A 144,179-nucleotide genomic window follows, 5' to 3' on the forward strand; every position below is an offset into this window, starting at 1 on the left:
GTTTGGGTTTGACGAGGATATAAAGGCTGGATTTGACTCCCCTTACCCCAGATATGCTAAACTACTACCACGGGGTCAGCCGCAGGCTGCCGTCCACTTCCCTTCGCTGCTGTACAGTGTGTCGCCCTGCCGTCCTACGTTTTGGAACTTAAAGGGAATATACATCATTTGCTTTTGCTGTAATTTTCAGAAATGGATGGAATTGGGGGGTTGGAAATATATAGCAAATATAGTTACTCTGACTTTTTTGAGGTTTTGGGTTCGAAAATGCTATAAAAACTGAGAAAAACAATCATTTTCTTGTAGTCTGGTTCCCTGACTCCATATAAGAAGAAACAGAGCAGTTTACATACATTGGAGAATTGTAAGGTCAGGGAACCAGTCTAGCTGGCTTGTACCCGTTCATAGGTGTGTAATCGATTGCAAACAAGTGCGATGGTCAATTGGGGCCAGTTTTTGAAAAAAAGCCAGTTTTTTTCCAACGCTGATCGGCCGACCAGCGTTGGAAATTGAAACATAAATACCACTTTTCTTGAAAATGACAGTATACCAGGTGCCATGATTTTACAGGATGCTTTACACTGTCATTCACTAACAGTCCAGCAAGGTATTTTAAAATGATTTGGTAGTTTTATTTTTTGATGTTTGCAAATGTTGTTTTTTCCCTTTAACATTCTTATCAATATGAAGAAGCAGCAATTAATTTGAGGAGGGACAGGAGAGCAACTGATAGGGCAGGCTGCTACCACACTTCCCTCCACATGCATGGGCGTCGCCAGGATTTAATACAGGGGGCGGCAAAGCAAATTTCCCCCAAAAATTTCTTAAATTTTTCATTATATTCTCAATTTGTCTTTTTTCCGAGCGTGAGCAGAGGAGCACTTGCCCTACCCCCCCCCCCCCCATCAAATTAACAGCAATATGGCTTTGCACCTCTTTTTTTCCTTTTTTTTTCCCCTTTTCCTTTTTATCGGGGTTTTTTTTTGGGGGGGCAAGTGCCTCCCCTTGCCGCCCCCCCCCCCTCGCGACGCCCATGTCCACATGTATTGTTCAACTTAATAAACTGTACAGCAAATCCACATTACATTTATTCATAAGATGGAATTTGTGTCGGTAAAGGCAAAAAACTAATATTGATTTACATTCAATTTCCAAATATAAAAAACTAGTGAACTCTCCATCAATATTAGAGCATGTTATTTTAATTAAAGTCATGTTTTGAGTTGTATTTTGTTTCCAAATGATAGAGTGAGCACAATATTTTACAATACGACATAACCAACTAGAAGCAATGCAATTATCACACCAGTTGACCAATGCAGCCTGGCTCGTGTTAAAAAACACTAAACCAACCTAATCAAACAACAAAATAATGCAATAGTAATAATTTCACGACAATCTACGTGAATTTACCCGACACTCTATAGCAAACAATTATACCAATTGAAAAGTTCTTCTTAATAAATCCGACAACTTAAATGTATTTATACCCATTTTCATCTTATTATATTACGTTGTCGAAATTATGACTCATGCTACATACAGGCTGATAAAGTAACTTGGCTTACAGTGACCCCTTTTTCGTACCGATTTTAATGAACTTGTAGGATATATTCTTTTTATATCAGGTCTTATCAAAACAGATTTTGTTGTCTCTACTAACATCCTAAATGTATACAACAAATGTTAATCAAATGTAAATCATTCAATTCTACTCAAGTTAGAGCCAGTATTTACAAGGGAAAAAAGGAGGGGGGAGGGACAAAAAGAGGAGCGTAAACACATTGTTGTTAATTTAATGGATTGGGGGCAAAATATCCCTGCCTACCCTTGAAAAAATTATCCATCCGGAAAATGCTGGAAAATAATGGGATTTTGTGGGGGAAAAATTGATTTGCTCCCCTCTAGAGACATTTTCTGGCGACGCCCATGCACACACGGCCTTGACTGGAGACTAGACAGCCAGTCCGTCACCCGAAGTGGAACACTGAATATAAAAGCACACATTTCCCCACTCTAAATACCAAATATATATGCAAAATATTGATATACTTTCAGACTAACCATTGCTCAAATGAAGATACATAACTCAAATCATGCAAACTCATGTAGCCACAAATCACGTATTCTCAATTATCAGATCATCCATAAGCTTAAAGTACATACTAACACATCTATCAACAGTTATAAATAATATACTTACAGGTTTGATAGTGAACCTGGTTCTCAAAATCTTGAGGTTCTTCAAAATGGTTTATGGCGTATTTTCTGGCAGTCAGAGGATGATAAAATGGGCTTTTTTCTACCGATAGCACTCATGTAAATTGCAATAATTGACTTGACGCCCTTCAGCTCAAAGTAGCTGGCAAATCTCAAGATAATCCAAAAATCATTGAGGCTGGCAAAGCTTGCCCTGTCCTCGGGAAACTCAGACGCAAGTGCCTCACACCCAGACAATGTTCCTCTCCGCCCCCAAAATTATCCACACCCCACGAAAACTGCTGTACCCGTGACTATCCAAACCTATTGTTCTTTAACCATGGTAACCTTAAAAGAAGCATCTACTCAAGCGGTAATGTAACTGACCAACGGTGAATCTGTATTCTCTTCCCGCGAAACTACCTGATTAACATGACAATACTGTATCACGTCTGCAGACGCACTGGCCAAATAAACTCAAAGTTCTGTTTAACTCTAACAGACCATTGTATCGACGGATTTTAGTAACATGGCATACAAGTTATGTTTCTTAATAATTTACAACACAATATATAGTTCTTACATTAACTAAATTTCATTTCGTGACACACCAATATTTTACATTAATTTAAAAACGTAGTGACATAAACTGTTAGAGGTGGGCAAAAGAACGGCCAAAATGCTTCAATGTTTGGTTAGCCCGTCAGCTGCACATCGGCTGCTCATTGGTATGACGTCACGGGCAAATGCAAAATTAATAAATTAAGATATTTGTCATTCAATTTCAAAGTCCGAGAAAAATCTACACAAGCTTTGAATACATTTAGTCATTTATCATTCAATTTCAAAGTTTGGTCAGCCTATTTAAGTACCTGGTCAAGAATATTGGTCAATGCAGATTAAATTCGTCTCAGCTGTTGCGGAATGGCAGCATTCAGAGATCAATTCATCTTGTATCAATCAATTTAAAACTTGTGATAAGTAAATTAGTCTGGTATGTCGTGACTCATTGTTTTGAAATTGGAAACGAAAACGTTGGAAAATACTTTGAAATATAGTTTGAAAAACGTTTTTTCAATAGAATTTTTCCTCTTCCATTTTCTTATCCGTAAACAAGAACGAATTAATTATATCCATTAAAAGGGAGTTTGAAGTAGAGTACAGAACAAAAAATTCTCGTTTCGAGAATCTTGTGTAACACAAGGTGTTGTTTGTAGTGAAAATATATATGTTCTTTTTTTTCAGCCAGTATTGTCCGTTCCATTATTTACCTTAATTCCCAAGCAGGGTGAGAGAAACACATGCAAAAGTCATTCAAAATAATTGTATATCTCCCCTATAAAGTCCTTCCATTGCTTCTTATACGAGCAAGCCAAAGCGAAAATGGCTACCAGTTTTACTTAGCGACACTCATTGAAATGACACCAATGCCGCTCAAACTGCCATTTTCATTTGCTTTTATTCGTCATCTCTGCAAAACAATTAATAATAATAATAAAATAAAAGAACATTTGTAAAGCGCCGGTATCCGCCAAAAATAGGCGCTCATGGCCAGTGGCGTCGCCAAGGGGGGGCCAGGGGGGCACGTGCCCCCCCTGGAAAACCTAGTGCCCCCCGAGTGCCCCCCCCCCCCCCCCCCCCATCTGAGATTTGGGTTGGTAAAAAAAAATTCTGCGCGTTGTTAAAATCATTACCTCGAAAATAGCAATTTCTGGAGATATCTTCAGATCGAATTTAGCATCAAATGTGGCACCATTTTGCATGTAGCCCATCCTCCGTATGCGAAAATTTTCCAAAGGGGAGGGGGGCACCCCCTCCCCTTAGACCCCTCCCCCAGGACGGCGATCCGTATCCACCTAAGTGCCCCCCCCCCCATCAAATGCTGGTGCCCCCCCCCCCTGTGCCCCCCCCCCCCCCCCCCAGACTGAAAAGTCTGGTGACGCCACTGCTCATGGCGCTCGAGGAGAAAGTCAAGTTAAGATTGTGTGTTGTGAGAGTAAGCTTGTTTGTACAGGTGAGATTTTATGTTTGTCTTAAATGTTGTGATGGATGGGGATGATTTGATAGCCAGAGGGAGTTGGTTCCACACTCGGGTTGACGCTGCAGCAAAGGATCTGTCACCCCACAGAGTGGAGGTCCTGGGCTCGTGAAGCATCATGAGCTCACTGGAGCGGAGTCCGGTGCGTGCTGTTGAGTACGGGTGGATGAGGTCGATGAGATACTCCGGCGCATTGCTGTGGAGGATTTTGAACACGAATAGGCCAAGTTTGTATTTAATTCTGTATGATACTGGAAGCCAGTGGAGATCTGCTAGTACAGGAGTGATGTGAGAATGTTTACTAGTGAGAGAGATTAGTCTGGCACTGATGTTTTGTAGTCGCTGCAAACGGTTTAGTTGATTTAGGTTAATGCCATACAATAGTGAATTGCCCATGTCAATTTTGGATGTGATGAAAGCGTGAACAAGTATTTCAGTTGTGTGTTTGTCAAGATATTTTCGTATGTGTCCGATGTTACGGATCGACATGCAGACTGATCTAGAGATTGATGTAAGGTGAGGTTCCATGGATAGAGATGAATCAAAGATAATACCAAGATTTCTGACTTGATTTGATGGCATGATGGTTGAATCACCAACCCTTATGGATGGAACATGAACTTTGCACGATTGCTGCTTTGAACCTATGATGATAAATTCGGTCTTTTCATCGTTGAATTTAAGCCAGTTTTGAGTCATCCAAGAACGTACGTCATCAATGCATGTTTCCATCTGCTGGATTGCTGAATCAACCTTGTGTTGTTGGGGGTCTACTGACATGTATAATTGGGTATCATCTGCATAACAATGATAGGATATACCATGCTTTCGAATGATTTCACCAAGTGGCATTGTATACAGAGAGAACAAGACGGGCCCTAGGACTGATCCTTGAGGTAGCCCAAAATCAAGAGAGACAGTAGATGAACTTGAATCATTGACCCGGACAAATTGAGATCGGTCATTAAGGTATGATTTAAACCAGTCTAATGCAACTCCATCTATCCCAATACGAGTGTTGAGGCGGCTGAATAATGTGGGATGGTCAACTGTATCAAAAGCTGCTGATAGGTCGAGCAGCACGAGCAATGATATCTTGCGCTTGTCCATAGCCTGCAACAGGTCATTTTGGATTTTGAGGGTGGCAGACTCGACGCTGTGATTAGCACGGAAGGCAGATTGATGCGGGTCATGTAGATTGTTCTCAATTAAGAAAGATGAGAGTTGCATTAAGACTACCCTCTCAAGGGTTTTACTCAAAAGGGAAAGATTCGAGACTGGTCCGTAATTCTTCATTTCCTCTTTGTTTAGATGCGGCTTATTTAAAAGAGGTCGTATCTGAGCAACTTTCATATCATCCGGTACATCACCAAACAGTAAACTGTCATTAATGATGCCAGTGAAAACCGGCACAAGGGAAGCTGAGCATTTCTTAAACAGGGATGATGGAATTGGATCTAATTCGCAGGATTTAGATGATGATTTACTGAGAATGTTAGACACATCATTTTCTGTAACTGGCTGAAATGATGTGAGGTGATGTGAGGCACAGAGCTCTTCCTCGTGCAGCAAATCAGTAGTAACACGCTTGAAACCTTGGCGAATCTTCTGGATCTTCTCAGTGAAGGAACAGCAGAACTCATTTGCCAGATTATCGTCACTGCTTTCAGGGAGAGGGGACACACGACACCTGTGAAGTAATCGGTCAGTTAGTTTGAAAAGCTGTTTTTGGTCTTTGGCATTGGCCAAGAACAGCTTGTTGTAGTAGTTTGACTTAGCGGTCGCCATCATGTGATTGACCTTTTGCTTTTGTTCTTGGTAGAGCAGGCGATCAATTTCGAGACGTGATCGTCTCCAGGCACGTTCTAGATGTCGCCGTTTCTGCTTTTCAGTATGAAGATCATCGCTATACCACAAGCAGTTGGGTCGAATTTGTATTGTGCGTTTCTTGCTTGGGGCATGTTTATCCAGGAGTTTTTTCAGGGTATTGTTGTACCTTTTCACCCTAGTTCCTAGAGCAGCCGTGGGGGTTGAGTGGAATAGATCCGAAACGGCTATGTCATTGCAGAATTGAACAGTATCTATGGCGTTGATGTGGCGTTTGAAAATAACCTTGGTGAGATTACTTGGCTTTTCGAGCAAAAGATCACATGTTATAGCACTATGATCTGATAGTCCACCAATGATTTGGGGATTGGAGAATACTGCAATGTCCGATGTTCGTGTGATCAGCAAGTCAAGTGTATGACCGGCAGTATGGGTAGCATCCGAGATGTGTTGGTGTAGGCCACTGCTTGAGAGCAACGATGCAAAACTACATGCATTTGTGTCAGTTAGGTCATCCACATGAACATTGAAGTCACCAGTGATGAAAATGGGCATTGGGTTTAGTAAGAGCTGGTCAATGATGGACGAGAATTCATCAATGAAAACATTGAAAGAGCAACCAGTGGATTTTGTCTGTGGGCGGTAGATAAGCACTATGGAGATTGAGTTTGAAGTGCTTATGAGTTCAGCATATAAACACTCGAATGATTTGGGTGATGGCTGGATATCATGGCATCGGACAGTTAATCCGGACTTGTAGAGAAGGGCAAGACCTCCTCCTCGTTTAGAGGAAGGGTGGTGGATGTGCTGGATTGAGAAGCCAGCCGGGGTGATGCCATTTATGATTGCTTCATCTCCAGGCTTCAACCAGGTTTCTGAGATTGCGACAACGTCGAATTTGTTGTCTAAGATGAAGTCCACGAATGCTGTGGTTTTATTTCTGATTGACTGAAGGTTAACTGAACAGAATGTTGTGTTTTTCTTTGTCTGAGTATGATGAGGGGAATTGTCATGAGGCAAATTCGAACCTGGGTTAGGTGGAACTGCCAAATGTTGCTGCATGTGTCGTTTTATTCCTCCTCTGCAGCCCCTTCTAGTTGGTTTAACTACTCCAAGATTGAGGCTTTGTATACATTTGTACACATCCAGAGGTAGCTTTAGCTGTCATTTGTTCAGGCGAATCAGTTCGTCTCTTGAATAGGAGTGGGCTGGCTGGTATTCCATTACTGTCACTGTTGAATGGGTGACAAGAGAGATAACTGGTGGCGCAATTAGTGCAGACGATGCACACAATACTGGAACCAACAATGCAGGCTTGGCCATTGGTGTATGTAGAAAGCTCCTGTCCAAACAGTGTGGTGCAGTAGACAGTATTAGCTTCAGTTTGACTTCGATGAAAAATTTCACAATCTTGTCAAATTGACAAATAATCTGATACTGAAATGAATCTAGGAATGATGACAAGTCGTTACTTGATACTCCAGTTGATTTTTCTCCTCAATTAGAGCCGTAGATCCATGATACAATAACGTGATCGGGAGAGCTAACGGTATGAGCAGCCACCAGGCGCATCAAAACTCTGAGAAAGTTAAGCAGTTTCCATGGAAACGTTTTCCTCGTAACAACATAACCTGTCTTTAAATTGGAAATTTAACCGAGCTGCATCAGAATTGGCTACCATGCTATTTCACTCGGCGACACTCTTTGAAATATCGATGTCACTCAATTGTCTCTTTTATTTCTCCATCGTAAACATTGTGCGTTTCAGTTAAATAAGAGTGCAAAGTGCCGAAGGCACCCTATTATAATAGAAGTTGACACAATTCTTGAAACTCTTAATTTGTATTTGATACTGTAGGGGTATGGGATTTCCCTTATCACATATTATTTGCATATGCCCTCATTTGCATGTGACCCCGACAGAATGCAGGGTGTATGTATCCAATGTTGACTTGGTGCCCCAAAAATCTTTGATCGGAAGTCTAACATTATACTCCAATAGATCTTGTGTTTAAGTACTTGCGTTCTAATCTCTGTTAAACATGGATCAACAAGAATAGTTCAATGATAGAGCTATATTAAATTTAATATAGTTCTATATGGATATAATGCACTTCATGTTTTTGGGCGTTGTTTGCAGAAGGCTTCGGATCTTGTTGCTAGGTGCGCAGCTTATGTGCACAAACTATTGACGGTCTCTTGCTGTGGGTCGCCATGCTGCTGCGACGTCACTGGCCTTTCGCCGGCCTTTCGTCACACTTTTAACTTTAAGGTAGATCGTTTCTCAGCGATCACTCTATTTATATAATGGGTGGCATTTTGTAGATGCTGTTGGTGGGTCTTTGTGAGCATTTTACATTATTTGACCGAGTTATTTTGAGTTAACTCGCTCCGTGTCACTATTTGTTATATAATTCCGGAGTCTTATAAAGCGCACGTATCTACCAACAATAGGTACTGAAGGCGCTTATGTCACGTTTTCACGTGACATTCACGTGCTTGTGCCTAATTTGCACGTAAGCTCATCATTCAAACCTGTTATCAATTACCACCGACTCATTTGTGTGCTATGGAGGAAGGACAGCAGTGACGGGGTCCACTTCCTGAACGCGCGTGGAAATTTAGACATTTTGTAAATTTGACTTCAGTTTGGAATTTTAACCAAATAATTATGTAATAAAAATTACAGTTACTTAATCAGAAAAAAAATACTCTTATTTTGAATTTTAACTCAATCTTTTTGAAATCCAATTAAATCTTAATGATTCGTGTAAGATCTTAAGTACTGGTTTCTATCTTCAATGTAATCAGTGTTTTGTCCGAGTGCATAATACAGTGGCAACACTTCCTAAAAGTGGGATCCTTACATTGATTCAGTTACTAGTTGTCCCTACTAACATACTCAAGAAAAGTTTCTGAAAAAATTCATCGTCTACGTTTGATAAAATTTACGACATGATAAAATGTTAAATGGCAATCATACAATTCTAGTTAGTTAAGAGCCAATATTTACAAGCAAAAAATAAATATTCATGTAAATAACATCGTAAATAGTTTGACTAATAGCAGCCAATCAATTCAAACCTCATGCTGCAATGGTCGTGCCATTCAGTGGGGTGAATGCGCAGGATTCTGGTGCGCAAGGCAAACGGCAGGCGAGTAGTTACCAGGGTGGTCCTATCTGTGTTACCAGGGAACTGTAAACAAAAAGAACAATTAACAATATTAATGGTTCGAATTTAAGTATAATTGTAAGTTTGCATACGACGTTTGATATTTTTGGGTATTGAATAATCCTACCTTCATTGGTGTGCCGTCTGCATCAGTCACGTAATTCCAGGACTGACCGTCATCGCTGTACGTCACTTGGTACTCCGTCACCCTTTGGTCGTGATCTCCGCGCCCCTGGGTGATCAGACCAGTGATGGTGACTGTGTCATTGAAGTCAACCTGTATCCATGGACTGATATTATCAGTGATGCCAGCGTTACACCATGCTGCAGCGTATCCTGTTGAGCATGAAAAACGTTTGCTTAATTCCCCTATTTTAAAGTTAGTATCTGCATGATATTTCAAATTTTCTAACTTTTTTCGAGTATGATGTTCTTCATCACTAGGATTTGTTTTTTAGTATTAAGGCAATAATTCCTTAAGAAGAGCTTTGATAGCGCTTATTTTAAGCTCAAACAGTCCGCTCTAAATTGAAAAGCCAATTTGAAAAAAAATGATATCTTAGCGTAAACCGAGTTTTATTTTCAACGTCTGTTTGTAAACTTTATTAATGCAAACAAAATTATCAATTCAATTTTAACATTTACTTGTAAGAGTACCACTCCCAAAGAGCACGGGTTTTAATGTCTATTGAATGCTTTCACTCAATGACAGGAAAGCTGAATCTAAGTTTATACTACACGTTTAACTGTAGTCCGACAGTCTTTAACTGAAGTCCGACAGTCTTCGCCCTACCCCAAGCTAGCCGACAAAAGTTACACTAGTAGTGTCGACTAATCGGGACCAGCCTATTGAGGTCGCTCGCATAGACGTATACAACAACAGCCTGCGCAGGCGTGAAGGTACGGCACGAAGAGTCGACCGTCCGTCAATGCGATTAAATTTGCTCGATTGAGTTGTAGCAGTAAATGGTGAGGAATAAATCCTTACTAACGTGCTTCTAAATTAAAAGTATAACGTTATTAAGCTGAATACAACAGATACCTTGAGTATTAAGCCTGGCCCTGGGTGGGGCGTGGTCAGCGCGGTTTTGCCAAAAAGACGAAGCTGTGATGCGTTCATCCGGGGTGCGACCATCTTCCATCCCGAGAGGTCCCTCCAGAGAGCAAGAAAGCTTACCTGCAGGGAAAAAATTAATACGAAATTACTGTACTGCGATAGAACCACGCCAAAAACTCAGTTGACGAATCAGAATGCTATATTTACGAATTACACCGGTCGTCATGTGATTCTATGGGTGAAAATTTGAAGTATCTTTTCATGGAATTTAAATGATACATTGAAAGTACTGGGAAAACTTATATTTGTTATTTTTTTACTCAAGGGATTGGTGTCGGCATCCAGGCCCCAAGCCGGTTTTAAACGAACTTGATTTATACCGGGCAAGCACATATTTATTAGCATTTATAAATGCCTTTCTGTCAAAAGGTCAAAACAATTCAAAAGGCATACATTTATACGATTTTGTTCATGTTCATGTTCTACGAAACATCCCACTAGCTATGTTTAAGGTATGTGCCTCTCCCACGAGTAGTGCTAAAAAATCTCCTTATGTGGAGATTGCGCTTGTGGCGCGTACTGCGCGAGGTGGCGCAGAGCGTGGCAGTGCCAGTGTAGTGTGAATTTAGGACTCTATGACTCTACTACTTTGGTAGTATTGCGCACGCCTATATTTGAAGATTGTGAACCTTTCTCTAATAAAAGATAAAGGGACCAGATTTCACAGGAGTCCTAATTTCGGGTAACACCAGAAAAGTGTTTAAACCAGCCAATCGGTGTTTTATCAACCGTTTAATACCACCCAAGTGACGGGCTCTGGACCAATAGGAATAGGCAAAATGTCTCACATATTTATGAATAAGGGAATAAATATATGCTTGACCGGTTTTTAAAAAAAAATACGTTTAAAACGGCTTGGGGCCTTGACGCAGAATGATGGCCCATGCCAAAGGCGAGGGGCATTATCGGCGACCAGGCCCTAGCCGGTTTTAAACGTATTTGTTTAATACCGGTCAAAGTACATATTTATTCCTGTTCATAAATACCTTTCTGTCCAAAATGCAAAACAAGTCAAAAATCTACAAATTTCTAACGATTTTGTTTAAACACTTTTACATCACGTTTTGTGAAACACTCCTCTGATCATGTATGTATGGTATATTCTTCACGCGCTTTGTGTTAAAAATTTCCTTAATAAGGAAATTTGCCTGTGCACGGCTCGTACTGCGCGATGCGGCACAGAACGCAGCGGTGTTTTACCAGCGATTTAAAACCACACACGAGACGGGTTTTGAACCAATAGGAATGGGTAAACTTTCTCATTTATTTATGAATTATTATTTATCTAGGAAAGCAGTAGCGCACCATTCAGGCCAGTCGTTAGAATTGCCTGACCGGCCGGCTATTGTAAAATTTTAAAATCGGGGACGGCGGGCTGGATCTCATTTTACGCATGGGGGCGCTCTCCCCTAGCCCTTGCTTCTTTTCTTACAGTCTTCTCATCTTACATGAATCTGTGGATGGAAAAGGGATGAGTACACTACAGCATCGATCTGAAACAGTCGTCTTCATTCTTTCTGTTCTTTAATTATTAAGACTTCGGGAGATTGCCCCATTTGGGGGACTAGGGTCCGCTTGTGTACTCACCAGTGCAGTTCAGCCATTGCTGTATCTCCTCAGGATCGCTGCTGATCAGAAAGGTGTCATAGTACGTCACCTCGTAGGGTCTGTACGGTACGAAGGTGTTGAGGCCACCCATTCCGATCTCCGTGCACTCACACGGGTCCACGGCTTGAATCAACCAGCGGTAGCGGCCGGTCTGTGGGTCGGGCTACTGGCTAATGGTGCACGGCATTTCTTGGAAATGGAAGGAGTGCAAAAATCGTATTTGTTACACATTCTTTAAGAATTCAGTCCCCTCTCCAAGGAAGACAGCGTTGTGTTGCGTTATGAACACTCATTTTTAATGAACGTGCAGAGTGTGGACGATTCCGATGAGAGAAGGCTGGTCCACACACTAGCGACTAATCTCGCTGACGGTCCTTTGAAGCATACTTATCACCGCAAGGTTCCGGCTCAGCTCCCGCTCACGCGTCCCGCCTACACCTGCTACGAGCATTTCCATTGGGTTACCCATCTACTGTACGTTGTTGCATCTTAATACTCCTTCCTGATCGGCCGTTAGTCCTGAAATATTGTGCACAACGTTACGAGAACGTTTTCTTGAGCGACTTTTAAATGTGTAGTGATCTCCTCATCCCACGTAAAAATATTGTCCACTTGAACCTTTTCCCTGTTTTGGATTTAATATGTTTTAAATTATAGCCTTTTTGAATGCTGTGGATCTAGAATACTCGCTTTGATGAAACAGAGAGGTGGTCGCGGTTGACCACCAGCGAAGTTAACGGTAATACTTTTATGAGACAAATTATGTTTAGTATTGTCATGTTCCTATTAATTATCCCGACCCCTTCCCTGGCCCGACGCTGCCCAAATATGTTGGGGTACGGTCACGTTTTTTTAAGCCCAAGAGTGGGGACTTTGTTTTACGAGCACCCCACCCGTGAATGTAGGGGATTGTCACTTGAGTTTTGCCATAGGGCCAGGAGTGGTGATTTAGCAATTCAAAAGTACTTGACAATCTTGGGTTGGTCAGCCCAGAGGAGGAGTGGGGAATTAAATCAATCATCGATAGGTGCATTAATTTTTAAAAATGAGGCTTTTTTGTGAAATGTAACTGTCGCGTTACAGTTAATAGTACCCATTTTTAGGGTTTTATCTATCAACAAAATCTGACCTAAAATTTTACTAAGCAGAAAATGGGAAAATACGGTTATCCTTTTTTGGCGCTCAATACAGGAAATAAGGAAATCGGGCTTGTCCACTTCTAAAGCTTCATAATTTTTGCTGGTAAGAATTTGAGATTGTTAGTTGTCTACTTTTTAGGCGCCGAGATCCAAATATCTGCTAGCAGAAAATTAAGTTGTTTTAAAAACCGATGTTGTAATTTTTCTGCTACCAGTAAATGAGAAAATACAGTTTTCTACTTTTGCGCTTCACAACACATAAGTATATATACCTTATGTGCGTTAAGGGGAGTCAGAGGGCGACTTTTTTTTCCCGTGTAGACATGAATAAACCCTTCTGTGCAGTACACGCCCATCACTACCTGCTCTCTCACCCTGGTTTTGGATCATTTGCATGTGGAAGATTTTTGAACACGTATGCAAATGAGCAACAGTCTGGTGCGTTTGTTTTTGTATGAGGTGTCTGGGGTAAAAACAGAGTCAACTCGTCGCAGCGCGAGCATGGCGTGCACGGTTACGAAAACACGATTTTTAAAATTAAACTGTTACGATCTTATATCGAGACAACATGCAGTATCATATTGTAGCGGAACAGTTAATATTGGCGCGCTATGTTCACCGTAGTTTAGTTGGTTGGTACGCGGACTTCTGTCCGTTGTACAGCGCGCGAGTAGCGTGGCTGGTTGGTACCCAGCGCGGGTATATAAGCGCGTGTCGCGCGCGCACTCACTCTCTTCCATTTCTCTCTTCCATTTCACTCGTCCATGGATTGCACTCTCCCATTGCACTGCTCACGTTGTGTGCTTTAGCTGTAAATTGTGGCGCGAAGCGTAGCACAGTTCCCGCTCAGAGACTTGGAGTTGCTGAAGCGTGTGTAGTACAGCTGTGGTCAGTCTCTCACTCAGGAAGAGCACTAGTTTAGTTCCGGTGAGTGTAGGGATTAGGAAATCTGGTTGGTACGGGAAGCATTCCAGTTCTTGACGATTATTGGAAAGGGGCCAATTCTTACAATTGAGCAGGACACACCTAAGTAGGACACACCTTAGTAGGACGCACCTAAGTAGGACGCATCTTATTGGGTCTCCAAGTAGTTACAATAAAGCAGTGAAGCCCTAAATACCCGAGTGTCTGATCTATTCATTGGACGTTAGCCCTTCCCCGAGTGTGTTCGTGAGGTTTGCGTGAGAGCGCGAGTGAGTGTGTTCCCTGAGCGCCTGGCGGTAGACTGCCCCAAAACGGACCTGTTCCCCTGGCCTTCCCCACAGCCGCTCGTCGGGTCGGCAGAGAGCAATATCCAAGGCATCGTCGACACAAGACCGCCACAAATGGTGTCAGAAGTGGGATAGGCGCCAGGATTACACAACACAGAACCCATCACGAACTACGAGCAAACAATCACCTACCTAGGACAGAGTCACCCAGATAGGCGTACGTCATGGAAAAGAAACAAGCAAACCAACCTAGACCGGTACTAATAGAGGAACTGACCGAGGACGCGGCTGAAACTTCCCAGTACGCGGAGGAGCAACAACGCCTAGAAGTTGAGACTGAGAAGCTCTGGGCAAAATTGGGTCAACTCCATGAACAGCTAGACAAACTGGAGACGAGAAGGGTGCAACTTGAAAGTCGGCAGGTGGATGCAGAGGCAGGTGCCCAAGTGGAGTTACCAACAACGAGTTTCAGATACCTTGACACTGTTAGAGATGCATCAAGTAGCCTGATATCATCGTCAACACCTATGCCAAGGTGCAGACCTACGCCAAAACCCAGAACCAGGTATCCTACACTATCGTCTTCATTACTGGTACCTACAAATACACCAGTCACATCTTCGACCTCGGTAGAAGCGTCCCAACAAGAAATCAAGAGTAATGCTGATACAGAAAAAGGGTGGTCAATGGAGAGGAATTTCTCAGCAAGTGCAGCCGGAAGAGCATCAGAGCCAGAAAAGCAAGTTTCAGGCGAGGACAGGTCTAGCCTAGATAGGCGAGAGCCGGTGGTTGAAGTGAAGAGAGACGGCCGTTCGCCTGCAGAGTTGAAGCGACCTAATATCGTACCAGATCGGTACAACGGCAAGACTGTATGGAGGGATTTTTGGCAGCATTTTGAAGCGTGCAAACTCGCTAACGGGTGGACGGACGAACAAGCTAAAGTCTTCTTGGCTGCGAGCTTGCAGGGGATAGCGGTGAAGGTGCTATCAAACAGTCCGGATGGTAGTCAAACGATGACGTATAAAGAATTAAAAGACAGGCTGGAGAGGAGATTCGGACCGGGCCAATTGTCGGAAAACCACTTGATGGAGCTTCGTTGCAGACGACAGGGACCAAAGGAAACACTGAGGGAGCTAGGTCAGTCAATCAGGGAGTTGGCCACGCTGGCATATCCTGAGATAGCAGACGAAGGGAAGGATCGCCTAGCGAGAGGTCACTTTTCGGACGCGATAGAGGACCAGGCCATCCGTGAAGGAATCTTCAGGACACAGCCAAAGACACTCGATGAGGCTATAAGGGCAGCAATGGCGACAGAGAGTTTCCTCAAGGTGGAACAACAGAGGCCCAGTCGCAACCCAAAGCAAGCACGAGTACTAGAGGGACAAAATGACTCTTCGGTGGAAAAGCTGGAGGATTTCGTAAGAAATAGCCAGAAACGGATGGCAGAGGCCATACAAAGAGCTCAAGAAGAGACAAAAGCGTGGGTGGCTAACCTGGTGCAAGGGAGACCTACAGGTGCAGGGAACGACAAGCCAAACATGACAGAAGGCGTTCCGAGTACCTCCTACAGGAGACGACCTAGAGAGGACATTGTGTGCTTCAGGTGCGAGAGGAAAGGACATTTCGCTCGTGACTGTAAATGGCCGCCAGCAAAGAGACACGGGTCGGGAAACGGATCGCAGCTGACCCCAGGGCCCGAGGGAAAGCTGGGAGGAGAAGAGGGCCACAAGACCGTCGTCCACGAGACAAACCAATAGACAAGGGTCATGTAATTACCAATTCAATTGCAACAGCAGAAAGAGTGAAAAGGGGCATGTTTGTACCAGCAGTGGTGAGGGGACAGCAGGCGAAGCTTCTGGTGGACACCGGGGCAACAGACACGTTTCTGTCATCTACTCTCTACCACAAGATCTCACCTGAGAATAGGCCTCATCTTTCTAATGAGGGTTCGTGCATTAAAAATGCTGATGGTTCGCGGATAGTGACGTTAGGTAGCGCCTGGGTGGAGTTACAGGTTGGAAGAACGACACATCCAGTGTACGCGACCTTCGGAAATTTACACTCTATGGATGGAATCCTGGGTATGGATTTTTTGTACCCAACATGCGGGTCACTCAACTTTAGGACACTTGAGCTCACAGTAAATGGAGAACGGGTGAAGTGCAGCGATGAGTACGCAGGAGCAGCCGGGGGAAGGAACCTATACAGGCCAGACCATAAGGGTTACCCAAGCGTTGAACAGAATGCGTGTGTGGACATGCTACGGAATGCCCGAGCCAGTTCTTTAACTAGCCATGAGAAACTAACGAGATTCATTTCTTTTCATCATTGTCAGGAGGAAAACATGGGTCGAGACTCGCCAGCAAAGAGGACTCCACTGGACCTAGACGAGGCGAAGACAATAGACTGTCCGAAATGCCACAGTGTGTTTCTACATCGGAGGAGTCTGGACCGACATCTGACAGTGGAGCATGGGCCACGAGTGTTTTATTGGTGCCGGCAGTGTTCACACAAGAACAATCGGCGGGATAATCTGCTGAATCATTATAAAGATTGTCATCCGTCCTGCCTGGCTGAGGTAAATGGGATCAAGGCTGAGTCCTATGAGGACAGGGAGCGTGAGGCGCGTACCAGGAGCGAGGCAGAAAGGCATCGCCTAGGAGGCAAAAAGTCACCTAAAGGTAAATGGGGTGAATCAGGTTCCCAACCAGAGGTCAAGTCGCGTTCTGCTGGACGGAGCGAGAGTGGACCTACTGCCGCTACAAAGAAGCGTAGCCGGGACAAGAAAGATGAGGAAGAAGTGACTAGGAAGCGTCCCAAAGAGAAGAAGGCGCCATCGACAGTTTCACGTGCACCTGAGGAGGAGGAGGTACGAAGCAGTACCAGTGTTCGCGATGAGCCTGATGGGCCAAGGCCGAGCTCTACTCTTCAGACGCCGTCGGCTTTAAACGTAGCACCAGAGATGGGGGCGAAAGGAGAAGCGAAGGGGCCGGAAGTAGTTGAAGTACCAGATGTTGCTGTGGAGTTGGAAATAGCAGCAATCTTAGGTGACAGCGGGAGTGGAGAGCTCCCAGAGATCACACTGTCGCCTACCCCTCCGCTGATGATGGATTTAGAGGAGCCCCACAGCCATGAGGAGCCAGGCATGCCGCCGAGAGGGAAGCCGCGAGCGATGATAGAGTTGATGAGGGATGAGGCCAAACGACGCGATGGTCAGGAAACCACCGCTAAGGGGGGAGAGAGCATCCCAGTCATGTCAACACCACTGCACCTAGACAGGCTGCTACCGGGACAGGCAGTCCGGATCAAGGAGGTTAAGGAAACCTACCTGTACAGAGATGGAGACAAGACACTCCAAGGCTCGACGACACGTGAGTATGATGTCGTTTACTTGAGACACCTAAAGGCAAAGAAGTCGACAGAGCAACAAACCTCACCAAGTCCAACATCACAGGGAGAAGGTCGCCTATGCAGGTTGATGAAGACCGATGGTGATTCAGTCGGCACACCTTATTCGGATGAGGATCTCATCAGTGCCATGATGGGTAGAGTCAACCGCGTGATGGAGACTACTACACGACAGGTGTACCATGAAGGCAACAAAGTGACCAAGGACAAACTACAGCGCACCTACGACGTGGATTTCCTGGCTGGAGTTGCACAGGATCCTTAGAAGCTATAAGGATAACGTCTACCTAAAGAGGCTTTGTTGAACTGTTTGTTGAACTGTTGAGGATCTTTTTTGGTAACATTTGTTAAGCACTTGTTCAAGTTTGTAATAGAAGAGGCATTTTGAACTGTTTTATATAAAGTTTCGTTTTGATAAAGTTTTGTTTTCTTGTAAACTAAAGGAGAGTTTTGTATAAGGACCTAGGTAGGTCAAACCATTATTTTGTATAAGGCCGAGGTAGGTCAAACCGTTATTTTGTATAAGGACCTAAGTAGGTCAGCAAATTATTTTGTACAAGGATTCCAGATGAGACATTTTTTGACTGTTATTAAGTTAAGCTTTATTTAAGTTAGCCAAAGGTGGCAGAGCACCTTGTTAGGAGTTATAGTTTTTATAACTGTTCCTTATTGTTATCAGTTTTTAAGGTCAAGGGACTGACCAAACCTGGGGCGCGGCTGTGTAGCGGAACAGTTAATATTGGCGCGCTATGTTCACCGTAGTTTAGTTGGTTGGTACGCGGACTTCTGTCCGTTGTACAGCGCGCGAGTAGCGTGGCTGGTTGGTACCCAGCGCGGGTATATAAGCGCGTGTCGCGCGCGCACTCACTCTCTTCCATTTCTCTCTTCCATTTCACTCGTCCATGGATTGCACTCTCCCATTGCACTGCTCACGTTGTGTGCTTTAGCTGTAAATTGTGGCGCGAAGCGTAGCACAGTTCCCGCTCAGAGACTTGGAGTTGCTGAAGCGTGTGTAGTACAGCTGTGGTCAGTCTCTCACTCAGGAAGAGCACTAGTTTAGTTCCGGTGAGTGTAGGGATTAGGAAATCTGGTTGGTACGGGAAGCATTCCAGTTCTTGACGATTATTGGAAAGGGGCCAATTCTTACAATTGAGCAGGACACACCTAAGTAGGACACACCTTAGTAGGACGCACCTAAGTAGGACGCATCTTATTGGGTCTCCAAGTAGTTACAATAAAGCAGTGAAGCCCTAAATACCCGAGTGTCTGATCTATTCATTGGACGTTAGCCCTTCCCCGAGTGTGTTCGTGAGGTTTGCGTGAGAGCGCGAGTGAGTGTGTTCCCTGAGCGCCTGGCGGTAGACTGCCCCAAAACGGACCTGTTCCCCTGGCCTTCCCCACAGCCGCTCGTCGGGTCGGCAGAGAGCAATATCCAAGGCATCGTCGACACAAGACCGCCACAATATTTCATATTAATATGAGCAAATTGGAAAGGAAATTTGTATTTTCGAGAAGGCGAGTGGACGAATGATCGCGAAAACACGTACTGTACGTTGCGAATAATAGCACCAAGTACACGATAAAAATCCATTACTAGCCAATTGCGGTATCGAATCAAGATACAGGAAGAAAGTTTGCTATCCAGGGTTTACTATTGGAAACAAGGTTGGAAATAAAGTGAGCACTGGGGACTAGGTTGCAAAAAACTAGACATCGCGCGCTCTCACAGGCACACATTTATAACGAGGTAGAAATTCAGTCACATGTACAAACACGTGCGTGTAGTAAACCTATAGGACTTGTTAACCAATCACGTAAGTGCAGCAACTCACGGAGCTTTTAAGCTCCACCAAGTCACTAACACCGAGTGGATTAAGCGTTGGTGCTATACGCATGACGTCAGAAATAAACCGTGTCTCTAAGCTCACACACTTTCCGTCCCATTATGAAACCTTGCAAAATCATTTGTGGTCGCTCACGGAATATGAAACAGGCAATTTGGTAAAATTTTGATTGAGGGTTTTAAATTAAAAGTCAAAAACCCTTTTTTGTGGCGCTAGAGGGCGCCCTTTCGAGGCATGACGTCAAAGTTATGGGTTTTTTGTTTTGTTTGGCATTCCTGACTTAACACTTCCATAATGTAATTGTCTATAGTAAAATGCTTCCGTTTTCGAGTTAGATTCAATTTCTTTTGAACATTCCGGTAACACCGGAAGTGAAGGTCAAGTGGTTTTGTGCCTGGGAATAACAAATGTTGCTCAAGGCACCGTCTACGACATCAAGAAAAAAGGAACACGATACTCTATTTAGTTCAAGAGATAACATAGCTCAAACTATTTTGTCAAATTGTGCCCTGAAATTGCTGTAATTTGATACCTGATGACGTCATGAAGACGTAACAAATAATATAACATATTCGTTACCATGGTACAAGTTGACACTAGGTTTAATGATTATCCCGTAAACCGTTCGGAAGAAATTTTGTTTGTTTTTTATTTCAGGCTAGTCTCTTTATTTTGAATTCACCAAACTTTGACCTTCCAGTAGACCCGGAAGTAAAGGTCAAGCAAGTTTACGTACACAACAAAAATGTTAAACAATCAATGGTCTATCTGATTACAGAATACAAACATCATTGATTATTTTGTGCAAGAGTAATAGGTGAAAGTAGTTGCTCAAGGCACTTTTTTCACCTAAAATCGCTTGTAATTTGACACCCAATTACGTCATCATGACGTCAGAGTAATATGCACCACTCGGGATAAGGATCGATTATGTTGACAGTTACAGCTTCATACCTTAAACCGTTTAGGAAAAAAACCGCGGAGAAGTATTGTGCAGAAAAAAAGACCTAAACAAAGATTAATCAAAACGATTTTAAACAGTGGTCGGGTTGTGCCCTACCACTTGAAATGATACCATGTAGTCAGTGGGCTTGTGGTAGCCCATATGCCTTTTCGGGTACATTCTTTGAAACTGTCATTATAGATACCTCAAGGAATTCAAAACCACTTGATGCCATTTTTTTGACCCTTTCATGACCATGACTTTAAAAAGTGGTGGTCTCTTGTGCAAAAAAAAGTGATTCAGATAAGTTCGCTTTTCTTTTTGGTATTTAGACAGCTCACCCAAGAGCTACATCACGAGAATAAACATTTCCAGAATTTTGGGGTTGGGGCCACATTTTATAGAAGCGGGGGGGGGGGGCAAATGTCATTAACAGAAAATCGAGCTGTAACGGACATTTTTTGTGTGTGTTTTTGGTTTTTGTTTCCATGCAGTACAGTAACCGGGTGGACAGTATGCTTTCCTGTCAAATCATAAAAAAAATTCCTTTTGGGGGTGTGTCACACTTTTTTTCATCATAGGGGGCATATTCCAAAATTGGGCTTGCGGGAGCCAATATGCATTACAGGTATACATTCTTTTAAACTCTCAGGATCACCTATGGATACCACTACGAAGTCCAAAAAAAAAATCGCTTGGTCCCAATTTTGCCAACGCCGCTAGGGTTGCCATTTGAATTTCCAAATGGCAGCCATTTTAAAAATCTATCCTACATATTGTACTCATATAAATTGACAAAATAATCGACTTTTGAGACATTTATGTTCTGATCTTTTATATTATATCCTGAATACAATGCTGACCCTCATTGACAGTACACTCAAACTGTAACAGCCGTTTTAAACTTCAAAATTTTTTGACTGTTATTAAGTTAAGCTTTATTTAAGTTAGCCAAAGGTGGCAGAGCACCTTGTTAGGAGTTATAGTTTTTATAACTGTTCCTTATTGTTATCAGTTTTTAAGGTCAAGGGACTGACCAAACCTGGGGCGCGGCTGTGTAGCGGAACAGTTAATATTGGCGCGCTATGTTCACCGTAGTTTAGTTGGTTGGTACGCGGACTTCTGTCCGTTGTACAGCGCGCGAGTAGCGTGGCTGGTTGGTACCCAGCGCGGGTATATAAGCGCGTGTCGCGCGCGCACTCACTCTCTTCCATTTCTCTCTTCCATTTCACTCGTCCATGGATTGCACTCTCCCATTGCACTGCTCACGTTGTGTGCTTTAGCTGTAAATTGTGGCGCGAAGCGTAGCACAGTTCCCGCTCAGAGACTTGGAGTTGCTGAAGCGTGTGTAGTACAGCTGTGGTCAGTCTCTCACTCAGGAAGAGCACTAGTTTAGTTCCGGTGAGTGTAGGGATTAGGAAATCTGGTTGGTACGGGAAGCATTCCAGTTCTTGACGATTATTGGAAAGGGGCCAATTCTTACAATTGAGCAGGACACACCTAAGTAGGACACACCTTAGTAGGACGCACCTAAGTAGGACGCATCTTATTGGGTCTCCAAGTAGTTACAATAAAGCAGTGAAGCCCTAAATACCCGAGTGTCTGATCTATTCATTGGACGTTAGCCCTTCCCCGAGTGTGTTCGTGAGGTTTGCGTGAGAGCGCGAGTGAGTGTGTTCCCTGAGCGCCTGGCGGTAGACTGCCCCAAAACGGACCTGTTCCCCTGGCCTTCCCCACAGCCGCTCGTCGGGTCGGCAGAGAGCAATATCCAAGGCATCGTCGACACAAGACCGCCACAATATTTCATATTAATATGAGCAAATTGGAAAGGAAATTTGTATTTTCGAGAAGGCGAGTGGACGAATGATCGCGAAAACACGTACTGTACGTTGCGAATAATAGCACCAAGTACACGATAAAAATCCATTACTAGCCAATTGCGGTATCGAATCAAGATACAGGAAGAAAGTTTGCTATCCAGGGTTTACTATTGGAAACAAGGTTGGAAATAAAGTGAGCACTGGGGACTAGGTTGCAAAAAACTAGACATCGCGCGCTCTCACAGGCACACATTTATAACGAGGTAGAAATTCAGTCACATGTACAAACACGTGCGTGTAGTAAACCTATAGGACTTGTTAACCAATCACGTAAGTGCAGCAACTCACGGAGCTTTTAAGCTCCACCAAGTCACTAACACCGAGTGGATTAAGCGTTGGTGCTATACGCATGACGTCAGAAATAAACCGTGTCTCTAAGCTCACACACTTTCCGTCCCATTATGAAACCTTGCAAAATCATTTGTGGTCGCTCACGGAATATGAAACAGGCAATTTGGTAAAATTTTGATTGAGGGTTTTAAATTAAAAGTCAAAAACCCTTTTTTGTGGCGCTAGAGGGCGCCCTTTCGAGGCATGACGTCAAAGTTATGGGTTTTTTGTTTTGTTTGGCATTCCTGACTTAACACTTCCATAATGTAATTGTCTATAGTAAAATGCTTCCGTTTTCGAGTTAGATTCAATTTCTTTTGAACATTCCGGTAACACCGGAAGTGAAGGTCAAGTGGTTTTGTGCCTGGGAATAACAAATGTTGCTCAAGGCACCGTCTACGACATCAAGAAAAAAGGAACACGATACTCTATTTAGTTCAAGAGATAACATAGCTCAAACTATTTTGTCAAATTGTGCCCTGAAATTGCTGTAATTTGATACCTGATGACGTCATGAAGACGTAACAAATAATATAACATATTCGTTACCATGGTACAAGTTGACACTAGGTTTAATGATTATCCCGTAAACCGTTCGGAAGAAATTTTGTTTGTTTTTTATTTCAGGCTAGTCTCTTTATTTTGAATTCACCAAACTTTGACCTTCCAGTAGACCCGGAAGTAAAGGTCAAGCAAGTTTACGTACACAACAAAAATGTTAAACAATCAATGGTCTATCTGATTACAGAATACAAACATCATTGATTATTTTGTGCAAGAGTAATAGGTGAAAGTAGTTGCTCAAGGCACTTTTTTCACCTAAAATCGCTTGTAATTTGACACCCAATTACGTCATCATGACGTCAGAGTAATATGCACCACTCGGGATAAGGATCGATTATGTTGACAGTTACAGCTTCATACCTTAAACCGTTTAGGAAAAAAACCGCGGAGAAGTATTGTGCAGAAAAAAAGACCTAAACAAAGATTAATCAAAACGATTTTAAACAGTGGTCGGGTTGTGCCCTACCACTTGAAATGATACCATGTAGTCAGTGGGCTTGTGGTAGCCCATATGCCTTTTCGGGTACATTCTTTGAAACTGTCATTATAGATACCTCAAGGAATTCAAAACCACTTGATGCCATTTTTTTGACCCTTTCATGACCATGACTTTAAAAAGTGGTGGTCTCTTGTGCAAAAAAAAGTGATTCAGATAAGTTCGCTTTTCTTTTTGGTATTTAGACAGCTCACCCAAGAGCTACATCACGAGAATAAACATTTCCAGAATTTTGGGGTTGGGGCCACATTTTATAGAAGCGGGGGGGGGGGGGGCAAATGTCATTAACAGAAAATCGAGCTGTAACGGACATTTTTTGTGTGTGTTTTTGGTTTTTGTTTCCATGCAGTACAGTAACCGGGTGGACAGTATGCTTTCCTGTCAAATCATAAAAAAAATTCCTTTTGGGGGTGTGTCACACTTTTTTTCATCATAGGGGGCATATTCCAAAATTGGGCTTGCGGGAGCCAATATGCATTACAGGTATACATTCTTTTAAACTCTCAGGATCACCTATGGATACCACTACGAAGTCCAAAAAAAAAATCGCTTGGTCCCAATTTTGCCAACGCCGCTAGGGTTGCCATTTGAATTTCCAAATGGCAGCCATTTTAAAAATCTATCCTACATATTGTACTCATATAAATTGACAAAATAATCGACTTTTGAGACATTTATGTTCTGATCTTTTATATTATATCCTGAATACAATGCTGACCCTCATTGACAGTACACTCAAACTGTAACAGCCGTTTTAAACTTCAAAATGGCCGCCACTTACAGTTTATATTAAAGATATAATTTGCACTCATTGGAAAAAGTCTAAAATTGACAAAGTTCATTAAGTCACAGAGCAAAGTTATCAAGCTCAGACGATTAAGCGAATGAAATATAAATCACTTGTAACTGAACAAAAGTTTGATGAGGCATTTTATATCCATTTCATGACCTTATTCAGAAAAAAAAGCTTGAGACCGACAGGTATCAGGGGTTATATTCAGATCTGGGTGGATTTCACAAGATTTGTTTTGTTTTAGTACTTTTAAACATTAATTTATTATGGAATAAAAATGTATGTATACCAAATGTATAATTATTATGATCAGTGCTACCTCCAGATTAGATATATCAGGAAAACTTGATAACCAAAGCCTCTTTCAAGAGGTATGCCTGTAACCTTTCATTCTTGTTCACATAGGAAAAGAAGTCTAGAAAGTCAAAGTAAACGATAAGTTGTTAAGTCATTTTATAAGGGCCGGGGGAACTTTTACGACATCTTTTAGCCACTATCAACCCTCGTCCAGCCAAGCTAGAGCGGATCTGGCTCAATAGGAGGGAGAATTAAATCCTGCTTCCAAACAGATGCTTGGCAATGTTCTCTAAAGATGTGTTTCGTCCATGCATAGGTGGACAGATTGGGCAACTTGACTGACACGACTCTATGATATACTGACGTTTGCATTTCTATAGCAGTATGACAGCTTCCGGACTACGCAAGTTGTGATACAACCATAGAGATAGACCAACAGGATAGCCAAAAACAAATTTACACAGACATATTGAAATTGTTTTAAGATATTCCTAAACTTCAAGTTTTTGATGGTGGGCCCCTCTATGGTGAAAAATGGCATCGAAAATATAACCTTAAATTAAGCCATGTATACACAAAAATTGCCAATACCAGTTTGTCCATACGCATGTATGTAGGCATCATTATGGCAGTTCTTTGGCACGCAGTGCTATTGTTTTGGCCAAGTTTCAAATACTTGCATGTGGAAAAACTGGTTTTTGACCGTTTCTCTGTAAATATTTTTCCCCTATCCCCACCTAACTCTCATGTAAACAAAGCGTGACGACATTAGGTATCAGGTCTATTCAACCAACAACTGTGCAACTGCAAGATGTTCCTGCAAAGCCACTACTTTGTACTGAACTGTGCAGATGTGAGGCTGAAGAGATGTGTGCAAATACAGCCAGCCACCCTGATGCTGACACTTTTTGCGAACTAATAAAATGACTAATACAATTCCAGGAAAGCATTTAACCAGTTCAAATTACAAATATATATATTAAATATAATTCAAATCTTGTGTAATCCACCCACATCTGGATTTAACTTGTGAAACTATGTACAGTTATCTGTAGGTCTCAAGCTTTTTTCTGAATAAGGTCAATGTATATCAATTATAAAGGATTAAGACACAAATATATTAAAAGACGATTATTTTGTCAATTTATATGTGTGTAATATGTGGGATAGATGTTTAAAATGGCTGCCATTTGGAGTTCAAAATGGAAACACTAGGGCGTTGGGAAAAAATGGGACCAAGCGATTTTTTTGACTTATTTAGGTGCCAATAGGTGATGCTGAGAGTTTCAAAGAATGTTTACCTGTAATGTACATTGGCTCCCGCCAGCCCACTTTTGGAATATGCCCCCTTTAATGAAACAAAGTGTGACACACCCCAAAAGGGAACAATTTTTGTATGATTTGACAGGTACGCATTCTGTCTACTCGGTTTACTGTACTGAATGGAAATAAAAACCAAAAACACCAAACAAATCTCCGTTACAGATTGATTTTCTGTAAATGACATTTGCCCCCTGATTTTATACAAATTTGGCCCCACCCCAAAAGAGGCAAATTTCTGGATTGTTTTTCTCGTGATGTATGCTCTAGGGTGAGCTGTCTCAATGCTGAAAAGAAAAGTGAAATAATCTGAATCATTTTTTTGTGCACGAAGCCACCACTTTTTAAAGTCATGGCCCCGCGCATAAAACGGTCAGAAAAAAATGGCATCAAGAGTTTCAAAAAATGTACCCAAAAATGCATATGGGAGGTCTTTTTCGCCCGTAAGCCCACTGACAACTGAATGAATACCATTTTTTTTTGGTAAGTAATACATAAATAAACCAGACGAATAGAGTTAACTCAATATTTGTCTTTAAAAAAAATCAATAGTTTTATTCCATTTTCCAACTCGTCAACAAGAATTAATCCATTCAATCTCTATAAAGGAATTTTGCGGAAGAGCGCGGATAAAAAAATCTCGTTCCAAAAATTTGGCGTAACACAATGTGCTGTTGATGGTAAAAACATATTGTCTATTTTAAGCCATTTTTAATATTCTTCCTTACCTTTAATTTCTTTCGCAAGCAGGGCGAGGGAACCACCTGCAAAATACATCAAAAATAAAAACATTCCTCCCGTAAGTCCTTCCATTGCTTCCAACAAGCAACAAGCGAGCTGCCGCGAATTGGCTACAAGTTTCACTCGGCGATGCTCACTGAAATGACACTGCTTCCACTAAACAAGCGAGCTGATGCGAAACTGAGTGCAATAATAAAAAAAAATGTCACTCGAACTGTCTCTTTCATCGTCCCTTCGCAACCAAAATACGTATTAGGCAGTTCCCATGGAAACGTTTCCCTTGTAACAAAATAACCTGCCTTTTGACTGACATTGCTATTAAATTACGCGAGCGGCATCGAAGTGGTTACCATGCAGTTTCGACATCTCTGAAAAAACAATTGAGCAGTTTTTATGGAAACTGTTTTCATCATAACAATACAAGTGTCTTTTGTCTAAAAAAAATATTTTAAATGCGCTTAATTTTGCCTTGAGAAAGAGCTCTGCTTGCTTTTGCATCGGCCCTTATAGTTGGAATTACTTTCTCATCACTATTAAAGCAACAACCAAAAAGGCAATTAGTCACTTGTTGCTTCATTGAACACAACCGCCGTGCGGTCCACACAATTAGATTGCTTGAATGTTCTTTTATTTCTCGTCAGGTGTGTCGGTAGCTTTGAAATAATGAAGTAAATTCTGTCCTTGACGCGCCTAATGAACAGATGTAATTAGTTTGGAAAAATGATAAACACAATAGCCTGATGTCTGGCGTCAGTAAAAATTAACGAATCTGCATCCTACTTAAAATGATTAAAATGTGATACTCTTTCGATATATGTTTGATGACATTTGAAGTGTACCGTCATCGTGTATTCATATCATCACATACCGGTAGACATTTCAAACAGCCGAAACAGCTTGTGTTTGTCCACACACACATTTCTAGTTTAAATATGACGTCATCAGTGGTCACGTGGCGTCATTTTAAAAGTGCATATTTTAAGATTGTGTCTCTAAAGAACCAAGTCCGATTGGAAAATTGGAAATTGGTATACATGTATGTACATGGACGTGTTGCAAACAAAGATTGGGTTAGCATCACTATGACGTCGTCATGGTTCACGAGACGTCATCTTAAAGGTGTATAGTTTAAAGTCCTTTGTTTGAAGATCGTAGTCATGGAGCGATGTTTTTACATAGAATTTATACCTGACTACATATATTTATGGTCAAAACAATACATTTCAGAATAAAAAAAAACAATGCGGAAAAGCCCTATGTTCTGTTCATCGAAAAGACATAGATCTAGTTTTTATTCTTATTTCTTTTTAATTTTTATTTTTAATTTTTTTTGTAAATAAAATTAGAAATAGAAATGCATTTATCACATTCTCTGACCCTCAAAACAGGTCTGGACAATTCATTTGCCATGTGTGTTTGTCTATAGTTACAGAGATATTGGAGAAATAAATATGGGTGACGTACAGCAAAATCCTAACATTGCCTGGCCGTGAAAATTCGAAAACTCAGCGGAGCCTATAGAGCTGGACACCGCGTGACATGGGGCGCTTTTCATCGTAATGTAGGGGCCTACATGAATACAAATTGCAACAGGCTTGTAAAACTTGTAAAACACGTGAACTTGCGTGCTTACATCCTATAGGGCCTAACCTTACTTTAAGAACAGTTAATCGTTCCCCCCCCTCCCTACCCCCCCCCCCTTCAACCACTAATGATGATTGAAATGCCGGAACAAATGGAATGCTCCTACATTTTTCTAAAATTTCCTTAGAATGCAGGGGGGGGGGGAGGTGGGGTCCGGGGCTCGGGGGCCGGACAGGTGTCACATGAAAATTCGACTCCTATGAAAATCGGACCCCTTTTCCCCTATTATTGGTTAATCCCTCGCACGTGACAGGTCATACTCTCCCGAAACGATCCTAAAAATAGCATAGTATCGTGCTCACGCGTGCGCATTACTACCAATGAGTCCACATTTCATGGAGTTGGATATTCACGCTACACCGGCGTGCCTTACCCCCCCCCCCCCCCCCCCCCCCCCCCGCCTTTCACATCAACACCCCCACCCCCACAAACACACGCACACTCTCACCAGGTTTCCTGAAACGTAGATCCGCCCCTGCCATTTGTTTTATTATCAATTCTTAGGTTTTCTTTAAGGAAGAAAGTCAGATTTGACCAGTCACAGTGTGCAATCGCACAGTTATACACTTTTATTGTATCGTGTACCAGAAAGTGCAAGCTCAGTTGCAAAACATGACTTGATTTTAGTTTAGTTTAAGTAGTCTATGGATCATGAATTTTCAGCAAACCTGAAGGCTGGTTATAGCTTTCCTGTCACCGGCTTTTATCATAAAAGTACGCTTGTGGAATGATATGAAAAATAATAACAATCTCTTTAAAAGCACGCTTGACTTTCATGTAAAATTATAATCCCTTTCAAAAACCGAACCCCACGCCTATAGCTCAGAATACCGATAGCTGATTCAATGACTCCAACCTCGAAAACGATGTTCAAATAATTATCTTTTGCTAAGAAAATATTAGTTAAAGGATGGAGGAAAGTGGTAAGAAATTGCTTCAGATCACACCACAGAACATCTAGAATCCAATTTTTTCGGGGCCCCTAAGCGGGCCCCGAACCCCCACGCCGTAAGGGCTTCGCGCTTCGCGCTCGCATCAGTTCTGATCAAGGTATGTCCCCCCCCCCACTTTTGAGAAGCGATTGACGCCCCTACATGACGCCCCCCCCCCCCATGAAATGTTCCAATATTAATATTAATATGAAATGTGATACTGCATATTGTTTCGTTAAGATTGTAACAGTTTCAAAGTTAATTGAATAAAAATCGTGTTTTCGTAACTCACGCCATGCTCGCGCTGATACGAATTGACTCTGTTTTTACCCCAGACACCGCATACAAAAACAAACGCTAATGTAACGCACATGCAGGCACCAGACTATTCCTCATTTGCATACGTGTTCAAAAATCTTGCACATGCAAATGATCCAATACCAGGGTGAGAGAGCAGCAGGTAGTGATGGGCGCGTACTGCTCGATACCCTGGGTACGAGGTTGCATCACCCTTAACCAGCGCCCTGTTTGCAGGGCGGGGGGTACGAGCGAAAAAAATGTGTCCACATGGTCCGCAATGAAAAAGAAATCACATCCGTATGGTGTGTATGCATTTCTATGACAAACTTTTCGGATAGTATTTGCGCGCATTGGCCAACCGCGGTCTACAGCTGCAGCCAGATGCTTTATACATAGGTCATGATAAATGACCCAGAATGCCATCCAAACTTCCTTCACAAGATTCTGTGAAGCTTATCTGCCCTTCCCAGCGCCCCGTTTGCAGGGCGGGGGGTACGAGCGAACGCCGCTCATGCTATGCGCCCCAACGCCCCTGCCACTTAGTGCCAGTAATCAAAGGAGGAAGGGTAATTTATCAGTGAGCAGAATTAAAGCTGAAAAGTAGACCCAGGAACCCCAGGGGATGCTATATTATAGAAGTCCCTTTTTCGAATTTTGACTTGGGTCGGTAGTACGCCCAAAGTCAAAATACGAAAGAAGCCGGGGAGTTCTGGGCCCCAGTTACTGGGTCTAGCAGAAAGGTAAATTCCGGTAAAGGCAGAAAAGCAGAATCTTCTTCCGGACAACAGGGGCCGTATCATAAGTCCGACGCCTCATAGGTCCGACGCCTCATAAGTCCGAAATTTCGGACTTATGAGGCGTCGGACCTATGAGGCATAAAATCTATTTATTCCGCCTCATAGGTCCGACGCCTCATAGGTCCGACGCCTCATAGGTCCGACGCCTCATAGGTCCGACGCCTCATAGGTCCGACGCCTCATAAGTCCGACATATTAAACGCCTCGTTCTTCCGTTGTCGGACTTATGAGGCGTCGGACTTATGAGGCGTCGGACCTTTGAGGCGTCGGACTTATGGGCCTTTATTTGGTTAGGGATTGCGATTTTGTCGGACTTAGGCGTCGGACCTATGAGGCGTCGGACCTATGAGCGGACCCCGAAAATCAGATGGCCATATACATGTATGTACACCATCATTGACTTAGAATGCCGTAGGCGAGAGTGGCAACAGAAGTATTTATTAAGGAAATGGCATGGTGCGAGTAGGAAGAGTACATGTAGGAGGCCTTCACAATGGTGTAACTGCATGGGGACCCATTTGCACCGGGGGGGAGCATTTTTAACATATATAAATATTTTGGAGTGGAGAAACCAAGAGGGGAGGGGCGCAAAGGCGGATCCAGGCAAGGGCGGATCCAGAACACAATTTTAGGGGGGGGGGGCAAAAAAAAAATTGGACCCCCCAAAAGTGGGTCCAAACAATTAGGGCGTGGGGTTCGGGGCCCGCTTAAGGGCCCCGAAAAAAAATTTGGATTCTAGATGCTCTGTGGTGCGATCTGAGGCAATTTCTGACCACTTTAACCAATGTTTTTTTGAGGAAAAGATGGTGGTTTACTCATTGCCTGCCTTTATTGCGATGTCACATAAAAAAAAAAATTGGTCTCGTTTTTTTTTTTTTGGGGGGGGCCATGGCCCCCTTTGCCCCCCCCCCCCCTGGATCCGCCCTTGGATCCGGGGGGGGGGAAACAGGGCCCCCCCCCCCCCAACAAACCCATTTTTACCCCTCAGCCGAGAGGCTCGAGGGGTATTGTCATCGCCTAGGGCGTCCGTCTGGATGTATGTCTGTCCGTTCTGACCAGACCACCCTTGTGGGGTGATGTTCCTTTCAGAACACATCACCCCACTTTTTACACAATGGAAAAACATCACCCCAGAAGGGAATCTTTAGAAAAAGGGATAATGGGAACACAATGCTATCACCCCACAAGTCCGTCTGGCTAGAACGTCCGTCCGTCCGTCCGTCCGTCCGGGCAGCTTAGTTTCCGGATGATAACTTGAGTTAGAAATGTTGTTTGGGGTTGTAACTTCGGTAGAGGGTTGCCCTTGGGAGTAGGCAAGTTGGGATTGGTTTTGGGGTCAAAAGGTCAAAGGTCAAGGTCACCATGGTGAGTTAAAGGTACATGGTTTCCGGATAACTTGAGTTAGAAATGAGATTTTGATGTCTAACTTTGGTAGGGGGTTGCCTTTGGGAGTAGGCAAGTTGCGATTGGTTTTGGGGTCAAAAGGTCAAAGGTCAAGGTCACCGTGGTGAGTTAAATGTAAATGGTTTCCGGATGATAACTTGAGTTAGAAATGAGATTTTGGTGTCTAACTTTGGTAGAGGGTTGCCCTTGGGAGTAGGCAAGTTGGGATTGGTTTTGGGGTCAAAAGGTCAAAGGTCAAGGTCACCGTGGTGAGTTAAATGTAAATGGTTTCCGGATGATAACTTGAGTTAGAAATGAGATTTTGGTGTTTGACTTAGGTAGGGGGTTTCCCATTGGTACAGGCATGTTGGGACTGGTTCTGGGGTCAAAGGCCAAAGGTCAAGGTCACCATGTTGAGTTAATGGTTTCCGGATGATAACTTGACTCTGGCTGAGGGGTTTCAACAGCAACGCTATTATTTTTTTTTTTTAAGTGACGTCGCAATAAAGGCAGGCACTGCCTACAACAACATCTTTTCCCAAAAAAAATTGGTTAAAGTGGTCAGAAATTGCCTCAGATCGCACAACAGAGCATCTAGAATCCAAAACAAATTTTGACCCTCTTTTGGGGGACACAAATTGTTTTGGGCCCCCCACAAAATTGTGTCCTGGGTCCGCCCTTGGAGGGGCGGTTTAATTTATATCAGGGATGTACACGCAGAGATAACAAAGGCTGAAAATTCGACAAAATAACTTTTTTTACAACTTTTTTTAAACTCGTAATTTCATCCTTTGAAATTATAAAGCTTTTGGATTCAAAAAAGTCTGATTTCAGACCGAAATTTCCAAGTTCTCATGCTTAAGTGTTATGTACCTAAACTGTTCTGAAGAACATTTTGCTTCATTAAAAGACATGTTGATACAGAAATGGACCTTCACACTGATTTAACAGTTTAAACATGATTCAAGATTATCTTCAAAGGAAACCACTGGTTCTACATCTTGCACTGCAGTAGCACGGACAAGTTATTAGTTTTAAAGGCACTAAAGATCAATTTTTTATGTGAATTTTTTTTTTGAGGCAACTTAATTCCTCAAAATGTTACGAAGGGTGCAGTCATTAACAACTAACTTACTTACGTTTCAGCTCAGTGGATTTTGAGAAAAACAGAAAACATGCAATCTGAGCAAGGATTTTCTCATTAAATTGGAAGGTACATTTCCGGGTTATTGCAGATGTTTCTATTGTCTTTAAGGTTTAATTAGAGGAAGAGGTTAGATTCTTTACAATTTCATGTCCTTGAATAAAAATAAAGTGACATTTTGACAGCATGAAAACACTATTACAAATATGTTGATGAATACAGTACAAAATAAAAAATGAAACTTTTGAAAGGTACAAACATTTTAATGTTTGTACCTTTCAAAAGTTTCATTTTGAAAGGTATGTAAAAACTTATTGTATGTAAAAACCATACACAAAAATAATTCCTTCCGCTTTATGTATTATCAAATAAGTTACAAAGAAATATACGCTTAAATAAAAAAAAAATTAAAAAGGGACCAAAGGAGGTTTCAAAAAAAGTGAAACATCAGGAATGCCTAATAAACTATCTTCAGGCTAGCCATGTAATATAATACATGTACACACCTTCACTTCTTTTGGCAGTTATCATACTTATTTGTTTAAGGCCACTGGATCCCCCCCCCCCCCCCATTTGTTTGTGGTGAGGAAACAAAAATTAAATATCCAGTGGTCCACATTTGTAAAAAATAATTTTGGAGAACACACAGTACAAAAGCTTACAATGCACCATTTGCAAGGTTAAGCGCACATGAACATTCATATCAAGAACAGCACCCCCTGGTGTCACAAGGTGTCCATCCCCCCCCCCCCCAAAAAAAAGAAGCTTTTTGAATGACCATGACTGGGCAATTTTAGGATTCTGCCGTATGGGTCATCCCCATCCCCCACTGGCCAACACGCATGCATGCAACTGGAATGCTCTCTCAGTGACAAAGTCACAAACTTCATTCAAGTCGATCGAACCAAATGCGATTCAGGATTCTGAAATCTTTTTAGACGGGAATGTCATAACCGAATAAAACAAAATCTGGCTGGTATATAGAATACAGCTCGCGCATAAGATCATTGGGTACTTGTGAATAATATTCCCTGAGCAACTTTTGTTCTGAGGTTTTCTTCTGTCCCTGAGCGTAGCTGACAAGATGGTCAATCTGCAGTCGCTTCAGCACATAGGGGATATCATCTGACGCCTCCTCCAGCTTTCCAATGATGTCATATCTGATCTCACATGGCAGGTTCTGATGAAATATTGGTTTCCAGTGAGGATTTGTACGATGTGCAGGGGAGTCTATTAAATATCTTATAAATTCTGTGAGAGTTACATTGTCTGTGGCCAAAGAGCCTTCCGATCTCGCACGGTACTTTTGGATGATGCTTCTTCCCATTTCTGTAAAAACACTGTTGTGATGGTTGACAAACTTATCCCTGTAGGCTGAGAGAATGCGAGCCAGTGGATTTCTTACAAACATGAAGGTTGTATATTTAGAGAGACGTTGGTGTATCTCTGTTGAATTAAACCTTGGCATCCAGTGTAATGCTTTATGACTGTACAACTTCTGATTAGGCACATTCTTGAAGCCGCCAAGATCTTCAACAAGCAACCGCTCCCAGTTTGTAGATCCTACTTTGTAGACAATACTATAGATAAATTGATGTTCGTCATTTACAATCAGTGGACGTAATCTGCCTGGCTTGGCTGCTAGTGAGCTCACCCGCTCCAATGAAATGTTGTAATGATTTAAACAAGCTTTGCGGAGAGCATTTATGCGGGTTTGATGTTTTTCATCCATCTTTTTCAACCATGCCTGTTCATCCTGTAAATGAGAAATAAAAAGCCAAACCAGTCTTTTGTTATGAACAATAAATGATAAATGACATTTGACATGTTTGATGTGTTGTATTAGTATTACCGCATCTATGTCTATTCTATATTCACTTTTTCTTTTCAAGTCTAGCAACAACTACTTTCATCTGATTTAAATTTCCAGATTGCCAGCATTTAGTACAATCTTCATGTACTTTAATGTCCGATTTCAATAGGCCAGTTTGGTATTCTACTGCACTTGTGAGTATCAGGATCTTATAACTTTTCTCTTTAGGATAAACATAAACAATTTGCAATACAATCAAACTGAAAGCAACTGAATAGAAAGTAATCCTGGATATCATGAGAAAAACTTCATTTATTCAACAGACATGACAGAATATAGGGCAGACTTGGAATGGAAAAAATGGCTAGATAAAAATGTAAACCACAGAACAAGTACATGTGTACAATGTACATGTACATGTACATGTTTTGTGACACTGGAAGTGTTTTGTGACCTGGACGTGTTTTGTGACACTGGAAGTGTTCATGCAAAGTACTTTACCTTTAGATTTGTGTCAGCAACTAGTGCATTATCTTCTGTTTCTCTACTGTTACTCAAGTCCCTTCCAATCAATCCTAAAAATCATACAAAAGTACAAATAATTCCTTGCCAAATCACCCACTTGTAAAAATGAGGAAACTTGTCAAGTATCCAACTCAGGTATGTATGATTTTTCGTTGTGTGTAATACAAATAGGCAAACAGTGTTTCTCCCAACTCTGAGTTGTTGCTGAGATATGTCCTCCCTAACAAAAAAGTATAGTTTCATCATCACTGAAGTTGATTTGCATTTTCAAAGACAGAATCATGAACGTCTCAAAGGAAAATCCTAAAGTACACGGACTCAAATGTGTAAGATTCAGTGGTCACATGTACACCAGCAAGGTTTTTTTTCTTCAGAGAATTTTTTGCTTCAGTTTCCAAAGGAACCTTTTATTTGCAATTTTTGTAACCTTCACTAGGCCTGGTGCTGACAACACTTTTATTTATTACTTACAATATACATGTAGACACAAATGCCTACCATTCAGAACAAGAATGAGATCTTTAGCTAAACTTTACTGAGACCATAGCCCATGCCTGAAAAAAAGGTCTTCAGAGGAAATATTTTATCTTTACATTCCCCATCGATAATATTGGTCAATGGCCATTACCCATTTCAATGAAAGTTGCAGATCTTGGCATGTTTGTATTATGGCCTTTTCATACTGAGACATATCTCGGGGTTGACGCAGGGTTGAAATAATGCAGTGTTTCACACTTGAAAATTCTAGACCCTGCCTTAATCCTGAGATTTGACTTTGCCCGTGTTGAACTCAACCCTGCTCCAGACCAGGATTGAGATTTTCAACCCGGGTTTAAACTCTTGCCAGGGTTCAAAACAGTAGTAACCAAACCAAATAAGCTCGGTTTGTATGAAACAAATGTGAAACAATGCAGGGTTGTACGCTGGGTTTAAAAATACAAAACTCAACCCGGGGTTCTACTGGGTTCGCCCAGGGTTGAGTTCAACCCGGGTTGAGTGGCTCTAGTGTGAAAAGGCCTTTAGTTAAGTATGCAATATCTTTGTTTAAAAAAACTGATCCCCACATGCACATTGAAGAACTAAACACTTAAAAAGTTGCCGACAATTCGGTCCTGTGAGAGCAGGATCTTTCCCCTTTTGTGAATGTTTCTTTATTAACAAGTGTCATTCCATGATGGAAAAATTGTACTCGTGGATTGTACTTGCCTTTGTTCTTCAACTGACATGACTTCAGCCCCAAGATATACACGACAGTGAAGCCTATCATCAAGGTCAATCCCTTCTTAAGAGAAACACGAGCCATACTTTAATCTTGACTTCCACAGCTTGGAGACTTATCGCTTGTAGCATACCCCAAGTCGAATGACTGAATGCGAAAGAGCGTGGTTCACCAGTAGTTATCTACATAAAAATACAACAAGATAGCAAACTAAAATTGTATTCATCTAACTCATTCTTAAGTTTCGATGGCACCTAAAAAGCTGGCGAAATGGCACTGGATTAATTTTGTGGAAAGAGGGCAGGGTTTAGCTCTATTGAGTAGAGCGCTAGAACTTCGATACCCCCGTACCGAAGTTCCAGCACTCCACTCAGTAGAACTGGGGCAGGGTTTAGATTTATGAGAAATTTTCGAAAAAATTCAAAATCGAAATTAAAAAAAAAAGGAGTTCTAGTGCCCCAGTTACTGGGTCTAGGGGTAAAACACAGCAACGACGACAAAACACACCACTTGAAAACGAAGATGGCGACAATGCAGAACAAGTTGGAAAGAGTTCCATACCTGGACATCACTTGACACCTTTGCGCACACCCCTATGAGACAACCCCCCTGGTAAATTTGATTAAATGACTTATTAATTAAAGCAGTCTTTTAATTTAGTAATGTTTTGGTCACTGAAGTTTAATGACCTCTATTACCTCTATTAGGCCACAAAAAAAAATAAGTCGGTCTCTGGTCAGCGCGCGCGTCTATTTTAATTATGCGCGTCGATCTTTTTTTTTTCCAAAATGTTCCGCGCTAGCTCCAACAGCGCCCTCTATTTCCGCACCTCCTCAATTTTTTTTACCAAAGAGCACCAAGGAATGGGAAATTGCACCAAGGCAAATGATCGAAAGCACCAAGGCAAATTATGGTGGACACCAATGTACATGAGGACACCAAAAAAGCAAAATAGTACCCCACCTTGTCTGTACAATCCAAGCTTAAAGAAAAAAAAAAAAAAAAAAAATGCCGCGTGGCCGCGTCAATTCCGGAACTTTGGTCTGACCAGAGACCAAATATTTTTTTATTTTGGCCTTACTTAGGCATTGGCTGACCAACAAACAGTAAGAAATCCCGACTCCTTTATGCTAGTTACGACCGACCAATGTCAACATTTTTTAAAAAGGAGTTTTAGTGGTAGCCTTTGAACTTGACCATGGCTATTTGCCAACTCGGCTCGAACCAATTCGACTGTTGTACCAACTCAACCGTCGAGTGTTCAACTGGAAAAGTCAATTCATTCGTGTCTAACTCGTCCGTTGTCCACCTCATCCGTTGTCCAACTCGTCCGTTGTCCAACTCGTCCATTGTCCAACTGAACTCGTCCGCTGTCCAACTCATCCCTTGTATCATTGTACATGTATGATGTATCATGTAGTACCACATCGCGCGCCTGTTTGATTTATATCACGGATATGGCTATAAATATAATTCATTCACAGCAATATTCTAACTTGCTGAATGGATGGATGCAAGGAGGCCGTTGGTTCAATGGTTGTACTATTTGTGCAGAGTGCAACTTTGTCACTCCGAGCGGAATGTATCACAAAAGTTAATAAATTGATAAAACATAGATATAATGGATCGTAACCAAGGAATAACATTAATGAGGATCTATTACTTTATCAGGAAACTTTCGTTACCATACTTATTTGAGTACTAGTACTCAGGACTCAGCTAATCTAAAATGTGGCCAATTTACTGGACTACCTTCCTAAATAAAGGCCACAGGACCATGTACAAAAACATGTAGAAATTTGTCAAGTTTTTATTTTCACATTTAGACTTTATTTGTAGTATATTCACGTTTTAGAAGCACACTCACCCTCTTTAAAGCAATAGAAAATTAGTCCCCTCTTTTTCAGACGTTTATACTTCGTGTAATTTCCAGGTTTGTTTGCACACGTTGGCGTATCTTACTCCTAGAACTATGAGGCTCCACGTAGTGGAGCCTCATAGATCAAGAAGCCCGCAAAATTGCCTGCAGCACTGTGCACATAACACTAATAAAGTACAAAAACGTCCATCAAAATGGAGACATTTCACACAGAACCGCTGCACAGTTTGCCCCTATACTCCGTACTTTATCTCTTGACATACTCACGTATCATGCGCAGAACTAACATAGGTGGATTCTGTCGGTTTTTTGGCCAAATGATGAAAAATATGCCCTTCAGGCACTGAGCCAACCTGACACTTGAAACGTGCACGCATTATGATCGAGCGATGATTTTCGGTTCGCTCGGAGCGCGCCGCGGGGGGTACGGTACAAGCGAAATGATAGTATGTGCATGCGTACAAGTGCATGTACCGTACCCCCCGCGGCGCGTTCCGAGCGAACCGAAAATCATCGCTCGATCATATGCGTGCACGTTTCAAGTGTCAGGTTGGCTCAGTGCGGAAAGGGCATATTTTTCATCATTTTGGCCTAAAAACCGACAGAATCCACCTATATTAGTTCTGCGCATGATACATGAGTATGTCAAGAGATAAAGTACGGAGTATAGGGGCAAACTGTGCAGCGGTTCTGTGTGAAATGTCTCCATTTTGATTGACGTTTCTGTACTTTATTAGTGTTTTGTGCTGCAGGCAATTTTGCGGGCTTCTTGATCTATGACGTGGAGCCTCATAGTTCTAGGAGTAGGCGTATCTAAATTCCAACACGAAATTACACGAAAAATAGACGTCTAAAAAAGGGGGGATTAAATTTCTATCGCTTTATTATTACAACTAGGTGAGTGTGCTTAAACTTTAAAGCATAAATAAAAATAAAGTCTTAATCATGAATTAATGTGAAAATAAAATCTTGACAAAGTTCTACATGTTCTGGTACATTGTCCAAGTGTGGCCTTTATTTACAGAGGTAGTCCAGTAAATTGGCCATGTCACGCCCCAACTATGGTATCGGTCCCAACTATAGTTGGGCCTGTCCCAACTATAGTTGGGACGGTCCCAACTGTAGTTCCATAGTTGGGCTGGCCCAACTATAGTAGGGAGTTATCAAGGGGGCCCAACTATAGTTGGGCCACTCCAATCTTTTTATTTTGCGGTGTCCCAACTGTAGTTTACATTAATGTACAACTATAAAACGTTCCCTACAGCTCTGATACACGTCTGACTGTACTGGGGACCACTGAAATTAGCTATTGACGGGGCTAATCTATAGTTGGGCCAGCCCAGTCTTTTTATTTTGCGGTCCCAACTATAGTGTACGTTGTTGTACGATTATAAAACATTCCCTACAACTCTTATACACATCTGACTTGACTTGGGACCAATGAAATTATCTATGGGTGGGGCCCTATAGTTGGGCCACTGCAATATTTTTATTTTGCGGTCCCAACTATAGTTTACATTGATGTACTATAAAACATTCCCTACAGCTCTGTTACATGTCCGACTTTACTTGGGACCGCTTTGACATTAGCTATGGGTACGGTGGGGCCCATCTATAGTTGGCCGGCCACGCTAATCTTTGAATTTTGCAAAATGTTGCTGGACTAAAAAAACCCAGCTGGACAACTCATCCAATTATTAAGCAGCGGTGCCACGTGGCAGGCCGGCCCTGTATCAGTGTATGCAACACACATGCACGACGAATACATGGTGCCAGCATGCACCATGGAACTCCAGTCCTAACTATAGTTGGGCCAACCCAACTACCGCACTATAGTTGGGACAGTCCCCACTATAGTTTGGCCGACCCAACTGCCGCACTATAGTTGGGACACTCCCAACTATTGTTGGGACTGATGCGATAGTTGGGGCGTAACACTAACAGCCACATATATATTGGGCTACTCCTAGAACTATGAGGCTCCGCGTGAGCAAAATTGCCTACAGCACAAAACACTAATAAAGTACAAAAACGTCCATCAAAATGCAGCCATTTCACACAGAACCGCTGCACAGTTTGCCCCTATACTCCGTACTTTATCTCTTGACATACTCACGTATCTTGTGCGGAACTAACATAGGTGGATTCTGTCGGTTTTTAGGCCAAAATGATGAAAAATATGCCCTTTCCGCACTGAGCCAACCTGACACTTGAAACGTGCACGCATATGATCGAGCGATGATTTTCGGTTCGCTCGGAGCGCGCCGCGGGGGGTACGGTACAAGCGAAATGATGTGCATGCGTACAAGTACATGTACCGTACCCCCCGCGGCGCGCTCCGAGCGAACCGAAAATCATCGCTCGATCATATGCGTGCACGTTTCAAGTGTCAGGTTGGCTCAATGCGGAAAGGGTATATTTTTCATCATTTTGGCCTAAAAACCAACAGAATCCACCTATGTTAGTTCCGCACAAGATACGTGAGTATGTCAAGAGATAAAGTACGGAGTATAGGGGCAAACTGTGCAGCGGTTCTGTGTGAAATGGCTGCATTTTGATGGACGTTTTTGTACTTTATTAGTGTTTTGTGCTGCAGGCAATTTTGCGGGCTTCTTGATCTATGAGGCTCCGCTCACGCGGAGCCTCATAGTTTTAGGAGTATATATTGGGCTACAAATGATCAAGCTATTATAGGCGGACGCTCGAGTTCTCGGATCGGGTCAATGCAATGTTATGTGCTATTAAGGTGAAAACAAACTCTCGATAGCTTTGCTGCACAATACTCGATACTGACGATAGTCGAAAGCAAAGATCCTATAGCGCCGCTTGCGGCGCTTAGGATCTTTGGTCGAAAGTGATGCGCTCACCGTACCTCGGAATGTGTTCAACGCGCTAGCCACAACTCCAAAGTGCCTCCTGCCTCTAGAAGTAGGGTTTTGTAACATCGACGTCATGAAAGTGTTGTTACCTTTTGCGAATGCATACAAATTGCCGTGATTTCTCAACCACCATTCCGACCACAACACAGCAGCACATGGATGCACTACTGCCAGTACTGGTATGGCGCGGCACAGCCCCAAAAGTAAATATACAGTCTAGTTGCATACACTGCGCCCTCTCGTGTCCCAGGACTTACTTCGCTCGTACCCCCCCCCCCCTTTTTTTTTTTTTGCAGGGCGGGGGGTACGAGTGAAGGCACTTACTATTTTGCTTGCGCGCCGACATACAACAGGCGGCACGCGTAATTTTTTTTCCTAGGAGGGTTAGGGGCAGTGTCATGAATAATTCAGTTTTTCCTTTGAATCATTGCAAGACTTAGGTTCTCGTTCTATTTTCCCCTTAATTTAAAATTATCTCAGTGATAAATTTGGAGAAGAAAAATAGCTGATGAAAATGAGCAGCGACGACGTGGATTCGAACCAGGGATCTTTGTATCCATAGCTCATCTCGCTATCCACTAGGCTACTGTGTGGTAGCTCGACGACAACCGTTCTTTAAAATGCTTTAATGTATTTTAACTAGTTGAGTAACTAACAACAATGCTGTTGATGTCATTGTCCGTTCTCATGGATAAACATGAATTATTCATGACATTGCCCCTAACCCTCCTAGGAATAAAAACTACGCAGGCGGCACTTTGTCAGTTGGGGGGGGGGGGGGGCGGGCGGGCGGGGAACCAGCATGTTATGAGTGGGCACCAAGGGTGTTCCAACATTTCCCCCAAATCTCCAGGCCACCGCAAGTGCTGCAAATTCGAAACGTGGGGGAGGGGGGGGGTGCTTACTTTCTTTTGACGCTACAGTGCGCTCTTTTTTCTTATCAATTTATTCACATTTCACAAAGCTATGCTGTCCAGGGTAGTCAAAAATAGTCAATTGGATTAATTTTGTTTAAATAAACTCAAAACAAATACATGTACTTTAAAAAGACATTTCCTTGGTAAGCGGGAAATTTAAGGTTTTTTTGTGGGGCACCTCGGGGGGGGGGGGGGGGGGGCACCCGGCACTAGGAATTTGTGCTCCCCCCCCCCTTGCTTACGCACTTGTATAAAACCCCAATTTTGGAGGTGGACTAGGGTGAATTAGGGTCCGCACAAAATGTTTTTGATTCACGCTTCTGTGGTTAACCATCGGACTTAAAGGGATTTTTTTTTTAAAGATCATGGGGTATTAAATACCCCATGATCTTTAAAAAAAAATCCCTTTAAGTCCGATGGTTAACCACGGAAGCGTGAATCAAAAACATTTTGTGTATCTTTAAATTTCAACCTGAAAAAGTATTATTTAAAAAAAAACTGCGATATTTCTACCATTATGGAATGACTTTCACGTTTTCTGCCCCAAAATTTGTTAGGACATGCAGGGGAAAAAATGCAATTGTTGTGGAGCATGCATGCAATGATAGCATATCTTGAAACAGAACTACCCAAATGTCTAATGATGCAAAGCACTTTCTTTCCTCTTTCATTTGAACCGAAATTTATTTAGGTTGACATAAATTAACAAAGATACAATGAAAATACTCTTAGAGCCAGCTTATGGACAGCTCATCCGCCAAACAGTATGTATAATATATAAAAATACACGTTTACTACAAATAAGGGTTTAGTAAGGGTCATTTCCTTTCCCCAGTCTAAAATGAAATCTTTGGGCTTTTTTCATCAAGGCCAAGAGAAAAAATAATCAAAGAATGGTCAGCCAAAATTAAAGCAAAACATCCTGATGTTTTTCATCAATCTCCTGTCCACTTTGAATGTTGTATACAGTACTTTAAGTTGATGCAATATTTAAAATGCAAGATGTGAAGTGACAAATCTGTCTCCTGAAATCTTCTCATTTTTCACATTTACAGTATAATGCAGCTCAATCAGTAAATTAAAGGTGCACTTTTGTCTGTAGATTGCCAAATTGTATTGTTTCATATTTTCAACTAGCCTTACTTCCAAGGTCTGGGTAACAGAAAATCCATATAATGTCTTACATTTACAGAAACACTTTTCCAAATAAAATTCTGTTCATTTGAAGTAGCACCAATTTTTTTCCTTGCCTTCCCTTTTTTAAACAGAGAATAAAGCCATCAAATTGTTAGTCAAACTGTCAAGACTGGTGCTGCTTAATTTAAAATGCATATCATGTAGCAATGCACTATAAACACAAAAGGCAATCCAATCAAGCCTTTGTACATTGTAGCATCCACGCCAGCCAGTGTAGTCTATACTGGCCTAGGTTCTTAGACGGTACTCTGGCCAACAGAGTCCATACCTTTCCTATTTAGACCTTGTAAGGTTAATTATTCATGAACGCTACCAACTATTGACTGACATAATTTCTGACCAATCAGATCGTTCTTTACAAAAGCTGACCTTTTGAATTGACCTACCAAATCAAATGTGCTATCCTGAAAAGCACTCTCAAATTTGACGGTGTTATTCCAGATCTGAATATTCAATGCATGGGAAAACGTCAACAACAACAAAAAACAGAGAATCTGATTGGCTGAAGATGAGTGTAAAAATTGTATAAAGTTCCACAATTTTTAAAATGTCATCAAACATTTCCAAGCTTTGTGGAAAGACCCAACACCTTATCCAAACATTCTATTAAAGCCAGCAGTGCACCATATTATTGACTACTAATTCTGTACTATTTCACCATGACTCCTGTAAGACTTGTTAAAATTTGAAACAGAACATGAGTGAGTTGTTAAAAAGAATTTCCCATGTCATTTATGTTTCAGTAAAACAAGCCTCCTCAGGTGATCAGTGGAGGGTTCTAGTTTCTCTCAACGGCCACCTTCAAAGTTTACCGGTGCTTTTTGGCAGTAAATGTTTGCATTTTATACGAAACTGTTCACAGCTCGGGGTATTCTGCCACTAGGAAATATGTCTTTTTGGTCATACTTCAAACAGCTTATCACAGCAGTTTAGCCTCAATTTCTGTGTTCACACCATTGCATTTAATGCAAAATGGTGTACACAAGTACTTTTAGTTTACTACGGCCTCCCCATGAACAATAAATAGCACTTCATAACCACTTGCGAAAGCTCCGTTGAAGAGCAACAGCATGTGTACGCATTGGTTCAAGCGCGTTTGGTGCAAAGTATGCAGAATTATTTTTCACCCATATGTGCAGTCTTTGTGCACAAAGTCATGGCTTCTTCACGTGAGTGCCAGGCGTAGGGCAAGGATGTGTTGAACAGTCCTGCCGAGCTCTCTCTTAGTAATGCTGAGTGGGTACTTGACAATGTGCACAGGGTCCATACACGGCACACATGCCCAGCAGCCTCTGAGAGTTTGGGCCTGCAAGTCGACTTTCATAATGTTTGAAGTCCAAAATAAGTGTGGTTATTTTGAAGGTGCTAGCTGTAGCAGACTTTCAAAGTCTGGCGTGCAGACAATCCTGTGCTTGACTTGTCCTAACCGGGTCATCTCACCTGTCCTATCATCATCATCTAGCTTAATGGACATCAGATCCTAAAACATACATAAAGCCAAAAAGAAGAATGCGAGAATCAAGGATTAAGCTTTCAAGCCATGGTTGTAATCTTGCTTGACACACAAATCCTGGCAACGCCACTTAGAACAAAACAGTCAAATGCAATGGAACTTATGTGAATGGCAATTGATGAAGAGCACCTAACATAAAAATTTTCACTTCATTTTGTAGTCTAGTTTTGAAATATGGTTGGGGGGGGGGGTTACCTCAATGGTGGGGGGGGGGGGGGTACCTCAATGGCGGAGGGGGGGGGGGGGTTACCTCAATAGTGGGAGGTTTACCTCAATGGTACGGGGGTTCCTCAATGGTGGGGGGGGGGGGGTACTTCAATGGGGGGTTTACCTCAATGGTGGGGGGTGTACCTCAAATGGTTTCCCCCCCAAGACAAAACCGGGGTTTGAGAAATTACCTAAGACTGATGGTCTAAGTACACACACACAGCGGGCTACATGCAAGTGGGCCTTGTGTACAGAGTGTGTTTGTGTTGATCAAATGTGTAGCTACCCCTCCCTTCTTCCCCCACCCCCTTTCTTTCTTTAGGTCATGTGTTTTTGTTTAACACCCCACCCCGCCCCCGTCACTGCGCCTTTGAGGCACATTATCATACTATCAACACATAGCCATACATCCAGGAAGTGAACGACTATTCCACACAGCTACAATTGTCCTGCTGGCTGTGCCATGTGTAATTCAAGGCAATGCACTTAGCCCCGACAACTTAATAATTCAAACTCTGTTCATTGCATATGTGAAACTTGACAAGTAAATACAGGTAGTTCCATTAAACAACCTCAAAATATGCTCTTGTAAATTAGGGTTCTTAAAATAACACAGCACTAGTTATGTGCTTGTAGGTTAATTACAGGTTAGATAGACGCTTACAAATAAGCTTCAAATGTTACTGTACCTGTAAAAATCCACATGGTGTTCCCAAGGTAACATCAAGTGTAGCATTTCCAAGGACAAACCTCGTCTTTCCAGATTTGAGAACTTGAAGCTTTCCTAGATAGCCTTCTGGCAGACTCTCCAATGTACACTTGGCTGGTCTATTATCCTAAGGGTCATAAAAACAACATTATTTTGAGCTGAATATTCAGTTGGACAATCCATTTTTTTTTAACTTGTCAAAAATAGTTGTGCAAGGGTGCTTTACAATTTACTATCGATGCTCTACAGCAATCAATGACGTCTTGGGTCAAGACTACACAAGTCACAGTTCGTTACCTCTTTAGTCTTCTTCTGTGACTCCTGATCCACAGCTGGTGTCCCTGGCTCCCGTTTGACCTTTGGCCTCTGGTCTTCATCATCATTGGACAGTGGCTGACCAGGGAGGGTGTCCGGCAGTTGGAAGAACATGAGTTCACCCTCTGATTTTATGCGTTGGCCAAATAAGGCAGCACATGTTGTCCTTTTGGGGAGTGATTTTGTTGCAGTTTTTGGCTGTGCATCAAGCTTCTCTGGGATTGGTTTGGTGTCAATAGCTGTCATCTCAATGTCATTGTCATCACTAGGTTCTTTTTTGATTTCTAAACAAATATAATAGAAAATCATGATATCAGTTTGAAATTATGACAGAAAAGTCTTTAAACTGCATACAACAAGCAGGCTGTATCTTCAAACTTTGATGTACGTGCACATGCACATTTTGAATACAGAACAAGTTTATGGAAAATAATGCAAAATTAAACAATTAAAATGAACTCGAGGTTGAACCCTGAGGTACTCCGTAAAAACCCTGTGAAACCTCCAGGTAAACCCCAAGTGACTGCCTGATTCATTTTGCATTCTCCCCTTATTATTTTTCAATTCTCTGTACTCTGTACAATGCATGCATCAAAGTTCTCCCATCTGTGCACAATTTACATGTATATTTTTAATTAGTGTCTTAATGGTCCTTAGTTTTTTAATGTTTACATTTTGTGGATGTAGTTTTATATGAGGGTTCCTTTCAAAGCGGTCTTGATAGTCACTAAAATGGAATCCCTCTCTAGAGATTACAATCAATAAATATGACATCAAGTATCTTTGATTGGGGATATTAAACAAGTTCATCAGCTCACCCATTATCTTGTCATCTGCACATTCCGTCTTGGCAACGTCTCCCTCATCCTTGACTTCTTTCTTCAATGTGAGTGATGAGACCAGTGGCAGGTGAATAGGACAATACTTTCTGTCATCTTCATCTTTGTCCAAGTCACTCACAAACTGAAATACATTATTGTCATTTTTAAGTTAATCCCGGAAATTGTTGTCATGTCAAATATAGGGTTTCTGTTAAGGAGTGTGATCTTACCCACCCCTCCCCACCTGCCCCTCCCCACCCCCTCCACCCCACCCCTCCCCCCAAAAAACTGTCAAACTGAGTGATATATCAACGTAATAGTAAAGCAAAAATGTAAGGTCTGTCATGAGCCAATTAACAATATGGACCATCAGGCCGAAATGTATCTCCCAGTTCAGTGGCATGAAACAACAGAGAATATTTTTATTCCCCCTGGATGGGATACCAATCCATCGCAGGTTACTGCCCAGCTAATGCTAGACCTCATTTATACTCCTGGGCGTAGAGAGGCAAATGTGGGTAAAGTGGCTTGCCCAAAGACACAACATATGACCAGCAGCTGGATTAGAACCCCTGAAGCTTTGATCATGAGTCACAAACCCTTACCACAGGTTCACACTCCCGCATATGACAAGTATGCTTTGCTTTTTCTCATGCATTTAATAGAAGTGAGAAAACAAAGGTGCTCAAGACTCTCGTTTCAAGGGATTCTATCACCTAATGAATGAGCACACACCCATAGTATTATAGCTTCAGATAACCGTCAGGCAGTGTCTGTCTGTAATGGTTTGCATTGTGACTGGCGAGGGAGATGTAGAGAATCCATAGATTTTTTGATAAATGACTTACATCATCTCTGAGGATTTCTTGCATCCTCCTTGCTTCTTCCTCACTCATCTTCTCTCGTTTGATGGATTTAGTTGAAGATGATGGAGTGCGGGCATCCCCTCCTCCCCCATAGTGACCGCCTCCTATATCCCAGAATGTACAACACGAAGCCATCAATATCAAACAACAAAGAAGTCTTTTGTTTGTTCCCATCCAAAGACATTCCGGGAGTTCATGCAGTAAAATGACTATTGTTGTTGTGTTATCATCAACTATTCATTAAAGTGCATGCTTCAATTCCTTGAATCTTTGAAAATAATTAGTATTTTAACAACTCTTAATGAGGCATCAAATTGACAACAAATCTCATCTCATTATTAGGTTAATATTAATTAGAAAGCACAAACTAATGCATGCACACAGTGATTATAAACTAGGATCACTTAAAGGGGCACACTAGGTCCTAAAATCCCCGAAACTTTTCTGTTTTGGATTGTTTACTTATCCTATTTCAAACATCTGGTTGAAAGGAAACCAACCTAATGTCTTACCGTTCCCGAGAAAAGACACACAAAAAAACCTGGTTGTTTACATTGGACACAACGGAGTACAAATACGTTTTTCCTGTCGTCCTAGTCAATGTACGGTATACACGTTGTGTGTGTCTATTACATGTACATGTATAACATACATAGGCCTATACAGGAATAACACAAAAACGCCCAGTTTTTAAAGGATAGTTGTGTGGATGTCTATATCCTACTTTTTCCGATTAACAGTATTTTGTTCAAAGCGCATTTAGTAGCCCAATTGGGCTGTTCCAGGACGCAGTGTCACTTTAATACACGTTGATGGTTCCAGTGGGCATCTTGAAAACTGGATTTCTTTACAAAATTAACTACACGCTATTAACTTTCTAGGCTTATTGAGGTTTGGATGTAAAAGACTGTTCAACATACATGGGAATAAAAAGCCATATGTATGCCAGCTCTGTTAGCCAATGTATCGATTTAAACTTACCTTTTTTATTTAACCTGTCAGCAGGGCCCTGTTCAAAAATGGAACGTGATTGGATAGTTTCTGGTTTGCCACGCCCCCGACCACGCCCTCGGCCCCGGTCACCTCTCTCAGATCCTTGATTCTTTTGTTTGGTCGTTGATGGTTTGGAAACATCTTTACTGGTGCTGTGTTGACATGCCAAAAAGCATTAAAAAATGTACATTTTAAAACTGTAAAGCAAATACCCTGATCAGTGCTGGGTGAGGCAGTATGGGAATTACATTGTTGGGACAACAAAATATCTACAACAAACTTTGAGAGCTTTTTAATCATACAGGGTGAGTAAAAAACAACAAAACCCAAATGTCAGGACCATTTTTTAGTGAAGTTCTGCATGTAGCACTTTCAATATCTAGGATATGAAAGCCCTTTTCATAAGCTTTCTTTTAGTACAACAATCATTCAAATCACTCATGTACTTTTCACATTACGGAATTTTAAACACAAACACCTTTTTAAACTTCTGTCCACGGATCACAAAAAAAGGTAAGATTTCCTTCAGCAAAACGAAACAATTCACATAGGGATGTGTGTGAATCGTTTTGCTGAAAGAACACTTACCCTTTTTTGTGATCCGTGGACAGAAGTTTAAAAATTAGCCCATTCTAGTATCTCTTTTTTGTACTCATTATTACAATGTAAGTGAACATCTTATCTTGAAATTGTAGGAAATATTCAAAATTGTACTAACCTTTCTCTCTGGCTTTTGTCTTTTCTCCCAGCCACATTCAGATTTGGTTTAAAAGCTCTCTTAAATTAAGGAGAAAGACAATGTTTAAAAAAGTTTAGTTTGTTGGTACAATACCCACTTACAGACCCTTTGGCATTTAATGTAGGGGCAGCATTCAAATAATTGAGCAGACTATTCAAAAGCTAACTCACTCAAGCTTCGCGTGAGTAAACACTCGGTTTAATTTGAGAATACGCCGCTCATTTTGCAGTCTATAACTCTCAAACTCTAACCTTCCAAAATCCTCTTTGCAAAATGGAGGATTTTGAAGGATTGAGGCTTTACTGCAAAAATGTGTGGCTGATTTTGGAGGATGCACTGTGTCAAGGTCTTGGGCCGGACCTTGTATTGTTTATGCTCAGCCATGCATAAACTTAGGCCTAGATTATACTTTAAATCCCCCGCACTGCTCCAGGATGTCACTGGCTCTGCCTCGTCATATTGACGGTGATTGCTGGAAGATTTTGCAGGATCTGGATCAATACTGCAAGCAATCTCCCGTTATGGGATGTATAGCTTATCTGGATTGAGGCAGTGGTCATCCCTCCAAGGACCGCATTCAAGAAATAACGGAGGATTTTGCAGGATTGGGGCTGTATGCAATTTTGACATGGAAGCAGTTGGAAGATTTTGCAGGACTGAGGTTGCATCCTAGCAAAAAAGCCTAGGGAGTTAAGGTTAATTGCTAATAACCACACAGGCCACTGACATTTTACAAGTACAAGATGTTTATACAGAGCACTCAGTTTGTAGTAAAATGAACATTACTTGGCAAGGAAAACAAATAGTACATGTAAATCTTTTCCCTGCGACAAAATTCAAAGGGAGTCAAGGAAAATCCTGGATTTGAGCTACATTCACTGTTGTAGGTCACATGATGGCTAAACAACCATACTGAAACAATGCAGGCTCACAAAGAAGTCAGAAATGAGAGGGGTTTGATTTATAAATATAACTGACATACAATTACAGATCCTTGTCATTTGATTGGTTGAACTCACATCACGTGATATTCATTATTGCTCCCATTCACGCTGGGGCTCAAAAAGTCCCATTCGCCCATGGTGAATGGGATTTACTATTCAATAGTTAGGATCATCCTTGTTCCATGGCGCGGTATTTGTGTGCAAATGCATGCTGGTGTGCGCGTTGAGTGTAGCGCGTATTGTTCCCAAGAGCCAGTACCTGCAGAGTTGGGTTCAAACATTTTGTGAAGGGGTAGCTTAGAAGAGAGAAATACCTTTCCCATCAATTTTGTATTGAAATAGAAGTTCATTTTAACTGTAAATCAAATGACAAGGGTCTATATGTCAGTTATATATAAAACAAATAGTGAGTGGCTTTCAATTGTGAAATGGAAGAAATTTCATTACTCGGTAAAGTCTGAACTTTTCCATTTCACTTGACATGGAAATTACCTTTTGTACTCCCCCCAGTGTCAGGTCCCTTGCTGGTCGCAATGAGGGAAGCCTAGTGCTAGGATTGACTGCACCCCCACGACGTCCAGTAAGCCCCCTGGGTAGGGGGCTTGCACACTCCCCAGGTGACTGCTGCTGCTGCTGCTGCTGCTGCTGCTGCTCTGACATGTTGTTCTCTTATCAACTGAAGGCTGTGAAGAAATGGCCGAATACACTCTCATTGAAAACCCATTTTTCAAGTTTAAAGCTATAGTCCATCATTTGCAGCTGTCGAGCGCAAAGTGAGTCCCCCGCGCAAGTTTAAACTTGCGCGCGCATTCATTTCCTTGCTACAAATTGCGCACGCAAGTTTAAACTTGCGCACTGCATAGATTTTCCCGGCTACGCATACAGAGCCGCTACCCTATTTTGCCCCTGGGTATACTCATGCAGATATGTAAAATTATTTTTAAAGCAGATTTTTTTCTCCGATTTAATAGCATCACTGAGCTTCGGGAGACAATGCCTTAATGCCTTTTTTTGAAACATTTGATTAAATTCATTAATTAAATGATTTGCAAATTTATTTACCTTTTAAAATAATTACCATTTTTATATGCATAGCGTTTTTAAGTTGTAAACATTTTTAATATGAATTATTGAGCCTGGAATAAAAAATATTTGTTAAAGTAATACATTTAATTAATTAATTAAATTAGTAATGCATTCATTAATTTTTTTCAAATTATGCATTTTTGAAGTGTACACAGCGCTTGTTATGTTATGCAAGTATTTCTAAAAACACTATGATTGAATTATTGTACCGTACAATTTATTAATTGTTAAATTAATTAGTATTTTTTTAGGCAGTGTATATTTTGCCGGAGACGGCAAACCTTTAGTAAACGTTAGTTTGCCAGATATGCACTGAACATGCGCAGTTACTGTTTTTTTGTACTTAAACATTTTCCGGTGACAAGTTTTAGTCTGGCTCCATGCCAAAATTATCGTTGTTACCTCGTATTCACAAGATGGGATTCAGACCATTTTATAATTTCGGACTTTATTTCCCTTTTTAAAAAAATCCTCCAAAGCCACAAATCTGAAAAAAAAAATGTAATACTATGCAAAAAGTGTTTGAGACATGTTAAAATAATAAAAGAAGAATATTCTTATTTATTTGGGGATGAGAAAAGAAAAATGTGGTGCGGTCGGAATCGAACGCGAGTCATCCCGCTTACTAGTAGAGCCTTTGCTTAACCATTACACCAAACGTGCTACACAACTTTTGGTGGGAATTTAATACATCTTATAATTCAGCCCTATTTTAAAGAGTACAGCGCCCTCTGTTGATATGGATTGCCGCCGGCAAACCTTTAGTAATCGTTAGTTTGCCGTCATTACCTCCGGCAAAATATCCACTATCATTTTTTTTAAGAGTAAGTACTTTTTTAATTGTAGAATACAATTGGTGTCACTGTCAGGTTGCAACATTTTTTTCCCTACATTTTTACAGAATCTAATTACCTTGTTTAAAAAGAACGGAATGATCCATGCAAATGCGATTGTTGATGATTTTCCTGATTCTGTCGGTCTGGCAACCAGCCCCCAGCGGCGTATATATAAGACTTGAATTTGACTTTGAGCACGAGTTTGACTTTGCCTTTGGCCGGCCGGGCAAAGACGTGACCTCAGCGCAGCTGGCCTGTTATTCATGTTTGCTGCCCTCTATTGACATTGTCTGTCAAAAGTCTCCCATTGATGACAATGAGGGCATTGCTCGTCAGCTCGGACGCAATTAATTTTTTTTCTGTAACCAAGTTAGTCAATTTATTTATTTATTTATTTATAACATTTATTTACCCAGGGTATTCCCGAACAGTTTAAAACTGGTTTCCATTGGGGCCCTACATACAATAAATAATGACATGTATATACAATACATCACAAATACAATACAGTTCAATACAATGGGATAAAACATTATTTGATTAATGCATAGTTGTTAAGCAAATATTGTAAATACAATATATTTTTAATCTATTATAACTAAATTTACAGTGTGAAGGCTTTACTATAAGGTGGATTCAGTGAACACGAACAATTTGGATCTATCTTGTAACATTAAGAACAAACAATCATGCTGTTACTATATTCGCTGATTACGGGACGGGGGCGAAAACCCCGCTTTTGGGAGAAAACACGGGGAAATTCCCATCCGGCTCCTTATTATCTCCTTATTATTTTGGCAACAAAGTTTTGCGCATTCGTCAACTGGTAGAATGGTTTTCAGACTTTACTTCCCCTTAAAATAATCCTCCAGAGCCATATGAATCACAGACATAAAAAAAATGACACGTATTCCATCGATCATAATAATAGCACTTGAAAATTAAACACAATTTAAGAGAGAAAATTCACTCACTTTATGTTCAACGCATGCGTATTATAAATGATTTTACCATTTGCCCACCGACGGACAGTTTTCCTGGTTTTGCCCGCCTGGATCCCCGGACACAGTTTCTCATTGCCTCCCTCAATGTTATTCTGTCATTTACCTCGACACTTTGCCCCTCAGGATCAGGATATTCTGTCCCCATGCAGAAATCGCTTGTCCCCTCCGCCCTCTAACACAGTAAGCTACCCAGAATGCATTGCGTTTCCGGAAATTATTTTACAAACGATTAGCAACCACCCAAACGTTGTTATAATAATATAATAATGATATCGGAGTCTTATATAGCGCACGTATCTACCAACAATTAGGTACTCAAGGCGCTGGAAATTATGTCTATTATTAAAGAAAGGTAAATAAAGTTTATGAGAAATATGAGACCCATTATGTAGCACCTTATAATGGTTTACAAGGTACTGCGGCGCATATTGCAGCCACTGCCAGAAACACCGGGGCAAACCCCTTCTCTTAGCGATAAGTGTTACTGGGTTTTTTAACGTGCATTACACAACACACGGGACCTACGTCCCATCCAAAGGACGAAGCAATAATGGTAAAGTGCCTTGCTCAAGAGCACAAGCACCATGTTCCCACGGTCAGGATTCGAACCCATGTACCATGGCACACGAGTCGAACACCGTAACCGTTGGACCACAGCACCCCACATAATGTTACATGTTTATGGTTGTTTCATAGACATCGCAAATAACGGCTTTGTACGGCATGACCCCCCCCCCCCCCCCCCCCCCGGCATGACATCCACATACATAATTTGCGCTAATAGTAGTACGAGTAACTTGGACCCAACTTATCGCCTTTTGAACAATTTTGGACATGGTCTGGCGATAGTAGCTATAGGGTCATTGACCCAAAAACCCAACGTTGCCCAACAAAAACATCAGATTTCACCCTCAAAAATGGCCCGTTACTAGATACGCCACCTGAGGCACAAGTAGACATCGATGATTAAGATGGTTGCACTGAAGTTTACTTGCGATCTGGATGAAAAGTGAAAATACCTCAGGTGGCGTATCTAGTAATTTGTAGGCCTTTTGAGGGTGAAATCTGATGTTTTTGTTGGGCAATGTTGGGTTTTTGTGTCAATGACAGAATTGTGTTGTTCGGCATATAAGGATTAGCTTGGACCTCGCCAGACCATGTCCGAATGTTAAAAAAGGCGATAAGTTGGGTCCAAGTTACTCGGACTACGCTAATAGCAGGGATATTCTGTTATGTGCCGTGGGCCGAGTTTATTTTATCCAATGTCTTATTTTTTGGGGTTGCCACACCCAAGAAGAACGGAAATAGGTCCTGCAAGTGTCATATACATGTAGTCTGAGAGCCCAGTGAGGTTTAATGAGAATATCGCGCACAAAAGGTTTGATGGTGGCAGCGAGTAGGTGGGGGTGTCCAATCTTCAAAACTGTCATTCTTAAGTGTTACACCCCATGCGTTTGGGAGGGGGCACCGCCTAAAGACCCCCAAAATTGACTTAATTAGAATATCGCGCACAAGCACGGTTCCAACGCGAAAATATAGTATTTGATTGACCAATAACTTATAAGAATGAGAAATCCCGTGCATTCCATGCTTAACAATAGCCTAATTAATGCTAATTATTCACCTTTAATTAGAATTTTGAGCACAAGAGCGAAACTTTCACTAAAAGCTCATTAACGTGACCAAAATGCAAGATCCGCAACTTAAGAATGAATATTCCCGTGCATTTTGTGCTTAAGAATGAGTTAAAGTTCAATAATTAGCCGCCCGCTAAGGAATTATTTTGTTATGTGTTTAATTAGAATGTTGAGCACAACGATCATTCCAACACCAAACGATATTGTATGAGTCAGCGTTTGCAGAATTTCAACTTAAGAATGAAAAATCTCGTGCAAACTCTAAGTTGAGAACGGCTTTATTTACCGCTAATTACGATTGTATGGTATGGAGGCCGATTTCTGCACGGCTTAAATAGTGAAAACGTATAAGTGTTAAATAACACTTATACGTTATTCGCAATTGCGAATAACGCGAAACACTTGTTAAATAGCGAAACTCTTTTGTGAACTAGCGCAATAGGATTAAGACAAACGTATCAGATTGCAAAACAAACCCCCAGAATCGCGAAATACCGTGGCAGTAATTTCACAAATAAACAATTTCCAGGCCACACACAAGTGCTGCCAATTTGAAAAGCGGGGAAGGGGGGGGGGGCTGGACCTCTTTTGACGCTTCAAAGCGCTCTTTTTCGTATTAAGCCCGGTTCATACGAACAAAATGCACCAATTACAAATTGAAATTACGACTTTCCCGTGCTTCCTTCTGGTGAAATTCGTCTCTAAAAAAATTAATTTGCCAACCGAAGTGGAAGTTCATGCGGCGTTCCTGACAGGCAGCTAGCCGAGTTGAAGTAGTCTGGTTCTCTGACCAAAATATTTCCCTTTCTTTAACATACACACGTGAAGGGTACTGCGCATGGTATATCATATCCGAAAAAAACATCGCATACGCGATCAGAACAGCCAGCCAATCATAGTGCCGCACGCCTCAATTTAGCATATTATAATTAAAGATGCGCGCACTGTGATTGGCTGGTGGTTCTGATCCCGCATGCGATGTTTTTCGGATATTATAGTAGCCTCGACTCCAGGGGCGCTTGCTGGGAAACAACATGGCGCTGCAAGATCGTACCCACGGGGCACGAGGTTGATAGGGCCAAAACTAGGCGCGTTCCCCTTCACATGTGTACATTAAAGAAAGGGAAATATTTTGGTCGGGGCGGGACCAGACTACTTATACTCGGCTATGTAGCTGCCTGTCAGTGTCAAGACGAACTCCACTTACTGGCAATCTTGCTTAGAGACGTTCGATTGCAAGTCAGAGTGGGAACTATCTTGGGTAAGCCCTTCAAAACCAACATCGGCGTGCCTCAAGGAGACTGCCTCAGTCCCATTCTCTTCACTCTATACCTGGCAAAAGCACTGAGACAACTTGACCCGGAAACATCCGAGACACGATTCACTCTTCAGGATCACAATTACTGCACGCAGACACAGTCCCAATCCCTTCCTGTGGAACTCGAGAACCACAGCTACGCCATTTGCCCGCCAGCATACTTTGAGATGGGATTACAGTACGCTGATGACATCACTTGGGCAAGTAACAATATCCACCCGATAGCAACTGTGGAGAGGAAGGCACCTGAGGTACTAAAAGAGCGAAACCTCACAGTAAACACGTCTAAGACAGAGAAACACCTCATCAGTAGAAACGGAAGCAACACCAGTTGGAAGAAATGCAAATACTTGGGATCTTTTCTCGATACTGAGCAAGATATTACCAGGAGGAAAATACTTTCGATGGTATCTTTCAACAAATTCAGGAATGTCTTCAACAGTGATGCAATCTCAAACAACACGAAACTCCAAACATTCCGCGCCTTCATAGCATCTGTATTCCTATACAACAGCGAACTATGGACATTGACTAAGTCACTAGAAGAGAACATTGATGCATTTCACAGAAGACTGTAGCGTTCAATCCTAAATATAAAATGGCCCAAGAAGACAGAGGTGGCAGCAAGTCATTTTTTTGCAAGTCCAAGTCAAGTCACAAGTCATTGTTTGCAAGTCCAAGTCAAGTCACAAGTCATTAGGTCCAGTCACAAGTCAAGTCACAAGTCATTAGGTCCAGTCACAAGTCAAGTCACAAGTCATTTGGTCTAAACACAAGTCAAGTCACAAGTATCTTTGTCCAAGAACACGTCAAGTTGCACATTATTTTGTCCAGCTGTAATAAGCTAAAAGAACCTGGCGTCAACTTACGAGTTATTTTGAACATGCCTCCTTAATTCCCCTTTTTTCAATGTTGCAATTACTATTCTTGTAATTTATCACATATCTGTCGGATATTAGCCCTTTGTATACTTACTAAATTTACTTTACATTGTAGAAATAAATGCTGAGATGACATGAAAAAAAACTTCACTCACTCGATTACATGTATAGTATACTTACACTTTATTGTTCAATTTTCATGTAAACTAAACGCCTACCAATGGGTTAGGCTATCCGGTATTTTACATGCGATTGACAAAGGCCTGCTTTCTTTTCATGAAAGGTTCCTTTCAAAGTTTGTTCAACCATGACATTAAGCAAGAGACTTGGTCATTGAAAACCGTGTGTAGTTTGTTGTGACAGTCTTATTGAAAACTTTTGAAACTAGTGGGAACTATTCATTTTACTGGATTTAGCGTCTGACTTGGGTTGGTAACAAGTCATTTTTTTGCAATCCCAAGTCAAGTCACAAGTCATTGTTTGCAAGTCCAAGTCAAGTCACAAGTCAAAGCTGCTATTTACAAGTCAAGTCACAAGTCACAAAAATAGCGACTCGAGTCCGACTCGAGTCCAAGTCACATATGACTCGAGTCAGCAACTCTGCAAGAAGATCACCAATAAAGAACTGTACAGGAGAACCAGCGAGATCCCTTGGAGTACTGCCATTACCCGAAGACGTCTTAGGTGGACAGGCCATCTCCTGAGACTACCCGAGGAAGCTCCTGCCAAGCAAGCACTTCTAGAGGCAATCCGCAAGAACAAGCTACCAAGAGGGGGACAACGAACCACGTGGCTGGAGAGAGTAAACAAGGACCTGACAACCACGGGGGTCAACATCAAGGATCGATGCACGTGGCACGTGGCATCAGACAGAGAACAGTGGAGAACACTTACAGAGTGCGCGATGTCAGATCAACTTGACGCAAGCGCCTAGATGATGATGATGTCAGTGTCATGAACTTCACAACTTATTTGCATATGTATTGCGCTGCTTGCGTAAATGAATCACGGTGCGAGAACATAATCGTCAAGTCGTTAGATTTGTCGCAACTAGTCTCATACCAGCCACGCCGATGGAGTTCGCCTGAAGTTCACAGACAAAATATGACTATCTAACGACTTGTCATCAAGTCTATATTCGCTTGCGCCTGATTACAACCCTTTTGCGCGTCGACGCTTTGTTCACGTTTCATTATATGTGCGTTATTCTATATATCTATGGTTTATTGACACGTTTACGCGCGCGTCCGATTAGTTCAAAAGTTCGATATCGTTAACTTTGATGACAGTTAACGTGTTTATCATGTGACGTGACGAGAATAAAGATTACTTTCACCAAAATCAGTCACGTCGCTTAAGTACATCATGCATGTCATGCCGTGATTGATCTCAGCTTAAAGCGAACGCTCAACTGATTCGTCTACTCCGCCCTGACAATGTCGGAAATGCAAAAGAAAATTTCAGAAGAAAGTGTTGTCTCTGACAGCGGTAGTGACTTGATCATTGATGATGAGGGCCCAGAGTTGCGCTGGGTCCGACCTGATATGTCCTTCCATCGCTTCGTCGTGAAAATCACCGAGTCCACTATTTTCAACGCGTTCATCATGTTCACGATAGTCCTAAATGCGATTGCAATGGCCCTGGAAACTGATTTTACACTCAAGGTGAGTATAAAGGCCCAACTCAGCTCAGAAATTTAACAGTCGACATCCAAGTTCAAATTTTACATGAGACTTTAGGTTTCAACAAATCGAATACTACAGTCGTTTTCCTAGTTCCGGATAGCAAACATCATTCAGGTTGCTTTCAGCTCAACTACTCCACGAATTCAAGTGACATTGATTAAAAAGTTTACCTTGAGATGGAGAGGCAACGAAATAATTTTCAAAATGTAAATAAGCTCTTTTTATTTTGATTTTTACGACGTCAAAAGTACCGATGTCACTTTTCCTAGTTCCGGATCGGTTCAATCAGTTCCGAATCGATCAAAACTGCTTCACGCGAAAAAAAATCATGTGAGAAACCAACCGAAGCATATTTTCAGATAAAGTATTATTTTATTTTCCAAAAATCGTTCAAGCCTTAATTTTCTCATGAGCTCTAAAATAACAATTAAATAGGAACATTTGCTGTTGGGGCTGTTTTTTTTTTGGGGGGGGGGGTGTTTTCTTTTCTTTCTTTTTTCTTTTTTGAGCAACAAAATTACTCAATTACTAACTTGAACCACTCCAAGATGGGATAAATTACACGAGACCCCATTCTTCACAAAGTTACTAATGGACGGCTATATGAGCACGGAAGGAATATCCTGATCAATGGCATTCAAATATTACCATTCAAAACCCTGGATCAGGGTTCACAGGTTCCCTGGGATTTTCTCGTTTCCAACCTCAGTTTTGTAATGCAGGGCAATATCAAGGTCCAGGAAGATGGATACAGGAAACCAGACTCAGCTTTTCTCATTATTTGTTTTTCAAAAAAACCTCTTGTATATAGGCAAGATATCGAACAGCCTTCCTTGTTCTGGATGAGCTGTTTCTAGGCATTTACACCCTGGAGTTCATGATGAAAATCTACGCGGAGCCGATCCGATATTTCTACAGCAGTTACAACCTATTCGACCTTCTGGTGCTCCTAATGTCATACGTTCAGGTACGTGGTACGCCCAGCCATATAGGTGGGGCCATCCCAATTTGATGTAGTGGGACGGTGGTATACTTTGGGCGTAACCTCCAAACACAATTTTCGGTCGACAGTTCAGAACTTCGAGTCTCTAGCTTAGGTATGTTGATTTCCCGACATTATTATTAAACTTAAACAGCAATTTCACCATCCCATGATGCATTATCTCAGGATATCGTTATCCCACTTTCCCATGTGATACATCCCACTTTCCTATGTCATACATTATCTTACATCTCTGAAGGAGATAGTGAGAAGCGGTATTCAAAGATAGATCACAGAAAAGGCGGGCTGGTATTATAGATCTTTCAGAAAAGTAGAACTGCATCTTCGGATACATATTTGTGTATTTTTTACGAGACTGAGAAATCATTATTGCATCCTCTTTTTCCTCCGATTCAGTGTTGCGTTTTCATAAACTTTGAAAACGGTTTCTTTGCCGTTTTATTATAGCAAACCAGTAACGATGGTGCACACTAAAGTGTAGGAGTGGGAAGGTAATGTAGGACAGATCTTATAAAGCAAGACATTTGAAGCTCTTAGCCCGCTGACTAAAATGTGATTCAAGTATCAGCTTACTTTATGTCGACTCTCGACGAGACAGGTACTTCTGATCCACGTGGCTGGAGGACAAACTAACCTCGGTGCGCTGAGAACGTTGAGGGCGCTACGAACACTGAGGACATTGAGAACTGTTTCCTTTGTTCGTGGTCTCCAGGTAAAACATAAAAGTTGGGTAAAACATAAAAGTTGAAAGTTTATAAATAAAAAAAAATCGAATTTGTTGAAGAGCACGGGAAACACCACAACACGGTCCATAATGCGTTCCACATAATGATATCATCATGTCGGGGTCGCCTGGGTTGTGACGACATCACGAGCCAGTCCCTGAGTCCTCTTCCTCCAGCTGTCTCGATCTACCATGCAGGTGCGCAGCTCCCCTGCAGATGTGAGATCAGTGTCCCTCTTGAGCTGGTCCACAAAGGTCAGACTTCTTCTCCCTTAAGGCAGTGCCCTGGGTGGGCTCCCACAGTATGATATAAAGAGATTGCAATTTCGAGTTTCGGTCAAAGATATTCTCTCACCAGGAATTAGACTTATTGCGATATACCGCAGCAAAAAGTGCAAAATATGAAACGTTACAAAATTAATTATCGTCATCACACTTATGCAAAAATAACATTCACGCACGATCATATTCTGCTTTCTCTTGTATACCACGACCCAAAGGTTCTCGTGACTGCTTTGTTGGACACCATCAGAAATTCTGTCATCAACGTGGTCCTTCTGCTGCTTCTCATGATGTTCCTATTCGGTATCATGGGCTATTACTTCTTCGGCTACAATGAGGGGAGTGACAAGGAACACTGGGGCAACCTAGGCTCTGCCATGCTCACATTGTTCAGCTATGTCACGGTAATTCAATTTCACATTCTGTAACTAGCGCATGTTCATTCCAAACGTTCGTCTCAAGAAGGTGCGGTCACTCTATCGTGACCCCATGCATTAGGTGTCACCATTGATGATGTCTTTTGTTCCTTTGTGATACGTATGAGTAGACACTTTCTTCTACCCGTAATTACTGAATCCAAATTACTAAACCTGCATGAGAAATATGTCCAGGTATATAGGGCAATAAAATAAAATAACAATTGAGCAGTGCGTTTGTTGCCACCAAGTATCTAAAAAAAGACTCCCATTTCATACCAGCTTAAAGATAGACTGATTGACTGACCAATGAACTGTGTGCATTAAGTTATGTTGCTCTTCTCATCATGTATTGTTGCATGATGAGAAGAGCAACAGTATATGAATTCCTCGCACGAGGACTTTCGAATTTAAAACTTGAACAAGTAAATCTACAGGATATTCAAAAAATTAGAAAAAAAATATCCATAGCGTAGACTTTAATCAAGTCTTTACGTATATCTGTACGCATATTGTGCAGACCAAAGGCGGCATCCGAGTTGGGCCAAGTCTATGGTGACGAAGTCACCAGGCAAGATAAATTGCTTTCTTCTTTAAGGTGGATGGTTGGACAGATCTGCAAGCTGAGTTGGATAAGCGTAACATGACAGGAAGTCGCTTCTACACCATAGCCTTCATATTTCTGGGTCATTTCATTTTCACCAATGTCTTCATTGGAATGATCATAATGAATATTCATGACGCTACCGAGGCCTACAGGCGGGAACAAGAGCTTGAGAAGGAAGAGGTAAAAGTCTGTGCTGCGTCATGTGATTTCATGACGTCAACGATAATAATGTCGTTTCAGTGTTACCCATACACATTTGCCACGTATTACAATAGGTTTGAATCGGCCGGTGATAAAATACATTTGGGCATGAAAGACGAGGAGACTTGAGCAATTTGGTTCATAGAATCATACTTCTCTTTTTAGCGAGCTTTCAATCTGTAAAGAATGACGCAAAAATGTAAAGATATTTTTTATGGGCACAGTATACAAAGATTGTTGTTTGTATAATGGATGGAAATAAATTCAAAGGACTAGAGGGATTGCGCATTCACGTGGTAACCCATGAACATGGAATCCAAAAGTTGTGCTGGAGGGAGTGACCCGAAATGTACATTATGCTGGTATCAGTAAAAGGTTCAAACTTTCCTTACACGAGGACGGTGGAGATGGACATTCCACGGCAGTGGTCATATAAGAATTGACATGTTTTACGATAATTATTCGTTTCTTATAGGCTGTCCAAAAGAAGAAGGAATACATGATCCAGAGACAGCACAATGAAGTTCGCCAAATGATAGACAAGCAGGTAGGACGTACAAGCAGCAATGTAAATTCACTGCGATTCACGTTTAATTATTGTAATACTGACAGCTTGGGAAGCTTGTGCAAACGGAAAGAATGTGGAAAAGTGTCTCTGCTCAAGTGTGAAGTTTCATGACCGAGAGCAGCTGCTTCCTGGCTTGATCTTAATCGTCCTTTTACTTTGGACATACATGTATACAAACTTGGAGTTGTTGTTGTTTAAAGCTGTATCAAGCCCAGGTACAGACATTAATTCCTGTTAATAAGTCACTGGGAGACTTTTGAGACGCTGGTGGCAGCAACCACAGTACACCGGTCCTTTTCCATTGTTTTGCTCGTAACCTCAAACCCCCCCCCCCCCCCCGCCCTGGAAACAGAGCGCTGGAAAGTGCTGATGCCGCCTCGCATGATCTTTTGAAGGAAATACGGATGGCATTTATGGGGAACTTATCATGACCGATCGCATGCAGCTAGCGCGCACTACGTAATAGGATGCACCCCTGAATTAAAATTCCCGTATACACCAGTGCTAATTAAATGCCCATACTTCAAAATTCTTGTAAAAAACTAAAAACTCTCACAGGTATTTAAGCTGCACAGAAAAATGATGATAAATATGTAACCTTTCATTTTCTTTTCATTTTTGGGTGGGTTGACCATTGACTTTTCGAGATATTCTCACCCAAAGAAGACGACCCCTATTTTTTCCAAAGTGGAGAAGTAGCCATCTTGAAAAATGATTCCTCCACAACATGGCAAAATAGCACTTTCGAGCCTCACACTAAAAAAAATGAACCCTGACTGAATTAATATTGAATCAATTTAATGATTAAATAATACTTGAAACTCAATTTTAGTTGCTTTTATGTTGATACTTGAGTTTAAAAGTGAATTGTACTTTATTTATTAAGAGTAATTTCGTGTAAATACTTCATATAATTGTCCACGCTCAAAAAATCGATTTTTTTTTTTTTTTGATTTTTTTTTTTTTTTTTTTTATATACATTGTGGGATGAAAGGACTTTGGGAGCAAGTAACCAAAATAGACTTTTTAATCCGATATTATGCCCGTTGCCATGGTTACGGGCCTTTATGTGTTTTGGCCATTTTGGGGCAATTTTGAGGCTGCAAAAATTCATTTTTTCGCGTTATTTTCAAAGGCCATCCAGCCAAACTGCAAAGTAATGTCACAAAAGTAACTATATCACGACAAAGTATCATCCTTACCCTTACAAGAAAAAATAAAAACGCTTCTGAAAAATCTCCTTTATATTAGGCCTACTTTTAGGCCCTTTAATACAGCATGTTTTTACAACTAGCAAAATTGCATTTTTTACCCCATTTTTATCCCTTCAAAATGGCACTTGGCACTCGGAATAATTTCCCTTCGGCTATGGTTAATTCAGACATTGGTCTTTTCATATCTGGTGAGAAAATTTTGGGTTATTGTATAGCCTTTGTGCAGTAGCGCTCCAAAAATGGTAAATTTCACAAAAACCTTAAAAAGTGTATTTTCATTTTTTTCCATGTTTTGGGTAATAAACTTGTTTAATTGGTATTGTTCATGAATCTAGCACATTTTCACGAACAGAATCAGACTGTGTATCATTTTTAGACCATTGGATGAATAGTAGGTAGTGTATTTCCCCCCACACCTGGCTAGGCCCCGCCCACTCCCCCTGTGCCACCGAATTTTGAACGTGTATGTTGTATAACGAAACAAATGTATATAAGGCCAAAAAAAAGTCTTCGGTTTCTGGTATGCGCGCGTGTCGCCGTAGCCATGCGCGTCGGCAAAATGAAAAAAAAAATTCAATGAAAGATGATGTCTCAAAACCGCCAAACTCACTGGTTTGACTGGAATCATGCTGCTGCACAACTTTAACGTGTTTTTAGATTGGGTTATGTTCGAGAATAAGCTATATGTGGCCTCTCTGGACTCCCATATATTTGCACTAAGTTTAGTCGGGCACCATTTGCAGTCATCAGCCGACATTTGAAGCAAAAAAATCAGGTTAAAAAAAAAAAAAAAAAGCCGCGTCGCCACACCACTTTTTGGGCAAGCTCCATACCAGAAACCGGAGACTTTTTGAGGGGCCTTAGAAGACAAACGAAGGACGCTCACAGGGGGAACGGAATGATAGAAACGCGTTTAAGGGAATGAAACGAACTCCAGTGATGTGCACTGAATGAGACACAATAGCATGAATCTGGCAAAGGGACAGAGACAATGAGCATACAGGATGGAATAATACTTTATTTATTCAGATTAATTGGTAAAAACACCCGTCTCCCAAAAATACAGCTATCCAATTAAAAGTAGTATACCAAATTTGATTAAAAACCGTCCAACAGAGTAAAAATACATTAACAACAATAATTCCCTTAATTACAATAATTCCCTGAATGATATGAAAAATCTGTGCGACAATTACATGTAGTCGTGTATATTATAATTATTTTGAGTTGCATTATAACGAAATACAAAGTCAATTGCAAGACTGAGCAGGAAAATATATACTAGAAAAACTGCATAGTTATATTTCTACAGAAATTCTATTGATAGAGGATAGTCGTTGTGTTTTCCAAGCTTTTGATAGCATTTTTGAATACAACCGTTGAATGTCAATGAATCGAAAAATAAAAGTTTTGAATTTATGGGACGGAGCAGCGTTTTGTGCATTTTCACTTTGACGTAGGCCATGCCAGATTGACTTATTCCTTAAACTTGAGCACCCTTCGTATTTCTTAGACCTCATGGGTAGACTTTATGAGTATAGCGGCCGTCTTATAGGGCATCATTTGTTATTTAAATTCAGCAACAATGAGTGCTTAAAAGGTTTATTTCTGGTATGTCACAGCAAGACAATGTATTGCCTTGATGACTGCTACCTATAAGGTCCATATACGCCTTTTTTGAAATATTGTGGGCAAGAGAGAGAGAGCGCCTTTTTTCAGTGGGTGACCTCTCATGTATATTCACCCCGCAAATGTATTATATTATGTTATTCATTTTTTTAAAACTATTTCATTGAAAATAAAACATGACGTTGCCGTTGCCATGCGCGTCGGCAAAATGAAAAAGTTTTTTTTTTCAATGAAAGATGATGTCTCAAAACCGCCAAACTCACTGGTTTGACTGGAATCATGCTGCTGCACAATTTTAACGTGTTTTTAGATTGGGTTATGGTCGAGAATAAGCTTTATGTGGCCTCTCTGGACTCCCATATATTTGCACTAAGTTTAGTCGGGCACCATTTGCAGTCATCAGCCGACATTTGAAGCAAAACAATCAGGTAAAAAAAAAAAAGCCGCGTCGCCGCACCACTTTTTGGGCAAGCTCCACACCAGAAACCGGAGACTTTTTTTTTGGCCTAAATAATATGCAAGTGAACACTTTAGAAATACCATAGAGTTCCTTTTCACAGCCTCCCCTTCCCCCACGCCCGGGGGCATTGCTTGGGGTTGAGGGTGGGGTGTGGGTGTGATCACCCACCAATAACTTAGCATTGTCGGTATAATCATTGTCACATGGGCAAAACTCATGTGATTGCAAGCCGCAATGAATAATAATGGCCATATCCATTGTCCTCTGAATGAAGTGCACCATTATTCAAATGATGTCCAGTCCTCCCCTCCCAGCTAGGCCCCGCCCCTTTCTTTGCCACCAAATTCAGATTTTGATTTCTGCATGTATTTGCCTAAATTAAATTGTAAATACTTGATATCAATTTAAAAGTGAACTTTTTACGATCTACACCAACAGCCGTTTCACAGATAGCCCCTTCCCCTGCCACCCCCACTCCCAAAGCTCAAAGAGAACCACGCCCTCCCCAACAAGTCAACAAGTACAATTTTGTTGAGATTACATACATGCATATGGCCTTGGGGAAAGTCTGAATTATGTAAGGTTGCTTTTTAACAACACGGGGCAGCTTGAAATATCAGAAAAGTGAGGAGGAGAAGGGGTGTGTATGTCGCAGGGGTGGGTGGGGGTGGGGGTGGGAAGGGTGATCTGGACACATGCATGTACGCTGTACACATTTGTTTATATTGCAAGCTACTTTGGAATTACAGTAAAAGGTGTGGTGAACAAAATGACGTTTATTTTATAATTTTCAAAACGGAAAAGATCTGTCGATTTAGAGAGCAACTAACTCTTATTTGTTTATATTGAAATACATGTACTTTAAAACAACGATCACTCCAGTGAAAGCTCCGAGAGAACACAGCATCAATTTGATTGCATGAATTTCACTCTGACTTGACTTGGCTATATACATGTAGTGTCTGAAGTATTTTTTTTAGTGGAAGTGTCCTCCGAATTTGTATTTGCCTGATCAACATTAAGTTTTGTGGCACCAAATACACTTCTGTAATGTGCTTATTATTACCATGGCAACCGTTGTAAAGACATCGGTGCTTATAAACTTAAGTCAAAAATACTTCCATTTTCAAAGCCTATCACGGAAGTATTATCCTATGACTGAAATTCATGGCTATATAATTAACAACAATACATGCTCAGTATGTAACGTGGCCGCCATTGGTACGAGAAGCGCATGTATAATTTTCACCTTTCAATCTGTACCATTTTGTTTGTTTTGATGTACGTTTCTTATAGTTATTACATGAATGAATTGCAGAGCATTAAATAACATCACCACAATTGTGTATATTTACTTTAGTTTTGCCAATTCGGGTTGAAAACCCACACATTTTTGGAATAAAATCAGTAATTATAAGTCCCTATGGCAGTGACAATGGATGCATACAATTGCTTGACAGGGATGAATGTTTACACAAAAATACAGAAATTATGCCCAAAATGTTATCTAGACAAGAGTTTGGAAAAAAATATATAAAAAACACCTCTAGTGGTAACAGCAATAGAACCAAGAATGTCATATCATAGAGTAATGGTCAACCAATATTTTCCTGCCAAATCGGTTGTAGGAAAATTGGTCAAAGTATATGCAAATCAACATGGGATCACAGTGTGCTTTTCCCCCTTCCTTTCAGAAAAAAAACCCATAATACCCGCCAGAAAGGGTTAAAATCTGTAAGCACTTGTGGTTCGGTGGGGAAGTTGATTTTTTTTAATTAACACATTAACAAGACATTCCCTGCTTGTATACAAAAAAACCCTGTAATTTATAAGCACCAATACATTTAGATTGCTTGCCATTTCACAATGGATGCACCACAGAAGTGTGGCCACGTGCTTGATCTGACCATATTTACACGTTCAATTCAATCAATCAATAGGGAGGCCATTTTGAGTTTTCACTAGAGTGATAGTTGTTTTAAAGTACATGTATTTTTATATAAAAATATGAGTTATTTGCTCTCGTAATCGCCATATCACTGCTCTGTATTGAAAATAATAAAATAAATGCAATTTTGTTAAAACAAATTTCAGCATTATGTACATGTACCATGTACATGTATCCATATTACACCCCCCCCCCCCCTGCGCTTTCCAGATATTCCAAACCACTCCCACGTTGACAAAAAAAATGGCGAAACCTACATAGTGTATGTAAATATGTGGACTTTCCGCAAGGCAGTATGTATCCTTAACAATAATACATATTCTGTACAATTCTTTGGAAGGGGAGGGGTAGTTGCTCATAATGAGCACTGGAGTAGGAAGAGGGATGGCACGGGGTGGGCTGTGAGACGGGTACGCCTGTTGGTGTAGATTATGAAAGCTTCACTGGCAAATTGACATCTATTTACAATATTAATTTAGGCAAATACATGCAGAAATCAAAATCTGAATTTGGTGGCAAGGGAAGGGGCGGGGCCTAGCTGGGAGGACTGGACATCATTGGAATGATGGTGCACTTCAATCAGAGGACAGTGGATATGGCCATTATTCATTGCGGCTTGCAAACACATGATTTTTGCCCATGTGACAATTATCATTGTACCGACAATGCTAAGTTATTGGTGGGTGGTCACACCCCACCCTCAACCCCAAGCAATGCCCCCGGGGTGGGGGAAAGGGAGGCTGTGAAAAGGAATTCTATGTTATTTCTAAAGTGCTCACTTGTATATTTACATTTGTTTCGTTATGCAACATACAAGTTCAAAATTCGGTGGCACAGGGGGAGTAGGCGGGGCCTAGCCAGGTGTGGGGGAAGTACACGACCTACTATTCACCCAATGGTCTAAAAAATAATACACAGTCTAATTATGTTTGTAAAAATGTGCTAGATTCATGAACAATACCAATTATACAAGTTATTACTCAAAACAAAGGAAAACACTGAAAATACACTTTTTAAGGTTTTTGTGAAATTTACCATTTTTGGAGCGCTACTGCACAAAGGCTATACAATAACCCAAAATTTTCTCACCAGATATGAAAAGACCAATGTCTGAACTAACCATAACCGAAGGAAAATTATTCTGAGTGCCCTGGCAAGTGCCATTTTGGAGGGATAAAAATGGGGTAAAAAATGCAGTTTTGCTATTTGTAAAAACATGCTGTATTATAGGGTCTAAAAATAGTATAAAGAAGATTTTTCAGAAGTGTTTTTATTTTTTTCTTGTAAAGGTAAGGATGATACTTTGTCGTGATATAGTTACTTTTGTGACATTACTTTGCAGTTTGGCTGGATGAGCTTTGAAAATAACGCGAAAAATGAATTTTTGCAGCCTCAAAATTGCCCCCAAATGGCCAAAACACATAATGGCCCGTAACCATGGCAACGGGCAAAATAAAAGTTTAAAAAGTCTATTTTGGTTACTTGCTCCCTAAGTCCTTTCATCCCAAAAAAATTTTAAAAATTCGATTTTGTTTTTAGCGTGGACACTTATATGAAGTATTTACACGAAATTACTCTGAAGTGTCATCCACACGAAGAAAATGAGTAAAGACAACATCATTTAACATTGAGTCAATCATACATAAACCTTTTGGTTAACAGATTCATCATGTGCGCTTGATTCATTTCAGTACTAAATACTAAATCCAGTAACTTGTTGATGCACCGTGAAGTATTTACGTCATTTAAACACAACAAAGCTAAGTAAAGCTAATATCGATAAAAGAGTCCTTAACCTCATGTAAAATATTTTGATTAGTAAGTTGGAGTAATGAACACGTATATCACACAGAGTGGGTATAACTTAAATTATTTAAGTCTTCAATGATAAATTAAATTTTCAATAAAAATTGTTTTAATATTAGGTTGTATGTATTTGACATTAAATTGCTTTTCGTGCGAACATAATATATAGTTTTTCGGGGGGTGTATTTACGTCCAACCAACCAACAGAAAAGGAGTTATTCTAATGACTTCTGAGTGTTTTTGAAGATTATATTAAAGTTATAGTCCATCATTTGTAATTTGTGCATTTTGTTCGTTTGAGGCAACAAAAGTGCTCAAAATCTAAAGAAGGGTACTGAACAACTAACCTGATAAAGTTTCAGCTCAGCTTCAGCTGTATCGTGGGAAGACCTGTTTTCGCGGTGCCCTATTTCCGGGTCCTTACCTTCTGCGTTACGCGGCGCGCTGTAAACAACTCCCCGTGACGAAATAAACTTTTCTAGTTGCTGACAATCTCCTCTCCTCTCCGCTGACCCAAAAATGTGGAAAGTAAAGGCTCTACCGGTAAGTTGTACTTGTAAATATCAAAATTTGGGTTATTTAGGCCTAATACGCAAGGTACAAAACATGTTTATATTGCTAGAGCCATAAATAATTATTGCATAATCATTGAAAGTTTCAGCTTACAAAGTTGCGAAAAAAAATTCGTAATGATCAAAATCACGTGACTGGTTTGAGTGCCGAGCATGATGGGAAAAAAGTACGGAGGCCTATAAAAGACATGTGGCTTATATCATTTTTCTCACTGTCTAGAAAAATTGGTATTTTCCTCAAAATGAAGGAATGAATTAACATACAGCAAAGGCTTATTTTGTATAAGACGGTTATTAATGTGCATGTGAGATATTAAAAATATACATTTGTTCATGAAAAGAGCGTGTGTTGTGCTTTCTTTAATAAGACTATACATTATCAGAGTAAAATGAATGATATAGGCCTACTTAAATAAATACTTAAATAATTACTCCAAACTCAACAATAATGCACAACAAAGGTTGATTTATATCTGATAAAAAGAAGATTCTTAATAAAATATTATATTATATTAAAATATTATATTAACTAGTTTTATGAGCAACTGATTATGTGACACCAATAGCAAAATCTATATAAATGTTCTTATCCTATAGAACATGTGCACAAGCCCTCTGTTGCAATCCAGAACAACTTCTTACAGAAACTACTCACCAACAGCTTTGTCAAAAGCATTTTGTCTCGTGATTGATGAGAATGGGTCAGTTGGGGGTGCTGCGAGGAGGTACGGGGTCCCTGAGTCCACATTACGGGATCGTGTTCTGGGGAAGGTTGACCCCGAAGCAACAAGATCGGGACCAGCTCCTGTGTTCAGCCTCGAAGAGGAGAACAACTTGGTGGACCACCTGAAGAAGATGGCGCTACTGGGTTATGGATATAGCAGGGCCGAAGTTATCGATACAGCCACAATATATGCTGTCAGTCTCAACAAAAGGGACGAAGATCATCCACTCAGCCTCAAATGGTTTCGCAACTTTATGACCAGATGGCCTGAGCTGAGTGTCAAGAAGCCACGTAGCCTGGATCTGTACAGAGCGAAGGCAACCTCTGAAGAAGTAGTGATGGCATACTTCGCCAAGCTCGATGAGGTGCTGACAAAATACAAATTGAAGGATGCACCTGAAAAGGGTCTGAAACAAAACCATTCCCCACCTTTCATCGTTGGTTCGTCCTCCTCATCCACCCCACTTGCTGTGACAAGCGGCAGAGGGATGACCGTTACCATCATCGGTGCTGGGAATGCTCTGGGTCAGCAAGTACCTCCATACTTTGTATTCCCAGGACAACGTATGAGGCAGGAGCTACTCAATGGCTGCTTACCTGGAACAGATGGGACCGTCAGCGAAAGTGGTTGGTCGAATACTGCTGTCTTCATGACATACCTTTCAACACACTTCTTGAAATATGTCACTGCGAGCCGAACGGAAGATGAGCCAATACTCCTTCTCTATGATGGTCATCGATCTCACATCAACCTACCACTGATTGACTGGGCAAGAGATCAACACATCTTGCTCTTTGTCTTGCCTGCACATACAAGTCACGTCCTACAGCCACTTGATCTAGCATGCTTTGGGCCATTTGAGAAGATATATAATTCCCTCTGCCACCGACAAATGCGAGCCAACTCAACGACAGGGATTGATAGATATTCAGTCTGTGAGATTGCATGCAATGCATATACAAAGGCCCTCTCTCCAGAGAACTTAAGGAGCTCTTTCAAGAAAGGAGGGATTTACCCTTTGAATAGTGGTGTCGTTGATCGTGCCATGTACGCTCCGGCTAGAGCTCTAAACAAGTGCACCTCTAACCCAGCAACAAAAGAAGGGGATTTCCCCCAAGTATCGGAGGTTGGCCCGCAAGGTGACCATTCATCTGCAGATGGTGGCCTCCATGATGTCAGACCAGATCTGTTTAAGGAGAGAGAAGACTCGATCGGACAAAGAAAAAAGGTACATGTCGCTCTCTTTGCGATCATTTTATAAAATTTAAGTTTTTATAACACTATTTTAATTCAGGAATTTTCCCGGCTTCAATTACCTTGTTTTATGTCTATTTTTCTGTGAGGAAATAATTGTTTTATTTGCTGCCTATGTTTCCTCTATTGAAAGGTTCCAAAAAAGAGGCGATGCCTTAGCTCTGTAGTATCAGGAAAGCCCATCACAGAAGAGGTATGCAGGAACAAGATCGCTGCATATCAGGCCGAGAGCAAGAAAACCCCAACATCCAGACCACTCAAAACAAAAGCAAAGAAGGTTCACACCATATCTTCTCAACAGTCTCAACCTGGCCCAAGCAGTCCTCCCGCACTGCAACACATCATCGCTTCAACAAGAGCACCGCCATCATCTGATAACGACAGCGCCTCGGATATCGATGACACTGCTGACAAGTGCTGTGTTTGTCGCCGAGTCCGCCCCATTGAACTCGCTGAGTCCATCTACTTCACCTCGTGGGGCCAATGCATGTTCGAGAACTGCATGCACTGGACACACATCAAGTACTGTTGTAGTGTAACCCGTCTACGAGCAAAGGATACATTTTATTGTCCCTGTCATGGTCTCCCTTGTCTGCAGCCTGCAAATCAGTAAATGCTATTCAGTTTCATTCATTCTTAATCATTTTCAGAGGAGAAATTATCGTCATAAAAAAGAAAACAAATAAAGACCCCAGCTGGAAACCTTTTTAATATTTCAAAAGTGGGGATATGTGTAGGGGTCCATTGGGGATAACTGCTTTCATTTCCAACTTTTTAGTAAAAATAGGAAACTTCCCATTTCAGCAATCGTTTTTTTTCCCGGCAAATCCCCCCCCAAAAAAAAGGCAAGATCACTGAATGTACGTTAAGTCGATCATATTCCAGGCAGGAAACTCGAAACGATACATTTCAATTGCCCATTTATAAATTACATTTACAAGTTTGCCGATTGAAGTTTTGTGTTGCCCAAACGAATGTTTCGGGAGACACCAGTCCTAACATTTCATGTGACCGTTGTGTTCGTATGTTAAAGTTTATTTAATGTTTTTTAATTACTCTCGTTACCTAAGTAGGCCTATTCGTCTGAATTTACATGAAAAATTGACCTAATTAAGTACCAAAGATGATGTAGGATATATTTCATGTCAAAGGTCGAAGGTCAAATGAGGTCAGCTATGATTTACAGAGGTTTAGGTTTAATAAGAAATAGGCTACAATTAAAAATAAAACACGACCACTCAAGAAAACCTGAAAGTAGAAAAGCAAAGAAAAATTTGTAAAATGTCATTTATTTATTTTTCATTTGAAATTTATAGCTTTAATACCATATGATATATTTTCGAAGTATAGAAGGTTGGTTTTTGGAAAATATAAGATAGCTACCGACAATGGAGCCTGATGGAGACACGCCGAGTCAAGACATACATTTATTCCACGTATGACTTTACCGGGACACCGTACCCCCCGCAACCCACGGAAATAGGTCACGCTCGACGCGTGGAGGCGCTTCGCGAGGACGTCGGAGATCGTTCCGTTGTGTGAAAACTGCGAAGGTCGTCCAGTTTTTATTGTTGTTTGCATATTGCCCATGAACTAAGGAAGGTAAATAGGACATCCATTGGTATCTTGCACTTGTTAATTTTTGTCAAAACAAAGAAAAAGCCCTATACCCGCGAAAACTGGTCTCTCGAGGATATATTCTGAGAAAAACAGCATTCTAGGATCTCAATTTCAAATCAAAAGTTGCTGAATCATGTTTTGAATTGCGCCTGAATTCAGCGTCCGAGACACGTTCTCGCTGAGCCGAATGCAGCTACGCGATGTCGCGCACTGATCTGACGAATAATAGCAGCCGGGGGTGCGTGTGCGTCGTGCCAATGCTTGCGCGCGCTTCGCCGAATAACAAAACGAACTACTAATTTAAATTTTCCTACAGTGCGTCTTAAGAAGCACCGTTGGAAAGGCCTTCTTTCGTTGATTACCTTCAAAATGACAGCTTGCCAGAAAGAATAATTTCACAGGGAGTTTAGTCCCCTTACTATCTTTCAACCAAGTATGTTTTTCAACAATAATTACGCCAGCTACTTTTCGGATAGCTGCAAATGATGGACTTTAGCTTTAAATGGCATTACGCGGCCATCGTATCCCTGTTGTAAATCAAGCACTTCAGTGAATGCGCGAGGAGTCTTGTCTTGAGAGCAGTGAGTAAATGCAAACAGTGCACACGTTCTTTCACTACTGCTGTCGATATTAAATATGAAAATTTAACTTGGAACTTCGTTATAAAGTGTACTGCATGAGAATAGTTGTGATAAGTGAGGATACCCTGAAGTATGTAGCAGCACTACAATTTGGTAAATCTAACAACGTAGTAGATAATTCCATTATTTTATTAATTACTGGATCCCCTTTGAATTTAATTGCAATTACTTAAATTATATCAAGTTGAATTTACTGATTTCAATTAAGGCAAGTGGGTTGCCTTAAGTGTTTTTAGTAGATCCAACTTACTTAAAAACTGAAGTGGCGATAACTTAAAAAATATTACAAGTTGAAATGACGTAATCGAATTAAAGCAACAATGTTGCATTAATTTTATTGAGTAGATCGAAAGATTTTTTTTAGTGCATTGCATCCAAAATGCTCAGAATGGAAGCCCCAAGTCTGGGCCGGATGTTCATTGCCATAACTTTTCACCTTCCCAATTGTTTGGCTATCAGAACTATTTAGTATATAATTTTTTGAGGGGATAACTTATGATTTATGAGCTCGGCGGATGGATTTAGGCCATATAATACTCTATGATTTGTGTTTAGGCCTATTTACCGGTGTGCACCCGTATGATAAACAGCAGCAGCGCTGCATGCTACGTCACAGGTCACGCAAAATCTATCCAATGAGAGCTCAAAGAGATCAGGCCCCCCCCCCCTTTCAAAACGTCCCGTTTACAGGGCGGGGGTACGAGCGAATATCCATTGTTTGCCTCATATTTAGCATGCGGCGAGCTTTTAAGCTTATGCATAATGACGTAAACAATTGAAAAGGACCGGTGTGTTTGTTGCCACCAACGTCTCAAATGTCTCCCATTCCAGACCCCCACATGGGACGGGCGACGGTGGGCGCTTTGAGTCCCTGGAAGTGGGAATTCTCCCTCTGTTAGAGCCAATACCGTCAGTTGCACTTAATTGCTAGATCCATTCAGATGAGCACCGTGCACGGCTAAGTTAAATTTCAGCAATCTATATGAGATCAAGCGATTGACATGCATTATTAAGTTTTTGTTGATTGATTATAACATCGTGGGGTGAGCCAAACAATTACATTATTTCCCGATCAGAATCGTGGTCACTACAAGAACTTTTCGGACATGGTGAGAGAGTTCCAGAATACGCTAAGTCATGACGACTACGTCATTTCTGTTGACCTGGCAACCAATCTGACGTGGCTGGAAACCTACATAGCATCTATGGAACACCATGACAACACTGTGTACCGGTATGCCAATTACAATGCCTTAATTCTTCAATCAATCAATCAGTATCACATTTATTTCCATACTTATATTCAAAACGAAAATACAACAGCATATACAATATTAGGCGATGTGAATGAAATACAGGTGCAAAATCATATGAAGTCAAAAGTACATGAGCCATTCTGGACAAATCACTAGAAAAATCACGGTTGTTGAAGCACTTTATTAATTTTACTTGAAAAGTTTACAAATCAAAGATTTGATAATTTTATTTTCATTTTTAGCAATATGTAAACTTATAATAATATCCATCAATTCACGTTTCATGTTTATACAAAATGACGTCGTTAATTTCCTGGATGTGGGAGGAAAGGACACACGTCAGTAACGTAACGGGAGACTAATTTGCAAGGGAGCACTCAATGCGTTATAAGCAAGAGGCATAGCATACACTTTTCCTTCCCTAAATTCTCCATGTGGGTATACAATGCGGGGCCGGGGCATGGGAGTGGAGGCCTTGCGCCCCCTCTTAGATGCGCCACTGGTTCCCGTTCCATCAGCTGATAGTCAAGTAACATCACTAACAAACGCCTATAATACATGTACCTCAGCTAAAATATATCCTTAACAACCTTGATCAAAGACAACTAAAAAGTTGTCAATCAAATCTTGAGTATACCCTATAGGTTTGAGCTGTCAGAGAGATTCTCATACATAGGTTATGATACATATCGTCAAAAAAAGAAATATGTCTCTCAAAACACATACCATGACCAAAGTATACGTTCTTCTTTATTGTGTCTATAGCTTTAAATTACAGAAATTTGAGACGAGTTGTTTGTTCCTCATTCATTCCTTTTTCGTTCACAAAGACTTCAACAGCTTCAGTTCGAAATGTGCCACCTTCTGGCATCGGTGCTGGAGAGAAAACTCAAGGAGCGATACGGCATGGTTTGATGGACTCAGTACATGAAGCAAGAAGACGCTATTTGTCCGACAGCCTCCTGTCGTGTGGGCGTGGTCCTACAACACAACCTGATCCTTGGACATTGGATGCCATTAAAACGGAGCCTCAATAAGTAAAAAAAAAAATTGTGATAATTATTATGTGCATCTAGAGAGATTCTTATACATAACATATACGATACAATATACAAATCGAGTTAAAGAAGCATATTTCTAAGTAAGCACTAATTCTAACTGCATGCTCCCTGAGCCTAAAGCGATTAAACTTTATTTGGTATTTTGTTTCTCCTTAATAAGCACTTTCACGGGTGTACGCCATCTTGCCTCCGGGGCTACTTTACACGCGTTGCCGTGTACGCATTATCAATCGAAAACTTTTGCGCTTCAAAGTCCAATCGTGTGTTCATATGAAAATATGAACGCGGTGTTATGAAAATTCGACTTCTATGAAAATTTGACTCCTTTTCGCTATTACTGGTTAATCCCTCGCACGTGACAGGCCACTCTCCTGTAATAGACCTATTTATAGGCTATTATCATGCTTACGCATGCGCAATACTACCAACGAGTCCACAGAGTCGATCTGATATTCACGCTACACCGGCCGCGTCAAGCAACGCGTGCTCTTTTTGCCCCGTGAACAAGATGCGCATATTTACCGTAAATTTCTGTTTATTAAAGTTGCTATATACGTGTTTTTTTTTCAAAATTTCGATTTCCTTTTCCGAACGAAATTTAAAGGAATATAACAAATTCAGGACTTTATACAGTTAAAAAGAAAGGTTTGAGAGAAATGTTACAAATATTCATATATCTGGTGACGCATCAGCTCATACATTTATGTATGTTAAGTTTGGACTCGCGCGTTTTGTACTCACCTAGTCCGCCGCAAGGGCGGATACATGGGGGGGGGCAACGGGGGCCATGCCTCTACCCAAAAAAGAGCGCATTCTTTTTTTTAAGGGACGTCGCAATATAGACAGGCACTGCGTACACCAAATTTTTTTGGTTAAGAAATGGTTAAAGTGGTCAGACACTTTTAGTCTAGCAAAAAAACTAAAAAGTAAAAAGTAAATACCTTAAGCAAATGCTTTCCACTAAAGCATTAACCTTATTTTTATTCTTACAAATGCAAGACAATGCTTAAAATGTATAGTAAAAAACGTAGCAGTAAAAGCAAATGCCAATTTATATACATACGACCCAATGTGCTAGAACGTGTCTGTGTACACGCACACCCGCAGAGCTGACATACCGACGAATAAGCGAAAACCCTGTTTCGAGTAATTCGCGTTTGAAGTTGGACATTTTTTTGGGCGTCGTATTTCACCGTTAATGATTCAATAATAACCCTTTTGGCGTATGTTCGAAATAAAATAGGAAACGTAGCATCCATCAGGTTACTTATTTAATCAGAGAAGTTGTACGGTATGTTTTTATTTGAAGGTAAACGTATTCGTCAGTTTGTCAAATTACAACATTTCTAATATAGCCGGTTGTTCTTCACACTGTTTGTATATGCTATTCGTCAGTTTGTCGGATCGCGAGCCCTCTGTATACCGATCCGACAAACTGACGAATAGTATTCGTTGGTACTTTGAGCGCACACCGGTTACCAGCGAAACTCCGTTTTGGTCACTATGTGAAATTCTGTATTTGTTATTGTGACTGATTTCCCACAGGCGGGGCTCCGAATCTCAAAATCCAGACACGAATTAAGAATTTTGGCATAAATACTTAATTGAAAGCGCAATCTTTATAAACCACAAAATAACCAAATCTCAAAATCGCCAAAATGATCGATTCGCCGGTATGTCAGCTCTGCGAGTACATGCGCACATTATGGAAAGTTAGGCCGCATCCGAATCAACAGTCTAGAGCTAGGTCTAGGTCCGCGCACATTGAACATACACGGGGACGCGCTGACAATAGACGTAGCCGTAGCTTTGCAAGCCCGTTTCGGACACGGCCTCAGTCTGTACAGCTGTTGAAATTATTATCCATAAACGGCACTCTCGCAAAAGCGCATGCGCACATTATAGGCCTACTGACTTCAGAACGAAGTAGGAGCGTCCCGCTCTTACTTAGTTCAAGGGGTTTTTGTGTGGTATCTCATTGGAAAGCTCATAACTAATGTGGTGCCAGAAAATTATCAATTAAATTTGAAAATGTATTTTTTTTTCAAGGTGCTAGACCCAAAATCCACATTTTGTACCAACTTCTAAATTCACTGTCTAAATTTACTGATTTGTACTGAATGGCATTTAAAATAAAAATCGCGGATTGCCTTTCAAGTGAAAAAAGGGCAAGCTACACAGGTTGAGTCAAAAGAAAGTTATCCAGTTCTATGAAATGTATATGTAGCTTGTCTCAAACATTGGAATAACTACATTTTTACTAGTAGCAACTGTGAGAATTTGGTACACTCTATTCATAAGTTAGATCCATTTTATTAGAAAACCCAAAAAAAATCAGCTTTCACAAAAATCATTAATCCCGGTCACTTCTTTTTTTTTACTCACATGTTGCACAAGAATTCAATTCAATTCAAAGGCAACATTTATTTTCATACTTTCCACAAATAAGTCAAACTAAGTTTTCAAAATAAAAAGAAAGTAATTGTATAGATTAAATAAATAATAATAATACAACAATGTAGTACAACGACTAAATATATTAATTAAGGGTGAGGAGTATGGGGCTGTTCATATAAACCGAAGCTTGTAGAGAACAGCATAAAACATGGACAATACAGGACAGTATACACAGACAATAGAAATAAACACGAAAACAGTCAAAGGGAAACTAAAGACAAGACAAAACAAAACAAAACACGAGACGGGACACTAAAAACCGAGATAAATTGAGTAGTTGCGATGAGGATAAGATAAATAAAAGAGACGATGAATTTTATGAAAGAAGAGATGTGGCTATGGAGAGTGGCTGAGGAGGGAAAGCTATGTTACATATTGTGATAGGAGCGCCTTTTTGGACGAGGATTTAAAACAGCCCACGGACGTTATTGTTCTGATTTCGTTTTCAATGGTGTTCCACAAAGTAACGGGGACCATAGAAACGGAGAGTAGAACTAGAATAAAAGGTGCGGGTACGAATGGGACATATAAATTGTGGCGGGATCTAGTAATCGTGTGTGCTTTGGACTGATGAGAAGAAAGAAGAGAAACTGTTGGGGAGGAGTTTGTGAGTGAATTTATACATAAAGATCCCTGTGTGAAATTTATTTAAGTCATTAAGAGTGAGGGTATGTAGCCTTTAATACAAATAGAGGTGCTGTGTGCTCCCGATGGTGTGAGGAAGTGCAGATACGAATAGCTCTTTTTTGAGTGATCTAGAGTGCAGCTTGTTATTGGATGTGCGCGACCAGACAATATTACATATAATACAATAGTTTAAGTAAGGGAGGATAAGTGAGTTATAAAGCAGAACCAGGCATTTAGGAGGAAAAAAGAAACGAAGTTTAGACAGAATACCGGGATTGCGTGAAGCTACTTTTGTGATAGAGGAGATATGCTCAACCCAGGAAAGTTTATGGTCGATGATGACACCAAGGAATTTGGTTGATTCAACCCTTGTAATAGAAATACCGTCACTTTTAACAGGAGGCCTGGGCAAATCAATATGTTGACAAGAAGCTTTACTAAAGAAAATGAAGTTAGTTTTAGTCAGGTTCGGAGAAAGTTTATTGGCCTTAAACCAAGAAGAAACCTTGACAAGTTCCGAGTTTAATGTGTTAACCAAAGAGGAGACGTTAGGGTTTGAGTAGAAGATTGTAGTGTCATCACCGAAAAGAGTGATAGGAGCGCCTTTTTGTACGAGGATTTAAAACAGCCCACGGACGTTATTGTTCTGATTTCGTTTTCAATGGTGTTCCACAAAGTAACGGGGACCATAGAAACGGAGAGTAGAACTAGAATAAAAGGTGCGGGTACGAATGGGACATATAAATTGTGGCGGGATCTAGTAATCGTGTGTGCTTTGGACTGATGAGAAGAAAGAAGAGAAACAGTTGGGGAGGAGTTTGTGAGTGAATTTATACATAAAGATCCCTGTGTGAAATTTATTTAAGTCATTAAGAGTGAGGGTATGTAGCCTTTAATACAAATAGAGGTGCAGAGTGCTCCCGATGGTGTGAGGAAGTGCAGATACGAATAGCTCTTTTTTGAGTGATCTAGAGTGCAGCTTGTTATTGGATGTGCGCGACCAGACAATATTACATATAATACAATAGTTTAAGTAAGGGAGAATAAGTGAGTTATAAAGCAGAACCAGGCATTTAGGAGGAAAAAAAAAAACGAAGTTTAGACAGAATACCGGGATTGCGTGAAGCTACTTTTGTGATAGAGGAGATATGCTCAACCCAGGAAAGTTTATGGTCGATGATGACACCAAGGAATTTGGTTGATTCAACCCTTGTAATAGAAATACCGTCACTTTTAACAGGAGGCCTGGGCAAATCAATATGTTGACAAGAAGCTTTACTAAAGAAAATGAAGTTAGTTTTAGTCAGGTTCGGAGAAAGTTTATTGGCCTTAAACCAAGAAGAAACCTTGACAAGTTCCGAGTTTAATGTGTTAACCAAAGAGGAGACGTTAGGGTTTGAGTAGAAGATTGTAGTGTCATCACCGAAAAGAGTGAAATTCAGGATATGAGAAGAGTAGCAAAGGTAATTTACGTAGATCAAGAAAAGAAGAGGACCAAGGATGGACCCTTGGGGGACCCATCGATACTAAGGTGAGTTGAAATAAATAGCAGATTTATCATTCCATGGCCTTAGTGTGAAATTACTTGTGTGCTTTTTTTTTGTAAACTTCTACCAAATAGTCCAGAAGCAGAAATATAACAGCAAGGAACTGTACAACTCCAAACATGATAAATGTCGTCTTGAAATTACCCTTCACGTCGAAAAGCCAACCTGGAACAAAGAAGAATTAAGTCAAACTAAACTACTTCAAAGTACGCCTGAATTAACAATTATTTGAGCCGTTAGTTTGGATAATTTTGGGAATAATTTAATACTATCTCTATAGATCTCATAAAGCAACAGCTTTGGCAAGTGATGTCAAACCAGTTTCTATTGTGCATTGTAGTCCTAGTAGCACATCCTTTAGTGTATGGGCTCCGTGCGCCAACAAAATGTCCAACACTTTTCATGAGAAATGAAAGCAATGACATAAAGCAAATACAAATTAACACCAGACTCTGCTATTATGAATAATTTAAAATGTGTGATGAAACATAATCCTAATGTTTTAAGCCACATTTAAAAAAAAATGGAATTGAGGCTAGAATGCATAAATAGTCTGGCACCATCCCACTCAACAGTTCACAGCTTATAAAATGAATTCTGGGAACATGACCGAAATGGCTTCCTCGTGAATTAGGTCCATAGTCAACCTCGTCCCCAGGGTGTCGAGCAGTACACGCCCATCACTACCTGTCCTCTCACCCTGGTATTGGATCATTTGCATGTGCCAGATTATTGAAGGCGTTTGCAAATGTGGAGTAGTCTGGTGCCTGCATGTGCTTTACATTACCGTTTGTTTTTGTATGCGATGTCTGTGGTAAAAACAGCATCAATTCGTCGCGCCGTGAATTGTGAAAGCACGAAATGGAAAGGAGTATTTTGGGGAAGGCGTGGACGTTATAATTACAATGATCGTGAAAACACGTAATGCACTTTGGAATTACCAACACCAACTACACGATATAAATCCATTACTAGCAAATTGCGGTATGGAATCAGGATACAGGAAGAAAGTTTCCTATCCAGGGCTTACTATTGGAAACGAGGTTGGAAATAAAGTAAGTACTGGGGACGAGGTTGGTGTACTACCTGAGCGCGACTCGCGCGAGCCTGCAGCCACCACAGAAAATGGCTTCCGGCGGATTTATGACAGCGCGCACGCAAGATGCTGAAGTGTCGCTCCCAGCAATCAACGCTTCAAAGTGTAACAATCCCTTCTATTATTAGTTTACTTGTTTCCTTCCACGAGATTTTTCATCAGTTTACACATCTTCGTTTTACATACACAGCATTCGACCAAAGTCATACACGTTTTCGTTTTTAGTTGGCACTATTTTTAAAGATATTTACCTGAAGCAAAGCCGGATAAAACATCGCTGAATCCTAGGAACAATCCTTGCCACATTAACATGCCAAGCAGTCGATCATCTGACGTCATATTCCGAAATAGGAGGAGCTTAACTGTATTGCATATGGCGTTTCCTGTTCCTATAACCATAGTCACTATCAAGAGACCAGCATAGGACGCCATAAATGGGTCCACGAAGAAGAAAATACTAGCCAACAGAGCCCCGATGCACATGGCCCATCGGGCTTGGACAAGCTCAATCTGTACAAAGAGAGTTGCCACTAACTTTCCAATTATATTACCCACAGCAAATGATGTTGGTAGGAAAGATGCCTGCATAGGAGATAGTCCCTGATCGATTCCGTGTGGAACGACGTATACTGCCCATCCTACGAAGCAAAATGCCACCACGCAACACGCCAGAGACACCAATAAGAAACGAACATCAGTTAAAACCCCAAAGTCAAAGGTGGCTAGCATTTTGCTGCAGCAATGTTCATCTTCAGCAGACTTTTGTAGACGTGGTGAAGTGTTACTTGGACTTCTCTCTACAGTTTGCGGAATACGATGATAACTCTGTTGATCTCTGTCCACGTTGGATGTTTTAGCTACCGCTGCCACTGGAACCAGATGGAACGTTAAGCCTGCAATGATCATCATGGCCCATCTCCAACCGTAGGTATCGAGGAGAACTTGGGTGATGGGACCGTAAATCAAAGTTCCACACGACATACCAAGATCCCCAATGAGTACAACCAGAGGATAGTACTTTTTGAAGTATGTTGCGAGGAGGGACACAAGTGCGTAAATAAAACAACCCGAGCCAAGCCCTGATGAGAGAAACAGGAAATATGGGCGATGAGGTTATCTCCTGATCACTGGCTCTTAACATCCATTTTCAAAAATTAATTTGTTTTATTAGTGTTTTCTTTTCCAAATCCGTTCTATTTCATCATTAATTTACACTTTTTATCAACTATTCAAACACCATTTAACTTTACATTGTATTTTTCCATTGATTTTTACTAGTTGTTTTTGTTGACTTTTTTCATTGCAAGAAATAATCAAGTATAGAGGATGGCTGATGAACGTTTATACCTGCAAAACACACGACGAACACGCCCCACTCGACGAAAGTATGAGACTGCGCGGCCAAAATGTAGCCCACGGTTGCCATGACACCACTCAACAGCAAGACTGGGCGACAACCGAACATGCGCAGTAGTGGTAAAAGAAGTGGACCTGAAAGCCAAACAAATCCTTCCATTACAAAGTTACAACCATGGGCGTCGGTATTTTGAATGGGGGTGCCATTATCAAGTTTGCCGACGGACCGTCACGCAAAATGAATGTCATTGATAATTTTCTGCCAAAAATTATCCCTTTAACTCCATTTCTAATTTTCTCCACAAGTATATGAATGGTTAATTATGCTGATTACTTTGGACGATTTGAATTTTACAGTGGGATTAGTTTAACCTCAAAAGTAAATTGTCAACATTTGGCCCTAATGGAAGGTGCTCGTGTTTCGGGAGATTGGGATGGGTCATCAAAGTTGATCGTCGTCGTCGTTCGTATAACTCGTTCCTGGAGGTATACCCGGAACGTCAGTTCTCAACCACTCCAATTCGGTGTCGTCAAGGTCGATCAGGCCAGCAGGTCCGTTGGGAGGGCCGAAAATTCGACACTCTCGTAGAATGTGCGTGGTCGTCTGTGGAGAACCACAGGGGCAGGTGTCGTCAGCTCTGGCGCCAACTAGGGGTAGGAAAAGGTTAGTTTTTTCCCGCACCCCGTCCGTAGTCGGTTGAGCCTAACCCAGGGCTTGCGCTCGAGGTTGTGCCCTGCTGGCTTTGTTGATGAACTCGTGCATGCTGGTGGTCATGCTCTCCCACTGCTCTCTCCATCGATCTGCTACCCAGGACGGGGAGAGTGAGAGGCCGTTCTTTAGGTCACAAGCACGGGTTACGAAGTGCCGGCGGTTGATTCGCTGCGGAGGGCAGTTGTCAGGGATGTAGGGCACTAGGCTACCGGGCGTGTTAGCCTTCTGTGAGAGCTTGAGGGTCAGATGGTCACGTCTGATGCTCGCGGGGGATGCCTGCAACCATGGGCAATGCTTGCTGATGTGAGTGCCATGGTACCGGCTCAAGCTCACAAGCTCACAACCCTGCAAAGCTACAGCCAACCGAAGCCAGCAACACAACTCAACATACGCGATATCGCTAAGGAACGTCAGCCATCAAAGTTGATATGATTACATCACAAATATCACATCAAAACTGTAGCTTGACTTTCTTTCGAGATTTGCCCTCTTTAGCTTGATCCGTGATTTTGAGTCGTCACTAAGAATCAGCTCACTTCGTAACTGCCTGCGAGCGAGCACGTGCTTGTGTTTTGCACAGCTGTAGCAGTCATTACAACAGTATTGGAAGTGACTATTCTGCCGAATATCGGACAGGATCACTTCCTCCACCTGATCCAAGATTCGTATAAAGAATAAAGAATCTGTAGATCTCGGAATCGTTAGATTTGTTTGAGGTCATTGTATCAGCATATTTACGAACGATCCTGTTCACCTACAATCCGCTCACGAACAGTCCTGATTCGATGCAAGATTCCCTATTGCACGAGACGTTACCACTGATCTATGTTGAGATAAGGGTTTGAGCCCACTGCAGAATCACTTTTATATGTTAAAAATCAATCTCCTGTAATTCCCTTAATAGCACATTTTGGGGTGTTTTTTTTGTTTAAAAAAAAAAACCGGTTTGATTGAAGAGGATACAGTCACAGATACTTACCCATCAACAATTGCACGGCAAGTGACAGGGATGCCACCCATCCAGTTAACCAGAGATCAGTGTCAAACTCCTTCGCTATAGTTTCCACAAACACACCCAGTGCTTTTATGTTTCCAAACACGATCATCTCTGCTGTAAAAGTAGCAATGACAACGATCCATCCCCAGCCACCTTCTTCGTAGTGACGATTCGCTGATTCGTTTTGACACCTATTATCAGATAATGCATGGTTTGTCAACGAAAATCACCAACCATGGTTAACAAAATTTGCGAACTTCAAATCTTCGCGGTACTATGTAAAAGTCTTGATCGCCAGTGCTTGAGCGGTACACTGTACTTGTCCTGGACTTCGCACGTACAGTACTTCACTTTCTAAGATTCTGATTTAGGTTGAGAGCTGTTACTTTTGCTCTCATATAATATAAGAGTATTGTGTATATTGTGTATATATATTTATATTGTGCAATCCAATTCGCAGAAAATCGATTGTCTATTGTGACACAGGCTGAATTGAACATTCTTTATCATTTGTTACAATTTCAATTCGCATTTTCTGCATTCAATTTAAATAAATTATACAGGCCTATACAAATCATGAAACAACTTTGATTCATTAATTAATGATTCATTAATTAATCAATGTATACCTTATTGATCATTAATGTGTTTGTTCTTATATACACAAAGGCCTATGTGAAATGTAGGCAAATGAAATGTAGTGTATACTGCGTATTTGACCTCGTTTTTAGGAGGAGGATCATGATCCTCATCGAGGATCAAATCGGTAACCCCGGCGAGGATTATAAAACGGGGTGTGTCTGAGGCGTAGTGACGTCAAGGCTGAATGAGTATTAATACTCGAAGATATATGTAGTACAACAAAAGAGGACAAAAGGCGAACGACGATGGAGACAACGCGCGCTTAAGTGAATATATATTGTGTATATATATTTATATTTTCTCTGTTTGGTTTTTTTTTTGGTGTGTGTGTGGGTTTTTTTGTAACTTGAAGCGTCAGTATAAACAAAACAATAGAGTACAATGTGTAACCCAATTCATGGTTGAAGGCGGTTATCGATGACTTATGGGCATACTCTCGTGAGTGAAACTTTGCCTTCTTTCTTCTTCTTTTTTTTTGGGGGGGGGGCCTTTATTATTATTATTACTCACGCGACATGTTGTCCAGATGTTGATGGTCCCAAATACATAAACATTTAAATTATACATTTATTATTCTAGATGGTTGAATGGGTGTAGTAAAATTAATGAATGTTATGTATAAATACGTTTTTATATATCGGCCTACGAGTATATATTAAAAATGCCTTACAACAGAAAGCCACGGAGCATATAAAAAAAAAAAACCAATGAAGTGTCAATCTGATTTTACAAGTACAGTACGTGTATTTTTTTAATTCACATGACACAAAATCAATGACATTTAATAATGAATCCTTTAGCAGGAAATAATGTGTTAGGTTTATGTAGAGATCTGGATTTATTGACCCAAGATCCTATCCCCGGCAAATATAATTGGAGACAGCTAGGCTTGATTCATTTCTTATATCTTCCGGTTGATGGTACTAAATACAGGCTTTGTCAATATAGGTTGGCGATACAGTGTTTTTCTTAGTTACATGATTTAGAGCGTTCTTTTAAAGAACCTTAAAACTTCTTGGTGAAAATTGCAAGTGCATGTATGTCTGGTCTTAACATAAATATTGAAAAATAATTATATGTGGCTTTGTGGTAATAAGGGCTCGCCAGAAAAGTTTCTGTGTTGTGATGACATATATGTTGACTTTGTTGGTCCTCAATATAGTTTTAGAGCACTTTGTATTGACTATTCAACCAACCTTGATTATGATGACTTTAATTATAATAGGGTATTAGATGCTGGTAGTCTAATTGGACAGTGGTCTATAAAAAAATACTAACTGTTCTAGGCCTTGTGGGTCACAATATTTACTTCTTAACCTTGTCACTCCCTGACACACCAAGGCATATTTTTTAACAATTTGAATGTTATGTTGGCGATAGAGTTGCTAGATTCAACATTACAAGCAGGGAGACCTTAAGATCGTATACGTGTACGCTCTTAATTACATTGTACATGGATTCGCAGATTGTTGAACACTTAGTTCAGGTTGGCCTACTTTGCTTTCTATACGACTGAAATTCAGAGTGTGCTTCATCCAATCAGTTTTGGATTCATTTAATATCTTTAATGCTTGCAGTTTTTTGTGCAATGCCATGTGGCGGTCGATCAGTGATCCCCTTACAAATGTTTTATGGCACAACCACAGAACCTACAATACTTTGTATTTTTTTACAAACACTGGCCTAACAAGGGATATTTACGTCTACAGCACTTTATGTGGTCGTGTCGAAATTCAGTGTGAGGACTATTTTTTTTTTTGGAAAACGTCGGCGTATAATATAGACCGTCAAATTTCTTTTCGTAATTTATACTCAGAGGTTAAAGCAATTCGCTTTCCCTTTATTGCGTTTTCTTTTGAAACACTTTGGATGGATAAAAAAGAATGCCACCCATTCGGTAATTTAACTCAGTGGCAATTCGCCAGCATGTAAATTGTCATTTTTTTCTTGGAGTATGCCATTCATTTGTGACACAAAACTATGGTGGTTTAAATATACACGTAAATCAATTTTTAGGATCCTGGGCAGTAATTATTTTCTGGTAAGGATTGAGAAAGGGGAAATGGTTTGTAAGCTTTCTATCTAGTAGAGCAGAGTGAATCTTTTATGCATATATTTTGTACCTGTGAGGTTTGTTTACATGTTTATGACTGGATTAAGAAAAACTTGAATGCAAATGTGATGGTAAATCTGTCATGAGACAATATTTTGTTTAGCATGCTTAAGCAAAACTCAAGTGCCCTCAACTTTATAATTTTTCTGTGCCGTTACACATTTGTAAGATTACGATGAATTGTAAACAGTCTTTTTTATTATTTAAAATTAGATAAAACGACACTATAAGATTCACACGTATTACATATTGCAAACTTAGTTTTCTGTTTACATGAAGTTATAAAATCTTTATTTGATTGGAAAATCAATGAAAAAAAAGTTTGTTTTAAATGAATAAATGTTTCCTCCGACGGGGAAATGAATCGTTTGCCGTCTGCTTTTAAAACATCTTCCTCAATGGTCACACTCAAGTCGGAACGAATTGAATCTCTTTGCAATACAGAACGGTGAAACTGCCTAATGAGCTATACCCTCATAATATACTTTTTAACGATGTCCAATGCGTTTGACCTCCACATTATGCAAACTACTTTATGCATGCAGACACGTTTCCTTGACTGGTTCTATTTTTCTGTTTTGAATAAACATCTGAATTAATTGTTGCATTGGAAATTACGGGGGAAATATTGAATTAATGTTGGAAGAGTATACGGCTAACAATCACAGGTAGCTGCAGATACGCCTTGTTTTAATGACGAACAATTCTGAGTAATAACTACGATACATAAGTGGGTTTCCTCTCGGTAGATATACTAACATTAAAACCTGAAACGAAAAGACTCTTCAGTTTTTATAATAAGTCGAAACCTTGCTATTCACCGTTCTTTTTATCACTGGCTTATAAACGCTCCCGAATCTGACACAATGACCTGCTGAGCCATTCTTTTGCTTAAAAAAGGTGACTAAACAATTAAGCTTGTAGATTTGCACCTAAAACTTATCGTTCTTTAATGTCCTAAAGAAAAGATTCCCATATCTGGCCATCATTAGTCACACTGTGCAAAACCCCTATGGGACTGGTCTGAAAATTTCTAAGTGTTTTCTCGGTAAAAATTCAAAATTTGTCCATGCTAATTTTGACTTTTTAGGACATAATATCACTTTCTGATGGCTGATAGGTCATTTAAGGGAAAATTACCGATGGCCAGATATGGGAATCTTTCCGTACTAAATCATCTTACCTGTCTGCGGCCATACTGAATAAAGTCTCGGTCTGTGACGAGCGAAGTTCAATATGAATTCAGGAGTAAACGAAGAATTCATAAATGTGCCAATATGTTCCACTTTCGATTCATGTACAGGTAAACCCCTGCGGGAGGCTGCTTTACTTTAGGTGCAATATACATGCGTGGAGGTTAATCAGTTATTCGTACAGAATGACTTCCATGATACTGCGGCGGAATTATATTAGCTAGTAGCCTATACACCCTTTGTGGCGGAAATAAAGGTTGACAAAGCAGTCCGACCTGGTCGAAGAAAAGAATTTGACCTGGCCTTACCCACCGACCTCACGCAAGGATGAGCTGCTACCCAGACGCAAGGGGTGGTATAAGTTAACGAACGGCGGCCTACACTGTTTAAAAAAATCGCTGTTAATATTTCACACAGAGATCCGTATGTCAATAATTACAAAGGCCAAGTTATTGTACAGTGGTTTCTACGGAAGCGTATTTAGGACATGACCGAAATTTTTTTTAGGCCCACTACTTCGCCCGGGCAGATTGCCATTTCGCCCGGGCGGATAACCATTTCGCCCGGGCGGATTAGCATTTCGCCCAGGCGGATTACTATTCCGCCCGGGTGGATTACATTCCGCCCGGGCGGATTACTATTCCGCCCGGGCGGATTACTATTCCGCCCGGGCGGATTACTTACTCGCCCGGGCAGATTACTAATTCTCCCGGTCAGGCAGACTACTTATTCGCCCGGGCGAATTAGTAATCCGCCCGGGCGAAATATAATTCGCCCGGGCGAATTAGCAATCCAACCGGGCGAAATAGTCCTAAATGGTCATGTCCTAAATACACTTCCGTACGGAAGTGTATTTAGGACATGACCAAAAAAACATTTCCGGCCCTCTATTTCGCCCAGGCGGATTACTATTTCGCCCGGGCGGATTACTAATTCGCCCGGGCGAATTATTATTTCACCCAGGCGGATTACTAATTCGCCCGGGCGAATTACTATGTCGCCCGCGCGGATTACTTTTTCGCCCGGATGGATTACTAATTCGCCCGGGCGAATTACTATTTCGCCCGGACGGATTACTAATTCGCCCGGGCGAATAAGTAGTCTGCCCGGCCGGGAGAATTAGTAGTCTGCCTGGGCGAATTAGTAATCCGCCCGGGCGAATTAGTAATCCGCCCGGGCGGAATAGTAATCCGCCTGGGCGAAATGCTTATCCGCCCGGGCGAAATAGTAATCCGCCCGGGCGAAATAGTAATCCGCCCGGGCGAAATAATAATTCGCCCGGGCGAAATGGTAATCCGCCCGGGCGAAATGGTAATCCGCCCGGGCGAACTAGTGGGCCTAAAAAATATTTTCGGTCATGTCCTAAATACGCTTCCGTACCTCCGTAGTTTTCTTTGTTGCCAGTAGAAGGCGCAACACAAGCCCGCGGGAACGGGGGGTGACGTGGGCGCTGCAACACCCTTGGGAAAACCTAACTATTTTTCAACTACCGGTCAAAATTTACCGGTTTTTTCGGTCCAAATTTTGTTTGCTATTGGTTCCATGTTCATGAACGGGTGCAGGCCAGCTAGACTGGTTCCCTTACCTTACAATTATCCGGCATTTTTTATCCATTCCATCTTTAGTGGAGTCAGGGAACCAGACTACTTGAACATGTTTGTTTTTCTTGGTTTTCCAGCATTTTCAAACATAAAATTTTAAACATGTCAGTGTAACAATATTTGATCTATTATACTAACCCCCCAAATAGTTAATTTCTGAAAATTACAGCAAAAGCCTATAATGTACGTTCCCTTTAACTTGAATCAAAAACCATCCTTTCGGGTTTCATAAGTTTCAGAATACTTCAGTTTATTTCATCACATTGAATCCAGAATCCAACATTTGCCGGGGCCTTAAAGCAGGCCCCTGGCCCTGTGGCGCCACGCCGTAAGGGCTCGGAAAATAAAACAAAACATACACGAAGGAATTTACTAAATGTAAGAAAGCAGCCTTGCAACAATAATATTTACATGCGATGTCATGCATAGGTTAATGATAAGAATTGAATGGAATCAAAATGGAGATAAAAATACAGGGTTCTCCACTTTTCAGTACGGTTAAACGTTTTAAGTACAACAGTATATTCTGAACAAAATAATCAAATAAATTGTATTTATAATCTCAAAAAACTTTTGCTAAAAAAAGTAAAATGAAGTGGCCAGGAATCGCCTCAGATTGCACCACAGAGCATCCATATTCCAAATTAAGCTAGGACGTAAGGGCTTTGCGTATCGCTTTGGCATTAATTTTGTCCCAGTCCTTTAGAAATTCCAGCACCCCCTGGCAAAAGTTTGTTCCAGCGGCAGTGGCGCAACAATACCTTTTTGTTAATTTACAGAACTGTTGTTATATGCACAGTATATTAAACCGGGAGCTAGGTTGAGTTTAATTAACAATTTGAGCACAAACGGTTTGATGGTACCAATCGATTGGCCGTCGGGGGGTAGTTCCGAAATGACCATTCTTAAGTTGCCCTACGTCGGATGGGGGTCAGCATATGATGCATTCTAACTTACATTAAACCATTCGTTACTGTCACCCATTTGGTGGGCATGGCTTAAATTCAAGGCGATTTATGGGGGTCCGCTCATGAGTCCGACGCCTCATAGGTCTGACGCCTCATAAGTCCGACAAAATCGCATCCCCTAACCAAATAAAGGCCCATAAGTCCGACGCCTCATAGCTCCGACGCCTCGTAGGTCCGAAAAATTAAACGCTTCGTTTTTCTGACGTCGGACTTATGAGGCGTCGGACTTATGAGGCGTCAGCTCTATGAGGCGGAATAAATAAATGTTATGCCTCATAAGTCCGACGCCTCATAATTCCGAGTTTCGGACTTATGGCGTCGGACCTATGAGGCGTCGGACTTATGATACGGCCCCGATTTATGGAAGCACCTTGCTTCAAACGAGTCCCAACTCCTCATTTTGGTAGTAAAACACAGAATCTGCATTCGTTAACTTTATTTTTTACAATACACTTTAAACACCATGTTAAGGTATATAATTTTGCCCCTTTTGTGGTGCTACATATCTGAGTACATGGTAGGGGTAGAATAGTATGCATACTGACTCAAAGTAATTTAATGTTCTTCAATTAAATATTTCTGATTTAGGGCTTCTAGTATCCTGTAGCAGTAGATTTACATTATATCACCTGTCAAGAGTCTTCATAAATGCAGTCAGTTTCCCGTCGTGGTTTATTTGATAATTTATGAGTTTGGGCGTGATCCCTGCTATAATTAGAGAACTGTGACTTTACAACATGATTTTAACGTTAACCTGTTGGTGTTATTTTGTTGTTTCTTTGTTGCAGACGCTGTAGTCATTGCCTGAGAGCGAATAAACAAACGTTGAACTTGAAGAGCAAATAGTGTCATACTTATTTAATAATGGCATCGTTTATGGCTTCTAACAAGCGCCTTCTGATTGAAAAGAAAAGACATTGACAAATTAGGATACCACCAAAATTTGCTGCATAGCTGTGTAAAAACAGCACGTGGGAAAATTTTCTAAAACCACCTTCAACGTTTTCTCACTTCTAAATTATACAAGTTAAGGCGAAACACTTTCACACAGCAGGTCCCAAACTTAATTTGGGCAAAGAATTTGTCATTAATCGATAGGTAATTTTTTTTACTAAATGCAAATGTTCCCACATGCCTTTAATGATGCTCGACTCTTGACAGTTGATTAAGATGTACACATAGGTTACATTAGCTTCAAGCCTATGTGCTCTGTTGGTGAACAGTTGTTTCTTTGTTTATGGTTGTTAGGGATCGTGACATGCAGTGCGTGTACCAGTATTATATTTGAAACTTTCACGATGGTGGGATTGCTGTGTGAAAACAGAAAAAAAATGCAATGCCAAGTGATGGTCATGCAGCATTTTAATCCAGACAAAACAATGAACCATGCAGCTTTCAGACATTAAGTTGGCACATTCTTGTCCATGATGCTTGTGATCTGCAGCTTGAAATGGGTCCAATTTGAAGATGCAGTACGTGATTTCCACGTTGTGCTAAAGTCATTGGCAAAAGAGTCGAGATCTTCTTTGAGCCCTTCATTGTCGGCCTTGTTGTTTAATTAAACAGTTCTAGGTTTCTTCCTGTTTATTTGTATAGTTATGTTGCAGTCAGCAGTCACGGCCTTATGGTCACTCATACCGAGAACGACATTTACGTTTTGTAGGCTGTCAGGAGCGTTGGTAAGGATCAGGTCGAGCACATTTCCCCTCCTTAAGTAGCCTCAAGGACAAGTTGATCTAGGTAGAAATTGCTGACAGGCTGACCATACTCTCGTTTACTGACTTGCCATACTGTGATGATGGATGCACTGTCATGGTATTCCAGTCAATTGATGGGAGATTAAAGTCACCCATAAGGATGACTCTATAGGAACAGTCTTGCCATCAAACAGCATCTCAAGATCCCTATGCAAACTTTGGATGTAACTAGGGTCATTTCCGGGAGGCCTGTAGTAGCTACCAATGTAAACTGGTGGTGCCCTACTGGTTTTGACTTTGATGCATGGTCAATCTGTCCCCACTTTCACTTTGCTAGCGATAATGTCATCTTTATAGGCGATGAAGACCCCGCCTCCATGTATGTTCCTATCTCTACGCTGAACTTTAACTGTCTCAGGAAACGCTTCTACATTTTTGATGGTGGCATCAAGATGACATTCTGTACCCATCGCTATGTCTGGTTGTTCCTGATCAATTAAAGCAGCCATTTCTGTCTGTTTCCTTAAACTCTTCAAACCATTACAGTTCACTGTTATAAGTTTAAGTTTGCGTCTTTGCTGTTTACGTGTAGCATGAGATCTATTTTTGTTTCCGTCGTTAGATACACAGGGCGGGCATTCTGGGTGAGAAGTTTTTGGAGCATCATCATAATCCGGCAGAATATCGCAGTCAGAGTCACTGAATGAGTTATCTGATGATCCACTAACAGATCTTCAAAGAAGCTGCTACTGAACTTCGGCATTGCACATTGTGGACAAATCCAAGTAAATCCTTGCTCTTTACCCAGGAACTCACTATACTGCTTACCAGAAATACCTCCACATTTAATGTGGTATAGTCGGACTCCCTATTATCGCGGCATCCCTATTATCGCGGCATGGGAAATTTCTCTTTTTACAGTGTCAAAACTCCTTCAAGTGGCGATTTTTATCCATTTCACCAGTCATCAAGGATTTTCTACGGAGTTGTATAAAAAGGACGATTAAAAAATGTTGTGTCTTTCGGGACTTTTAACGATTTTAATAAATATTAACGTTTTCCAAAACTTGCAAAATGTTCCCTCACCGTGTCTGCTAAAAGGTACCGTTTATATTTTAACATAAATCTTTAATTGCACTCTGTCCATGAAAGTTCCATTGTCTGGTTCCCATTCTTCAGCTGCAAATGTAAAATGAAGTCGAACGACGATATTTGCAGTGTGAAATCGTAATAACTTTTACGGGATCAAAATAAGCACCGCGCGTTAGAGAAAATAAAACGGCACACCGTGTAAAGTGAATGGCGCCCTCAATCGCCGATCAGTAGACTTGCCTCAGGGATTTGTGTTCTCCTTTCGGGGGAAGGACAGGGTCTTAAGAAATCATCCTGCAGACATTTTGCCTTTAATCAACTTGAACGTTACAGGGAAAATATCAGACTTTATTCAGGGGGTGTTTTGGTCAAACATAAACTATGAACAAAAAAGTTGGGATCATTATAAAAACCACTTCCCGCATACCGCGATAATAGGGAGTCCACCTCCGTTCGCACACGCCGCGCATGTCTATTTTCACAGGCATCGTACACGGAATAAACCACACTACCCGTCAGATTTTTCTATATTAATTTAAAAAGGAAGAGTTATACTACACATAAGACAGGACAATTCTGGAAGGTTAGTGGGCAATCTCTATTCCGAACGAGAAACGTGATAAGTACCGCGATAATACGGCGTTCCATCCTACCACTGTACACAGTCATCACACTCTAGGCCTCCGTGGTTTTTAGCAACCGGTTTTTCACACAAGCCACAAGGATATTTCACTGGGCCGGGGTTTTCATGGATATCTCCGCTTAGCACGAGGAGAATATGCATCAGCATTATCATACATACATGTTGCAAAATTCATGTGGGAGATGTTTAAAATTCTCATGTTTGTCAGTACTCCCAAGCTGTGGCGGGAGTACGAGTCCGCCATCTTGGATCAAACTCACCCAACAGGTCCCAATTAAGTGCGTCACAATTACATTGTAGAAAATTCTATCAACAAAATAATATACGAAGCAAAGACAAATCTCCGGCAAAATCCAACACCTTGCAGTGAGAAATTAAGCAATCATAACTTGCTGACGTTTAGAATTCTCATGTTTGTCAGTACACGCCATGCTACAGCGGGAGTCTGCCATCTTGGATCGAACTCAACCCAAGTGTGTCACACAGTCACATTGTAGAAAATTCCTGCGACAGAATACACGAAGAACAGGGATCAAAACTCCAGGAAAATCCAACCAGTTAAGACCTTGTAGCGATGGTTACTTGCTGAAACATCTTTTTATGAGGAAGGCGTTAAAAATATCCAAAACTCAGGAGCGATGTGTGGAGACATGTTGACGTGTCCGGAATCATATAGTCGATCCTCAAACAACGTCCAGTCGGTCCTCAAACAACGTCCAGTCGGTCCTCAAACAACGTCCAGTCGGTCCTCAAACCACGTCCAGTCGGTCCTCAAACAACGTCCAGTCGGTCCTCAAACAACGTCCAGTCGGTCCTCAAACAACGTCCAGTCGGTCCTCAAACAACGTCCAGTCGGTCCTCAAACAACGTCCAGTCGGTCCTCAAACAACGTCCAGTCGGTCCTCAAACAACGTCCAGTCGGTCCTCAAACAACGTCCAGTCGGTCCTCAAACAACGTCCTCGACCCATTTTGATCCCTCGACCCATTTTGATCATTTGTTTTAAATATGAGGCGTCTGTCTTTATTTTTAATTAACCTTAGTTTGACTTTCCGGTTAACCCGGGAGTAATGGTCAAGCAACTTGGTTTTTGGACATCAAATATGTTTATCAGTGTCAACACAAAATAAACAAGATTTTCATGTTGTTTATAGAAAATAAATGTTCTCAAAGAAAACCGCTTGTATAATAGTTACCTGATGACGTCAAAGTGAAGTGACAGTAATAGGAAGTTTCAAGTCCGTATTGCTGAACGTTTTGAAGAAAGGTCGCAGAAAATGTTTGTCCAAATAATCCCAAAACGTAACATTAACAACCCATATCACCTTGAAAAGTCGATCAGATAGAGCATTAAAGTTGATACTTCTGGGGTGTGGCACCTTGTAAAATAGATTTTCAAAATGAATTGATAATTTTCACGAATTCCATTAGTTATGAGCTTTCCAATGAGACATCGCACGACAATTACATTGAACTTTTGAATTAAGAGTGAGACGCTCCTAACTCGTTCTGAATAGTGTGCACAATTTCTGATTTGGAGCCCACCATTTAAACCCTTTTTTCAACAATATATATAAAGCCTGGAAAAGCAAACAAGCAAATTTATTTGTTAGAGGGCATTATATTCCTTTCAATTTCGTTCGGAAAAGGAAACCGAGCTTTGGAAAATCCCGTATAACATACCAACTTTAACATGATTTTGTCCGTTTAGTTCATTATTTATAAATTAACGAAAATCACGTAAAAGTCTATGATTGTAATACCTGATGACGTTTCAATGACGTCACGGTAATATATACCACTATGTGTCAGAATATCCAGTCCAAGTTTCAAGTTTATATGAACTGTTTTGAAGAAAATTTGCGGAGAATAATATCATTGTCCAAATCAACCCTCCCCCCCCCTCAACTTGAAAATGTGAGATTAACAGCCTGATTACCCCAGAAAAGATTTTAACATATTAAGCGGCCCAAAATGTTCCTAAAATACTAGCAAATTCATATTGATTCCAAAATTGGGTTGATTTGAGCTGTTTTCAGCTCAAAAACAGCTCCAAATGTAATCTGCCCGGGCGAAATAGTTATCTGCCTGGGCGAAATATAGTGGGCCAGAATTTGTTTTCGGTCATGTCCTAGATACACCACCGTAGAATATACATTTACTTTCGCTGCATTTTCAGAAATCAATGGATTTGGGGCTTAGTATGTTATTGCAAAATATTGTGTACATGTTTAAAGGGCTCGTGCAATGTCATTTGTTTAATGCAATCCTTGGAAAATGCACCTTTATTTCTTATTTAACATTATTTTCAATTGCCATTTTGAAAATTGCCATTATTTTCAATTTATTTGCCACTTGCCATATTTGCCATTTTAAAGGATATTTGGTGCCTTTTTCGTTTTTATGTTTATTTCCATATTCATGATCAAAACTGTTGTGTCATTCCTGGCAGAAACGTCAATGTTACAGCCATTTCAACACCAAATTGCAAAAGTTGCTAGAATTTGGAGCATTTTGCTGTCACTGATAAGTAATACATGGCAGTAAACAAACAAGTAACCTTTTCTCGCAAATGTTTTCAATGAGCAAAATTAATTTAGGTTCACAATTTGAACAGAAATCCCTAAACTGAAAAGTGTGTTCCTGGAATGACATCACAGCAATAAAAATGTTCAATAAATGGTTTTCATACATTTAAGAGGACTAGAAAGTTGCACAAAATGTGCTCCTAAGAAAAGTTCATTGCATGGACAAATTAAGTTCATATAGGTACTGGAAAACATACAAAATGTCCACTTTTGGCAATGACAGCACAACAGGTGTCACAACCACACAACTTCTCAAACTAGATTCTGCACATGTATGGTGTTTACCGCAAACTCTCCCTAGCGCCCTCAGTTGGCCGGAAAAGAATGCAAAATTTTAAAAGCTTCAAGAGGTGCACTTTTTAAGAAAATTAACAAAACGGGGATGTCGAATAGTTTTCAAACATTTAAGATGAGAAGAAAGCTGCACAAAGGTGTTCCTATGAAAATTCCATCGCATGGGCCCAATCAATTAAATATGTTATCACGAAAATGCAGATTTCAACGATGAATGTTATTTTTGAAAAACCGAATGAAGCGATAACGTTGCAGTTCTCTGAAATAGATAATTAAATGATGACAAATCGTATTTCCGAGATACGTTATCGTTGGATTCCGTGTTTCCGAGCTAACCTTATCGTTTAAATGTGTGTTTCCCTGATTAGTTATTATTGCATTTTGTATTTCAGTGAAAAGTTATCGTTGAAAAAAACGGTTATCGTTTGGGAGTTTCAGTGTTTCCAAGAGTTATCTTCATAGTTTGTAACTTGAATGGTCAGTACGAACAGCTTGAATTGCCTTCCTCGATAATGCCTTAACGAGGAAGGCAATTCAAGCTTGCGTAGTATAGGAACCTTTTTCCAGGTTCTTTTAAAATTTCGATTATGAGGCACCAATTCAGGAGTCGATATACAAATTATGGAGGATAGTATTCAAACATTCATGGCCAGTGGTAGTAAGGCTAGGGTGGAAATCCGATACTGATTTTCAAGGGGAGAAGTTGATGAGGCGCTGAAGTAAAAATTGCATAAAACAGACAAAAGGCCTGAAACTATGACTCCATATTTGCACTATTGAGTAAAGACGTTCAATCAAGGATTAATATCAAGACAATTGAGATTTTGAGCTTCAAATTCATGAGCTTCAAATTCACAACGTTGCTTATTGGCACAGTTACCCTATTAGAACATTATGAACAATCATGTAAAGAATGGTAACGTTGTGATACTTAGCTCAGCAAACAAAAACGGAAAGCCTTCCACGTTTATAGGCAACCCTTCACTAATTAGGCCAGTTTACAGACACCTCGTTTTCCCCGTTGTTTGTTTTCTGGGCTAAATATTACAACGTTATCATTGTTCACATGATTTTCCATAAGGTTTTAATAGGGTTACTGTGCCAGTAAGCAGCTTGGTGAATTTGAGGTTCATCAATACTGAGGTTTGGCAAGACTACTTGATGATATCTGGAGACAAGGTAAATGCGCGCAACTTTGGGGGTATAATAGTAGCCTTTTTGGATCGTTACTGTACTATGTCCTTATAATTTTTCAGTCACTTGTATGATTAAGAAAATGTTATTCAAGTAAGGGTGTACAAGTAGAATCATTCAAAAAATAAAAAAATAAAGAATATACCCAAATATGGGAATAAATATATAACACGACAGTGATTACCAATGTATGCAAACTAGGTATATTTGGGTCAAAATTAAGTGTGGCATCCACCCACATCTTGTTTGTTATGCTTCAAAGAATTGATCTAGCATGGATGCCAGCTATTACCAAAAAATGCCTTGAAATTATTTTCTAGAGAACTTTTCCACATTTGGCTGGCATAAGCAAAAACAGCAATTCCTCCCGACAGTTTTACACCAGAATGCAAAAAAAAAACCTGGGACGATTGATCGTCACTTTCAAACAAAATCATTGATACTGCAAACTCGACGATATTAGTATCGGCAATAATTTAAGAGGTCGTTAATAAACAGCTTTGCCTCTGGCTTGCACGAGCAAAAATATTATTCTCTTCGTGCATAGTCGAGTCGCGCAGCACTCATCAAAAAGACTGTAGGGCGCCCTCTGTTGCATTTTCATTCCTCGAAATCTGGAGCTAGCTTCTCTGAAATGAAAGAATTCCATCTTTAGACGGACACATAAACGTACAAATCACTTTTCGACTAAAAAACTCTTGGTTTTATTTTGGGTCCTTCTTATACTTTGTTGGCGGATACACTTGCTTTGCAAATTGCATGCAACTTAGCAAGTAGCCGGCAGCGTAAGCGGTGAGCGCCGCCTGCCTTTACATAGTACATGTGTTGGGTTGTTGTTTTTGTACACACGCGCGCGCACGTACGTACGTACATGTACATGTACATGTACATTTACGTGCACGTACGGGCATTCGCATAGCTACACACACATAACCCCATGATGTAGCTGGGCGGCGGTTCACTGTCGTGTCGAAGACAGCCGAAGGAAGCGCTTCAACCATCTTGAGCTTCAAAGTCCGGCCTGGTATGACATTGAGAAAGAAAGCAAACTGGGATATCTCATCGAGGTAGTGACACCTCTTCAAACTGGAATTTGGTAGATTGAATGGCCCTGTCACCCGGGCCTGACCGGGTAGAACAGGGGGTAAATCTGCCGGCGTTATTGAGGCCAGCGTACAGCATGGGGCCGGTGCCGGGGAATGGAGACACCATCCCAGATAATAACGGTGATCGCAGTAGCGATTACGAGCGCATGGAAAAATGGCTGGACACTCATCCGGAGTTTTCCCATGATTATTTCGCTCGTAAGGCTACACGTAGTATGATTGATGGCTGGTATATTGCCAGAGCAGTGTCTCAAACTGCCAAACCCCCAATGGCCGAGTCTCCACATTCACCAAGCAGCTCTTCTGGAAGTAACACTCCAGTTCGAAAAGTGTCAGCATCGGAATTTGAGGTGCAAGGTTCTGGGGGTTCTCTTGGCAGAATGATATCTACTGTGGATGGAGCCCCTAGTTTCTTAGGCACAAGCCACCTACACCTTCAAGGCAATTCGAGGTCATCACCAACACGATCACGAAAGTCAATCAGCGAGCTCAAACAGCTTGATGATCGAGCCGTGCTCATGGAATTAGTTAAAGACATTGCAAATGATCTTGGCTTAAATTCCTTGTGCCACAAAATTCTTCAGAATGTCTTGATTTTGACCAAGGCAGATCGTGGATCTCTGTTCTTGGTTTATGGCAAAGGAACAGACCATTGTTACCTTGGTTCGAAGCTGTTTGATGTAACTAGAGATTCAACAGTAGAAGTGGCAGGCAATGAGGAAGTACGTGTGAGCTGGGGTAAAGGAATCATAGGATATGTTGCCAAGACAGGAGAACCAGTCAATATTGCCAATGCTTACGAGGTATGTACATGTATGTTGTTGACATGGTGTAGATTTAGATGAGATATGATGAGCCTAACTGAACCTAACTGAAGTGAGAATTTTGTCAAATGGGTAGGTTTACCAAATCGACGAGGTTGTCTACTTACGAATGGTACACTGTGCATAGCATGAACTAACTGGCCGCAGATCAGTCTGCCAGCGCGCAGTTTTTGGTGCAAGGGTTGATGCTACCGGTATAAATTGGGAGGGGGGGGGTCTGGTGCATCCCTGAATGTCATGTGTAATCGCTAACTCTAACAATTAGAGGCGCTAACATTCTGACATTTTACGCAATGTTTGTATTAATTAATAATGGCTGTCGTACTTTTGAAGCATCAGACTTATGATGCGTCGGACTTATGGACAGAAATAAAAGTAAATTTAAGTGTTGGATCTATGAGGTGTCGGACTTATGAGCAAACCCCCCAAAGCCGAGGTACAACATCTGAAAAGGCTCGGTCACTGTTCTGGTAAGACATGACCGGAGTCTGCCAGAGTCTGACCTCAAACCCGGTCTGATGATAGTGCCAAGCTGTAGTAGGTTGTGTACATAGGGTGGGAAGGAACTGTGAAGTGCTTTGAATGTAAAGAGAATGATCTTGTACTGTAGTCTGTATTTAACCGGCACGAAGCCAGGGATTTCTTTGACCAGTAACTTAGCAGACATGCATCAGCACTCTGTACCAACTGCAAGCGATTGAGGGTGTTTTGAGAAAGACCATCTACATTGTATAGGGAAACGTCCCACCCCCACCCCATCACACCCCCCCCTCCCCCCCCCCCTTTCTTGGTGTCGATGTTTTTTTTGGGGGGGGGAACAACTGTTGTTTTCCTTCAGTTTATAAACATGCATGCTGTAATTGTTTAATCCATAGTTTCCCTGTTTTTCCCAATAGCCCAACACTGTATGGTTTCAATCTACAGGGACATGTTTTTGTAAATAGTGTCATGCAAAGTAATAAAGGTGGTAATTGGATGGGTTAAGGCCCGAGTCCATCATTTGCAGCTACAATGTATCCAAAAAAGTAACTGGCGTAATTATTGTTGAAAAACATACTGGTCGAAAGATAGTAAGGGGACTAAACTCCCTGTGAAATTATCCTTTCTGGCAAGCTCTCATTTTGAAGAAATCAACGAAAGAAGGCATTTCCAACGGTGCTTCTTAAGAAGCACCATAGGAAAATTTAAATTAGTTGTTCGTTTTGTTATTCGGCGCAGCGCGCGCACAAGCATTGGAACGACACACAGGTGCGCGCGGTTGCTATAATTCGTCGGATCAGTGCGCGACATCGCGTAAAGCTGCAATTCAACACAATTCGAAACCTGATTTAGCAACTTTTGATTTTAAATTGAGATCCTAGAATGCTGTTTTTCTCGGAATATGAAGCTGAAGCTGAGCTGAAACTTCATCAAGTAAGTTGTTCAGTATCCTTCATTAGATTTTGAACACTTTTGTTGCTTCAAACGAACAAAATGCACTAATTACAAATGATGGACTATACATGTAGCTTTAATAACATTATGAGTCTGGATTCAACAAATCATGGACCGGAATCAGTCAGACCTGTGCTGGTTGATGCAATCATTGGTTGAGATGGCTATCTATTTTTAAGCTCTTTTTATAGGACTTTCAACAAATTCTAAATTGTTATCGGATATCCTAGCTGAATCATTTTTATGATTTAGAAGAATGCTGGTCAACTCCTACATTTACATGTGCCAACTCGTACCCAAACCAATATTACACAAGCCAACTTATACTTGAGCTTACTCGCATGCCATCTCAGATCGTATGGGCCCATGGGTGCCGCGAGGGGGGGGGGAGGGCAAGGGGGGTGCCCCCCCCCCCCCCCCCCCCCCCGGAAAAGCAACCCAAAAAAAGGGCAGAAAATAAAGGGGAAAAAAATAAAAGAAAAAGAGGTGCAAAGTCATATTGGTGTAAATTTAATGGGTTTGGGGGGCAAAATGTCCCTGCCCCCCTCTAAAACTGATCAATCGAGAATAGGTTGAGAAATACAGGAATTTTTTGGGAAAAATATGTTTTGCCCCTCGAGAAAAAATCCTGGCGATGCCCATGAGCCACACAACGAGTGACTGCCTGCATGTATTATTTAGTAAAACCAAAGAACCTTTGATTTCATCGTCCAACAACTAAAGCCTGACAATATGCACAACAACTAAAGTCTGACAATATGCCATACATGTACATGTACGTGTAAATGTACACCACCATGGAGCTAGGTCTATAGCTCCATGACCATAAATCGAAGCTAGCAACCTTAATTGAGTACGAGAGTAGCTCGTGCATAGTGCGCCCTCTAATGGCACAACAATATAGACCAGCGCACCTACTTGCACTAACGTCTGCCATTTCGTATCAGCGGTTTAACTTTTTCTTTATTTTGTTACTAGGCTTTCCTAGGAAACCAATCAGTGATCGATAAAATGGTTCAATGGCTCGCCCGACGGTTGTAAACATACGGGCTATACGTGTGGTGATCCAGCATCATCATAATTATGCAACGCAGTGATACCCCCAGCCCCTAGTCAAACCAGTGAGTTTGGCGGTTTTGAGACATCATCTTGTATAGAAAAAAAACCTTTTTCATTTTGCCGACGCGCATGGCTACGGCGACGCGCGCGCATACCAGAAACCAGAGACTTTTTTTTTTTGGCCTAATATACCGAATATTCAAATATTGGATCATCAACTAAATACTTGAATAGCTGGTTGCCAGTTGGAATATTAAAAAAAAAAAAAATATGCACATACATGAGTGACTGTGGTTAATTTTATCGTAAAGTTTGGCGCTTTGTTGTCAGGTGCGACATTTTGTCAACCCTATCTTTGTTATCAACGGCGGTTCATTGTTCTATCCTTTTGCAGGTTAAAGCCCTTGGAAGTTATAAAATAATCGCCTTATAAACTGGCGCACTCTGCGTGCAACTTCTGACAGGCGCGGCACACAGTGCAGGCAGCAGTTTTGAATATCCCAATATTCAATCATACGCAGTTTCTAGGAATCGAATACTAAATTATTCGAAAAAGGGCAGCCCTAAAAATAATGGCAATGTGCATTTCACATCAACAAAATTAAGGGCCTGGGAAAATAATATAGAAAATGGTGATTTAACAGCAGGCGTGTAGCCAGAGTTGATTTGCTCATTGAAAAAGTGGAATTTGCATCCCAATAAGGAAAAACCCAAAATGACATGTATACATGTCATTTCCGGTTTTTTTTTTTTATTTTCACCATCCCTTTCATTATCCATTTTCGCTGTTCTGATTGTGCTTCTATCAGTGACCTGATTTTGCTTATAAAAATCTCTAACCTGCTACATGCTGCTACTCTGCACCCCCCATGTGTACGAGTTGGCTCACGTATGAGTTGACCTGTTCCCTTTTAGAAGGCCTCAGGTTAAAGGGAAGATACAACATTTGCAAAAATCAAAAACGAAATGATCAAATTTTCACGAAATACCTTATTGAATTAGTAGGAAATGACAGTCTAAAGCATCCTGTGAAATTGTAGCTCCTGTTGTGCTGACATTTTCAAGAAAAACTGAATTTTTCCAACGCTGGTCGGCCGACCAGCGTTGGAGAAAACTGTTTGTTTTTCTTGAAAAACTGCTCCTAATTTTTCCATATTTAGTTATTCTGCATTTTCTTTGCAATTGATTACACATGTGTGATATGAAGGGGTACAAGCCTGCTACATGTAGACTGATTCTCTGACCTAACAATTCCTCAAAGTCTATATTGCACCGTTTCATCTTATGTGGGGTCAGGGAACCAGACTTCAAGAACATGAGTGGTTTTCTTGGTTTTTCCAGCATCTACAAGCCCAAAACGTGAAACAAGTCAGTTTAACAATATTTGCTATAACATACATGTACTAATCTCCAAATCCATTAATTTTTTTAAAAATTGCAGCAAAAGCAAATGTTGTACATTCCCTTTAATGTTGAACTTTTAGATCTGTCCAGAGATGATTTGGAAGAAATATGTACCATCACAATAGACCGTACTTGCATGGAACTTGTAACCAATGTAAATAATATGTATACAAATGATAGTGCAAATGGATTATCGTAAACAAAGTATGTATCCATGCAGCTCTACATGGAGTGAAGACTGAAGTAAAATCTGTCAGCCATAAGATTTAGATAAACAGTTATCAATCAAATCAACATTATCAAGCAAAAGTCAGTTTGGGTATAGTTTGGGTGACTTGGGATAAAAAATATTGGTTACTCACGTTACATTTTCAGTTACTCACGTTACAAAAGTTACTCATGTTACCAAATTTAGTTGCCTTTTATTCTTAAATGTGTGTATTAGTGTCAACAAAACACTTATATTTATATCTACGGTATGTTCATGCAAAGAATGATAATCCTAAATACCAAAATTTAATTCATTAGAAATGTTGGTGAGAAAAAGTTTTATATCTTTTCGGTTACTCACGTTACATTGACAAAAAAAGGTATAAAATGCTACTTTTTGACATCTAAAAATGGATGACGGTTGTGAATTGATATGTTTCAGAGATGAAGACTATCATACATGCTAGAAATAAGGTTATATTCGAAATATCTCTTATTGCATTAAAAGCAATCAAGGGTTAAACTTTACCAATTGTTTTGAGTTCTTTGTAGTACAAAAATATTTTTCACTTTATGACACGATTTCTCAAAAAATGTTTGATAAAATTGGGTTTTCTTTGTTAATTTCTCATACTTGAATGTATAATCTGTAATAAAAATGTGAAACTGGGTTAAAAAATAAAACTTCTTTTTCCTTAGCCATGTCCATCAAACCGTGGAATTGCCCATAATTACAAATCAGTAATTAGCCAAGAAGATTACAAACGAGGAATTATTGATCATTTCTCTGATTCAATAAGTAGATACGGTATCATGGTTAATCGGCTCTTTACCGTTTCTTTCATAACGCTCGAATTGCCCACATGACAATAACACACACACAAAAATATCAAATTGATGGCATGCAAAAGGAATGTGTGTGTCCTTCACGTGTCACAAATTACAAGCCTCACTTGTAACATCTTGAGACTACCGGTATAATGGACGTCAGAGAACTGCTGTTGGGATGGTGCTAAATGTAATACCAGTACATGTACATAATACATATTTATGTGGTCAAATTATGAGAGTTGAGATTATGTCCATGCATGTAGCTACACATGGTTTGTCTTACCATCTGTTCCTTGTTCAATGGTCTTACCAATTGGCACAGAGGACACACAGTACATGCCACCTTGTCTGCATACTCGTACAGTACTGACCAACTTTCACTTGATCAAAATACACTATCGGGCATGTCGGGCAGTCACTTCATTATCATGTAATGGTAACCCATGTCAAACCTGTTGCTCCCTGTACTGCCCATATCCACCCTAGAACTGCATGGTTTTATGGAATAAATACAATGTCAATTGAATGTGGTACAGGTGCTGGGTTAAGCATCCATTGATGAGGGCTTACCGGTACTTGTACAATAAGGGTGAAATAAGTGCATCATGATCAATGTAAGTTACGCCATGTTTTTTTGACAATTCAAATATCAATGTCATATCAAAAGGTTTATCATGTTGTAACGGTATAGACATGCATACATGTCCAAGTGTTGAGTATTCGGAAAATGATGATTATTTTTTTTTTATCTACATATAATCCTTTATTCCATGTTGGCATCAAACCCTGTAACTTAGAGGTAATGGACACCATAATGAAAATATGTTTGTATCCTACTTGAAATCATCCTGTTAAATCATTGCACCTAGTATGCTGTAACGATGTGACTTTTACCGTAATTTTCGGAATATAAGCTGCAGCACACAAAAATCTGCAAATTAAGATTTGAAGTCGGCGTACTAAGCCGCACCAGCATGTAAGCCGGTGAATGACAACATTTTCCCGCAGCACGTGAGAGAGTATGCAACCCACCATGTGTTGTCTGACTGGAGCGCTACGAATCTTGCTTTGTGGCAACAGATGCTGATTTGTTTTGTTCTAAGAATAAACAGGTCTGTTTTTACAACAAAACTTATCAAATTCTTGTGATTACTAACAAGAAGTAACGTTACAGATTCAAGTTTCGATCGTAACTTTCTTCGAAAACAGTCAACATGATGCTGACATTTTTATGGATGAATCCATTAATTTTGTAAGGGGTGATTTAGCCCCTGTTTTGAGTTTTACATCATTTCTTGAATACATTTCAAGAAAAAAAATTATATTGAGACGTTGAACAACAGATTATCGAATAAAGAAATGTTTTGAACACCATAAAAAGTATTAGTCATCTTTTTTCTTTTTTTAAACAGTGGGAATATTGGTAATTATTGTTCCCAAGAAAGAACACCCCTTTATTACCACAAATGGTGTGATCCGAAATGCATATGGGGGAATGCATGCAGTATCACATACGGCTGGTCGCAAGCGTCGACGCGTCGAAGACAGCTTTCGCCGTACTTTTTACCGCTCGGTACCTTTACGTGGGACGTGCTTTCGGTTTGTAAATGACTTTCTTAATTGATAATTCATTTTCAGCAACAGATCTCTTCTTATACCGGTACATTAAATACACATTTTGAATTTCATTTTTATTCTTCAAGGCTCGGTGTATAAGCCGCCCTGTGTATAAGCCGCAGTCAACATTTTCACGGGCAAATTCAACGTATAAGCCGCGGCTTATATTCCGAAAATTACGGTACATGTTTAAATGTGGGGGGAAAAAAACAACCCAAAATCTAACTTTATCTGTTTACAACTTGTCCAAAATGATTAAACGTAACCTGCATTTAAAAAAAAGGGACTTATGTTTACGCGATCTGCCCTCGCAGTTACACTTGTAAGTTGTATGCACTTACATTTAACAAAGAATCAAGGATGCATTTAACCCTATTTAATGTACAAAGCTTTAGATGTACATGTACTGCAGTACGCAATCATATTCCAGGTAGGTAAATTTATACCTTTGCAATGACGGCCGCATTCTAAAGCATTCATGTTATGTAAAATGTATACAAGTGATTGTGTTTGATGTTTTATGTTGCTAGGAGTGCTAGCCCAGGATCGACGTTCATTGTACTATTAAATGAACGGAGTTACACTTCTGCAACCTGGGTTTGTAATTTATTTGGTAAAATTACAATTGCTATAAATAATTAATTTCTGGTTTAAAGGGAATATACATCATTTGCTTTTGCTGTAATTTTCAGAAATGGATGGAATTGGGGGGTTGGAAATATAAAGCAAATATAGTTACACTGACTTTTTGGAGGTTTTGGGTTCGAAAATGCTATAAAAACCAAGAAAAACGATCATTTTCCTGTAGTCTGGTCCCCTGACTCCATATAAGAAGAAACAGAGCAGTTTACATACATTGGGGAATTGTAAGGTCAGGGAACCAGTCTAGCTGGCTCGTACCCGTTCATAGTTTTGTAATCGATTGCAAACAAGTGCAATGGTCAATTGGGGCCAGTATTTGAAAAAAAAGCCAGTTGTTTCCAACGCTGATCGGCCGATCAGCGTTGGAAATTGATACAAAAATACCACTTTTCTTCAAAATGACAGTATACCAGGTGCCATAATTTTACAGGATGCTTTAGACTGTCATTTACCAACATCCTATTAAGGTATTTCGCAAAAACTTGGTAGTTTTATTTTTCGATGTTTGCAAATGTTGTATATTCCCTTTAAGCGGTACCGGTACATTGCACGCTGGTTTGCTAGTTCACAGCTGTATGGCATGTATGGCAAGGATCTTGCTGGACTTGTTTCCATCAGAGTGTACATAAACCTGAAGCATCTTTGCAGAGGAACACACCTGAGCATGGGCCCATGGCAAACCATTAGTATTCAAGAGCCTATCATCTTGTGTGCAGTGTCTGCAATGTAGGAAACCCTTCAGGCAAACTACTGTAACTATTACTCAAGTTGTTTCCAAACATACAGGTGACTGGAACTCTCAAGCCAAAAAAAATGTATATTTCTGCTTCCGATTAAATGGCATTTGAAAATAGGGTACATATACTGGTAGTACTGTTTTGGGCAATATTTTTGTGTACGATCATTATGGAGGTGTCTGTGTGTAGTAAAGAATAAAAGGTAGTCATTGATGGTTTTCGGTTTTTTCCCCCCAAAAATTGGGTAGGGACTGTCAAAATACATGCAGGGTAGGTAGGGTAACCAGAACAAAACTATTTTTTATGCCCCGCGGCGAAGCCGAAGGGGCATACTGTTTCCGCCTTGTCCTTCCGTGGGTGGGTGGGTGTGTGGGTGTGTGTGTGGGTGGGTGGGTGTGTGGGTGTGTGTGTCCGGACAAATCTTGTCAGCGCGATAACTTGAGAAATACTTTACATATGAACTTCAAATTTGGTTTGTGGATTGTCCTTGGTAATCCTAAGAAGCCTTTTGCATTTGGGGCCGAAAGGTCAAGGGTCAAGGTCACAGTGGCTAAAACAATAGAAATCTTGTCAGCGCGATAACTTGAGAAATACTTTACATGTGAACTTCAAATTTGGTTTGTGGATTGTTTTTGACAATCCTAGGAAGCCTTTCGCATTTGGGGCCAAAAGGCCAAAGGTCAAGTTCACAGTGGCTAAAACAATAGAAATCTTGTCAGCGCGATAACTTGAGAAATACTTTACATGTGAACTTCAAATTTGGTTTGTGGATTGTTTTTGGCAATCCTAAGAAGCCTTTTGCATTTGGGGCCAAAAGGCCAAAGGTCAAGTTCACAGTGGCTAAAACAATAGAAATCTTGTCAGCGCAATAACTTGAGAAATACTTTACATGTGAACTTCAAATTTGGTTTGTGGATTGTTCTTGGCAATCCTAAGAAGCCTATTGCATTTGGGGTCAAAAGGTCAAGTGTCAAGTTCACAGTGGCTAAAACAATAGAAATCTTGTCAGCGCGATAACTTGAGAAATACTTAACATATGAACTTCAAATTTGGTTTGTGGATTGTTCTTGGCAATCCTAAGAAGCCTATTGAATTTGGGGCCAAAAGGTCAAGGGTCAAGTTCACAGTGGCTAAAACAATAGAAATCTTTTTTTTATTCTGAGATTATAGGGATTAGGGATTAATTCATATAAAACCTACAGAAGACACTAATGCTGTCAATGAATGTTCCATGTGACCAAGGTACATGTAAGTTGATGTTAAAAGAGTGGTGTTATGTCATGGGAACAGTCACGGTTGCGGGGCATTTGTGTTTGTAAACACACCTGACTTGTTTGTTATGGCCTTGCAGCTTATATGTTTGTACATGTACATGTACATGTGTGCTGGGAGAGTGTGAATCGTACGGTATATTATTTTATTTACATGTGATCACATGTGTAATGATGTACAATGTACTACGGTACCTGTACACGAAGAGTTGTAGTTATTACATGTAAATGTTGTGAGCATGCAGCCTGCACAGGCAGCTTAGCATAACATGTACCGTGTTAGGTTCTATACCTGTTGCCAATGTGTGTGGTTCATGAGCTGGACAGGAGTATGCATGTACATGTACTTTCCACTTGCACAAGACTGCAGTTGCTTTTGTGAACTTTATTTTGCATAATTTCCCTCAAAAAGTTTGACAGGGTGTCCCAGAAAAATTGTCTTGTGCATATTTACAAACTGTACGTGTACTGTACATGTACAAATATGCATGCTAGGATCTGGCACTGTCAGTGTCATTGACCACAGAGCTATTTGTACACACAAATGGGGATGATAACCTAGAGTCCAAAATCCAGGGCATACAGCAAAGATTACTAGTGTATGAATTGACGAATAGGCCCAATAATTGGCATATATGTCAACTACATAAGTACACACGCTACTCGCTTGGCCTTTCATTCATTCCACAAGCTGTACATACATGTATTCATATTAACCAGAACCCCATCAGTTCATGGAAAGGAAATAATCTGAGAATTTGCTGTGGCAGCATGCTCCCAGAATGTCCGCATGGAGACAGATCAGGGATACATGTATTAACAATGAAGAAATTGTTAAAAAATTGATAGTGGTACATAATTAATGATGATAACCAAGCAAAAACGGGATCTGGACATAAAGGAACTAGTAGTAGTGTATCCAGGTTTGGGGTTGCTAGGGGCACATGGACAATCTTTCCGAAAAGTAGCCCAATAATTTTGTTCTTTTATAAAAATGGTAAAAGCTGGGAGATACCAGTAGGGGCAAAGATTTTTTTTAGACCTCAGTTTCACTAGGATTTTTCGCTTTTTCCTTGAGAGAAGCCTCTAAAATCATCATGGGTAAAACTAATGCAGGGATGGTCACATCAACCGGGCACTGGGCGCCACATGAAAAATCTGCAGCAAAAAGTTGCAACATTCTCGTCAATCACTACATGTACCTTTGACTTTCGAAGATGTTCAAATGTTTTTCAAACCCGAAGTTTTTTAAACAGATCACTAGTAAAGTTGTAGTTGTACCGAAAATCCTACAAAATGTGGTTTGAAAAATTGACACAAGTTCTAGCTTCAATGTACACCATTCAAAAACAAAACCAAAAAATGTGATGGTGTTTGTGTTAATGAAAAATGACATGCACACACAATTATTTTACTGCTGATAAATTAAGGTCCAGTACATGTATGATTTTAAAGAGGTACATTTATGTATACATGTATTTTTGTGTTACAAACTGCAGAATTATTGGTCATCTTCCAATCCAATATTAAAAAATAAGCATTCTACATACATGTATGTAATTAGTACATGTTCAATACAATCAAATTGCAGTCTGGTAATGCAACAGCAAAGCAAACATACTAGTACAGTACTGTTTCATTTACATACAGTCTGATATTGTCTCCTTTTGGAGCTTGGCCAGTGCAACTCAGTTGGAGTCCTGTCCCTGGCATTTCAAACTGGCAGGCAATAAACTTCATACTCATAGGGAGTAAAGCCAGCCAGTAACATGTGCATTTACTGTACATGTGCATACATGTACATGTACACATGCTATGAATTATTCCATTTGGCAATATTTCCTCTTTATTGGGTAGAGGGCTGGTTGGTGGTTGATCCATTAATTAAATTGTTTTAAATATCTTTTTTCTCTTTAATGTAAGCATGACCTACATGTACAATCAAAGCCCCCCCCCCAACTAAGACCTTATATTAAAGCTATAGTCCATCATTTGTAATCTCCATAAATACAAAATGTACATGTAGACAGAGGCTCTGTTAACAGAAACCATGTGCTTAGCACGTCATGAAATTGGGCCCAGGTAAAGCACCAACATTTTTTCTTTCAAGCAGTCTCAAATCCAGTCTGGAATCAAGACTACACCTTCTGTACAAAATGTATAGTCCAGTGTAGTACACTGTACATGTTCTTGTTTGCGGCAGTCTCCCTGACTGTTCAAAAGAAACCTCAATCAAATTCTTTATCTGAATGTCTTGAAGGTTTCTGTACTGTACTGTATGCAAGGCCAGGAAGCAGAGAGGTCTCCAATACATGTTCAGGCATCACAATGATGAATTGTGTAGGAATTTCTGCACTCGCTCAGAAAACACCTTAGCTGTAGCCCCACCCTAGATACAGTTGCGCAGTACGCAGAACAGTGTACAGTATGTAGTGTGGACGTACATGTCTAGACGGTTATAAATACTTGCAAATGTCATACATCAATATATTGCATTGAGTTAAGATGCATGTAAGTATTTTGCTAGGTGAAGAAAGCAATAAGACTCTTTAGTTACGGTTGCATTCTACATGTACATGTACATGTATATCAACAAGTCTCTTTTGTGATTTTGTGAGGTTCATAAAAGAACTGAAGGACCTCAATGTTCTGGACAGTATGCTCTGCCCGTCGTCGGGAGACTGTTTTTCAGAACCTCACAAACTCACAAGAGATTTGTTACATGTACACATGTACATGGTGCAACACTCAACTTTCTCTTAATGAATTGAATTTAATCATACATCTACATACACAATTTAATTTACCAAAATATGCCACCCTACACTAAAATGCCACTAGAAAGGTGTACTGTATACATACATGTGCAACCTGTGTTCATCAGGAGTTTCCAATGTCCAGAAATGTGGGAGGGGGGGGACACGACTGACTCAATGTTTTAACCGGTATACATGGTATGACCTACCATGAGGACTCCTACAACAGGTAGATCATACTGTCTTAAACAAAATTGACCCTAGCAGCACATTTTTTTATGCAGCCCCACAGGTACTACATTGTGGGTACATACATGTACATGTATGTTGAATTATCGGTATGGCTCCATCGAACCAGTTTGACCAAACCAATAACAAACCATGCCATAGTGCTGTTGTTACTGGTACATTTGTATGTCACCGGACCAAAAGTTGTTATGTAATTGGTCAAAGTTCTCCTGAAGAGTCAAGAGGCCATGGGGATAGGTTCTTGTAAACACATTTTGTCAGACCAAAAGTGATTTTTTCAAACTAGATTGGACACAAATATTCATTTTCATAAAATATTCATCATATACACAATGTATGTTTCAATTTTCTAATGTATGCGTACAGACATACTGTACGGTATGTATTATTATTATTATTATTATTATTATTAATCATTTTTGGTAATGAAACCAAGGATTCCTCAAAAGCGCCCTAGGCACTGTAGCTCGCAAGCCTGAAGAAACCTGTGGAGAGAAGACAATGAGAAGAAGGTACAGCTTTAGACGTGGGAGGAAAAGCCCAGGAGAATATTCTGGGGAAAACCCACGGAATCAGGTAGGGACTGAAAACCCAATCCACATATTGGCCCAGGCGGGATTCGAACCCGGGTCACAGCGGTGGAAGGCGAGGAAAGTACCGCTACGCCAACCTGACTCCATGTACCATGTACATCAACCTTACCATCTTTACAAAATGTATGTGGACCTCACAACAAAACAGGTCCACATAATGCAACAAAAAAGTGTGGACTAAGCCAGGTCCACATAAGGTTTCACCCTTTCTGGAAAACAGGTTTAGAGGCATTTTTGGGTTAGGGTCATCTGTCGCAAAATGAAGAAGAACACTCAAGAAAATCAGGATAAAATATTTGGGTGGAGAGAGTTTTCGCAGTATGAGTAAAATATTTTGTCCTCCGGTTTTCCTTAACTGTGCGAATACAAAGGAATGTCCACATACGGTATGTACATGTACAAAATGTATGTAAGGTAGGCCTGTGTACCTACATACATGTACGTGTGTTTATGGTAAATCGAGGACACACACGTGCATCATCATCGATGAATCGAGGACAGGAACCGAATCGAAGATGACCAAATAGAGCAGTTGGAAAAAAGTTAGTACATCGTATGAAAAAAGGAAAAGGGAAGAGGAACAATAGAAAATCCTTGATTTACACCATACACAAACGTGTGTATGCGTGTACGTACATACTGGGTATGTACGCTGCTTTTTTGTTCAACCTTGTCTCCAAGGTGTCGAGCAGTACGCTCCCACCACTGCCTGTTCGCTCACCCTGGTACTGGATCATCCGGATGTATCCAAAATGCTTGGATACTATGCAAATTAGGCTCCCTGTGGGTTATGTGTTCTGAGGTATTAACAGCTTTACATTTTGTACCAGTTTCTGTTGACCTGTGTAACAATGTACATACTATGTACATGGTATTCTGTATGTCCTGGTGTACATTTAATAAGCCCATCTTGGCCTTATTGACAATCAACGCACTCTTTCCACTGATGGTCTTTATCCATGATTGCAGTGATTAATCTGACTCAACCCATGTACACTTTGTAGAGTTGTTTTGATGGCATATTAAATGATCTGTTTATTTTTAACTCTGTACGTGGTTTCTGAAGTTGAAATGAGAACCACTTCTGGCTGCAAGTTGAGAGTTGAATTTGCAATTCAACTTGTTTCAAGTGTCATCTACATGTGTGATGAATGACACCACTACATATATTTTACGTGATTTCTTTTTGAGTTTCGCAATTGATTTTGATTGATCAAGTCTTTCATAGTGTTTCAGTTTTGTCTAACAGTACAGGAGTCTATTTTTATTAAAGAATATTCCCTTAAATTATGCATGCATAAAAGGAGTTGTATTCCCATTAGGGATGATAAAGAAATGCACATTGTATAGTGTGGGAAATTGTTCATTACATGTACATGTAGTTACCACATACATGTACCGTACATTACGTACTAAAGTATGCACTATGCAGGAACGTGTGTGCACATAAACGTTCTGTTCATACAGTAGGCCTACACACCTACAGTGCATGTTTATGCACTACTGTATAGGGTACGCGTTGCTGCTGCTGTAAACATATGATACCTTTATGGAAGAGATGACCTTTCAAACAATCACCTGTACATAATTTAATAGCACAGTTCATATACCGGTATCTTCCGTACAACACCTGATAAATTTATTGTAAAGACTCAATATCTTAACTCATATACATGTATATGCACAGAAAGAGAAAATTTTACAGGAACGCCATGTACATTTGTAATTGTACCGGTACAATTGTACGTGATATAGAAATCTGTACAATTAAGTTGCACACGTACAGACTGTACATGTACACTTTTATGCATGTATCTTAATGTGTGAATAATATCAAAACATTCCAAGTACACTTTACATTAAATTAACCTCCATGTAGTGCAGTACAATTAGGTATCTACGACTATGTATACATCTGTACACGTATGGAAGATAAATAAGGAGACACCAAATCGTTGCGAGTTGCTGTGGAGAACTTTAATTTGTGACGTTTCGGAAAGTACAGTATAGGCCTATCACTTCCCTTCATCGGACCTAAGAACGATAACAAAATAAAACAAAGACGCAATGTAAGAAAAACTTAAAAAGAGCAAAAAATATTCAGATACAGTAAATATGAAATACAGCATAACAGAAACAATTCAAATCAACTTAAAACAAACAAGGGAGAGAATTCTTACATGTACCGGTACGGTGTCTTGCATATTTATGTAAATTCTACAATATATAGTTTACTTACATGTACTACAACAATGTACATAATGTATGTTCTTTTTAGTACAGTAGCTGCTGGGATTTTTAAGTTAATGAGGGCAAAAAGTCAATGTGCATTGTGCATGTGCCAGTTATACATGCATGTATGTACATTGTATAGTTTAATATTTGCATGAAAAACTGTTAAGCTCCAAACCTTTGAAAGAAATGAGCAACTGACCAGATTTTTGGCAAAAACATTACCATAGAGCTACACATATTTTATGCAGTGCACATCGCACATAGCAGTGTAATCCTAGGCTGTTTGGAGTCCATTACAATCCAATATTCCGCTGTGATGTGGTCCATGGCATTTTATAATGCCCTAGGGCATTGGTACTCAAGCTTCCATAGAGGTGCCATTTGCCCTGTGGGTCTGCAAAACACATGGATAATATCACAGCTGACAACAATTGTTTTCATTTTAAACAGTTTATCACAGCAGACTGTATTATATTTAATGAAGTTGTGTGGTTCTATTGAAAAGTACATCACAAGCAGTAGACTTCCAATAAGATCATGGAATGAAAGGCTTAATGCATGCAACATATGTACATTACGGATACTGATTCATGCCAATGTTTAATTTGGCAATCATTTAAAATACTTTCATACACTGTTTAAACATTTATACATGTAAATGGCTCCCACAGCCTGCTCCAGCACATATGTGCGTCACACGAAGAACAGGCATGGAAATTGATCTCATTTATGAAAAAATCAAACACACTTAATTACATTTAATATACCGGTATCTGGAAAATGAAGTAACAGATACATGTAACTGCCAATCATTGAAACATTTATAAATAGGCCTTGTGCGTTAAGACGGAGTCAAAGGGCAACAGTTTTGTATCACCTGGATCTACATGTAGGCATTTTGTACAATGCATTGTCACTAATTTAAAGTAATGAAACAGTGAGCACCGTCTGAGATACCCGGTACCATACCTGCAGCACATAATCTCTCTGAAACTTCATGGGATAAATACAAAGATGCCTCTGGAGCTTTGTGAATTTCAATTTGACAAGCATCCCTGATCTCTGTAAAATAAACTAGAAGGCAGATCACTGGAAAATTTGGTTCCATTTGGGAAACTGAGTGGATTTGAATTGTTTTCTTTTAAACAAGTAAACATTTGACGTCACATCCTTGAAGGGTACACTCTCATCTGATGATCACCACAATGTAGTGTTACATACACCTACATAGTGTGTTGAGTACCTGCCACATTTTAAAGGTCTGGGTTAAAGAAAATCCACTTGGTCTTAACTTAAGTACAAATGGAGAAAATGTTTTAAAAATTATCCTTGTTGTTTACATCTGATGTGGTCGTGCTAACATCAACATTTTGTTGTTCCTTACACTGCACAGAATGTTTACCGGTACATGTACATTGTACAATGAACATGTACAATGAACATGTACATATTTCCAGCAGTGAAAAGAGCTACCGGTATTCAGCAGCGTATCCAGCTTTTGATGTCGGAGGGGGGGGGGGGGGGGGGGGGGGGGGGGGCAACTGCACATGATCCGTACCCATCTTCCAAAACTGACCATTATTATGCATACTTTTCATGGTGATTGTAATGGTTGTTGAGCGGGTTTTCTTTTGTGGGATTGATGTCAGGAAAACTCTATAAAAATTAAAGTGGCCAGAAATCGCCTCAGATCGCACCACAGAGAGCTCTATTCCTTCCTCTATGCCTAGACACAGGCATGACAAGTAGCTCATTTTTCGCCTAAACTATAACAAATCATTTTATTATGTTTACGCATTGACATATCAATTTAAAACACAATGCAGTGTTTTGTTTAATACAGTCGAATCTCGTTGGTACAAACTCTGTTAATACAAAATTCTGGTTATAACAAACATAAAGCCTTAGTCCGACTGTGCATTTATGTGCACAATGAATGGGACTGATGTTCCTCTTAATAACAAACAATTTGGCTAGGTCCGAACGAGTTTGTATTAACAAGACTCGACTGTACATAGTATTATTCATTAGGACTTTTGGTTTTAGTGTGTCATATTTAATCAGTTGGAGAACCCCTCGACAGAAAGCATGTTTCTTTTGGGTGATCCAGCGGGAGCTGGTTATATTGTGTATGTTTTGTCGAAAATTTTCTTGTGTATTTCTGAGTATTTAATGTTTTTGTTTGAAATTGTTGTAACAAATGTATCCCGAAAAATGAAATAATTTGTAAAGTTGACAGATGTACAGCATGTGTAATTCACAGTGTAATAAACATACAATTGCAGTTTATAATGTGGGAATTAAGTGTCATTACAAACATCTCTACCTTGTTCATATACTCCTATTGATACCGTTCATGGGTGTGGCTTCTGCTGATAGATCAAGCCAACAGCAAAGACCTGCACAGTCTAGGTGACCAACATAATGTACAATATGTACTTAAATATTATTGTATCGCATGTACATGTAGGCCTACATGTATTTATACACCATGCATTTCAGGGTGTCTGCATAGACTTTTATACTTTGATGCATTCAAATCAGCTTGGTATGAAATGTACCCATCATTCAAGAAATTATAATCATTAAATTACATATGAACATGTGTATGTAGCAAAGTAAACTCTGGGAATTTTTCTCTTCACAAACGGTATTTTCATTAAACCCCTTTGCTATTCACATCCAAAGGGTTGCTCCAACGACACTACAACTTTATGCTTTGTTGAAGATTGTTAGAATCCCTACCTATAGATCTTGGATTTTAGTTGCATGCACTGATTTGCACATGTTTGAAATCCACAATGTACATTTTGTACATATTGCTGTGCACACAACTGTCATGAATGAAATGACAATGTGCACTTTATTGTATGGTATGGGTACCCTGGAATTCTGGAGAACATCAAGCTGATACCCGATCAAGATCAGGTAGTGGCGTATTTGTGTTAAGGGTTGAAAATGCGGGGAGCTATGTAAGGATGGTTTGGTTGAACAGACAGTTACTGTAATGTGAGAGATACATTGTAGGCCTCCAGAATAAGAAACTAATAGCCCCATTTAGGCTAACAGATTATAATGTAACAGTCCAATTGACAGTTTTGTTGGGAAGTGTAATATATCTGGGAAGATTGGTGTTGGAAGAGTGACTGCCTTAAAAACGAAATCCCTAGAAATGAACTGTATAATTTCCAGAAATGAAAAAGCCCTTTAGGAGGTTTGTTAGAAAGTTAATACAGCTCCCCCCTCCCAAAAAAAACCCCTAAACTGGAACCGTAAAAATGTTTTTTGTATAATCTGCATACTTTGTACGTGACTGCAGAAAAATTCGGAACTTTGCGTAACACGAACTTCCGATATCTCAAAATGTTTATCCATTTACTTGAAATTTTACTTACAGTGTATCAAGATTTCACAGTAGTTCCAAAAGACAAGTGCTACATTTCATTTGTGCATGTACCGGTACATGTATATTACAGACGGTACATGTACATGCAGGAACGTGTACACTTTGCTTATGGTAGATGGCATTCCATCTCCGTAGTGGCAGCCAATAGCATGATTGCATCCTGTATTTAATGTGAGAAATGTCCTTGCCATTGCAAGTATTGCTTTATTGGTCTGTGTGGTATCCCTGTGGCTATTGTGCTTGTAATCGCATGCATTCACACACATTTGCCTTTGTGACATTCATCCCAACCCACCCTAGAAACCCTGAGTGTAGTAAGGCAACATTATAGCTGTGTGATTACACACTGTGTAGCTAGCTCACTCAATGGCAAGAACATGCCTTTGATGTAGAGTCAAGTAATAACAACGGCAGCTAGGTCTCTAGGGTTCTGTTGATCCATGATAATAATGGAAAAAGGTTTTAGGGATAATTACATTTCTTAAGCATGTACTGGTACCGTATATGTACATGTAGTTCACCTGTGAGAAAACATGTTGGTCATCAACTTGAAAAAAAAATCTGTTTCTATTTTTTGTTTAATATCACAAGGTTTTAGACTAACTGTCCGAGCTGATCATTGACAGCTTCAGTTTTTGTGTTGCTTGCTGTCCTTGTTTGTTTTTGGCTGCCCTCTATAACTGTACGTACACCTGTGAATTTTAAAATTCCAGACATGCACATTAATATCAATCAACTTGCACTAGTTACATTTTCACATGTTGCTTGTTAAAAATGATGAGCATTCACTAAAAGCATTCAGTACATGTATTGTATTGTATTGTATTGTTTTTATTTCCATTTGTCACAAATTAATATAATGCTAATGCAACAGTTTATTTACTACAACAATAACTAAACTTAATAGAATGCTAATACCGGTACATGTACAACACTTTGATCAATTAAACATAAATGGTGACAGATGGGGGAACCAGGAAAAACGCCTAAGCTTATACAGAGCCTGGTCCCGTTTGTGAATAACTTATTAAATAAACAACAATTAAAGCTATAAATTAAATCAGTGATCAATAAATTAATTAATTAATTAGTTGGCATAATAGTAGAAAAACTGAAGGAAATTGAAATATACTAATTTACATTAATAAATACCTTGGAGAGTTGATGGTTTCTGATTGGTCGAGACTCGATCACGTGGCCGGGAATTAACGGTGATAATGGACCGGCTTCAAAGATCAAGCGAATAAATGGCCCCTGAACCAGCATTGATCCAGCCCCGTTCAGCCCCATGCAAGCCACTGATTGGTCAAAATATAGTAACAGTCCTGCGGTAGCTTTTAACAATTGAGCACTGCACATGCGCTCAACCCCCATTGCGTGAGACTGACGCGCGCGTACGCAACACAGTTGCTAGGGATGCGTGCGTGCGCGCGCGTAAGGAAGTTTTCAAACGACATCGTACAGCAGTGCAGTATATACTGAGGATGTTTACGACGAAAGTGTAGATCTACGATTTATTTTCTTTGAACTCTTCACCCACCGACATATTTACCTTTCCTAAACCAAGCATCTTTGTAATTCCGGACACAAGGAATGTGTAAACGAGATTTCAGCTTCCCCCATCAGGTAAAGATATGAAAACATTGTTGTAATTTGTTTCACTACGGCAGCAGTTTCTGTTGAGTTTACATCGCTATAGCTGTTAAGCTAAAATATGGCCCATGAACATGAACACAAAAAAGTCTGGAAATATCGCCGAAAGAAAGTCACAAAATTGGAGCATTTTAACTGTTTATTTCGTTAAAAAGGTATTTATTAATGGGAATAACAGTGTGAGGATCCGGTCTTCACTGCGTGATAATGACCGGGTGTGGGGGTGACCGCTGTTAATGGACCTCGACTTCGTCTAGGCCCATTAACAGCGGTCACCCCCACACCCGGTCATTGTCACACAGTGAAGACCGGATCCTCACACTGTTATTCCCTTAATATAACATTTGATTATAATGGAGTGTGACTTATACAAATGTGAATTACGGGTGCACGTCTTATATAATACCGGAAATAAGTAGATTTTTTAGATATGGGCAATTCCACACCAAAGTGGACATGACACCAAAAAATTCAAATACATGTGACTTAAACAAATTTGGCATCAAATGAAAGCTAAAAGTCTATATTTTCAAGATTTGAAGTCGGAATTTTATTTTTGATACATTTCGGTACCAAAAAATAGGATTACGTAATAATCCTGTTTTAATCCTAAAAATGTGATTAATAGTGATATGAAAGTATTCTACCAATACACACACAAAATGACAGTACTAATGCCATCAGTTTCTGTCATGAGAAAGTATTGGTCTTGAAAAACCGACTGAAACTTGTTTTTAACGTTTTGCGTAATTTGTTTCGCTTCAGTGACTTCTAATATTTCAGCCTTCGAAAATGTCCTTCCGTTACCGAAAAAATACATATTTTGCAAAGCAAGTTAAGGTAGGCCTTCAATATGACATCATAACTGACACTGCTGTACTTCTAGTTTTTTAATTACAATCAATTAAATCACGTCCTTCCGTTACCAAATTGGTAACGGAAGGACGGTAACGGAAGGACAAATCATATTTTTATCAAATGTTACGACATTTGTGCTCATGTTTGAAAAATGAAAATCTCTGCAAATACATGCATGTATAATGAGCATTGAAAGGACATTCATGTGACCCACCTTCACAAAAGCGGGATAAGCAGGGCAAGGTGTCTATTACAAAGGATGGCACAGGCATATAACATGTACAATGTACATGTACATACATACATGCCGATGTACCAGTATGTACCGGTACATGTATGGAGTTGTTGCAGAAAATCAAATCATAAAGTAGCTGCCATCAGCATTCATGGACAATAGAGAAAGATACAAATTCTGTGAAGCCATTCCAGAAACAAATTAAGTCAAAAATTAGATGGCAGAAAGTACTGGTACTTTGGCAGTTTGGGGCACTTTCATTCAATTTACATACATGTTGTGTAAGATATATCTTTTGAATTTACATGTATGCACAGTCCGAAAGAAGGGTATAGGGGTAAGCTGATTCCAGAGAAGGGGGCCTTGGTGTCTTACTGTTTTCATGAATGATGTGGTCCTAGCCCTACATGTACCAATGTGAATTTTTTTGGCTGATCTTGTGTTATGTAAATGGACATCTAGATTCCTCACAAACATGGACCTGATATTTGTACAGTTCAAAAATATTTAGTGTTTTATATTGTCTAAAAAGGGGCGCAGAGTGTACACGGCACACACGTATGTTTGGAAGTTTGTACATGTACCAGGATGACAACGGAAGTGCCAATAATAGTGGTGCTCGGTGAGTGCAATAATGAAGTGTGCATGAAATTATGCTATTGCATTCTGCAGTAACATTCTAAGCTGCCGGTATAAGTGCAATATGTGGTTTTATAACACCTATCCCACAGATTCTGTGTCTTGATTGGCCGAGAGCAAGTCACATGTTACTTTCTAATTTTGCTATCTTTCTGTGCACGGCCAAAAGTACTATACCCGTAGCAACCAAAGTACTATACCATTAGCAACCAAAGTACTATTTCCACGGCGCTGTATTTGTGTGCAAATGGATGCTGGTGTGCGCGTTGCACGTAACGCGTATTGTTCCAAAGAGAGCGCGCCGCAGACTTGGGTTCAAACATTTCGTGAAGGGTACCGTAGTTTGGAAAAGAGAAATACATTTTCCACTAATTTTGTATTGAAATTGAAGTTTATTTCAACTGTGTTCAGATTTAGATAATTTAAAATATTAAAATCAAGCAGAATCTGTGGGTGAAGTGTTATAAAACAAATATTGAATGCTTTATCTCGTGGTGAAGTAAAACTAGCCTCCCTCGGTGATCCATGGAGCATTCTACATTTGTATTTTCCCTCGGTTTCGCCTCGGGAAAATAGAATGTCCATGGATCACCTCGGGAGGCTAGTTTTACTACACCACTCGAAGCATTCAATATTTGTATAGCATTATACATTACATGTACATGTACATGTATGAAGGTTGAGGACATGTTCCATGTTTTGTGTCTGCATGTATCAGACTTTTGCAGTCAGAATCTTACAAACAGAATGAAATGATTGATGATGCCGTTTGTTCAAGAAGTCTGCTGCAAGTATGTACATCTAGTCCCTCAGTGTTGACCTCAATGGCATTTCTGTCATGTGCCCATGATGCACAGGTATATATTCTTCTTGTGCGATACAGTACAGGTTTTGGGTGTTGATGTACATGTACATGTACGCCAACGGTATGCATGTGAGTCTGAATTGAAAACAGTTTTTAAATAACTTCAGTACCATTTCAGGCAAATGAAAACTGTTTCCAGTTCAGACATGACTTAATTTAGTAATTTGATTATTCATAGTTGGATTTTTTCAGATATTTGTGTTGGCAATGTGCCAATACCAATTTTTTTCCAAGTGCCTTTCTGCAATCTAAATTGAATGTGCCAGTCGGAAATTGCTGCCAATCGGGATTTGCATGTGCCTGTTGAAAAATTGACAATAAGTTTAATTAGCATATTAAGAACATTGGGCTGACTATACTGTGTAGTGTTCCGCAGTTGATAGGAATAGTGCTTATACCTAATTGTAGATCTCAGTTTTGTCACTCCACAAAGAGACTGATCAAATATATGAACATAAAAGTACACTCAAATCACCATAGAGGTGTTATTTTGTTTCTTCTTGAGAACATGCCATAAGCTCATGATTTCTCAGGCATTCCACAATAATGCCAGATTCCTTGCCACTACGTAAGTTACGTCAGTTAGTGATACCGCCTACCCCCCCCCCCCCAAATTCACACAATACATTGATTAATAATTGTGGTAGGACTCTAATATATGTAGCTATTACTTACATGGGGCCGTGGCATAAGTCCGACGCCTCATAGGTCCGACGCCTCATAAGTCCGAAATTTCGGACTTATGAGGCGTCGGACTTACGAGGCATAAAATTTATTTATTCCGCCTCATAGGTCCGACGCCTCATAAGTCCAACGCCTCATAAGTCCGACAACGGAAAAACGAGGCGTTTAATTTGTCGGACTTACGAGGCGTCGGAGCTATGAGGCGTCGGAGCTATGAGGCGTCGGACTTATGAGGTGTCGGACCTATGAGGCGTCGGACTTATGGGCCTTTATTTGGTTAGGGGATGCGATTTTGTCGGACTTATGAGGCGTCGGACCTATGAGGCGTCGGACTTATGAGCAGACCCCACTTACATGTAGATGTACTCATGCAAAAAATCATGGATGTAAAAAGTTCTGATATTTTTTTGAAGATAAGTGAGGCTGCAATAGAGTTTGATGTCAAGGATGCTACTTGGTGTTTTTACCCCGAGACCCCTGTTTTGCCCTGGGTAAAAACACCCACTCACAAGACATTATTAAAGGGAAGATAAAATATTTGCAAACATCATAAAACAAAAAGATCAAATTATCACGAAATACCTCACTGGATTGTTAGGGAATGACAGTCTAAAGCATCCTGTAAAATCGTGGGGCCTGGTGTGCTGTCATTTTCAAGAAAAATGGGATTTTTCCAATGCTGGTCGGCTGACCAGCATTGGAGAAAACTGGCTTTTTTCAAAAAAATGCTCCTAATTTTTCATAATTAGTTATTCCGCGTTTTCATTGCAATTGATTACACACAGTCTGTGAAGGGGTACAAGCCTGCTAGACTGCATTCTTGGACCTTACAATTCCCCAAAGTCTGCAAATTGCTCCGTTTCATCTTAAGTGGGGTCAGGGAACCAGACTAAAAGAACATGATAGGTTTTCTTGGTTTTTCCTGCATCTACAAGTCCAAAACGTGAAACAAGTCATTTTAACAATATTTGCTATAACATACCCGGTACTAATCCTCCAAATCCATTTATTTCCAAAAATTGCCTCAAAAGTAAATTTTGTACATTCCCTTTAAGCAAATAAAAAAAATTATTATTAATTAAACCTTCTTAAAGGGAATATACAACATTTGCAAACATCGAAAAATAAAACTACCAAGTTTTTACGAAATACCTTACTAGGATGTTGGTAAATGATAGTCTCAAGCATTTTGTAAAATTATGGCACCTGGTGTGAAGTCATTTTCAAGAAAATGGTATTTTTGTATACATTTCCAACGGTGGTCGGCCGACCAGCGTTGGAAAAACCTAACTATTTTTGAACTACTGCTCCAAATTAACCATTTTTTCAGTCCAAATTTTGTTTGCTATTGGTTACATGTTTCATGAACGGGTGCAGGCCAGCTAGACTGGTTCCCGTGCCCTACAATTTTCCATCATCTATAAATTGATCCATTTTATCTTTTGTGGAGTCGGGGAACCAGACTACTTAAACATTTTTGTTTTTCTTGGTTTTTCCAACCTTTTCGAACACAAAACTTCAAAAATGTCAGTGTAACAATATTTGATCTATATATATACTAACCCCTCAAATAGTTCATTTCTGAAAATTACATCAAAAACCAATGATGTACATTCCCTTTAATATAATATCAACTAAAGAATAATAAAAAAATAAAATGTATTTTTTTTTTATATAAAATAATTTTAAGTGATGTACATGTATGTATACATTGTAGGCTAAACCTTTGACGGTCATTTTTTAAAACTTTATATTTCACATTGTTTCAACATCACCTACATACCCTTGTAATTTGTTAATGAATTTAATTTTTTTATTATTATTAATTTTATTTACATTGTACTTCTTAGAAATATATTCCATTTAATAATTCATCTGATCATATTTTACTAGCAGTGGAAACAAATAAAGTGGGCGTTTTTACCCCATGGACGTTTTTACCCCAGTTTACCCTATTGGATGCACAATCATTTGCTGCGCTGCTATCATTGACGAGCTATTACCGGTATCACAACAATGTGTTGGGAATCTTGTAAAATCCCCCCTGAAAAGTGGGGGAAATTAGTATACAAATTTGCTTCTGTAGACAAATACGGTCCATTTTTGGTAGCAAGCATACTACATTGAAAGAGTTGCCATGAAGATGCACAAAACTCTGGTAGCATTTTGTACATATATACACTTTCAAGTGCGTATGCTACTGGCTGAAATTTGGCAGTTTGGTTCAGAGTTCCCATAGACAGGGATGTGTTATAGATGAAAACTGACATGATGTCAAGATGACGTCACTGTATGATTTTATATAGATTTTTGAAGTTTTCTATATTATCGCCATATCTCATGAACACATTGTGCGAAATTCAAAATTCCTTTTGTGATAGGTTTGTTAGCTTATAGATATTTGCACGAAAAATTTTACAAATTTGTGACGTCATGATCATGTCAACAACTGACATTTGGTACCAGCAAAATTTTACATAACATGCACTTTGAACTTTGTTCGTATGTTGAATTGATCATTTACATGACTGCACATCGACAAAAAGTATAAACTCCTGTAAACATTAATACGGAAAAGCCATGTATATTCTGTTCCTAAACAGACATAGAACTAGTTTTGTTTTGAATATGTTCGAATACTACAGATATGATTAATATTCAATACACATAAATGGGCAATTTCAGCATGATGACAGAGCCAATTAAATAACCATGATATCTTATTAATGATTCAGAGAAATGATCCAAAACTCCTAGTCTGTAATCTCCTTGACCATTACCAGATGATGGATGTTTGAAAAAGAGCAATTTCACGGATTTATCAACCTCAATGTTAAAACTTCAAAAAATCCAAAAGCCACAAATGAAACATGTTTATCATTTTGAAACTTATTATCTGTATTTCACTGAAATATAGTTTATTTCTAGCAATGTTCAATAGTTCAGCTGTTAATTACGTTTAACTGAAAAATAAACTAACAGACTCATAAAAAAAATCTATTTGTCTGAGTACGTCCAACACCATGGTGTTTCGAGCCCATTTCTACTACATGTACATGTATGTACATGTTCATCAAAAATGATTTTTAGTTTTTAATCATTGTAGTAACTAAATGATATATTTTATCATAATTAAACTCCACTATATGATTTATAACATTGTCCAAAATGTACAAACGTCAGACACCGTGCCCAAAATACATGTCAGGTTAATTCACTGATTTCTTAATGTCTGTTACAGACATTGCATCATCATCATCATCATCATCATGCTGGAATTGCCCAAATGTACAAACAAAGCACATTCTTTGCTCAAGTATGTATACATGTACATACCTCTGCATAATAGCAAACTGTACAATTCAATTTTATATTGAAGTAGAAGCCACTGTATTCACAAAATGTACGTATGTATGTACATGTACATGTATAAGTACCGATATGTACGCGTACATGTACATATGTACCAGTATATGTACCGTAGTTGCATGAGCACTGAGTGAGGTACTGTAATCAAATTTTCTAGTGCCCTGGAAAGAGCCCATTCAAGTTATTAATGCTTGCTGGTGATTGACAGGTACATGTACGTGTAGATAACATATTAAATGGTTTCATTCAATCATGGTTATGCGTGCATGTCATGCATTGCCAATTCTTTCACTGCCAAACCTAAACCAAATCACCATTTTAAATTTCCAAATGAAACTGGAACCCAGACTTGAGGATTGGCTTGCAAGCTTTAGAGTTTCATAGTTGGCTTGATGACTGGCTGATAAGAGATTGCCTAGCCATTACTGGCCATATTCTATCTCCGTCGGTAAGGTTTCTAGACTGTCAACTATAGATGCAGTATGGATAGAGTGACAAGCGTTAATGTGGAGTGTAGGTTATCAGAGTACAAGCAGCTGCTGAATGACACAGGGAAACAACAGGGAGAACATGTATACATGTACATGTATATGTACATGTACAATATTGTAATCTTATCAGCGGCCAGTTTGGTCTCAAAATTCTCTTGTTCCCCCTCCCCCAAGTTTTAAAAATTGCTGCATTAAAATTTACATAAGAGACTTACATGAAATAACTAATGGCTCATAATTAGTCATGGATATTTTGCACATCTTGTGGATTTTTTTCTTACAATGACTAGTGCCAAATAAAATGCATGTTGAAAAAATATACCATGTACATGTACATGTACATGCACAGAACATGCACCTGTACTGTACCGGTACACGTACATTGTACATACATGTACACTGTTCATGCTCATGCATACATTTTGAAAGGAATAAGAATGTTATTCCTCAATGATTTTGAAACTGTCAGTCGCAAGAATTTTCACAGTCTTGTGTCTGCATTTAGGGCTATACACACCGGTACTTGGCGTACATGTACTGCACATTGCTACACGGGCCTATAGCATATGGTACATATGTAATTTACTACAATCCACTTCATCGAGAAGTAGATACTTAATATGTGCATGGCACTTGTTGGAGGCACGGTCGTTTCACCACTTGTAGCTTGCAGTTCTAGCTGTGTAATTACATACGTACGTACCGTACATGTACCTTTTATGTTCCATTGTTTTGTCTCCCTTACACCTGTACCTACGTGAAATTTCAAGATTATTTACAGCAAAACACATGCAGTCAGTCATAACTGTTGGCCTGGCCATACAGTGTGCAAGTACATTTACGATGTAGATGTATATTCTTGTATTCTCCCATTCACTGTCACAAGTTGAATGAGGAATAAGTGAATCAAAAACAAATTAAAGTGTTCTTTGCTGACACTGTGCTTGAAATATTTGCCAGACGGTGGAAGTGTTTAATTTTAATCTTTAAAGACATACATGTAGTCCATCATTAGTAATTTGTGCATTTTGTTCGTTTGAAGCAACAAAAGTGTTCAAAATCTAATGAAGGATACTGAACAACTAACCTGATGAAGTTTCAGCTCAGCTTGAGCTGTATATTCCGAGAAAAACAGCATTCTAGGATCTCAATTTCAAATCAAAAGTTGCTGAATCATGTTTTGAATTGTTTTGAATTGCAGCTTTACGCGATGTCGCGCACGGATCCGACGAATTATAGCAACCGTGTGCACATGTGCGTCGTGCCAATGCTTGCGCGCGCTGCGCCGAATAACAAAACGAACTACTAATTTAAATTTTCCTACAGTGCTTCTTAAGACGCACCGTTGGAAATGCCTTCTTTCGTTGATTTCTTCAAAATGAGAGTTTGCCAGAAAGAATAATTTCACAGGAAGTTTAGTCCCCTAACTATCTTTCAACCAAGTATGTTTTTCAACAATAATTACGCCAGTTACTTTTTTGGATAGCTGCAAATGATGGACTCCGGCTTAAATTGTATGTTGCTTCCAACTTCTTGCAAACTCCCACCAATGTGTATAACTGGGTGAGTTGATGAGCTCATCCAGTACATGGTTTTGTGACCAGTATGTTGGCAACTTGGCTAAGTTTTGTGAATCAGTGGTAAGAATATGGTTCAGCTCAGCAATAAATGTGTTACCGGTACATTTTAACTGTGCATGAAGTACATGGACGTATGAAACTTACACACTGGAACTGATGATAGATTTTTTTCTCTTTATGATTTATTGCAGGATCCTCGATTCAATTGTGAAATTGACCTGCAAACAGGGTACAAAACCAGAAGTATGCTGTCTATGCCCATCAAAGCCCCGTCAGGGGAAGTGATAGGTGTGGCGCAGGTCATTAACAAGATTGGCAGTAAAGACAGACACGAAGCCTTCACTGATAGTGATGAAAAGGTAGGTCAATTGTCTAGCTTTGAGTAAAACAAAGTGACACCAATCCTGGATGAAATGAAATTCTAGTCGTTCCCTGGATCACTGAGGAGGTTCTTTCATAAGTCAATTGAGCCAGATATTTCTAACAATGTCCATTTCTATTGGTTCATGTGTTGGCTGCAAAGTGTGAAACAAATTATTGTATCTATTTATAGTAGAACGTACTGCATTATTTTCAGATGTGCTCACTTCATTACATCATCAAGGTATCTTGAATTTCTTCTGTCATAACCTGGATAATCCAATAAAATATTGAAATATCCAAATTTGATAATGTTAACATAAAATCCAAGTTTCTGATGAAATTGCTATTGGAATTTAACTGAGAGTTAGACACAACCATGAAGGTGCTTGTAATCATGCACAGTTTGAGAATGAACTTGAACAAAGCCAGGTGCCAAATTGTACAGGTACAGGTATGTAAACCTTTGCATCACAAAGCTAAGAAATCATTCCGAGTTATAATATTGAACCAGAACATTTTTTCACATGTGAATGATATCTTTTTTGAGTTGTATGGTTCTAAGAAGGATCAGTTGGTTTAACTCAATGTTTGGAACAGTGTGCTCTGTGTGTCATCAGGAGACACAATATGAGGAAACTTTCAAGTCTCCTGATGACGAGAAGAGCATACTGTTTAAAATGTCGAGATAAACCAATTGGATCTTCTCAGAACCACACAACTCAAAAGAGATATCATTCACGTGGTGTTACCGCAAACCTCCCATTCACTGTGTAATGTGTGAAAATTGTACAAGTGCAACCGCTTTAAGTGGACATGGCAGAAAAGTGGAATATTTGTGAAATCTTCAGAACTACAACCAAATTAAAGGGGCCAATGAGACCTTTCAATTGAGTGGTGTGTCAGTGAGATTAAATTTTTTTTTTTTTTTTTAATGGGGGGGGGGTTTAAACAGAAATTGGGGCTTGGGGGGGGGGCTAAAATTATTAATTTTAGGTTCAATTATTACTTAGTTTCTTGGGCAGACAAACTATAATGGGATTAACCTTAATGTGAGTTACTGGGCATTCCTGTTTGTCTATACATGTACCTGAATTTGGTCTACCATTTTTATTGTCCACATTTCATACTTTTGTATAGTAGGTATGCGGTACCGTATCACATAAAAATGACTATTGCAGATTCACTCTGAGTATTGCTTTTAATTTCTGGCATGTCCTTTTTTTGTGCAATGCAAGAAACCACATTTCCAAAGAGTGCCGTTCTCATATGAGGGATTAGGTACCTGTTCAAAGTAGTTTTTTAGGTCATAAGGGAAAAGCCTTGAATGCTTGTGTTGTTTTTGCAACAACAAAAAAGGAAACAGATAGTCCGACTAGTATGAAGACCACAGCACTCGGATTAAAAGGACACACAAAAATTTAAGTTACCGTGGAATTGCCCAGAAAGGTATTATGTAGCTTACTAATGTATTCCTATTAACGCATTCTTACTAGCTTGAAACAATTTCTTGATATTTAGAGGGCCCAACATAGGATTTTTCAGTTGAAAGAATCTGCCAGGATCAAAACCTCAGGCTCGCTAACTTATTCAGTCTATCCAGTCAGTAACCCTCCTAAACCTATGCAGACATGCAATTTGTGCCAAGTTATCCTTTATGTAGTCAAAATCAAGCAAGAGACTGTTTTCAACGGTTAAGAGCTCTTAGCCTACCGGTACATAAAGCAGGATTGACTGGCTGTGACTGTTTATGTAACTTGATAAAGCTATGCTTTGACTGTACACGTACCAGTACATTTAGGTGATTGATAAGCCAGCTGTGCCTGCCACTTGTGTGCTTTTGTCTCTTGACTGAATTTGACTAGTCACAGTGCTTGCTGAAAATATGATCTGACTGTTGGTGACTAGCCTGTGTACAAGGCATGGCAGGGGAAGAAGATTGATTTTTTGACTGTCTGTGACTGTTCAGATAGCAGGAGGTATTCATTTTTGTAGATGTTTGAGATGCGAGTAAAAATGGGTTGAACAGAACTACATTATGTACATGTACATGTACATTGTACCTACCGGTATGACTATGAGAATGACTGTTGTGCACATGCATGTATTTCGTTGGATGTAGATGATGAATTGATCCACAAATGTGTTTACACCTAAATATTGCCTGATCACTTGATCAGTCAGGAATCAGATCGTGCCCAAAAGGGGTATCAACATGCAGGATTAGCCTTGGATTGTATCCTTATTGTGCTTGTGTTGACTCTAACTGTTCACTGCTCTGACAATCCCCTTGAGGGATCCAATGTAAACATGAAGTTTCAAGCAGTGTACATGTACAGTACCAAGACATTTGCAATTGATTAACTACAAAATGTATAATGTTATAGTTCAATATTCAATACTGACTTTCATGTATTTGTGTTTCCCTCCTTTTTTATTTCACTTGATGAATACAGGTATTTGCTCAGTATCTCCAGTTTTGTGGAATTGGCATCAATAACGCAAGGATTTATGAACGGGCAACTATGGAAATAAGGCGAAATCAGGTGGGCCATTGATTCAGGATGTAATGTAAAAATCAACTTGGAACCAAAAGTCCCCTTTATTTCATGTTCATTTACATGTAATTACGATGACAATAGATCATTTACATGTAATGCATATTAAAGAGCCAATGTATAATGTGCAAATCATAACAGAATATCAGAGAGGTTAAGTTACAAGTTTTTTGCAAGAAAGTGTACGCCTACCGGTACATGTAGGTGTTGCATCATGGTTACGCGTGCAAAATATGCATTGGCAAAGCACATGTGCAAATCCTGGCTTGTCGTACGCAATGCCAAACACATGATTTGGTCATTCCTTGTAATGTGAAGGAAGGGAAGTAAAAACCACCTCATTTCTCACACATGCAAAATTGTTAAAGATTGATTTAAAGAATTTTTATCAGAGTTCACATTAACTACTGTCATAATCAATAGACTTGAGAAGATTGTCTCCTTAAACAGAAGTATTTGTCAACATTTTTTTAAAGGTTCGCATACACAGATTCTATGAAATGCCTTCCTAAATCCTTTCCGAGTACGTGATTGGGAACGCAAGGCTTTCAGTACGTGTTGCCGTACACGTTTAGGCAAACTAAACCCCTCTATTAACGGTCGATTTTTTCAAATTAGTTTGAAGAACGTTATGCAGGGTTTAAGTCTGTGACTCACACCATAAATGATGGCGGAACACAAATCATAATAGCATATATTTACTTTATAAGACTAAAGGTTGATAATCAAGGATATTATCATTGCTCATGCATGTATACTCAGCTTTGTTTTGAAGGAAATCAAAGAGTTTGCCCCCAGTTCCAGGGCACTGGAATGTACATACATTAGTTTTACAAGGCAAGCAGAGCTCATTCAACATCTAGGCCCAATTTCTATTGAGATTTGTGTTGTAACGTCACTGATTTGAGCAACTGTTTCCTCTGGGGTTAAACGTGCTTTCACGGTGCTTACTGCTTACGGTCTCTATGAAATAGAGGGAGGCTCTGTTAGCATAAAATCGGCTATATGTTAAGCAGCTCTATGGAATTGGGCCCTGTTTAGCGAGTGTCACAATATTGAAACCAAACAGAAAACCAAAATAGTCGTAAACCCTGTGATTATCCTCATCCAACATGATAACAATATTTGAAATACTGCACAGCTGTGCCAAATGATAGCATAAGAATTTGACAGCTGTGCAACCAATTGATTGTATAAATCCAACATATGCATGTTGTTATTACCAATCGTGTTGTGAAATTGGCAATTGTAGCATATTTCAATTTTAAGTACATGTACATGTACGGTATGTACAAACTTGTACGTTTGCATGGACCTCACCTCACACACTCTAAAATTCCAACTGATTATACAGGCATTTAACCTTATTAGGATCATGACAATCCATATAACTTCAGCTTCAGATCACTTACATGTACATAGCTCACCGGTAATCGTTTAACTCTTTGAACCGAAAAGAAATTGACCAAAAATCTTGAAATATGTCTGATATTAGTTGAATACCGATAGATATTGTTGGATGTTTCTGTCTTTATCTGTACAAAAGGTACTGCTGGAGTTGGCCAAGGTTCTCTTTGAGGAGCAAAGCACGCTATCCAACATTGTGCGGCGCATCATGGAGTTGACTGTATCTCTATTGCGTTGTGAACGGTGTTCGATCCTATTAGTCGATGAGACATCTAAGGTTAGTTGATACCATGTGGATATTCAAAGCAAATACACACAAGTGATTTTAATGCCCTGAGGTATTGCAATGGTCAGTCTTGAATACCGATGGGATTATATAGTAATGTACCTGAATTTGTATGATGACAATTGAGGTCCATGCATCATATGTTGAGCAGTTTATGCAGTGAAGCAAGGCAGACTGCTACCATAGATAAACCCTAGTGCCTGCATTGCATAGATGCAGTAGAGAGATGCAGCCATGCTGTGCGTGACTTAGCATGCATAGGGAGATAGCAAAGCAATTTCCAGTGCATTATAATGATACGGCCAATGACAGTGCAAGCTACGCATACACATGGTAGATCATGAATATTTATATGGTTGGTATTTGGAGAAAAACAAAATTCACATCTGTAAAGGGTGAATATATATAGGCCAGATTGTTTGTTGCTTCTGCTTTTTTATTATTATTATTAATTTTATAATTGCTTTAACTTGTTTGGTTTTGTTTTCTGTTTCTATTGGTTGATTTTTGCAAGTATAATTGTTTAACTCTGCATTATGTTTTATTTCATTTGATTGGTTTGTATGTTCTGTGTTATTTTCAGAGGAATTCAGGTCACAATTTGTTCTAGATCTCAATACTGCTTGAAGTCTCAAATGATTACATTATTTTCATGGCGATGAAAGCAAGAAATCCAATTATTCAAAGAAGGAATGTGATTGCGATTTGATTGCGCATTGCTTTATCTTGACCATGTAGCATTGTTCAGTACAGTAATCATGTACAGTACATGTACCGGTATGTAAGATTTTCTGAGTGATCTCTTTTGAATATTTAAAATATAAACAAAATCATGACATAGTGAACTGTCATTCTTCTTAACATGTTGACTTTGTAAGTTCATTTAATTTATTACAACCTCTGTAATTGCCTCAAGGCACTACCCCGGTACATGCGCAATGAAATGAGTTTACCATCGGTATACTGTACATGTACGTACATGATATTCTCATTATACCGTAATTATGTGATTTGAATGGAACTTAATCCAGATTTTATCGTTGAATCGCTTATCGTATGAAATTAGGTACACATTTTCTGGAAAAACTGCCCAGCATGTACTGTATGTTATTATGTGACCATAACTCTTAAAAGTTGCATTACCAATAATCCTTCTTTCTTTTCTATAGTTAAACGTGAATGCAAAATTAAGTTTATCTATTTTGCACTGTACATGTAACAGTTTGATAATCTCCATACTGACATAATTTGTTTGCTCATATTTACAGAGAAGGAAAAATAAGCGCCAGCCAAGCAAAGACACGGTACATATACTAACTTGTCTTTTAACCAACTACCCCTCATCGTATCATGCTTGCTGCCTCACACACATGAAGTCACACTGCATGTTTGTATTGGTTTCATCTTGTCTCACTGCCAAATTTGTTGTGTTTGCACTGTCTTGTTGGGGGATGCATGGAAACAATGAAAGAATTGATCAAATTACCTGGCAGAATCTCCATTCAGTCTGGAATCAACTGTGCAAGACCATTTGCTTTCATATTCAGCTACATGTACAGGGTGTACATGTGCTGCTGCTGCATTGCATTATGCTAGACCTTGGTAATTAAAATCATAGTTCTGGATAGAAATTCTTTTTTTCTTTTTTTTTCAAATTTTCAGTACAAAAGCTTGCTCTTTAGAGATCCATGCAAAATTGTCTGTTTTCATTCTAAATATCTTTTCTATGCATGATTTTACAGTGTTCACCGGTTTCATTATCTTCTTATTACATATAGCTCTTTGGTAATTTTTTGATGGAAAAGGGTCCATTCTATGTACATGCATGGACATGTGCATAGACATTTGCTGACACTTAAAGGCAATATACAACATTCGCAAACATCAAAAAACAAAACTACCAAATTATTATGAAATACCTTACTTGACTGTAAGTGAATAATAGTCTCAAGCATTCTGTGGTATCATGGCACCTGGTGTGCTTTCCTTTTCTGGAAAAGTGGATTTTTGTATCAATTTCCAACGATCGTTGAAAAAACTGACTTTATTCAAGTACTGCCCCCAATTTACCAAATTTAGTTAGTCCGCATTTTGTTTGCCAATGGTTACATATCCTTGATCGGATGCAAGCCATGCGCTACTGTCTGGTTCCCTGACCTGACAATTCCCTGACATCTATAAATTGTCCCGTTTCGTCTGAAGTAGGGTCACAAAACTTTAAACAGGTCAGTGTACCATATTTGCCACAAAATACTAACCCCCAAATCCATCCATTTCTGAAAATTACAGCAAAAGCAAATGTTGTATATTACCTTTAAAACCAGTCTCAATTTGCACATGTACATGTACGTATGTAAACCTAGAGTGAAATATTGCACAGGCTTGCTCAGCATGCAGGATGTTATTGAGATGTAGTGTGTTTCCTGTCAAATGGACAAAAACTTCTTTACTTTATAATTGTTGAATTTGAAAAACAAATGACACAATTCTCCATAAAAGTGGTTTAGAAATCAACATTTAATTTTGGACAACATAACTGTCTGATCACAAACTCATATTTTATTCTAATATGGTTGAGTCTTAGCCTGTTATACCAGTGCAAATGTAATTTGCTAATTATATTATCAAAGAATAATGACAGGAAATAGTATCTCTTTCGTTTCAAGGGAAAGACTGTTAATGTTCATATATTAGTGGATCAATTCTGAAAGTTATATGTGTCAGTTATGAAACAGGAGTAAGGCAATTTGTATGTGAAATAAAACACCTGTCATCTTTCTCTTTTCTCTATCTTACACAACATCTACATGTATGTCATATCTTTCAGTGGCATACCCAGGATTTGGCTTTGGGGGGCTCACAATTTTTAATTTTTTTTTTTTTTTTTTTTTTGGGGGGGGGGGGGGGATTATTTTGATGTTGGTGGCGCCACTTACACCCCATTACCTATTATGCTACTCGAAAATAGAACACATACATATCAACAAGGTCAAATCGTGGGACTGAAAAAAAATTTTTAAACCTCTTGGGGCCCCCCCCCCCCTTGGGTGCGCCACTGATATGTTTCAAATAGTTCTGGTGTTGCCAAAAACACAAGAAATTTAGATAAACATACATTCTTAATTCTTCAAGTTACTGCATTATATTACTTATTTTTTTCTTTTGTTTCAACAGTGTTTTATTAATGTAGTTTTTTGGTTTTCAAATTACAAGTGAACGACACTTTATGTGTGATTCTTGTATGTTCTCTAACATTCTGAAATATGCCGGTCCTAAAGTAGCATGAATCTTTGTACACTCATATTTACTTTGTCATCAAACTCCATTTCATTCCTTTCTTTCACACATACCACTGATCTCATTTCATTGACACCGAACATACTGGTACATCATAGTTACTTGTTTTTCACACTGTATACCCTTTTCGCAGATCATATTTTCAGTTTTTTTTAAGTTTGAAGAGCCAATTACATTTGTGGTGCATGTAATGTCTTGTATTTACTTGTTCAGGTCTTAAGGGGAAAAAATGAGAGAACAAAATAATGGAAAAAAAATGATGTTTTTATAACAGTGTTGGACAAAGCCTGTTTGTTTTGGCTATCACATGATTTGTGGTAAAACATGAAGAAGAAAAAAATTCCTAGACCATCCGAGTTGTCATTTAGCATGTACATACATATGTACATGTAGTGCTGTGAATCTTTCATAAAGTTACGTGTGCGAAATATTTTCAAACAACAATGACTCAAACTGAAACTGTTACTCTAACTTGTTGAAAAACCAAATTGCATTTGGCCTTCAAACGTGGTACAGGAAAGCACATGAATGAATGTTAATATGTGAATCTTGTACCTCATCATTGACCATCTGTATTGGTATGAACATGTACTGATGAATTTGTGGTATTTTCATGTTCATACAGAGCATCTTCTCACAAGTGTTTGAGTTGGGCGTGGATGATCTAGAGAACAAGGGTCCCAACAATGGAAGCAGGTGAGTACGTAACGCTACAATGTATCTGTTCAGTGTCAGAATGTTTTTGCCTCACACCCCCAAAATAAATTATAGAAACTCTTACTATGTTGACGCTTTAGTAAAGTCGCTCAGGTCAGATTGTGATGAATGACGTTAGCATTGTACATGTATTATTTTTCTTTTTGACCCACAAATTGGTGTTGCTGGTCTCTCTAGATCTGCTGGTCCTAAATACATGTACATTACGTGTACATGTACCGTACATGTAGATGTATGACAAAGTTACACAGGTTTCAGACCGGCATTCCAGATTCGTGCCAAACCAAATTGAATTAAGAGCAACTTGAGTCAACCCCAATTGCGTTTGGTTTCAGACTGACAAATGCGCTTTGCATGGGAGCTACACCTTTCACATTGCATGGTTTTGTTTTTTGTTCAGCGTAAATACGTTTCTTCGCGCCATTCCTTGAGATTTGTTTTTCGACTTTGTTTTTCAGTGTTTAAATTAGTTCTGTGAAGAAGCAGCAAAAGATTGGCCAGCAACATGAAAGTCGGCAAACATAGCTGATAAAACCTTGAATTATGGCTTAAAGAAGGAAAAGGACAATAAAAACGGGCTACTAAGGGCTTGTGAAGAGATAGCACATTATTAATGCATGGGCAATTCCAGGGGAAGTGTAATGTCCGTGACGGAGCCAGTTAACCATGATGCCTTATCAATGATTCAGAGAAATGATCCAAAACTCTTAGTCTGTAATCTCCATTACCATTATTACATGACGGATGTGATCATGTGTAAGATTTGAAAAATACATTGTCACATTTACTCACTGGCTATTAGAAGCTGTGTCTCGGACATTACATAACGCTGGAATTGCCCACATGCATCATGGCCATTTTCTTGCTGCTCACATCACCTACATGTATGGAGTTTTCACCCATCAAGTCCATGCTTTATAGAGAAAACAGTACCGGTACATGTAGGCTACGTAAGACAGGGTGAGTCAAAAAGAAAGTGACCGAATTTGAAAAATATTTCCAAAATATGTGACTTGGGAGACATAAAGTACATCTTATTGACTTGTAACTGTGAAAAATTCACGTAGTTTGCATAATTTATTCCCAAGTTGTGTCTATTTCAATAAAACGACCACAAAACTCGGCTGTCCACCACTGATCATTTACCCTTCTACGAAATGATGAATACCCATTGAATACAATGAAACATGGCTATTTTCCCACCTCGATGAATGAACGAGAACTTGCAAAGGAAAACGTACACAAATCACCATCAATATGTCAGAATAAAGGGTGGACTTGTTCCTCTTATTCAAAACACAAAATCTGACAGTAAAAATAATGTTTCAGTCTTCATTAAAATAATTAAAATCTCATTTGTATTGGACTGCTTGTGTGTTGTCTGTAATTCTATCTCAACTCAATACCTAATCCAATTTGGCATTCCACGGACAGCTATAAAATGGTAAAACGTGCTTAACTTCTGATAGCATAGATCAATTTCAGTAATTCTTTTTTTTGAGATGAGGGGAAGAACATGCTCTTTTAAGATACAGGTGTATACTTGGTGTTTCAAATTTGATTGCTTTTTAAGGAAAAAAATCATGAATTCAGGTGACTTTCTTTTTGGCTCACCCTGTATAACTACTATCATTGCACCTTCCGTCAAACAGTACCTGCGCGGGAGCTGCAAAGGTCTGTTGCCATGTGATGTGTGATGGCCAAAGGTCAAACTTTCTAATTACCGTACATGTACATGTACATGTACATAAATCTGCATAATTGAGTTCTGCTCAGAATGAGAGCAACATCTCAAACCAAAGGGCTGTAGAGTCCTTCCGACTGTCTGCAACAGTTGATCTTTCAAAGTCTTGCGGGTATTGAACTTTAACTTTTTCAGTTAGTTTATTCAAATCTCAGAAATAATTTGGTTTGGCGTGATTCTAGAACTACAGTCTGAAACAGGAATAAGAACTCCAATCATCATCAATAAATTGTATTGTACTTCAACTTGTGTATGCCATTATTTTAATTCTCGAACTCATGCTGCCTGTCAATCCTATCTGTGTTGTGTAAATTAGACACTTGGGCTATTTGACAGGCATGCACAATCCAACAAATATTGCAGGCTTGGTAAAAGGTAATGCACTGCACTACTGAATGCCTTTCATCATCTTAATGACAAATCAAATAAAAGTGTTTTGAGATCCTCAGTTTGTCCTTTTACAGTGTGCTGTGGAATACTGAATATAGCTTTGTCTGTTTGCTTTTCAGTCCTGAGTGTTGTTTTCCAATCCACATTGGAATCACAGGGTATACAGCAACTACTGGTGAGGTGAGCTATAAGACAGGTTGCCTCAGGTATTCTCTCCTTTATACGGCAAGCTGGGCAATCAATGTTTGGAATGCGTCGGCTTCATATACACACAGGTTTTAAATGCAAATGCAATATGCACAAAGCCATACAAAAGTCAAGTAACATTTTGAGCCTTCTATTGGTTTGTGCACAAACATGGATGCGCCCAGCAGGTAATACATTAAGTTGGCTCTCTAGTAATTGAATGCATCGCTCTATGAATCTTTAATACACTGATTTGTTCACTATGCATGCATATTTACTCTCTTAATTTGTGATTGATGTGACTACAACTTGGTGAACAATAGTTAAAAACAAAAAGACATGCCTACATGCAGATGTAGGCATGGTAGGGATATGCTTCGACGCATGGTAGGGATACGCTTCGTATCCCTACCATGCGTCGCAGCGTCCTGCGATTCATTTCACAGAACGCGTCGTAAGTGCGACGCGTCGTAGGTGTATTTATTGCACAATACAGTGACTGTTTCATGTATTTATTCCGCATACAGTAAAAAGTCGTCTGATCGACAACAAAGAGTCGTCAGATATCCGCTCCAAAACTTTTTAAAACATAAAACAAAATGGCAAACTTGTAATGCAGTTTGAATGGGAAACAAGCTCGCGGTGGACTGATAGCTACTTTGGAATTTAAACTGCAATATTGCAGGCTAATTAATAATTACTTCAATGCATTTTCCTTTTGCAACTTTACACACAGTGTCTTGGTATTATAGTCTCATTTATGTAATTTGTATGGCATAAAACTGGGTAAGAAAAGGACGCTTCTTATCTCGCGATGACCATCAGTCACGCCGTGACTTGCGACCTGTTTAAAGCTGTTGTCAAGGAACTTATGACAGTTCAACACATCACAAGTTTGGTGAAATGGATCGTACAACATGTCGCGAGTTGCTACGTGTTACACGTCGTAACTCGGGTTGCGACACATCGTAGTGTTTCTTGAAATCGGGCCCTGGTACTGCACCCAATATGTTGTGAAATATACAATATATATGTGTATTCAAAACTACTTTTCGTTGTTTTATTGTTGGTTTTAAAGAGCATTTCCATTAATCATTATTTTCTCTTTTTCACAGACTTTGAACATTGCCGATGTGTACAAGGATTCTAGGTTTGATCCGAAGGTGAGCCCTTACATTTGAATCTCAGATTTAGTGAATCTAGACCAACGATTTGTATTAGACATAACTTCACTGCATCAATACATATCATTAAACACTGTGTAACCCAGCATTGCTGAGAAGGTAAAGGAACCCAGGTAAGCAGGATTCCTGTGATAACTTTACCTCTTCTGGTTTTACGGCAATGTGAATATCATTTAATATCCTGATCAAGTTTAGACATGGTTCCAGACGTTGCTGTGAGGTTGACCCAACTTTCTTGTCTCATGGTGTATATTAGCTCCATGGTATAATCAACAGCTGCTCAAAAGTCCATACCTGGCGCTTTCTAGCCTGCCCCACCAGGCCACATGTGTATAGGGCATAAAGTGAGGTACAACTGAAAGTGTAAACGTACATGTATATGATGTGTAAGCTTAGTTCACATGAATACATATTTGTCTTCAAGCAAACTTGAATCCTTAATCCTGAATAGTCATTCCATGGCAATAACATAAGTATGGGCCCCATGTTGCAAGGTGCGTATATTATTGAAAGGTGCGTATTGAGCACTTTTCTTGGATGCAAGCACTTTACTGCTGCACACACTTGTAATAGGATTGCGGTTCAAGTTTGTGGAAGATAAATTTGTAAATGAAAGTAAAATAATGAAGTGTGTCTGTGTTCCACATGCCACTGAGCCTTTTGCCTCATGGCATAGTCCACTCAAGCTCTTTGGATACAATAACACATAAATTATGCAATAATGCATATATTAAATACATGGCGCCACACACAGGTAAATCTGTGTGCAAGATGTTAGGGCCGTCACTTATACACTGACGTTAGTAAGGTCATGCATGACTGGTTCATGTTTAAGGCATTAGACCAGAGGACTATTTATCAGCATATAAGCACATCTTGAACCAAGACAAATAACAGTGATAAGATCGTTGCCTCAATCTGTGATGTAAAGTCAAAGACTAATGCATGAGTGTCTCTTTGAACTGTGGAGAAGGGTGAGCTTGTATTATATATTAATATGCATACACGTCTATGCACTGTGCGTACAGGGATGATAGCATTGTCATGCTCCATAGCAATTAATGTAATGGGTTGTGTGCCTAAAACTCGTACAGTAATATCAGTTTAGATCTCCATTCTAAATCAGAAGAAGGGCAATTCCACACCAAAGTGGACATGACACCAAAAAATTCAAATACATGTGACTTAAACAAATTTGGCATCAAATGACAGCTAAAAGTCTATATTTTCAAGATTTGAAGTCGGAATTTTATTTTTTATACATTTCAGTACCAAAAAATAGGATTATGTAATAATCCTGTTTTAATCCTAAAAATGTGATTAATAGTGATATGAAAGTATTCTACCAAAACACACACAAAAATATGTACTAATGCCATCAGTTTCTG

The 144,179-nt window shown here is 40.0% G+C and overlaps 7 protein-coding genes and 1 long non-coding RNA gene across 11 annotated transcripts in view; 4 read left to right on the plus strand and 4 right to left on the minus strand.

Moving 5' to 3' along the window:
- Positions 1 to 7,720: 7,720 nt before the first annotated feature.
- On the minus strand, positions 7,721 to 12,191 carry LOC119731114 (lactadherin-like). The gene is made up of 4 exons (XM_038204134.1): positions 11,942 to 12,191; positions 10,280 to 10,414; positions 9,365 to 9,573; positions 7,721 to 9,261 (listed from the first exon to the last, which is right to left on the minus strand). The coding sequence occupies exons 1-4, from the start codon at positions 12,051 to 12,053 to the stop codon at positions 9,124 to 9,126; spliced, it is 594 nt and encodes a 197-aa protein (XP_038060062.1). The 5' UTR covers positions 12,054 to 12,191; the 3' UTR covers positions 7,721 to 9,123.
- A 20,339-nt stretch (positions 12,192 to 32,530) lies between these two features.
- On the plus strand, positions 32,531 to 33,525 carry LOC119731186. The gene is made up of 2 exons (XR_005271435.1): positions 32,531 to 33,379; positions 33,428 to 33,525. It is a non-coding gene; the product is annotated as an uncharacterized LOC119731186 (long non-coding RNA).
- LOC119731185 (carbohydrate sulfotransferase 14-like) lies at positions 32,914 to 41,606 on the minus strand. 3 transcript variants are annotated; one of them, XM_038204250.1, is made up of 4 exons: positions 41,437 to 41,606; positions 36,673 to 36,867; positions 35,443 to 35,516; positions 32,914 to 34,884 (listed from the first exon to the last, which is right to left on the minus strand). In XM_038204250.1, exons 2-4 carry the CDS (start codon positions 36,767 to 36,769, stop codon positions 34,063 to 34,065), a joined length of 993 nt encoding a protein of 330 aa, XP_038060178.1. In that variant the 5' UTR covers positions 36,770 to 36,867; positions 41,437 to 41,606; the 3' UTR covers positions 32,914 to 34,062. The 3 variants fall into 3 exon arrangements, with proteins under 3 accessions (XP_038060178.1, XP_038060179.1, XP_038060180.1); XM_038204251.1 differs by having other exon boundaries at positions 41,533 to 41,605; XM_038204252.1 differs by lacking the exons at positions 35,443 to 35,516; positions 41,437 to 41,606 and having other exon boundaries at positions 32,933 to 34,884; positions 36,673 to 36,748.
- Positions 41,607 to 43,014: 1,408 nt separating this feature from the next.
- LOC119731183 (DNA-directed RNA polymerase III subunit RPC4-like) lies at positions 43,015 to 52,856 on the minus strand. The gene is made up of 9 exons (XM_038204249.1): positions 52,663 to 52,856; positions 51,157 to 51,347; positions 49,700 to 49,758; positions 48,970 to 49,133; positions 47,971 to 48,092; positions 47,120 to 47,264; positions 46,284 to 46,585; positions 45,967 to 46,113; positions 43,015 to 45,037 (listed from the first exon to the last, which is right to left on the minus strand). The coding sequence occupies exons 2-9, from the start codon at positions 51,322 to 51,324 to the stop codon at positions 44,909 to 44,911; spliced, it is 1,236 nt and encodes a 411-aa protein (XP_038060177.1). The 5' UTR covers positions 51,325 to 51,347; positions 52,663 to 52,856; the 3' UTR covers positions 43,015 to 44,908.
- A 5,818-nt stretch (positions 52,857 to 58,674) lies between these two features.
- On the plus strand, positions 58,675 to 77,158 carry LOC119731289 (cation channel sperm-associated protein 3-like). The gene is made up of 8 exons (XM_038204426.1): positions 58,675 to 59,090; positions 59,923 to 60,078; positions 60,713 to 60,826; positions 61,339 to 61,524; positions 62,135 to 62,323; positions 62,820 to 62,891; positions 75,858 to 76,015; positions 76,868 to 77,158. The coding sequence occupies exons 1-8, from the start codon at positions 58,863 to 58,865 to the stop codon at positions 76,950 to 76,952; spliced, it is 1,188 nt and encodes a 395-aa protein (XP_038060354.1). The 5' UTR covers positions 58,675 to 58,862; the 3' UTR covers positions 76,953 to 77,158.
- Positions 70,377 to 72,659, plus strand: LOC119731288. Its single transcript, XM_038204424.1, has 2 exons — positions 70,377 to 70,512; positions 71,139 to 72,659. The coding sequence occupies exons 1-2, from the start codon at positions 70,489 to 70,491 to the stop codon at positions 72,525 to 72,527; spliced, it is 1,413 nt and encodes a 470-aa protein (XP_038060352.1). The 5' UTR covers positions 70,377 to 70,488; the 3' UTR covers positions 72,528 to 72,659.
- A 5,649-nt stretch (positions 77,159 to 82,807) lies between the features above and the next one.
- LOC119731083 (monocarboxylate transporter 11-like) lies at positions 82,808 to 90,074 on the minus strand. Its single transcript, XM_038204095.1, has 4 exons — positions 89,829 to 90,074; positions 85,873 to 86,081; positions 84,173 to 84,316; positions 82,808 to 83,904 (listed from the first exon to the last, which is right to left on the minus strand). The coding sequence occupies exons 1-4, from the start codon at positions 89,840 to 89,842 to the stop codon at positions 83,063 to 83,065; spliced, it is 1,209 nt and encodes a 402-aa protein (XP_038060023.1). The 5' UTR covers positions 89,843 to 90,074; the 3' UTR covers positions 82,808 to 83,062.
- A 10,714-nt stretch (positions 90,075 to 100,788) lies between these two features.
- LOC119731341 (dual 3',5'-cyclic-AMP and -GMP phosphodiesterase 11-like) overlaps positions 100,789 to 144,179 on the plus strand; it is a 63,840-nt gene continuing 20,449 nt past the window's right edge. The window contains exons 1-8 of one of the 2 annotated variants that reach the window (XM_038204515.1): positions 100,790 to 101,823; positions 130,854 to 131,021; positions 133,479 to 133,568; positions 135,127 to 135,264; positions 136,542 to 136,577; positions 139,196 to 139,266; positions 141,541 to 141,601; positions 142,723 to 142,770. In XM_038204515.1, coding sequence (XP_038060443.1) covers positions 101,020 to 101,823; positions 130,854 to 131,021; positions 133,479 to 133,568; positions 135,127 to 135,264; positions 136,542 to 136,577; positions 139,196 to 139,266; positions 141,541 to 141,601; positions 142,723 to 142,770 — 1,416 coding nt within the window. In that variant the 5' untranslated portion in view covers positions 100,790 to 101,019. Of the gene's footprint in view, positions 101,824 to 130,853; positions 131,022 to 133,478; positions 133,569 to 135,126; positions 135,265 to 136,541; positions 136,578 to 139,195; positions 139,267 to 141,540; positions 141,602 to 142,722; positions 142,771 to 144,179 lie in introns of both variants that reach the window. The other variant, XM_038204516.1, reaches the window with a different exon arrangement.

The sequence above is a fragment of the Patiria miniata genome, unplaced genomic scaffold, assembly GCF_015706575.1.
Source record: "Patiria miniata isolate m_02_andy unplaced genomic scaffold, ASM1570657v1 HiC_scaffold_23, whole genome shotgun sequence".
In the NCBI taxonomy this organism is placed as follows: Eukaryota; Metazoa; Echinodermata; class Asteroidea; order Valvatida; family Asterinidae; genus Patiria; species Patiria miniata.

Excerpts from the sequence above, each read along its gene's own strand:
- LOC119731114 (XM_038204134.1), bottom strand. The coding sequence starts at position 12,053 with ATGGGTGGCCTCAACACCTTCGTACCGTACAGACCCTACGAGGTGACG. Across the intron at positions 10,415-11,941 it reads GCAATGGCTGAACTGCACTG|GTAAGCTTTCTTGCTCTCTG; the intron begins GTGAGTACACAA and ends TTTTCCCTGCAG. Across the intron at positions 9,262-9,364 it reads CAGACGGCACACCAATGAAG|TTCCCTGGTAACACAGATAG; the intron begins GTAGGATTATTC and ends TTTTGTTTACAG.
- LOC119731185 (XM_038204250.1), bottom strand. The coding sequence starts at position 36,769 with ATGGCTCGTGTTTCTCTTAAGAAGGGATTGACCTTGATGATAGGCTTC. Across the intron at positions 35,517-36,672 it reads ATGTCAGTTGAAGAACAAAG|GATTGATTGGAAGGGACTTG; the intron begins GCAAGTACAATC and ends TATGATTTTTAG. Across the intron at positions 34,885-35,442 it reads TTGCTGACACAAATCTAAAG|GATGAACAGGCATGGTTGAA; the intron begins GTAAAGTACTTT and ends TCTCATTTACAG.
- LOC119731183 (XM_038204249.1), bottom strand. The coding sequence starts at position 51,324 with ATGTCAGAGCAGCAGCAGCAGCAGCAGCAGCAGCAGCAGTCACCTGGG. Across the intron at positions 47,265-47,970 it reads AAGAAATCCTCAGAGATGAT|TTTGTGAGTGACTTGGACAA; the intron begins GTAAGTCATTTA and ends AATGTATTTCAG. Across the intron at positions 46,586-47,119 it reads TGCAGATGACAAGATAATGG|AAATCAAAAAAGAACCTAGT; the intron begins GTGAGCTGATGA and ends ATATTTGTTTAG.
- LOC119731289 (XM_038204426.1), top strand. The coding sequence starts at position 58,863 with ATGTCGGAAATGCAAAAGAAAATTTCAGAAGAAAGTGTTGTCTCTGAC. Across the intron at positions 59,091-59,922 it reads AAACTGATTTTACACTCAAG|GCAAGATATCGAACAGCCTT; the intron begins GTGAGTATAAAG and ends TCTTGTATATAG. Across the intron at positions 62,324-62,819 it reads AAGAGCTTGAGAAGGAAGAG|GCTGTCCAAAAGAAGAAGGA; the intron begins GTAAAAGTCTGT and ends CGTTTCTTATAG.
- LOC119731288 (XM_038204424.1), top strand. The coding sequence starts at position 70,489 with ATGTGGAAAGTAAAGGCTCTACCG. Across the intron at positions 70,513-71,138 it reads GGAAAGTAAAGGCTCTACCG|AACATGTGCACAAGCCCTCT; the intron begins GTAAGTTGTACT and ends CTTATCCTATAG.
- LOC119731083 (XM_038204095.1), bottom strand. Across the intron at positions 84,317-85,872 it reads TGCCGTGCAATTGTTGATGG|GTCCACTTCTTTTACCACTA; the intron begins GTAAGTATCTGT and ends TTTGGCTTTCAG. Across the intron at positions 83,905-84,172 it reads GTTCGTCGTGTGTTTTGCAG|GGCTTGGCTCGGGTTGTTTT; the intron begins GTATAAACGTTC and ends TTCTCTCATCAG.